Source organism: Lactuca saligna, chromosome 7, assembly GCF_052625555.1.
Source record: "Lactuca saligna cultivar CGN05327 chromosome 7, ASM5262555v1, whole genome shotgun sequence".
NCBI lineage: Eukaryota > Viridiplantae > Streptophyta > Magnoliopsida > Asterales > Asteraceae > Lactuca > Lactuca saligna.
The window spans coordinates 7,975,976-8,120,154 of NC_136423.1; the positions used below are offsets into that span (position 1 = coordinate 7,975,976).

The window sequence follows — 144,179 nt, forward strand, 5'->3', positions numbered from 1 at the left end:
AACATTGCTTTTAGGTTAGTTTTGCTAAGGATTATTATTTAATAATTCAAGTTATTAAATAATCTCATGTGTGTCCCGATTAATTCTCAAAATTAGGGTCTTATGCCAATAGGGTTTTCCAAACCCTAATTAAAGTTTTCCAACCCAATACTAACCCATTAGTCCATTGGTTAGCCTTTTAGGTCATATTGGGCCTTATTGGGCCTATTAGGGTTCCAATGGGCCCACTAGGTTTTCTTTAGGCCCATTAGGGTTTCATTGATCCCACATTGTCCAAACATCCCCCAAACAAGGTCCAAACGCAATCAAAGCACACCGCCACCCGACACGGCAGCCGGTAGCAGCAGGAGGTGGCAGCCACCACCTCACAGTGGTGGTTGTAGGTTTTTCTATTATTATTCCAGTTACAAATACAATAATACACTAAATGGACCAAACATAAACTTCCAATAATCACACCTACAACCATCTTGTGGCGGCAGATGGTGGTAGAGAGTGGCAGCCACCACCTCACGGTGGTGGTGGTGGCCTTCTTGTGACCCCGGCCAAGACAACTACACAGACACGACACACACATGACACACACTCTTCTGTTTGCGAGATAAGCCCAGCCACCCACCTGGTGGCGCATTAAGATGATAGTAGCAGTTGTTTCACGATGGCAGTCACCACCTCACGGTGGTGACGGTGGTTTCCTTTGGTTTTCAAACACGCAGCAACACACCGCAACTAATTGGATACCCACGAACCGACGACACACGTCTTCAACATAAAAAGCAGTAGCGGCACCTTTGGATGGAAACAGCGGCGACAAGTCATGGCTAACAACGGAACAAAAAGGAGAAGAGAAGAGGATGGCGTAGCAGCAGCGAGGTTCTAGCTCCTCCGGCTTCATGGTTGTCAGCGGTGCTTGTGCTCGTGGGGATCTGACGGCGGAGTAGCAACGACCAAGTGACGATATCCTCACCAAGGTGGTAGCTAGAGGGTCTTGGCGCTTCTAGTGGTCCCACGGTTCCAATATCGACGACAGATCCTCCGACGAGACTCATTCGACTGGTCACGATGGTTCCCTCCCATCTACGTGCGATATCTGGTGACATGAGTAGTGGTGGTGGCGTCTAAGAGCAAGGAGGAGGGATTGGTGAATGAAAAGTCCCGATGATGGCGCCTGTAGAGATTTAGGTTGGGTTAGGTTTTCGTAGCTTATATACCTGACACATCCAAACTCATTCCCATAATAACACTCTTAGTCCCTCCTTATCCCATTTCTTTCAAATAAAATCCAGAATTTACCATTTGAACCCTTCCCTTTGGGTAAATTACACGGATGGTCCCTGTAGTTTAGGGCAATCTGTGTGTTTGGTCCCTAACAACTTTTTTTAACTCGGACTGTCCCTACATTATATTTTTGTTACACGTTTGGTCCCTATCCATTCTAAAAAGACTGATTTAACCTTACTGATTTTTTTTACTCTTTTTAAATTATCATTTAATTCAAAACATATTAATGAAAGTGGAAAAAATATTAATTTAATATATGTCAGCCTCTTTTATTCATTTGCTGGAGAAAACTCCTCACTCATCATCACCTTCTCTTCTATCTCTACGATTCACCACCAGAACAAAAGTTGCAACCCCTAACACCACAATCGGTTTACCTCCGACGAGTTTTGGAAACCCAAAGAAAAAAAATCACCCCTAGATCTAGGTTAACGACAAACAGAAACACCTCCCCTGAAAATCGATCTCTCTCTATAGATCTTGTCTCATTCCATTGAAACCGACAGAGGTCAATTAGTCAAAGTGTTGTGTGATTTTTTCTTTGGGTTTATGCGACTCTTGGTGATAGACTGACGGGTCATTGGATGAAGCATTTACGATAATTGGATTTTAGATTTTGATTTCCAGATCTGGGTCTTATTTAGATATCAATTTTTCATTTTTGGTGTGTTTAGATGTGTTAGTCATTTGATTTTGGTTTTCATTTGGGTTCTAGTATGTGATTTTTGCTTGATTGATCTCACCGCTGATAGTGGTTCATACGAGGAGTACGATCAGAAGAAAATGAGAGGGAGGGGTGGTGTGAGTTGGTGGATGGGAGGGGGACCGATGTCATTTGAAGGTTTCCAAAGAGGGTGCAAATGGTCGTTAATGTAGGTTCTTGAGAGGAGATCGGAGTTTTCCATTGGAGACTGACGTTTTCCGGCGGAGAGGAGTCTGATGGAATCTATTTTTTTTGAAGGAGTCCGGCGTTTTCCAGTGAGAGGAGTGAGATTTTCCGACGACTAAACACAAGGAGGAAAGGGAGGGGAGGAGGATTCGATGGTATGGGTTCTTGAATCGAAGGAGGTTTTGATTGGTTGGTGTTTATCGGGGATTTAACGAAGTCGCCGGAGTTGGGATGAAGGAATCGGAGATGGGAGAATGGTCGAGGGAAGAAGAAGGCTGAAGGGGAAGGAGGGAGGGGCCCACATGTATTTTTTTTATTTGAATAAGATTAAAATAAATAAATAAATAAAAATTTAATTAATAAAGAAATGGAAAAGGGTAAATTAGTCTTTTTAGAACGGATAGGGACTAAGCGTGCAACAAAAATATAAAGTAGGGATGGTCCGAGTTAAAAAAAAATTGTTAGGGACCAACCATGCAGATTACCCTATACCACAGGGACCATCCGTGTAATTTACCCCTTCCCTTTTAAAATCCTTTCATGTTCAGTTCAAAAGATGCCAAATAGCCCCTCCTCTTACAAAACCTTTTCAAAACAAGTCCATTACTTACACTTTAAACCCCGAAACCAACATCCCGGTAATTATTGTTTGTTTTTGGTCTATAATAATCTAAAATAATAATAAAATTACCTCTCGGTGTTCCAGATTTATTCTTTAATTATTCTATTTAAACGGGATGTTACAACTCTCCCCCACTTAATTTTTATTTCGTCCTCAAAATCGTTTCTTATCATTTCTTACACGCCAAACAACTTGAACTACTTGGCTACAACCCCGAGCGAAAGTCTAGCCTCTCAAAGGCAACCATATCCAACCCTCGCATGGTTCGGAAGCGAGGAAAAATAATCGAATCCCTTATAATATGATCACATTTATTCAATCCGAAATCTGGAGTCTCGAGATGGTTTGGCTTCCTGACAAACTGCCCACATTGGATCATTGCCGAGTTCATTGCACTTATCTCCAAAGTAGCTACTCAACTGCTAAAACCCTGGGGTTCCCACCCGAAAACAGAATCACAATCCAACACTGCTACCTGTAATTCTATTTTTGACAATAGATTTGGTACTACTTTAAAGAAATTCGTCTTGATAACCAATTTCTAGTGATATAATGAACAACGAGATGTAAACTAGGAGATGAACCCTTTTGGATCTACAAAACAATGTTTCCTTTGGTTCCTGAATCGCATACTTATAATAACCGGCTCATAAGCATAAATACTCATACCTTGCCCAATCAGCCTCGGGCTAGAATACCAGGCATGTGTACGACGGGTCCAATCATCCCTAGGATGGAATACCCTCGTATCAAACACATGTTTGGTACAATCAACCCTCCAGTTGGGATACCAAAAACATCAGTTCCACTCAATCGCAGGGTCTGGTCATCCTCACGATGGAATACCCTAGATTGGAATACCACTATATACATAACTCGGGTCTAACCCATAACTTGAAATCCAAGGACCTATCCTTGCATCTTATCCAAAATCCTCTGATTCGTCATAATCGAGTAACACTCATCTGAAATACCGAGTTCTGGCCCGATCGCAGAGCTAAAGGATTCCCACATAGTTGCCTCACACGACTTCCAAACGAAATCCTTCCCTACACTAGTTGCCACTAGTTATAATGCCTCTACGACTCTAACAACCTCCTGGTCCAACCGATCGGATCCATACGTCACATCCTGACGTCACCAAATCCAAGGGTAAAAGTGATTGCTAGCTGACCAACGGTAGACTTATATCGCAAACAACCTCAAGCATAGGGATGGCAAAAAAACCCGAACCCGACGGGGAAACCCGAAACCCGATCATTTCGGGTCGGGTAACGGGTTGTTATCGGGTTTTTTATCGGGTTCGGGGCAGGGAGTGGGTTATCCTCGCCCCGACCCGCCCCGCCCCAATTATATATATATATATATATATATATATATATATAATATGTTCAAAAATTTTTGCTGTTAATTGTACACGTTCAAATATAAAATACTTATCGTGGACAATTTTTTTAGTTATTAACAATCTGGTGGTAATGATCATTTTTATGTGTTTTGACGTATTAAACAAAACTTAAATCAAATAATTTTTTATATAACATCCAGTTTATTTTATTAAAGTGATGCATCATGTTTTAAATTTAAAAGAGTTGCTAGAACATGTATATTTTATAAGACATTGGGGTACACTAAAAGAGAATAAAGATTTCGTTATCAGTTGTTGTAAACCCGATAAGATACCCGAAACCCGATGGGGAAACCCGAAACCCAATGGGGCGCCCCGATAAGATACCCGAAAGTTATCGGGGCGGGTTTGGGAATCCATGCCCCGCCCCGAACCCGCCCCATTGCCATTCCTACTCAAGCAGTTCCTTGTTTCCTTGATCTCTTCACTGTAGTGGCGTTCCTACAGTCTTATCGTTGGCTTAACCAGATCTAATCCCTTTAGGAAAACCCATAAACCAATTCGTGGGTTTTCATTTCCTCATTGCTACATCCGAACTGGTGGGTACTACTGCCCATTCCGCATCCGAACAACGCACTCATACTATCTACCTACCTAGTGAATGTTGGGGCTACACCCACAGACTTACATCACTCCCCATACTACATGATCATTAGTAAATGCTACGATTATCCCCGTAGTCTTACAGCACTTTCCACACCAATCGAACACACACTCGTCCTAACACACAACTGAGCTTAATTCATGGCTAGAATCCCAACCTGATTCTGCAAATTCTGCTACCAAGCACTGAGAAGATGCGATTCCCATGTTGGGGTTTTACCCGACTCCCAACTCACACGACCTTCAAACCAAACAACCATTTGGGTTGTCTCCCCTCCTGATACAATGAGAAACTTATCCCAATTTCAAAACCGATGCCGCTTCTACATTCCGGGTCGATTCTCCCCCACTTAGATTCAACTAAATCTTCACAATACATGAAAATTTGAGAATTCCCAATCCTTCTTACTTTCCGACGATCAATCTGACAACAACCAGACCTTTCCGACTAGTATTCTTTTACTAGCCAACCACAAGTGATCACACACTTCTAAGGACTAGCTGAACACTTCCTGAACCCCAGTGAAACCGACAGTCTCTATTACTTGAACAATCCCCCACTCAAATCTTGAAGTCAAAAAGGTAGATGCTCCAAACAAAACTCCCGCTTTCGGGGTCAAGAAATCATATCATGTAGGGTCGCGCACTCTCACTCACTTACCCGCTCAATCGTCTCCAATCCCAAAAGCACAATCGATTGCATAATCAGTCATTTCCGTCCGACACTAGAGATCCAAGGAGAATCAGACCTTACATGATACTTGTGCCACATCGACCCACCCGCGCTTACCACCGTTGAAATACTGTCGCCAACCTTACAACTAGTTGACCCCGAGCTGGAATACAACCTGATCCTAGGGTCACAAGTCTGCTCAATCCTTCGAGCTTGTAAACTGAAAGAGCATAATCCTTACCCTATAAAACGATATTCCAATCCACCAATTAACCATTCTACTTCCAGGTGCGAAACCCCAGCTAAACATAATCATCACTCCCTTCCGGAGTCCTTACGACTCACTTTCGGCCTCAAGTAAAAACCCCGAAGCCTCATCTCTAGAAACTCGTGTACTAGACTCTCCTGCTCAACCCGTGGAATGTACCAAGTATAGAATATATCCCTGGTCCCAAGTAATTGCAGCCCTCTTCTCATCAGAATATGTCCCACTAACGAATCCCGGTAGTGGAAAGCTCAACCAGCTCCTCCCCCTGCTGTTGTTACAGGTGCTAAATCTGTTGCGACAACCATCTCATCAATGGATGCGTAGCGCTCATCGAAATACTTAACCATGGCGGTCTAAATAGACCCAATCAACTCTGGTAATTGTCCCTAGACAAAACTCAATCACCTCCTCCCGGATGATCTCACTAACACGGTCCTCTGACAATGTTGGCCTATCATGGCTGCCAGCTCCTGATCCTAACCTGGATCCAATCAATACGTCTCGTAACCACCATTCTGGTAAGACACTAGAAAGATCTCTGATAACCCATATAATGACAAGGAATCAATTCCTAACCAAACCCTAGGGGTTGTGACTTCCTTGCTACGCATATGGGCCTTGTGCTTTTCAGTAGTACGGGCCCATACTACCTTCAACACCTACCCATATTTGTCTCAAGTATCATCCCAACGCCCTAACAATATACGTAATCATAGCGAGCACTCAATCCTCACTCCTAGAGGAATGCTAAATATCACATAACTGGCCTCCCGGCCTCACACAACCCACCCATCCATGAAACTTCCACCAACCCTGCAGCACTAGTGTATGCTAGCCATACATAATGTTGGACCCTATAGACGTTCGAATATCCAATCCTACTCTAAGCTCGTAATCAAACAAGAACAGAACATAAGGCCAAATCAAACATTCTCAGACTATATGATCTTAATTATGTATAACTGTGATGCATACACTAAACAACTGCAGCAATGATGTCAATCTCATATAGAGGAAACCCTAGGCTATCAGACATCATATAATCAGGCAATTATATCATGCAATTCCTGAAGATCTCTAGCCTAGTACTAGCATGTTGTTCTAACATATCACAATATCAAATAACTATATGGTATTTTGGGGTCTACTTACTGGCTCCGGCTGATCGTACACCCTGCATCCTCCTTTACTTATTTGGAAAACCATTTAAAAACCATTTTGAAAATCTTTCCTTGATTTGAGACTGGATTCACACGAATGTTCCTCCAATTCACTCAAACCAAGGCTCTGATACCAACTTGTAACACCCGAAAAATTCAAGCCAATTTTAAACTTTTAAAAACATTTAGAAACCAACAGTTATTACCAATTTGTTTTCAAAACAGTTCTATATCACAATATCCCATAATCATAGTCATAAAAGTGAGGAGTTGTACGATCACACATTTGCCTTGCCACGATCCCCTTATGTACCTGAAACAATAAACTGAAACTGTAAGCCTGAAAGCTTCGTGAGTTCCCCCAAAATACCGATACACATACAATCCAAATAGCAATATCAACATTAACATATCGTATCAATCAAAACAGAACAGCATGCACTTGGTCCATAGCTTTACAAGCTGGACTATCCCCTGGGCCCTCAGTACGAGTCTGGAATGCCTACCGAGCCCTCAACTCGTATCTGGAATGCCATCGAGCCCTCAGTACGAGTCTGAAATGCCAACCGGGCCCTCAGCTCGTATCTGGATTGCTCCCGAGTCCTCAGTATGAGTCTAGAATGCCTATCGGGCCCTCAACTCATATCTGGAATACTCCCGAGTCCTCAGCATGAGTCTGGAATGCCTACGGGGCCCTCAGATGATATCTGGAATACTCTAGGGTTTGTTGGCTACCACACGGAGCAGTACAACCTCAACCCATCCCACATAACATTATCGACATGTAACAAATAAATACCCATACAAAAGATCAGACAATATCACAGGTAGTCCTACAAACTTACCAAACTAGCATATCAACTGGAATACATCACTAGCATGCAATATTAAATCATCATCAACATCTAACACTGTTAGGATAATACGTCCAATGGGTCGACCTTGGTGCGTTAGACCCCTTAGTATAGTGAGAATAACTCACCTGGTACTACTGAAGTCCTGCAGATACACCCCTTAGTATTGTGTGTCCCGATTAATTCTCAAAATTAGGGTCTTATGCTATTAGGGTTTTCCAAACCCTAATTAAAGTTTTCCAACCCAATACTAGCTCATTAGTCCATTGGTTGGGCTTTTAGGTCATATTGGGCCTTATTGGGCCCATTAGGGTTCCATTGGGCCCACTAGGTTTTCTTTAGGCCCATTAGGGTTTCATTGATCCCACATTGTCCAAACGCAATCAAAGCACACTGCCACCCGACACGGCTGCCGGTGGCAGCAGGAGGCAGCAGCCACCACCTCACGGTGGTGGTTGCAGGTTTTTCTATTATTATTCCAGTTACAATTACAATAATACACAAAATGGACCAAAAATAAACTTCCAATAATCACACCTACAACCATCTTGTGGCAGCAGATGGTGGTAGATAGTGGCAGCCACCACCTCACGGTGGTGGTGGTGGCCTTCTTGTTACTCCGGCCAAGACAACTACACACACATGACACACAATCTTCTGTTTGCGAGATAAGCCCACCCACCCACCTGGTGGTGCATTAAGATGACAGCAGCAGTTGTTTCACGATGGCAGCCACCACCTCGCGGTGGTGGCGGTAGTTTCCTTTGGTTTCCAAACACGCAGCAACACACCCAAGCTAACTGGATACCCACGAACCGATGACACACGTCTTCAACATAAACAGCAGTAGCGGCACCATTGGTCGAAAATGGTGGCGGCAAGTCATGGCTGACGACGGAACAAAAAGGAGAAGCGAAGAGGGTGGCGTAGCAGCAGCGAGATTCTAGCTCATTCGGCTTCGTTGTCGGCGGCGGTGCTTACGGTCGTGGGGATCCGATGGCGGAGTAGCAGTGACCAAGTGGCGATCTCCTCACCAAGGCGGTAGCTAGAGGGTCTCAGCGCTTCTAGTGGTCTCACGGTTCCAATATCGACGACAGCTCCTCCGACGAGGCTCATTCGACTGGTCACGATGGTTCCCTCCCATCTACGTGTGACATCCGGTGACATGAGTGGTGGTGGTGGCGTCTGAGAGCAAGGAGGGGGGATTGGTGAATGAAAAGTCCCAATGATGGCGGTTGTAGAGATTTAGGTGGGGTTAGGGTTTCGTAGCTTATATACCCGACACATCCAAACTCATTCCCATAATAACACTCTTAGTCCCTCCTGTTAAAAAATTGTAGCTTTAAAATGATAATGGTTAAATACAACAACATATTAAATCTAATAAATTAAATATAATATGTTAAAAGTTAAATACATAACTTTATAAATAGAAATAAAGATATTATTTTAATACTAAAATTTAATTTATTAACGATTACAATTTAGTTTGGTATTTATTTAATATTATTAACTAACTTATAATCATTAATAGAAGTAACTACAATTTATCATTTTTAATTGTTTACAAAATATTCTTTGGGTTGCTTGAGTTGAACTAAAATTTATATTTAAGTTGACCATTTAACGTTATATTTAAATTAACAAATTAAGTATTTTATCCAAACTGTTCAAAAATTGTAGCTTTAAAATGATAATGGTTTACATACAATAATATTTTAAACTAATAAATTAAGTAAAAAAATGTTAAAAGTTAAAGACATAAATTTATAAGTAAAAGTAAAGATTTTATTTTAATACTGAAATTTAGTTTATATATGATTACACTTTAAGTTAGATATTTATTTAACCTTTATAACCAACTTGTAATCATTATTTGAAAGAAATTAAAAAGACATGGGAGTTTCAAATGAATGTGGTGAAATAAAAAAAAATGTTTTCTTTATAAGTATACTAGGTGATATTTCGCACGTTGCGTAGTTATAATTAAAATATTAATAAATATATGTTATTAAAATAAATATGTACTTCTTCGTAAGTGTAAATTAATAATGCTTAAAATAATTTATTAATAAATGTTCTAAGTATTTTAAACAAATGATAAGCAATATTAAAAATGAGTGTATAATTACTTTCATAATGGATTTAAGAGTATCAAATAATAGATGTCATATTATTCTATTTAAAATCACATCACCTTAATAGCCATCTACCTATAGAAATCAAAATAAACTCAATCTAGATACATATATTTTATTTTTAATAAATTTTAAAACTATCTTTTGATACATGTTTTATATTTAATATTTTATTTAAATTTTTAATATTTTTAATTTATTTTAGAAAATCTATTTTATGGAAAATATTATTATTATAAAAAGTAATTTTTAACTATTTTTTTGTTAATTTGATATTTTGATTTAAAACATCCATTTAAACTTTTTAACTATTAAAAAAAGATTTTGAATATATTATAAAAATTATACTTTTGAATATAACATCATTTTAGATTAACAAACTAAGTATATTATATTGAAAATAAAGAATTAATATTGAAATTACAATAATATTGGATTTAATGTATTAATTTAAAAAGAAGTTGAAAAGTTGGGGTTCTGAATGAATGTGGTTGAAAAAAAAATATCTCTTTTATAAGTATATATACATATAGATATAAATATAAATGGATATGATAATTTATATTTATAAGTAATACAAAATGATTATTTTCTTAAAGTACATAGGAGCAAAATCAATTCTTCCTTCATATTATACTCTAAATTTATCATCCATAGTTTCATTTGTAGTTATAAAATTTCAGTTATATAAAATGTATGACGTATGATTAATTACATGGAAGGTGATGGAGAAAAATACCTCTTTCTAATGCTATTATTTTTTATATACTTCTTTAACATCAATGCTTATATTATGTATATAACAGAATGATTACATAGATTGGATGTCTACTCAGTTGGAAATGAACGCGGACAAGAAATTTACAAAGATGTTCAAATACCTCATCCACTATTTTAGATCTGGGAATTTTGATAATTTTATGAATTTATTCGCATTAAAATATGGTGTGTGATTATTTAATTTCCAATAATGAATCTTAATTTATGCTTATCAAACAAATGTCTAGAAAGAAGATGCAATAAAAATGGTTAGCTCAATTGACTTGACAAATATTTATTTGTATGCTATATATGCTGTGAAATTTATTGACGATGTTAAAAAATAATACCAAGTATAACAATATCCTACAAATAGATATTCTAAGTAAGTATTTCCATGACTAAATGATCATTTTACTCATAGATTTCAAAAAAAATCTCACAATATTCATCGATTTTAAAGTGCAAGAAGATTAGAAAGCAAAAAGGTTAAGTGTCTTAACCATTATGCCAAAATTTTGGACTTAACCCATCAAGTCATTTTGTCATGATTAAGTAAATATGAAACAACCATATACAGATATCTAAATTAAGTATTTGACGGTATAAAAGAACACTACTCATGTTCATAAAATTAGTTGTAGTTGCAACTAATCATGGTCTTAAATTTAAAATCAATGTATTCAAACCGGGTTTACACTTTACAACACGACTAAATAAACAAGGGATTAATAGTCTTTGTAGAAAAATCATGAGAATTTGCATACAAAATAAATAAAAATAAATCCACAATTTTCCCATTGCTTCTATGTCTACTTGATAAAGTAGCAAACCGCAAAACATATTATAATTTATACCCACCACCACCAGAAATAATATCGAATAACTGACTGATCCATTTTTCTTAGCTTTTTTTCTCGTAAACTCCTACTTTTAGTTGGAAAGAACATATATATATATATATATATATATATATATATATATATATATATATATATATATATATATATATATATATATATATATATATATATATATATAAACATACTGAAATAAATTTAATTATCATCGTACAACAAGTGAGATGGCAAACGGGCAACAAGCTGCGCCGCTACGCCTTTTTGTATAGCAAAGTTCAATCTTTTAAAGACTACATTCATATAACTAGGGGATATAACATTGCAATGCATGATCCGTTGTACTCTATTAAGAAGTCTACTGCATCCGGTACGAGGAAACCAAACGTATCAAACGCAAACGGTATGAACACATATTGATTTTCCATGCACGATTTCTCATGTTTGTTGACTTTGCTTGTAGCAGCTTTTAAAGCAGTCAGTCATGCCGTGAAACCCCCCGCCCTCAATATATATATATATATATATATATATATATATATATATATATATATATATATATATATATATATATATATATATATATATATATATATATATATATATATATATATATATATATATATATATATATATATATATATATATGAGTTCACCAGCTACATATTATAGTAAGAATATAGCTTTATATCAATATAATACATTTATGGATTTTTTTTATGTTCTTTCCAACTAAAAGTAGGAGTTTATGAGAAGAGAAGCTAAGAAAATTGGATCAGTCAATTATTCGATATTATTTCTAGTGGTTGTGCGTATAAATTATAATAACTTTTGTGGTTTGCTATTTTATCAAGTAGACACAGAAGCAATGGGAAAATTGTGAATTAGTTTTTATTTATTCTATATGCAAATTCTCATGATTTTTCTACAAAGACAATTAATCCCTTGTTTATTTAGTCGTCTTGTAAAGTGTAAACCCGATTTGAATCCATTGTGTTTAAATTTAAGACCATGATTTGTTAATTTTATGAACGTGAGTATGGTTCTTTTATCCCGTTAAATACTTAGGCCCCGTTTGATACGCATCTTTTCAGATCCAAACAGATCTTTCTGACTGAATAGATCGGAAAGTCTGTTTGATTTGCACAAAAAAATGGATCTTTTCCGGTAAGATATGTCTATTCCAGAAAGCCCCAAAATCATATATTTATGGCTGAATGGGCTGGAAAGACAATTATACACCAAACCCCGCATATTTCTTTCTTTATTGGATTATTAATTTTTTAAAATTTATTTTTATTGAATTATTACTTTTTTCATCATTCAGCACAGTCAATCAGATGTACAATCAAACAACATAGTTTCTTTCCCAGTCAGAAAACTTTCCCAGACAGCACTTTACCGGACAACACTTTCCCAGATAGAAACTATCAAATGGGACGTTAATTTGGATATCTATATATGGTTGTTTCATATTTACTTAATCATGACAAAATGACTTGATGGTGTAATGGTTAAGACACTTGACCTTTTTGCTTTCCAATCTTTGTTGCACTTTAAAACCGATGAATATTATGAGATTTGTTTTTTGAAATATATGGATAAAATAATCATTTAGTCATCGAAATACTTTCTCAGAATATCTATTTGAAGGATGTTATAATCGGTATTATTTTTTAACATCACCAATAAATTTCACAACATAGTATACAAAGAAATATTTGTCAAGTCAATTGCACTAGCCATTTTTATTACATCTCTTTTCTAGACATTTGTTTGATAAGCATAAATGAAGATTTATTATTGGAAATTAAATAATCATACACCATATTTTAATTCGAATAAATTCATAAAATAATCAAAATTCCCAGATCTAAAACAGTGGATGAGGTATTTGAACATGTCTGTAAATTTCTTGTCCACGTTCATTTCCAATTGACTAGACATCCAATCTATGTAATCATTCTGTCATTAGGAGTCAACATGTTATATACATAATATAAGCATTGATGTTAAAGAAGTATATATAAAATAATAGCTTTAGAAAAACCTCAATTTCAAGAAAATGAGTGTAAGCTTTAGGAAATCCATCATCTTCTATATCTCCATGACGTTCTTTGATGTCTCTCAACATTTGATCCTTTGATGGCAATGATATCTTAGTTGATAAAATCTCTGCTATCCATTTTGATTGACACTCGATTATAAGAAATGAAATACTCTAATTAATATTAGGAAACCGTGTTAGCTATGTATGTTTTAAATGATCAAATGGAAAATAATAACTATATTCTTACCTTTTCGGGTAGTCCAACAAAGGATAGTCTTGGAGCTAGTTGTGGGGGGAAAACATGTTTGTAGAGAGGTCCAATGCGTTTCTCTTGTATACTCACAATGCCATTAGTCTTAAGAAATGGAACATGACATTTGTACCTAAAATGCGAAGTCTATATGTTCAGAACATATCCAACCTAACACTAATTCCATTTTTGTACCAATTTTATACAGTTTTATATAAAAAATAATATAAAACCAAATTTGACATTATATTGTGTGCTTACACTAAAATAATAGACAATTTCATGTGTAAATTTTAAGCCTTCAAATTTTAGGTTTGTATGTTTCTAACTTATTCAGTTGTATAGTTATAGTTTAAATGTAACAACTTTTTATTATATTTATATGTGATATGTTAAATTACTTTAAATTAATTATACGCGATAAACTATTTGGTTATACTTATGTGATAATGTGATCTATAAAGTCATTGTAACAAATACGATGCAAGATAAATTTGTAGAAAGATAATAAATATAAAGGGATGTTTTAGAAAAAATTATGTAAGTCAAACAAATAATATATTAATCATTATATATGATGTCTTACTTATAAGCATTATACTTAATATTAAAAATAATTTCAAGGATAATTTGGTAATTTTATTATTGTGTTCGGTCTTGTTCTCTTCTTTCCAAACCCTACATAACAAGTCCAATCTAGTTTTGTTCGGTTCGGTACAATCTAGTTCTGTCTCATCCGGTACCACTACCAAACGCTACCTAAGTAACTACATTTTAGAGATATTTTAAAGTCACCTTTTAGAAGATACCATTTGGCAATTATGAAAGTCTTTGGAAATCCAAATGTCTTCGAAGTTAGACATAGTGAATGATACAAGGCTCTTAAGATGGCCATGGGTATCAGTTAGACATATTTTCCTTTTGCAAAATTCATCCTCTTTTTCTAATTCACCACTACTGGGGGCTCTATTCCTTGAGCTAATTAGGGCACACTCCCTAACCTCGACATTCTTTGTGTTCTAGACCAAAATAACATTATACAAGTAAGAGCTCCACATCATTGGAATGAAAAATGATATCATCCCTACACCATACTAGTTTACTTAGGTATTGGTCAAATAGTTAGTCAAATAGTTTTCTAAATTCTATTTTATTGTTAAAATCTCGTTCGAAAACAGAGAAAATCGTGATTAACTCCTTCCCGTAAACCAAGTATAACACCCAAATGACTGCACTTTCCATTATATACTAGCCTATATGGCTTATTCAAGGTGACAGATCACAATGAATAGAGATTGGTGAAACTGGTTTTAACCATAATAGCATCTCTCATAGTAATAATTCTTTAACCATTCTTCCTATTTACTAAGAGCATCGATGCAACAATCTCAAAATTCCACTATTGAACTTGTAATACCATACTTTCCTTATATATATATATATATATATATATATATATATATATATATATATATATATATATATATATATATATATATGTTGGAAATTTAGTAAAAATATTTATATTTTTTACTAACTTTGGACATATATAACTATATACATATGTTGTATATATAACGAACTCTAAGTAGTTTGTGTTCTCCTCCATGAGGACTTCAAAATGATATATTATATGTCCAAAATAGAGTATAAGTGAATGAGATATCGATACTCAAAGATGGGTATTTGAGAATAAGGTTAGCAAAAGAGAGGAATGTGGGAATGAGTCCCACATTGGTAGAGAGACCAAACTCAACAAGGTTTATAAGTTTCATTGCATGGAAGACTTACAAGATTGTGTCTGTGGTTATGCTACAATTCCTACCTGCGCGCAGTCCCTATTTTTGAATTTTGTAACGGATGCATTAATTGCGTAATTAATGACATTTATTGCCAATCACTCAATCAATTAGTTTTGAATTTTGTAACGGATGCATTAATTGCGTAATTAATGACATTTATTGCCAAACGCTCAATCAATTAGTGATTTGTTTCTGTTTCACGATTCGACTATAAAAGAAGACCTTGCCTTCTCATTCAGACACATTCTTCTTCCTTCTCCGGCGATTTTTTCAGGCAAGTGGTTATATCCGGCACTACACAATACTATTTAGGTTGTTGTACCCTGGGAATAAACGACGAATCTATTTAAGGGAATCGAGTCCAACTCGAGCCTCAACCACATCGTTTGCATCTAATCTTTCTTTATAGGAACCTCTCAAGGACGAAAATCGAAGACAATATTCTAACAGTCTTAAACAGATTTATTCTTTGTGCTAAAAACTTTCGTTTTCTGTTCTTTTATTCTAAAATCGAGTTTGTATCGTTTTTTATTTTCCTGTAATAATATATTTGATTGTGGTTACGATTCTTTCAAAATGTCTGCAACTCCAGTTGGTACTGGAACTCCTGCTGTTGGTGCTACCCCTGCTGTGAACCCAAATGCACCGGTTCCAAACATCATGGCTAATCATGAGGTGGCAACAGAAGATGTTGTTCTACTTGACCACCTTGAACCTGGCTCGGTTCCTAACAGAAACTGCTCCTGTAATTGTTGAGGGGCAGGCTGATGCTCAATCTGTGACTGCAGTGAATGCATGGAAGCATTCAGAATTTTTGTGCCGCAACTATGTGTTGAATGGGCTAACAGATGCACTTCACAATGTTTATTGTAAAGTTGCAACTGCTAAGGAACTATGGGAGTCGTTGGAAAGGAATTATAAGACAGAAGATGCTGGAACTAAGAAGCATGTTGTTGCTAAGTTCTTGGAATACAAAATGGTTGACTCGAATTCTGTTATAAGTCAAGTCCAAGACCTTCAGGTCATCATACATGATAACAATGCAGAAGGGATGGATCTTAATGAATCATTCCAAGTTGCATCAATGGTTGAAAATCTTCCTCCTGGTTGGATAGACTTTAAAAATTACCTTAAGCATAAGCGAAAGGAGATATCTGTGGAGGAACTGGTGGTGCGTCTTCGCATTGAAGAAGATAATAGAATGGCCTTGAAGAAAGGCAGTGAAGTTGAATCATCTAAGGTTCATATGGTGGAAGCTGGTCAAACTTCCAAAAGCAAAGGCAAGGGACCTCACAAAGGGAAAGAAAAGGGAAAAAACCTAGGCCCCAAGGCAGGAACTTTCAAGAAGAAGTTCAAGTGCTACAAATGTGGCCAACCGGGTCACAAGGCTTCGGAGTGCCCTCAACCTAAGAGGGAAAACCGTCAAGCAAACATGGTGAATGATAACATGGAGTTGGTGGCCATGATAACTGATCTCACGGCTATGGTTTCTGAAGTGAATTTCATGAATACAAATTCAAAGGAGTGGTGGATTGACACGGGAGCTACTCGTCATGTGTGTCATGAAAAAAGTGTTTTCAACACCTACAAAGAAGTTGAAGATGGTGAGAAGCTCTACATGGGAAATGCAGCTACCGCGGATATCAAAGGTGTTGGTGATGTTATTCTAAAAATGACTTCGGGGAACAAAGTGAAGCTTAGGGATGTTTTTTATGTTCCTGAACTACGTAAGAATCTAGTGTCGGGTGGTTTGTTGAGCCAATTTGGTTTTAAGTTAGTGTTTGAGTCGGACAAGTTTGTTTTGTCCAAAAATGGTATGTTTGTGGGAAAAGGATATGCCTTGAATGGCATGTTCAAATTGAATGTAATGGTGACAAACAAAATAAATACTGAAAGTTCTAGTTCTGCTTATTTGCTTGAGTGTTCAAATGTTTGGCATGGTTGCTTAGGACATGTAAATTACAATTCAATTAAGCGATTAATTAAACTAGAATACATACCATAACTTAATATTGACTCAAATCACAAATGCCCCACATGTGTTGAAGCCAAACAAACTAGATTGTCTTTCCAAAAAATCAAAAGAAACACCGAACCTCTTGATTTAATTCACACTGATGTGTGTGATCTAAAGTCAATTCCTACTCAAGGCGGGAACAAATACTTCATTACATTCATCGATGATAGCACGAAATATTGCTACATATATTTACTTAAGAGTAAAAATGAAGCAATAGACAAGTTTGTCTTGTACAAAAACGAAGTTGAGAATCAACTCAACAAGAGAATTAAAGTGGTTAGAAGTGATAGGGGTGGGGAATATGTTTCTCCCTATGCTGATTTTTGTGCTAAAAATGGAATTCGTCATGAATTCACATCGCCCTATTCACCTCAATCCAATGGAATTGCTGAAAGGAAGAACCGTACCTTGAAAGAAATGGTCAATGCCATGATAATTAGTTCGGGTGTAAACCAGTCAATGTGGGGGGAAGCTATTTTGTCGGCTAACTATCTTTTAAATAAGATACCTTGCAAAGAAAAGAATGAAACACCGTATGAACTTTGGATGGGAAGAAAGCCATCATATAAGTACTTACGAGTGTGGGGGTGCCTAGGTAAAGTTGTAGTGCCACCACCTAAGGTACGAAAGTTAGGACCTAAAACAGTGGATTGTGTATTCATTGGGTATGCACAAAGCAGTAGTGCTTATCGGTTACTTGTGCATGATTCTAAGAATCCTGAAATACACAAGAATACCATAATGGAATCAAGAAATGCTTCATTCTTTGAATATGTGTTTCCTTGTTTGAACAAGGAAGTTGAAATCCCATCTTTACCAAATAACGAAGTTGTTCGAGAGGAAGAACAAGCTCAATCCGAGCAGGAAGAGATAGAACCTAGAAGAAGTAAGAGGGCTAGAGTTGAAAAATCATATGGTGATGATTTTTTCACCTATGTGGTGGAAAGTCAACCTAAAACCTACCAAGAGGCGGTAACTTCTTCTGAGGGACCTCAATGGAAAGAAGCCATCAAAAATGAGGTAGAATCTATCTTACAAAATCATACATGGGAACTAGTAAATCTACCTCCAGGTAGCAAGCCACTAGGTTACCGTTGGATTTTTAAGAGAAAGATGAAACCTGATGGCAGTATTGATAAATACAAGGCAAGACTAGTAATCAAAGGTTATAGAAAGAAGGAAGGTCTAGACTACTTTGATACTTATTCGTCGGTAACGCGGATAACATCCATTAGATTGGTTCTTGCCATTGCAGCTATCAGAAACTTACAAGTTCATCAAATGGATGTGAAAACAGCTTTCCTAAATGGGGAGTTGGAAGAAGAAATTTATATGGAGCAACCTAAGGGATTCATTGCCTCAGGACAAGAGAACAAGGTTTGTAAACTTGTTAAGTCTCTATATGGATTAAAACAAGCTCCTAAACAATGGCATCAAAATTTTGATCAAGTCATGATGGAAAGTGGCTTTAGAATCAATGAGTGTGATAAGTGTATCTATGTGAAAAACACCAGTCATGGATATGTCATCTTGTGTTTGTATGTTGATGATATGCTTATCATTAGTAGCGATGACAAGATAATAAGATCCACGAAGGATATGTTGAAATCCAGGTTCGACATGAAAGATATGGGTTTAGCAGATGTGATTCTTGGAGTGAAGATCACAAGAATCCAAAGTGGTTTGATTTTGAGTCAAACACACTATATGGATAAAATTCTTGAAATATTTGCTAAGGGAGATACTAGCATAGCTAGAACTCCAATTGACACTAGTCAACATCTACGTAAAAATAGAGGTGTTAGTGTTAATCAAGTGGAATATTCAAGAATTATTGGCAGTCTGATATATCTAATGAGTTGTACCAGACCTGACTTAGCACATGTTATGAGCAGACTAAGTGGATACACTAGTAAACCTAGTTCTGAACACTGGAAGAGTATTAATAGGTTGTTGAGGTATGTGAGGTACACGCAAGAATATGGACTGCATTATGGCAGACATCCAGTAGTTATCGAAGGATACAAGGATGCAAATTGGATATATGACATAAAAGATTCCAGATCTACAAGTGGATATGCGTTTACACTTGGAGGTGCTGCTGTAGCATGGAAATCATCCAAGAAAATAGTTATATCTAGATCCACGATGGAATCTGAATTTATCGCCTTAGATATTTGTGTTGAAGAGGCAGAGTGGCTACGTCAATTTGTAGAGGACATTTCCAAATGGCCTAAGCTGGTAATGGCCATACCTATACATTGTGATAACCAATCGGCAATTGGTAGATCTCAAAGTACAATGTATAATGGGAAATCAAGGCACATTAGACGTAGACATAAAACGATACGACAACTAATCTCTACGGGAGTTATCATGGTTGACTGGGTGAAGTCAAAGGATAACATTGCGGATCCGCTTACAAGAGGCTTGAGTAGAGATGTAGTTTATAAGTCGTCAAGAGGAATGGGACTAAAGCCCATGAATGAATAAATTCATACGAAGGAAACCTTACCCAGAAGACTGGAGATCCCAAGATCTGGGTTCAAAAGGATAACCTAATTGTATGAGTGGGGCAGGTCACTGTGGGGGGAGTTAACATTTCTTCCTAGTCCATTCCTTTATGTAGTGACAAAATTAGGCTAAACATATGGTTTTTAATGATTATTGGAATCACCTATGTGAGAGAGAAGTGGGGTCGCTTCGAAGGGAATTATAGGGGCAAAAAAATTCCTAAAGCTCTTGCAGAACCAGGTTAGTGTTCATGACCAAAACGAACACATCTATGAGGATATGACCTTGTCAGGGAGAGTCCTGTGAGATTTACATTGTCGTCTACATAAATGGAAGCTTAGTTCAAAGACATCGAGATCTACTAACTGCTAGGAGATTAAGTGTAACTTCTTAAGGGAAGGTTCAAAGGGTAATACCTACCTATCCTATGCAGGATTCAACTATTGAAAATATCATTTGGAAATTGGATGTGCAGAGATCAATCTCCATTCATGTGGGGGATTGATGGAAATTTAGTAAAAATATTTATATTTTTCACTAACTTTGGACATATATAAATATATACATATGTTGTATATATAACGAACTCTAAGTGGGTTTGTGTTCTCCTCCATGAGGACTTCGAAACGATATATTATATGTCCAAAATAGAGTATAAGTGAATGAGATATCGATACTCAAAGATGGGTATTTGAGAATAAGTTTAGCAAAAGAGAGGAATGTGGGAATGAGTCCTACATTGGTAGAGAGACCAAACTCAACAAGGTTTATAAGCTTCATTGCATGGAAGGCTTACAAGCTTGTGTCTATGGTTATGCTACAATTCCTATCCGCGTGCAGGGGGGGGTGCAAATCTTGGTTCCATAGACCAAAAACACTGAACTCGTGCATAGGCGCGACCTGCGGACACAAATGCAGCTCCGAAAACTCGGGCGTGCGCTACCCTCATTTTGCTAAACTTGACAGTTTTGGTCCCTATTTTTGAATTCTGTAACAGATGCATTAATTGCGTAATTAATGACATTTATTGCCATTAAACGCTCAATCAATTAGTGATTTGTTTCTGTTTCACTATTCGACTATAAAAGAAGACTTTGCCTTCTCATTCAGACACCCGAATGAAATTACTCTTCTTCTTCTTCCTTCTCTGCATTCCTGCTTCCGGCGATTCTTTCAGGCAAGTGGTTATATCCGGCAGTACAGAATACTGTTTAGGTTGTTGTACCCTGGGAACAGACGGCAAATCTGTTTAAGGGAATTGAGTCCAGCTTAAGCCTCAGCCACATCGTTTGCATCTAATCTTTCTTTACAGGAACCTCTCAAGGACGAAAATCGAAGATAACATTCTAACAATATATATATATATATATATATATATATATATATATATATATATAGAGAGAGAGAGAGAGAGAGAGAGAGAATTGTTTGAATATATTTATTTATATATTATGTATGTGGAAATTTAATAAATATTAGTGTATATAATATTTTTGTAAAAACGTATTTTAAAAGTTAATAAATAGGGCTAATATAAACATTAAAAATAAAATATTGTTTAGGATAAAGAGTCTTGAGGAAAATTGTAATAGTCGTGATGAAGATCTTGAGGATATAATGAATGCCTAAATATGACTTTGTATGAAGATGTTACGATTCTTCGAAGTTTCGCGTTCATCTCTATACAACAAAATGGTGTTGTTAAAAGTGAATCAGGGATATATTGATTATTAGCCTAAGTAATCTAAATGAAAGTTATAATAATCATAAAAGTGAAAGTTTACAGATAGAAAACACTTAAATATGACTTCATATGAGGAAATTATGGTTTTTTCAAAGTTTTGGCGCAACAGTGTGGACACATAATTCAACATAAAAATTGATCGATTGTCAGCCAAAAAAATGTAAATAAGAGTTGAAGATCTTGTGATTAGGAATGCGTCAGTATAAAGACAGTCAAGAATGGAGTATGTATGAAGAGGTAATGAATTATGCACATATTTTTGTAATGTAGTCTTCATAGACTGTTAAATTTAAAATGGAGTGGGAATTAGCCAACAAAATCTAAATGAAGGTTGTACTACTCGAAAGTACCTACATGTAGATCTAAAGAACGTTGAAAACGGAGCTTGTATGAGAGATATATTATTTTTTATATTGAGAAATTTTGCCCGACATGGAGATGTGACTCCACTACATGTGTGCCACGTGCCACGTTTCTGGAGAATAACCTTGCCGACCAAGCCAGGGTGCGACATGCCTCTGGTGTGGGCACGACATGCTTTTCCTAAAAATCGCCTATAAATAGCAGCTCCAACATTTCATTTCCTCACAACAAATCAAAATTCTCTGTACATTCTCCTAAGATTTTAAGCTCGAGTTTTTCTAGTTATTACGGTATTTTAGCAAGACTCTGAAGCATTAGTGAGCTCGAAAAATAAAAGCTTTTGGGTCGGGATTGTACCCGTAACTTTCCGACTTTTCGCTAGAAAATCTGTAAGTTAAGGCGCTTATTACGTTTTAAATGTAACTTATATTTATGTTCATAATCCATTATTATGAATTTATAAATAAGATTTATTAGTGACTCTAAGTCATAATACGAATGGATCTACTTACGGGAGTGATGAGTAGGCTAGATCTAGTGAGGTGTTTAAAGTAGGATTTCCAAACAGTATACTCAGTATACCTAATGGAACTTACTTCTGATATGATCTTAGTTGGTTATTCCTTATTTGATAGATCTTGATGTAGACATTGAGATTATTAAGGAATCCAGACCGTCGTTATTGTAATCAGTAGATACACGACTAAGACTTAGTGATATTCATATCTAGGTAATTTAAATGGAAAATCTAAGGTGTTAGGCAAAGTGTTGCCCTAATTACAAGTCAACAATTTTTAACAAGTGTGTGCATAGTTACTTTCATCTTATACATAAATACATAGTTTTTAGATAACTAAATGCTATATGTGCATATAATATGTGTTCTTGAGATCTCTGCTAGATACAATAATATGATATGATTTTAATTGTATATTTATTTTATCATATTTAAATTGTATTGGGGATTCAAGGGTTGTGAGATAATAAAATAATGTAAGAAGCCTTGAATTGTACTATTGTACTACTAGGACCATTCATGTATAAGAGTATGGATGATGATAATTGATTATTCTACACAGTCTTGTGGAACACTAGAAGACTCGCCACCTGTAGGTATTAATGATGATGTTTTTCAGGGAAAAGGAAAGAATGTTCATACATGTACTCCATCCTCATTGACATATATTCCTTACGGAATCCCCAAAGCATTATTCTCTACTCATTACTTATAGTGATCCTTTGGGGTAGATCCCTTGAGATCATCGTTTTCGGATCAGAGAGTGAGAACAACGGGTATGGGCAATCGGGTTATTTGTGTGGTGCGAAATATATATTTAAAAGATTATAATTCTATTATTGTGAATTGAAAATATATGTGCTCACCAGAATCTCATTCCTCCCAAACCTAAACCACTAAGTTTCTTTGTATCACATGTAGCAGTACAAAGATACATAGATATTCATATTTGAATCTTTCGAGAGATTTAAGCAGTTTTTAGGTCATTAAATAAATTGTTTTAAAGCCATATACAACGATTTATGCATTATATAGTTGTACAATACAACATTTTAACGCACAAATTGTTGTGCATGGAGAAAAATTGTTATATACGGATCAACTCCATTATTTTTCTCCATTACTAAATATTGCTAAAGAGTATGGATAATAAGCATCATAAGTATTAATGGTGTACCATACGCCATCAAAGTTTATTTTTTTTTTTGTTTATTTATTGTAATGGTTAAATAACTTTTACATGGAATTTGAGGGGCCTTAAAATTTAATAAATGGTCCAGTACACTTAGCCAACTTTATTATTAATGTAGTTTTTACTTATTTATTTTGAGTTGGAGATAGTTAAAATTTCAATTCTTTTTTACTTTTGTCTTTTGAGCTGGAGTTAGTTAAATTTTGATGGAAATTTGAAAAGCTATAATATACTTAATGAATAACTTCTTGCATGTAACAAACTTTTATTTATTTACTTATGTTAGTTTATTAGTGATACATTTAATTTTTTTTTTTTCACAAGTACTCATATTCTTAATTTTTTTTTTTCACAAGTACTCATATTCTTAATTTTACCATTATCTTATGAAATTTTATTATATAATATTTATTATGATACGAAATTAATACATTATTTAGTTATATTTTTTATTCTATTAGAAATTTAGAAAGGATATATATATATATATATATATATATATATATATATATATATATATATATATATATATATATATATATAAACGTTGTTATAAAACATATTAATTATAACTTGCATTTTAATAGGTATAAGTTACAAAACTTTTTTGTATAAATCAATTATACAAAAAAAAAAAAATCATTAATACGTGCAAGAATTTTGAAGCATTGAATTAAGATAGGTTATTAAGAAATATAATTTGAAGCAAAATAACAATTTTAAAATACTAATTTTATGTATATAAATTAATGTATATTTCTTAAATTAGACATCGATGTTAATTAATTTATATCAAATGTACAAACAGATAATATAAATATAAGTTCTAAATATAAATATTTTATTTTAAAGTGGCAATTTTTATACATAATAACTAATAATAATAATATCTAATAATTATTTCGCAGGAAAAAAAATCATTCGTCAAAAGAGTTGTTTATCGATGCCGCTGTACGCATGCACACATCTAGTATATATATATATATATATATATATATATATATATATATATATATATATATATATATATATATATATATATATATATATATATATATAACAACATGAGAAAAACAATTTCTATGAGAAATGTAAGAACAATTATAGGTCATTGACATTATAACATTTATAAATCTTATGGTTTGTGATCATATTATTTATATCATGGTTAGTTAATTTGTTAAAGTTTGAAAATACCTAGCCTTACCTAGACATAGTCTAAATAATGTTGCCATAATCACAAGATATTTAGAAATCAATGTTGTAAAAATCGTTCGACGTTAGCTTATCGGTGGGTTGGGTTAAGGGATTAATCAGCTAGGCGGAGATGAATCGGGGACCATTAGTTACTAATTTGTTAGATTTTAAAAAATTAAATAGGACTAATATCATATAAACGTTCATAAATACCACTAATATCATAACAAAACAGTTAATATGATAAATACAAGACTAATCATACCTCAAATAGTTTCTATTGAGATATAATTTCTTCAAAGTATTAAAATTTCATCGGGTTCTACTCTTACAGTAATTTTGTATGCATGAATTAATCGCTAGACGCTCTTTAATCGCTCGAGTAGCGCCTAGAGATTAATCGGGACCTAAGCGGGATTTTTACAATATTGATATATATATATATATATATATATATATATATATATATATATATATATATATATATATATATATATATATATATATATATATATAGAGAGAGAGAGAGAGAGAGAAAGATAGCAAGAGAGAGAGAGAGAGAGTGTGTGTGTGTGTGTGTGTGAAAGAGAGAGTGTTACCCGGTGCAATGGAAAATGATATGTGCATCGATAGATATTCCATCTTCAAATGTAATTGTACCATCCTTATTGATACAATCTATCTGTCATGAAAATAGACAAGCTTATTTATCAATTTTATGCATCTATATATATATATATATATATATATATATATATATATATATATATATATATATATATATATATATATATATATATATATATATATATATATATATATATATATATGCAGATTTATGCAAAAGATAAGTTATTCAGATTACTAGACTTTGGTATTCTAATCAAATATGTACTTATATGCAAATTCCTTAAATGTATATATACAAAGGGCATTTAGTGTAGGGATATCCAGAGTCGGAAAGATTCCTCTTAACTAAAATGTTCATAGTTCACGTATTGCATCAGACATATATTTATTTTAGTAGTAGATGTTATTCTATAAAAAGTCTAAATCCTAATATGATACAAATATTTCAAATCCAAAAGTTAACTGATATAAACATATTTTGAATTTAAATTTAATCGTTCTATAACATAATGGTGGTTAAGTGCTAGTGAGTAATAAGATGCATACTGTATGTTGCCTGTAATAATTTAGGATGGTGGTCTCCAAAGGTAGATTGTGTTGAGAGTTGGCCATCCCGATAATGTACGTAAAGCTTATGATCATATGATCCTTAATTGGCTTTTAGCCTTTAACTTCCATGTATGTCTACAAAACGTTTGATATATATATATATATATATATATATATATATATATATATATATATATATATATATATATATATATATATATATATATATATATATAGAGAGAGAGAGAGAGAGAGAGAGACCGTAGGCACCAATAGATTGCAAAGGTCTCTTGGCAACCTTTAAAGATTTAACTAGTGTTTGACATAAAACTCCATATCATGGCCTTAACTCTAAAGAAACTTTGAAGGAGTTGGCCAAGACACAAAACATGACATGTTATTGTTTCAAATACATGTTGGATTAAATGATTGATCACTATATCCAAGCTTAGATGTAGTAATCAAGTCAAATGTTATCTTTATCTAAGAGTGGATCAGTATATCCATATGTAGATAGATCTACAGACAACCATGACATATTGCAATTGGATAGTAATAAATTCAAGTATTAGCTTTATCTAAGGTTAGATAAAATTCATCAATATAGTCACATTGAGCAATGAATAATATCTCCAATCTTCACAAACACAAATGAAAGACAAAACTTGTAGTACAAACTTGAATACACTTGATAATTTTGAGAAATTTACTTATAAGATAGTTCTAATTAAACAATGTTTTATTCCTAGTTGCCCAAAAGGTAAACTATATTAAAGAAAGCTAAAAGTGAAGCATATTGAAATCATAGAATGAGGATAAGAAGCCTTAACTTTTTTTTCTTGTTTTTTTAATATAAAAAATTATTTATGCTACAACTACTATTGTTACAACAATCACCATCACACAACTTCATTTTTGCAGCACCATTCATTTGGTATAACTTGTATAAGCATGAGTGCCAATATTTATTAATAATATGATCCAATAACAAATTAGGAGGTGTCGAGTGCACATTTATATATAAAAAGAGTTTTACCCTAAACACGAAAAAGGCAAGGTTAAGGGGAAGCTCCCCAAAAGGTATATGAAATTTCAGAGTTGGAATGTAGTGAAAAAATAACAATTCATGTTCCAGAAAGATGGAAAATTTACTAAGTCAAAATATGCCAGTTTCGCAACCTTGTTTGCCAAGGCTGCTTAGGTAGTCACATGTTATGCTAGTTTTGCTACCATAGGCGGATCCAAGGGGATCCCGGGGTAGCCCGGGATACCCCTCAAAAAATTTTCGGTAGTGTAATTTCTGTTTATGAATCTTTTAATTTTTAGATATAATGTATATATACGCATCCCTTTAGTTATAACACAAAACAAATAGTAGAGCTACTGATTAAGGTGTTGGTTTATTGAAGTAAAGCTCTCAGGTTCAATTATTTCTTATTACATATCCTTTTTCTATTTGTTTTTTATTTTCCCAGTTATTCTATCCCACATCGTCAAACATATGTAAACTCAACCATTTTTGTCTATTATATAAGTCTGCTATTATCATACTTCATTTGATGTCTACTTTGAATCTCACATCGATTCAAGTATCAAAATATACTTCAACTTCATGTTTATAAAATAAGAGTTGAGGTTATCTAAAGATTCGATTAAGGTTTGAGTTTAACACCGAAACGGAACTGGGGAAAGCCAAGTACCCTGGAAAAAAAATTGGATTACCCGAAATATAAAATTAGAATACCCCTTTACTTTGGTCCTGGCTCCGTCACTGTTTGGTACTACTACTTCTGCAAGCAAGTTGGCTACTACAAAGAGACTGTTGCCAAGGCTGTTGCGATGCTAGGTCTAAAATTGCTTCAACAACTTATGTTGTTTCTAGGATTGCTTGAGTAACTTATGTTGTTGATTGCTGCTAACTTCCAAAAATTCAAGAAATCAGTTACTACTTCTATATAGATGTTTGTAACTTCCCAAAAACTAATTTTGTCAACGGTATCTATATTTTGGGTAAAAATTAAAGCCATACTTTAGTTTTTTGGTCTCACATTAATTTAATCAATTCTCATACTCACAATAGTTGTACTTTTTTCTATACCAAAAATGAAAATGGTCCTGATTGATTATACTAAGATCAAATTTGCATGTATCCCATGCAATATAGGGACATAATATTAATCATGGAAAATGAATATACACGATCAGTCAAACGAACCAAATCTAAGAATAAACCTTTGTTTATTCTAACAGAATCAGATGATTGCAGGAATCAATTCACTTGATTCATTGTAGAATTGGAAAAGAACACCTGTGCGGAAAAAAAAAAGAACAAGGGATGCATAACAACGAAGAAGAAAAAGAATTATGTGAAATTTACTTTTGCTGCAAGTTACGACTTTATTCAAGGCTAAAAAACTTAACTCAAAACATAAAACATCTATCCTATGTATACAAATCAGATTAGACTTCGTATCTAACACAAAAAACTTATTTTAATGTCAAGTTTCCCAAAGTTTCTCTGGAACTTAAATGTCCTAGTTTTCTGGATTAGTCAAACATATTCCGCTTTTATCTAGAATCTAGCACTATCTTCACTCCTAACATCTTTCTCGTTACTTCAAACTTGATTCAATCCATCGAATTTGTCAGAATATCAACACGTTGCTCATTGGTTCTCAAATGCTTAACCAAAACTTCTCATTTTTCAATACATTCACATATGAAGTGATACTTTGTATCAATATGCTTACTTCTTCCATGGAATATGAGGTTTTTTTCATTAGATTTACTGCTGATTTATTGTCTTCAGGTGGAGTAGCAGGGCTTATCTTCTTACCTGTTAATTCACTCAACAGTCTTCGTATCGTGATACCTTGACACGTGTTTGTTGCAACCATGAATTCTGCTTCACATGTAGAAAGAGCTACATTTTTTTGTTTCCGCGAAGCCCAGTAACCAAGTTTTCATTTTGGTAGAATGCAACTCCACTTTTAATTCTTCTATCAGTTATGTCTCTTGCAAGATCACTATCTGTATACCTAATTATGATGTCTTCTTCACACCCTTTGACATAAACTAACCCATAATCCATTGTATCTTTAATATAACTCAGTATATGCTTTACCAGTTACATATGTTTGATAGTAGGATGCTTCATATATTGACTCATCATCCCTACGACATATGAGATATATGGTTGTTGTTTGTAAAAGACCTCAAACTTCCAATTATGCTTCTATATTAAGTGGGGTCAATTGGTTAACCTTTTTCATCTTTGAATAATTCCGACTTAGGCTCCACTAGATACTTACACAAGTTACAATCCAACATTCTTTCATTTTCAAGAATAACTTTCATATACCTCGATTGTTTTAAGGAAATCCCTCATTTTTCTTAAAGCACTTCAATTTCCAAGTAGTATGACAATGAGCCATGATTACTCATTTCAAATTCCTAATTCATCCTTTGAAGTGTTTTATTTCAATCTTGCAACTCCATGTGATGATAAGATCATCAACATATATTCCCATTATACGTATCGTCCTATTCTTGTTTCTCATGTAGACTTCATATTCTTGTGGACATCATTTAAAACCAAGGCATTTTAAATACTTATCTAATCTTGGGTTCCATGATCTAGGTGCTTGACATAGTCCATAGAATGCCTCATGGAGCTTCTACACCTTCTTTGGTTGGTCACTATTCTCAAACCCTTCTGATTGTGTAACATAGACTTCTTCTTCTAAGTCTCCATATAGGAATGCCGACTTTACGTCAAGGTGATGTACCAACCACCCATTTTTAGCCGAAAGTGTAAGTAGTATCTAAATTGTTTCGATTCCTGCAACTGGTGTGAAGACTTCATCAAAGTTAATCCCTTGCTTTTACGGATACCCCTTTGCTACCAATCTTGCTTTATGATTTAATACCTTCTAGTTGGATCCCTTTTTTAGTTTGAAAACCTATTTTGATCCAATAGGTTTCCTTTATGATGGTAGCTTAACCACACTCCTAAGTTTTTTTTTTTTTTTTTTTTTTTTTTTTTTGTAATTGATTTTAATTCACTTTTTATGGAATTAACCCACTCGTGACTCATACTTGCTACATAGTAAGTACTTGGTTCTTCACTATCATGCAAGAGTAATAATTCTTCAGTTTCATCATATATATCAACCAAATAGCAATACTTCAAGAAATCATCTGATTCTATTGAGGTAAAACTTGTTGAATCATATGTATGTGCATTTTCTGAGCTTGATGGGGTAGATTGTGTCGATCCATGAGAACTATGTTGTAATTCGGGGTTGGTTGTGTTCGTTTCAGGTGTGTCAAATTGCATGTCTACATCAACTTGGTCTTCTTGCATTATGTAACCTTCCATAGTGAAGGTCACATTTCGATTGGTTTGAGTCTTGGATGTTTTTGTTCGGTCCCATGCCTTATCTTCCTCGAATTGTACATCTTCTAGTTTTATGAGATGGCTTCCTGTTGATATCAAGTGAACGACACACCTAAGTACCCTCAAATGCTCAATTTTTGGTTTTCTTCTTGTCCACATCTCATATGGAGACGAGTTTTCAAGGGTTTTTGTAGTTACACGGTTCAACACATAAACAACATGTCTTACTGCTTCACGGCATAAAGGATCAGGTACATTCATGCCTTTTAAGATGCTTCTGTTCATCGCTAATAGTATGCGATTCCTTCTTTCTACCACTCCGTTCTATTATGGGGGGTTGTGGGGAATATGTTTTGTTTTAAAACACATGTGTATTCATTTCCCTTTTCTGCCAGTACTATGAAGGGTTTTATTACAAAAATAAATGATTTGCTGAGAATGATTTCCCAATTCTCGATCTTTTTTATTTTCTCAATTCAACTTACCACTTTCTCACACACACACATGCACACACACACACACACTCTCTCTCTCTCTCTCTCTCTATATATATATATATATATATATATATATATATATATATATATATATATATATATATAATTTGTTAGGTTCATATGAGATGGACCTAGTTTTATCAGATCATTTTTTCCTAGTAAAATATTCTAATACAATATTTTTAACACATTTTACAATGAAACATTCAAAAAACATATAATGTTAGAATATTATACATATATTAGAAACAAGGTTTCAATTGCTTGGATTCTAATAAGAGTCTTGATACACTTTCAAATTGATGAATTTCGATAGTACACTCGAAATCTCAATTAGATAAAACTCAATATTATTCTAGAATAGAGAATGATGGCATTATAATTTTTGTTCAAAATTTAAAAATAACAAAAAACGGGAATATAACCCATTTTCTAAAAAGAATGAAAACTATCACCAAACAGTTTCGTAACAATCACAAAACTTTTATAAAACTGCCACCAACTTGGGTTCAAAATAAGGGTAAAAAACCGTGTTAAGGACCTCAAATTTAGTCAAAAAAACTAGCTTAGCCCTAGGCACGAGTTGCCACCCCTTGGACCCCGCCACCAGGGGCGCTACCCACGGACCCCGTGGTTTAGGGACTTTGCCCTAAAAATAATATTATACTTTAAATCAAGACAAACTCAAACGATTGTGCACTCCGTGCCGCCCTTACTTGTTTAATATTTATTAAGATCACATTTGTCAACAAGTTTATCCCATTATATTTAAACGATATTGGTGACACCAATCACCAACAATATATATATATATATATATATATATATATATATATATATATATATATATATATATATAAGGTTAAGTTTAAATGAGATGCTATTTAACGTGAGAACACTACTTTATGTTACTATTCTACTATGAATTTTGTATATACAACGATATGACATTATTCATCAACAAATATACGAACAATCAAACATTAATATTCACATTAAAATTTTGTATGTACAACTTTATGACATTATTTATCATGAACAATCACATATTTAATATTTACATTAGAATTTACTAAATTACTACACACACACACACACACACACACACACATATATATATATATATATATATATATATATATATATATATATATATATATATATATATATATATAGTAGAATAGCAATATAAAATTGAATATATTCATATTATAATTACTACAATACTATACATATTAAATTCATAATAGAATACTAACATAAAGTAGTGTTTTCACGTTCTCACATTAAATAGTGTTCTCATTTGAACTTAACCATATATATATATATATATATATATATATATATATATATATATATATATATAGGGAAAAGTGAATGTACCCTTAAGGGTACATAAGCTTAGGTACCAAAACTCACCATAATACATCGTTTTGTTTAATATATTCATTATAATGCTCTTTAAGTTCAATTCCTAACTTGATTTACAATTAAGATTTTCGAAATTTCACTATTATCTTCCTTTACATCAGATATTTTTGCCAAAGACCTAGTAGACTATATATATTATAGTTGAAAATGAAAATTATGTAAGAGGGAGATAAATGTGAAATTTATAAAAATCTTGGAAGTAAATCAAGTTATAAGTTGAATTATAAGAACATTGGACAATTATAATGTATATATATAATACAAAACGACGTAGTATTATGTGTTTGGGTACCTAAGCTTATATACCCTTAAGGGTATATTCACTTTTCCCATATATATATATATATATATATATATATATATATATATATATATATATATATATATATATATATATGTGTGTGTGTGGGGGGGGGGGGGGGGGGGAATTCTACATGAACTAAATTTGTAGTTTTCTCTTTGGGGTAAAGACCTTAATTTACTAAAATCACCCAATTTGATTTCATGTAGACGAAAGATGTAAGAGACTTTAAATTGCACATTTAGTAACTATAATAAAGAGTAATCATATACTATAAATTACCTTAGCATGCTGCCATATATTGCTGAACTTCTGTGATTTTGAAACTTTAGCATGCGGAGCCGGAGATCTTGATGACATGTGAACTTCTTTGGCGACTGTTGCTATTTCTCTTGACAAGTCCAATGCAGTTGGCCCATTCCCAATTAAAACTACAATCTTTTTATGTTTTAAATTATATATTTGTTTTGATTACTAGAAATAAAAAAATGCAGACATATTAAATTATCTTCTGAACCTAACAAGACAAGTTTTTTTAGTTAATATAAATTGCTAACAGTTTTCATTTTCTATCATTTGAGGACACTCCTAAATACAAAAATGAAATGATTATTTTCTTATTACCAACCTGATCTCGAAATGGTTCGGGAACACGATAGTTGTGACTATGCATTTGCTTCTTAGACCATGTCTTGATGCCTGTATCATTTTTAGAACAGATATAAAACTTTAACTGATTTAATAATGTATCGTAGAAGATTGTGTTATAATTTAAGGAAGCAACTATTGACATCCAATTATATCTAGAATTTTATTTTTTACCAAATGCTGGTGTTTTAAGAAAATATTTACAGAAGTATAGTAGTTTGTAATTTAATTACCAAACAATAGTAAAAGGATATATAATCAAACTTCCCTAAGTCAATCCCATTACAAAGAGAATTTCAAAATACATTTTAGCCTCTGAACATTTAGGAATTTAACACTTATTTTGATTCAAGTGTGAAACTTAAAGTTGTTTTTGGGATATTCCATTGTCAAATATTCACATATATTGTGATAATGCGGCCACATTGTCTGATGTATACGATGTTATGTATAATAGGAAGTGGAGACACATTAGCATTGGACAATGAGATAACTAATTAAAGTACGTACTATCAAAGTTTTCTTTCTCAAGTTAAGTAGGAACTTGAAAATTCCACTTAGAAAACCTCCCATTAGAGATTTTATTGGAATTACTACAACAAACATGGGTCTAAAACCACAATAGAATTGTTTGATGATGGAAAATCAACTTGCAATTATTGCTCATAATTCTCACGTTTAAAGGTTAAATATAAAAACACTTAGTTGATAGAGTGTACTATTAATAATGATAGATCTATGCAACGTAAGATAGTAAGTCATCAGTGAAAATAAGGTTGAGTCAAGACTCTTAACAACTTTTTGGAGAAACCTAAGCAATGAAGGTGTTGTAAAATTTTTCCTATATGATTTAGACGTGGTTCCACCTTAAATGAAGATTAATGGTTTACAATCTAGAGTGTCATGAAAAGGGATTATAATGTATGTCCATATTCACACTTAGTAATAGAGAAAGATGGTAGATGATATGTTAGGGTAAGTCAGAAATGTCACACGATTCTTTCATGTTGCTATAAATACATATATCTTGAGTTGGGTTGGGTCAAAACTAAAGCTTTTGCCTAGTCTCCATACTACCCTACTTTTTAGACTTTAGGGTGTTGGAGGGAATGTTCACTCATTTTTGGTGGGCCATACCCCCTTTTCCTCACTTTCCTTTCGCTCACTAAAAACCCAAGGGATGGGTGGAAACCCTTCCCTCACTTTTTGGTCCAATCAAAACCCACTTCCCGTTTGGAATAAAAAAAAGAGAAGAAAAAAAAAAAGAAAAAAAAAATGCACAGCCAATCCTTAGAAGAGAGAGAGAGAGGGAGAGAGAGAGAGAGAGAGAGAGAGAGACTCTCCCCCCACCCTCTTCCCACTGCTTCTTTCCCGCACCCCCTGTGCGGTGTTTCACCATGCGGGAAGCCTTCCCGCGGCTTCCCCGCTCCCCACTCCGTCCAGCCTTAGGGTCTCCTAGGTTTCCCATAGGTATAAATAGGATTCAATGTGCCATTTATTTCACACCAAATTTCGAAATCTCATCCCATCTTTTCTCTCTCCACAAATTCAACAAGGATGTGATTCACGATTCTTAGTTCTTATGTATTTCTAGGTATTCTCTTTGTGTTTATCAGTTTTCCATAACTATGGGAATTGATGATATATGCATTAAATCCTAGGTGTTTTATGCTAAAGCTTTCTATCACTGATTGTGGTGAAAACGTTAAAAGAGTTCTTCCATATATTCATCAGTCATGAATCTACGATCTTCATGTCGGTGTTACTTCTTATGTTCTGTCTTTTAAATTTAAATTTTCTAATAACAATTACTCGATCGCTCACATGGTAAAACATAGTAACTCTTACTTCCTTTTCGCCCATCAAGCAAACATTTCTTTTCCCCCTAAAAAAACAAGTGCTTCTCGGTATAATGAAATTGAGAGGCTGAAAATATAGGGCTCTCAAGTTGTGGGTAGTATGGTGGTCGTGAGGGTTTGAAAGATAAAAATGTTTCTAGTAGGTTCGTTAGAACTAAGCTCATGATTGATTTCAACCAGCGTTAGGATGGTATTGTTTGAAGAACTATCTTAACTCTTAAGCCATTAATGAAGTGGAAATGGATTAAAACTAATAGAGAGTTTGAAGATCAACTGATTTGAGTTGTAGTGAAAACTGTTAGTTTATTATTAATAAAAGGTAAAATAATATATATATATATATATATATATATATATATATATATATATATATATACATATATATATATATATATATATATATATATATATATATATATATATATATATATATATATATAGGTTCAGGTTCATTTGAGACCATGCTAATTTTGTGAGACCGTGAGACCAAATCTAAATTTAAAATGCAAAATAAATGGAAAAATCCAAAAATTCTTTTTTTAAATATTATTTTCAGAACTTGAATTAACTAAAAAAAATTTTAAAAAAAATCCCGTTTTTTTTTTTTTTTTTTTTTTTTTTTTTTTTTTTTTTAAATACGTGAAATATTGTAAATACAGTATTACACTGACATATTCTAAACAATAATTTTAAAATGCAAAATAAATGGAAAAATCTAAAAATTCTTTTTTTAAATATTATTTTCGGAACTTGAATTAACTAAAAATAAAAAAAAAATAAAAAAAAACCCTATTTTTCTGAAAAATACGTGAAATATTGTAAATAGAATATTACATTGTACATATTCTAAAAATAATTTTAAAATGCAAAATAATTGGAAAAATCAAAAAATTCTTTTTGTAAATATTATTTTCGGAACTTGAATAAACTAAAAAAAAATTAAAAAATGCGTCTCACGGTCTCACAAACTTAGACCGTCTCACATGAACCTAACCCTATACATATATATATATATATATATATATATATATATATATATATATATATATATATATATATATATATATATATATATATATATGGGGATAGGGAATATAAATGCTAAATATACCCGGGTTGGTTTCACTTGGTAAATATATTATCCTCCATAACATTTCTTTCTTTCATTATTGTTTTACCATCTTTGTTTTCTTTCCTCAATTATCGTTTATTACTTCACCCAAGTGAACATTACTAAACCCTAAACCTAAACGTTAAACCCTAAATTTAAACCCTACACCCTAAACCTAAACCCTAAACCCTAAACGTTAAACCCTAAACCCTAAACCCTAAACCCTAAATCTAAACCCTAAACCTAAACCCTAAACTCTAAACCCTATACCTAAACCTAAACCCTAAACCCTATTGTGTCGATCTTGAATTTACATCTTGAAGTATTAACCGTGAATCCATTAATCGTAATATTTATATAGTAAAACAATGTATTTTCAAGAGATTTAGTACCTAAGCTTAGGTGGGGCTGTAATGTATATTCCCTTTTCCCTATATATATATATATATATATATATATATATATATATATATATATATATATATATATATATATATATATATATATATATATATATATATATATATAGTGTTAGGGTCCTTGAATTCTTCACTAACTCATAGCCAATAGTCATTATAACATTCATGGATATCTGATTACTACAGTCGAATTAAATTTTGGATAAGCAAGATTTTTCTTCATATAAAAGGTACCAAGATGCTGACCTGACAAAGGGGAATTTTGAAAGAATAATCAATGCACATAATGATCCGAACGATATCGAAGCGACGTTTGGAGCTCCCATTGCAACAACACAATCAAATACAATACCGACAAATACAACACAACCATTTGTGGACCCCATAAACCCTAGACCCTCCATTCTTGGACCTATCGAAAACCTTGTTCCAGGGGGTGCTTTGGGTCAAGATAAGATACGCACTCCCCACATTGAATTCAATATCGGTGACCCGAAACCTAAGAAAAGGAAAAGAGACAAATCCCCCATTAACTTACCTGTTACTTCCTGCACATTGAATTATTTATTCCCCAGGCCACGGGAATGACAACCATTGATCTCAATATTAATCCCTCTGAACATCACACCACAACATCTTCTGAAGAGTGCAACAGCGAGTCGAACTCATGGGATATTATACAGACATCAGAGATTGAGTCTGCTATAGGGTTCCAAATCGACATTGACAACCCAATTCTTGCCGAAGTGGTAGGGGAAAGCAGAGAGAAAAATATTGCTCAATGAATTGTCTGTCTCTAAATGTTAGAGGAATAGGGGTGAAAGAAAAGATTACCTGGGTTGGGACTTGGGAAGCTTAGAACACACACACAAAGTCAATTTTTTGGGGATACAAGAAATGCAGCTGCTTGATCATGAAAAATTGACGTATTTAGTTGTTGGGGGAACCAGGACTTTAAATTTGAAGGGCTAAACTCAAATGGCAGATCAGGGGTCTATTCTCGATATGGAATAACACATGCTTCTAGAAAAAAGAAGTGATTAAAACACGCCACTTCCTCATTGTCATGGGGAAATGGATTGGAACCAATGGGGATACCATATTTGCCAACATTTACGGACCATATGAGGTTAATGATAAAAAAAACTATGGAGAGAACTATTAGAGATCAAAAGATCAATTGCAGGCAACTAGATTCTATTTGGTGACTTTAACACAGTTAGAAGGCCAGATGAGAGATTCAATTCCATCTTCTGTCAAGAAAGTGCATCCGCATTCAATAGAATCATCCTAGAGGCAGAACTTCATGATTTCAACATGGGTGGTGAACGGTACACCCTTCGTGTCTAGAGTTGGTGCCAAATTGTGTAAACTAGACAAGTTTCTTGCTTGTTCTAATTTCCTCACAGCTTTTTCCTTCACTTGTGGTTATGGCACATCCCTGTGAACTCTATGACCATAAGTCGGTTACACTCTCCTCTCGAGCAACTGACTAGGGCCCACCTCCATTCAAACTATTCAACTCTTGGCTACTAAAAGCATGATTCGACAGCATCTTTAAGGAAGCTTGGGAAAGGTTCGTTGGATATGACAATCCTGATGCCTATCTGGCTGCAAAACTCAAAAACCTTAAAGAGGAGATAAAAAAATGGAAAAGGAAGAATGTCAATATAGAAAGTCTTGAGATAGCACAAATAAAGGCAAATATCTCTCAACTTGAAAATTGGAAGAATCAAGATTACTCACAGATGTAGAACGCGGTTCACGAAATGAAGGTCTTAGGAAAATCCTTGAATTAGAAAAACTCGCGGTGTTAGATTTAAAACAAAGAGCAAGGGTAAAATGGATTGTGGAGGGCGATGAGAACAAGAAATTCTTTCATGGTTACATCAACAACAAACACTAGAGAAGCACAATACATGGGTTAATGGTGAATGATGAATGGTAAATGGGTGTCATCGGCTGAAGAAGTAAAAAGTGAAGCACTTAGATTTTTTAAGAACAAATTCACTGAAACTTTGGTGTCTAGACTAAAACTCATCAGCTCTTACATCAAATCCATTTCGATGATGGAAGCTATAACACTTGAAGCCCCCTTCACACATGAAGAAGTAAAAACTATGGTGTGGGAATGTGGAAGTGACAAGGCCCCTAGCCTATACAATTTTACTTTTAAATTCATCAAGACCTACTGGGATATCATCAAAACTGATGTGATGAACTTCATCCTTCACTTCGACAAATTCGGTACCTTAGCACAGGGATATAATTCATCTTTCATCACCATTGTGCCTAAGGTAAAAGACCCCTCTTCACTGTCCGATTATCGACATATCAACCTAATCGAATGCATGTACAAGATCATTTCAAAGGTGCTTGCATTAAGACTGAAAACATTTATTGGTGGAGTCATTGCAGATGTCCAATCAACTTAAATAGAAGGCAGGAGCACTCTAGATTAACCATTAGTGATAAATGAACTCTACTCGTGGGCGAAGAAGATAAACAAGAGGATCCTACTATTCAAAGTAGACTTTGATAAAGCATTTGACTCAATAAATTGAGAATATCTTGATTCCATACTCACACAGATGGGCTTTGGCGGGAAATGGCGTCTTTGGATCAGGGGTTCTCTGAACTCCTCTCACGCCTCTGTCATTGTAAACAGATCTCTAACGGATGAATTCAAAATTTCCAAAGGTGTGCGTCAAGGTGACCCGCTCTCATCATTTCTTTTCATTATAGCCATGGAAAGTCTCAATGCAGCAATAGAGGCTGCCAAAAACAAAGGATTATTCAAAGGAGTTCAAATCCCAAATGGTGACCCTATTCTTTCACATTTTTTCTATGCAGACGACGCTTTATTTGTAGGTGAATGGTCAATATTCAATCTAAAAAATCTAGCACGGATTCTTAGATGCTTTCACGTATCATCCGGTTTGAAAGTAAGCTTTCACAAATCTAGAGTGTTAGGAATTGGGGCAACGGAAGAAGAAATTACAAATTGGGCTAATATTTTAGGATGTGAAGCAGGATCTTTTCCCTTCAAATATCTCGGTGTTCCTGTTGGCGTGAACATGAATCTTATAAAAAACTAAAAACCAATAATCGACAAGTTTCAATCCAAACTATCATCATGGAAATTAAAATCCCTCTCCTTTGGTGGCCGACTAACATTGATCACCTCAATTCTAGACAATCTTCCTACTTACTACTTCTCATTATTTACAGCAACAGTGGCGGTCACTGAGACTCTGAAACAACTTAGACGCAGATTCCTTTGGGGCGGAGATGAAGACAAATGGAAAATACATTAGGTGGCATGGGATAAAGTAATAGCTTGGAAATCTGATGGTGGGCTTAGCGTAGGATCAATACGCGCGCTGAATGTCAGCCTAATAGTCAAATGGTGGTGGCTTATAAAAAAAAGGGGGACTCAATATGGGGGCGAACAATAAAAGGTATACACATCTTATACAATAAACCTCACAATTATTTTTCTATCAGGTACAATAATGGCGTCTAGCATAACATTGCAACCATAAAGAAGGATCTCAAGAGGCGTGACCTGGAAATAGGGGATGTGTTCGAACTACAAATCAAATCTAGTGATAACACCCAGTTTCGGTATGACAAATGAACCGATGGAGACCAATTGGAGAACAAATACCCCGACCTCTTCAACCTGGAGACAAGGAAAAGATGCAAAGTGGTGGACATAATCATTGATGGATGTTTTGTAGGTCATTGGAATTCTTGTCCTGTTGAATCTAGACTATTCGAGGATTTGGACAACCTAACGAATGAATTGTTCACGGTAAAATTGGCGAGTGGGTGTGATCAATGGAAAAATAAACTTGATGTAAATGGTCGCTATACGGTTGGGGCACTACGGAGGTTAATCGATAAAAAATTAGTCCTAGTCAGATACTACCACCTATGCTATGGCACAGGGATGCACCAATAAAGGTGAACTTCTTTATTTGGAGAGCACTACACAATAAAATCCCTTCTATGATGGCTCTAAGATTACGGGGAATGGTGCTCGACTCTACATGCTGTGGTGCTTGCTTTGCTGGTGATGAATGTGCCGATCACATTCTAGTAACATGCTCGTATGCGAGTGCAATAAGAGACAAAATATTTGATTGGTGTTGTATAGAGCACTAAACATTTAACAATGTCAGGGATCTAATATGTTTTGCTACAAGCTAGGGTCGGTGTTCACAAAAAAAAAAAAAAAAGGCTCACGATGATATGCTATGGGCTTATATGGAGCCTCTAGAAATATAGAAATGACCGAACTTTTAATTTGAAATTCATCAGTGCTTTTTGCGGAGCTGAGCAGATAAAATCCTTGGTGTATCTCTGGAATGAAATGCAGAGGAAAAGGTGATTTAAGTGAATGGAACGTGTGGTCATCATCTCCTTTCCATTTTTCCTAGTTTGCCTATGTATTTTTCTTTACTTACAACTACTATATGTATGTCTTTTTTCTTTTTCTGTTCCTACTCCACTCTAGTATCTTAGGTAGTGTTTTTTTTTTTTGTCTGCAAATCTACGTGGTCTCTTCTATCTGCGCCGCGCAGACATTAGCCTTCACAGATTTTTTTTTTTTTTTTTTTTGAAGACTGTAGACCTAAAAATGACTGCGCGCCCTCTTCTTGGCACAGATGTGGACCAGAGTCTTCTAACATATTCAGACATCTTTTAGCCTAAAAAATCATATATATCTTTATTTTTTAAAGTTTTTTTTTTCAATATAGAAATGACCGGACTTTTAATTTGAAATTCATCAGTGCTTTTTGCGGAGCTGAGCAGATAAAATCCTTGGTGTATCTCTGGAATGAAATGCAGAGGAAAAGGTGATTTAAGTGAATGGAACGTGTGGTCATCATCTCCTTTCCATTTTTCCTAGTTTGCCTATGTATTTTTCTTTACTTACAACTACTATATGTATGTCTTTTTTCTTTTTCTGTTCCTACTCCACTCTAGTATCTTAGGTAGTGTTTTTTTTTTGTCTGCAAATCTACGTGGTCTCTTCTATCTGCGCCGCGCAGACATTAGCCTTCACAGATTTTTTTTTTTTTTTTTTTGAAGACTGTAGACCTAAAAATATCTGCGCGCCCTCTTCTTGGCACAGATGTGGACCAGAGTCTTCTAACATATTCAGACATCTTTTAGCCTAAAAAATCATATATATCTTTATTTTTTAAAGTTTTTTTTTTTTCAATTTATAATTTTTCTAACTTTATTAATGATAAACAATTAGAAAATAAAATTACAAAACTTTAAAAAAACGTTCGACGATACAAACGTGATATATTTGACAAATTTATAAATAAAATTTTATTACAATAATAGCCGTTGAAGTTGTTAGTATAAATATGAAAAAAAAAAATCATAATATATTATTTTATTTTTTGCCAAATTTTATAAAACATTATTTAATATAGTATCATCAATTTATTGAGAAAATATTTGTGTTATGTTTTTAATGAATTTAATTGAAAAAATCAAAGTTTATTTCTATCTATTTATGTATCAAATTTTTTGATCACTAATTACAATGTTTAGTTATAACTTTGCAACCAAAGTTTTTGGTTTTTATCAAATATATATGTTAATTCATACCATTTTAATTTTTATTTTTTATACAATAATATATAAAAGTTTATATAGATTCGTTAATTATTCATAACAAAGATATAAAAATATTAAAAAATCACTTTGAAGTTTAAAAAAATCAGTTTATTAAATATTTCAGTTTATTTTAGTAACCCGCAGATGTTAAAAAAACAAACAGTTGTCTTTTTTTAGATTGCAGACGTTTGGTTCACCTCTTCTACTACAGATGTTGTCCGCAGACTGTATACATTTTACCTCAGAAAAAACAAACAACACCTTACTAGTCACCTTCCTAGTCGGGGTTCATTTTAATAGAAGTTCGACTACGAGGCTTTTTTATATATAAAAACTAATCAACCGTATGTCCCTTTTAATTAATGATTTGTCTTTTAAAAACATTTAGGTTTTATCATATGAAAATTTTCAAAATAGCAAAATATTAATAAAAAAATACATTTCACATAAATGTACCTGGAATATCATATGCAGGCCGAGGTTCACTATTGTGACCGTTACAGACGATCACCGCGTCAAACACCTCCACTGTATTCATCCCATTTGTCTTCGACTCCACTTCAAACTCGATGATCTCCGAGTCAACCAATTCCACTCGGGTCACCACAGTATTGAAACGAATCAACTCAGTGAGTTCAAAAGAACCTGCAAAATCTTCCAAGAACTTCAGAACTTCTTCGTGCCCAGGAAACAACCTCTCATCGCCATATGTTTTGTCGCTGAATTTGAAATCAGTGAAACTCATGAGCTGACGAGGAAGATTCGTTCGCAAGGATTTGTAAAGGGATCCATGAATGATCTCTCTATTTTGGTCAAGTCCTAAGAGATCAGATTCAACTCGTGGATCATAGGCCCATGTTCCGCCGAGTCGGTGTGACTTTTCAAACACCACAATTTGGTGGGACTCTCTTTGAAGCTCACGGGCGGCGCTTAATCCGGCAACACCGGCACCAACAACGGCGACCTTTAAGGAAGTTGCCATGGCAGATGAATCTCCTTCTTCTTTGCATCTAAGAGCGGCCAGGTAGGTATATACAAAGTTTTTTTGGTCAACTATTAACCGCGGATTTTATTATTCCTAAGGAAACAAGTTCAAATAAATTAATGCATGTGAATTATTCGGTTCTCCAAGCACGTGTTGACACAAAAGCAGTTTTGGCACCATTAAAATCTTTAATAGAATAATAGTTATTGCAAGTTTTTCAAGTTATGAGAGACATTAATTAAGGTTTTTAATTGCTCAAAGAATAATATTCAAATTTAGCCGTTAGGCTTGTGTCGAGACTGCCGATGTCCACATAGCAGAATGGGGGGATTTAGCTCGGAGGAAGAAGAAGAGTGGGAAGAAGAGGAGGGGCGGTCTGTCGAGATAGGGAGAAGGAAGGAGGAAGAGGTGAGGAAGAAGAAAGAGATTCCACAGAACTTCACCGAGTTGCCGAACCCAACTCGCTATGCCGAGGGGTTAGCCCGGTGTTCGCCGAGGTTGCCGAAGCTGAGGCCACTCTGCCCGACCTTAGAGAAAATACAGGGAAATTGCGTAAACTAACATTTATAAATCTCTTTTTATTTATTTATTTGCTTTTAATTTTATAAGCAACTATTTTTTTTTTAGTATTTAAAAAAATGACCATTTTCTCCTAAACGTCTCATTCGGACTACTATTTACATTCCCGATAACTTTTCAATTTTTTTTCAAAGAATGCTTCATTTCATTTTGGGTTTGATCTCCAAACTCTCTCTCTCTCTCTATATATATATATATATATATATATATATTACCAATTTTTTTTTGTCCAAAGTGTTCATTTCTAAGTATTAATATCAACGGTTTTCAATAAAATATTTGATTTTATGCACTAATATAGTACATGTAGTTCACATTTAACATATTTGTTTTACTTTTTGTAAATATGAAGTAAAAACAATTTTTTACTCAAAATTTCCGAATATTTTTTAGGATTTCGGACCTATTCTTGAAATTTATCGGACCAGTTCTTGAAATTTTATAGTTCCTTTTTTTCCGAAATCCAAAATTTTAGTTTGGAATCCAAAATGTTAGTTTGAAATCTGGAATAACATTTCGGAGTTAATCACAAAAATGTTTTTTCTTGGTTTGGAATGCCCCTTTCAGACAACGTGGTCATTTTTGCAAAAAATATAAAAAAAATAAATAAAAATACTTTGGTCTTTTTTTTTAATCAAATATACATTAAAAAGTGGTTAGATTACTCGATTTCCCGAAAATATAAAATGATCTATGACTTTTGTATATAAAGTACAATTTAAGTATACGTTTCGTTCAAATGACATCTTATGTAACCACCTAATTGGATTAATATTATCCGATTTGTAAAATATTTTAGGAAGATAACTAAGTTTCAAATTTGTTCAAAAAACATCATTCAAGTTTGATCGTACAAAAATACAAGTGAAGTAAGGCATTCATACATATAATACCATCAAAGTACATGTTTTGTTTAAATAACACATTCTAGTAATTGGTTTCTTAATTGACATATTTAATGCTTAGTTGGCATATTAATTAACATCTACGGGATTCTTAGCATATAACCCATTAAATGAAACCAATTATGCATATAATTCTCATGAATGATTTCCATCAGCCGAGTAAAATCAAATTGCCAAGTTACAACTACCCTTAGGGTGAAGAAAGTACAACAATGTCTTATGGTGACGTACCCTTCGTATAATGTTGTCTTTTTTACTTTTAGACCTCCACTCCATTGCTACCATTCAATAGGGTTTGACTTTATAACTTCCTTTTTCTCAAGCTGAGTATGTAAGCGAAACATTAGCTTACTCATTCGTAGACTTTTCTGGAATCACCATTTCCTTTTAGCATTTATCAACTAGGTCTTGCCATTATCTGTTAACTAAGTAGGGTCTAAGCACCACCCCCTTGTGAATCTGTATATTTGAGGAGTATGTTGCAACAAAATGATTATAATGTAACACCATGTTTCAAATCGTTTCCTAATTCACGACCGTGACCCGAACATCGGTTATCATAAGGATATGGGCCTTGGGGAAGGACAGATTCTGACCACTTGGATGTGGATAACATAAATTAGGTGATCCGAGAGTTCGGTTTGTGTTTTGGAGCCCAAGGGAATATCCGTAAAGTGATAGTTCGGGCCTTTAATGAATTTTGAATTTAAGCTCGGAAAGCTTTCAGCAAAGGAGTGTTGATAGAATTGTAGAGCTTCTCATTAGCTTTCCGTGGATATAAAGAACGTTGAAATCGGACATAGAACGAATAAGTTACGGCCTTCAGAAGATTAGTGGTTTTGGTCCCTAGCCGAGTACATTGGGCGTACTTGCTCGATGCTTTGGTTGCCGAGTTGCCCACGTATGCATGGTGTATGTGGGAGTACGTGGGGCATACGCTCGGCTAGGGTAAACCTTAATCTTTAGGATCTTTAGGGTTTGTACCCTATTTAAACAACTTAAGTTGCTTTAGGAGTTTCTTAAGACTAGCCTCCACCTCTCCAAACCCTAAGAACGAAAAGATTGCCTTCCTTTGAGTGTTTGTGAGCCATTTTTGTAACTTTATGGTGTTTTTGGATCCTTTGAAGGAGGTGAAGCATGGTGGTAAATCTTTGGAGGACTTGATGCGTTATCTTGGACCATACATGAGTTAGGGTTAGTATTATGATTCTTTTGAGTATTGGGTCCCATTAAATCATTAAAGGGTGTAAAGTTACTAACTTTACATGTTAAGACATCATTTAGGATCAGATCAGAGAATTCGGATTGGTGGCTTAACCGATTAAGCACTTAATGAAGAGTTGGGTTGACTGTGAGTATGCAGGGTGTACCTAACTCGTACGCTGTGCATACTGGCCCTGGAGGGAGTACATTGGACGTAAGTTTGAGTACACCGGGCGTACTCAACAACCTTGACTTTTGTTGACTTTTGCAATTTATGCTATATTTGGAATATTAGGGTTTTCGGCCTTGTTGGGCCAATGGTCTTTCTGACTTTGGGTTATTATTAGGATTTGGGCCTTTTTGGATTTGGGCCCATAATGGGTTATACGCCTCATTTTGGAATTTGGGCCATATTAGGCTTTTGGAGCAATTAGGTTGGGCCTTAGTTTTGGGCCAAGTAAAGAAAAGGTAAAATGTTCTTTCACCCTGGGTAGTGGACAAAGTGGACTGGATTCCTTGTTATGGTTTATGGTCAGATTATTAATTGGGGTTTTATTTGACTGATTAGCATAGGGATTATCCTAGTCAGCAATCCGAGTGTTTATCTGATTTTTAGCAGTTTGAGGTGAGTTTTGTCACTATATCCATCGGTTGAAGGCACCGATGCCGACCCATTACTTGTTATGTGTAATGCTAGTTGTCTCTATGATGCTTGCATGAAAGACTAGAATCTGGCCCCTGACAATTGAATGAAAGACGAAGATCTGGCCCATGATAGTTTTATGAAAGACCAGGATCTGACCCCTGACAATTGTACGAAATACTAGGATTTGGCCCTTGTCACTTGTATGTAAGACCGGGATTTAGACCTCAGCATTGCAAGGAAAGACTATGGGGGTAGCCCATGACACTTTTATGTTTTGTATGTGGTATTTTGGAGAACTCACTAAGCTTTGTGCTTATGGTTTTATGGTTATGGTGTCAGGTACTTCCAGTTTGAAAGGGAAGTACTGACTTGATCACAGTGCATCGACTCATGATTCCAAAACATTACGATTTTGGGATTATAATATGATAAATGTTTATTATGATATACTTTGGAATGTTTCGAAAAAGATAATTGGTGTTTTGGTTAAACTAAAAATGAATTTTTTACCTTCTAATATTTGGGATGTTAAAAGTTGGTAGCAGAGCTTTGGTTTGAGGGATTCAGGCATACTCTTGGATATGTCTGAACTCAAACTGAGCATTTGTTCGATTTTTCATAAAATAAAAGTTTTATTTCAGGATTTTCTAATAGTAGAAAGGATTGTGGTGCTTTCAATCAGCTGAGCTCAAGTAAGTAATTCGTAGAATACACATACATGTTTGTTATGATTTTATGTTATGAGAATTGCATGCTGGATTAGGGCTAAGGATTTGATCTGGATTTCATGCTAGGATAGATGGCCTTATATTCCCGATTGTTTGAGCTTATGGAATTGCATGATAGAATGGATTTTCATATGGTTGGATGGATTGGCCTGATATGTGAAGCCTCGTAGCCTAGGAGGATCGGATGTTATGATAGATATGGAAATATGTATTGGTAGATGTAATTGCTAAGTTTATGCTTTAAAAATTGTATACAGTTAGGATCATATAGCCCTAGAATGATTGATTTGGCCTTATTTCCTGTTCCTCGTTTGGTTGTGGTCCTAGGGTAGATTCTTTTATTCGATAGTCTATTTGATCTCGTATTATGTATAATTTTCATGCATAAGGAAATCGGTAATGAGAGTGGAAGTTCCTAGCATGGGTTATAGTAGGTGAGCCTTGGAGGTTCTTTGTTTGTTATATGGCTTGGAGTGGTGTTTCACAAATGTTGCTTTCTTTGTGCTTTGTGGGACTCTTGATGATGTGAGTTAACTATTAAGTGAATATGTAAGTCACATGTTGCATAGATTAAATAATCTTAGAGTGACAAATTTGACCGTATTGTGCAGCTCTTGGTTGAGTCTAACCATTGTGGGGATGAGTCTTTAACTCGAAGGATTATCTAAGCTTTGTTGCATGTGACTATATTCATGAAGTAGTTAACTGACATTATTGGGGGTTCTTTAGTAGCTAATGGCCGGGTGAGGTCGGGAACCTAGGAGATCCTAGGATGTGCTGTAGTTAGTTGGTTGTGTTGTTTAGCAGATATTTGGAGTATGTGTTTGAGAATGTGACTTGGAGGATTTGGAATAGTTCTTGAGGAAAGTATGGATATGTGTGGAAGGTAGTATTCGGCCTGTACTACTGAAAGCCCAGGATCCATACTCGAATCGAGGAGAGTCACAGAGAATCTAGGAAGCCTATGGATTGGGATTCTTTGGGTATTTTTGATAATGTTTATGGTTGCTTTTCAGTATGATCATTAGCACTCGTTGAAGAGGATATGATTCAAGCTCCGGAGTTGGCGCTGAGCTGATGAATGAGCGGATGCGGGAGTTCGTCTAGTCGGAGATCACCCACAGAATTATGCAGCAGACTCCTATGATGTTTGGTACCATCAAGTCAAGGATCATGGAACTCTTGGATGATCGTTTCAGGTATTCTAGGGCTGAGATTGTAGTAGGATAGTCGGGGGCCCATCGGGAGATCAAGGTTTGTGGAGCCCTAGAATCTTTTGGGGAAAAATATCCTATTGCTAGCTCTTATCATGAGGAATTGAAGGTTGATTATGCATCATGCCTTCTGGGGATTGATTCGATGATTGGATTACCAATGATGTTTCGCGAGCCTTACAGAAGGAGTTAACCAACATTTTTGGTCGTGTCATTAACAGACTGGTCGCCAGGTTCGAGAATCGGATCTCGTCCTTTCAGGCAATTGATGGAATGGTCGAGGTGACTCGGTGTGACATCCCTAATTTTCACGGCCAGAAAAGACCGATTTTGTTTATGCTTTATAAAAATCGGAGTACTTCTTTTAATAAAAATGTTGCGGAATTTGTCCCCAGAAAAACACGATAAATACGTTGTTAAAACATTTTCGAAGAAACATATTTTATTCATTACAAAACGTTTGGGATGTCATCGTTAATACAGAAACATAGGCATAAACAGAACTTACATTTATTTACACTAGTGATCTACATCTCTTTAAATCTCTCAATGTATTGTGACTTCATATCAACACCTGTGATATAAATAAACTTAGTGGGTCAGGTTGGGAAACCTGGTGAGTACATAGGGTTTTCAACCCACAATAATATAATTATTATGTTTAAACAATCAAACAATCAACCCAATTACCCATCCCCATTATCTTCTTTAGTCTTAAGGATCTACCCTAAGAATCAGCTATTCCTCGTTTATTTATTCCTAAGGATCATCCTTAGGAATCGACACGAAGTCCATCATTACCAAGGCTTATAGATTATATCTGGTGAACACGTAGTCCAAAACATCTGGTAAACACTTAGTTCAAAAGTAACTAGTGAACACGAATTTTATCGAAAACCGGAACTTAATTGGAGCAGCGTTTCGAAACCGAAAGACTCCTTTTTCTCGGGACTCCGGGAGCCTCCGGGCTTCCTTAGGGTGCTAGGGGTTCACCTAGACTTTAGGGAGGGTTCAAAACCATAGAGAGAGAAAGATTTTAGATAGAGAATGAGAAATGGTGTGACAAATCCGAAAGAGTTCGCATCTATTTAAGGGGGAAGCCTCTCGAACGCTGGGCGTACCGAGGGTACGCTGGGCGTACTCCTCGGGTACGGATGCCAGCCGAAACCAGCTGTCTCGCACTTATCTCAGAAGGATCAGACCGAAGTTACGCGGGGGCATAACTTATTCGTATGCGGGGGCGTAATAGCGAGGGTGACGAGTCATCATTTGAAGTGAGGTCCGTGGGCCGCAAGCGACGGTCAGGATTAAGCCACGTCATCGGTCTATGCATCAGCTTCGCAATTTCTCTTTCTAACTTTAAAAATTCGTAACTTTTGCATACGAGCTCGGTTTTCGAAATTATTTATATCCATGCGAAGGTGGGAATGTACTCTACAACTTTCATTTAGACTTCGTCGGCTAATTTTGACTCGATTTTAAATTTTTATTATTAACAGACCGGGACAGGATTGGTCCGTTAAATCCTCATAAATTCTTCATCCGACATCCGTTTTCGCCCATCTTTTACTCATTACGCTACTCTTAACGAGATCTTCGATTCTTGTTTAGGTCGTGTCGGCTAAAAATCACTCGATCTAATATTCGAATTTCGGGCTGTACACTGCTAATCCGAAACTTCGAAAAATCATAACTTCTTCGTACAAAGTCAGATTTGGCGTTCTTTTTATCGATGTTCTTAGTTTAACATATTCTATGACTTTCGTTTAGATCGCTAAGACTAAATCTCGCTCTATCGTAAATTCACTATTTACGTTTCCCGGTATCGTGTCGGTTCCGTCGCGAAACTTCAACAGGTCATAACTTTTTCGTTAGAACTTGGATTTCGGCGTTATTTATATGTAAGGAAACCTTGAGACATATTCTACAACTTGATTAAGATTATTTATTCTAAATAATCTTTTGTCAAAAACTCATTTTCGACCCTTATTGCCTCTAAATTGACTAGCCTGGATCTACGGGCGTTACACTCGGGAGCATAAGCTTAGTTTGGAGAGGCAACTGGGGAAGAGGAAGCATAATCATGATCTGAATCTGGTAGCATCATCTGATCTATTTGATGCTACCATACGTGGTGATAGAGATCTGAGGGGCCATGACATTTGTGCTAAGGGTGGAGGAACCCATGAGTGTGTGTGCGACAAGTCTAAATTTGGAAGGTGCAGATGAAAGGGCCACCTTTGCGAAGAATGCACCCTGAAAGTATAATAGTGTTATTATTATCACCAGCCTGGTCATATTAGGGCAAATTACCCACGTTTAGTGGTTGGGGCGGCTCAGGTTCCATTGCAAGTGATTCTACAGGAAGGGGGAGCAGGACCCTAAGATGCAATAGGTATGTATTGTATTCTTTCCTTTCACACTTTAATCATTATGTTAATAATTCCGTGTTGGTGTGTGTGAAATGTTATGCCCTGATTATCTAAGAATATAAGCACATGTATGAGTAATATAGTTACTTTATCGAAAGGTTGTCATATGCCATTTTTCATGCCATGGGTTGTGTTTAGAAGAGAATGGAGTATCCCACTTAGGAGACTAACATTCACCCTGATATTTGGTAAGTATCAGCGAGAATTCAAGGAATCTGCAAGGTAGGCATGTTAGGTTGAATGCAGTATGTGTAGGGGTGTTCATGGCCATGAGGTAGTTAGGAATTGGTTCTATTAAGGGTGTAAGATCATTAGTTTTCAAGTTCACACCATTGAAGCGAGGTTAGTTGTAGGTTGCATAGGGATTTCTCTAAGTGCAAGTAAGTCGTTGAGCAGATTGGGTAGTTTTTTGATGTTGGGATATTGTTCCTCGTCAATCGATCAGTCGCCATGGACCTGTAGTGGATTCAGCAAGAAGTGCCTTAGGATCCTGAAATTTGTTGAGGTATTGAGAATGATCATCTAGTCTTGGAATGTATAAGCGCTAGGTTTGACTGGTCATAGAAAGCAAGCTGTTGTAAAGCCCAAGTTTCCGACTTCTACTATCAGTAGGGATTAAGTAGTGGTAGCGTATTACTCTTAAGTAATGGGAAAGTGTTGTTTGTGTGGGTTATCTTAGTCATTGGGATTGTAAATAGAAATCGAATGGTATCTTTTAGCGAACTTTGAATACATCGATCCTTCGGCAGGTGAGTTGTTGAATTGATGATTCGTTCGTTCCGGTTTAGGGTTATAGTTCTATGCCACGAGACGAGGTAACTTAAGGATTCAAACTTGTATCATGGGAAATACTTGGGATTATTTAGATCATTGAGATTTCGGGAGGTACTTATCTAGTTTTAAAGATGTATGTGATTGCTAAGGTTGTCTAGCGATGGAATAGTAGCTCATACAAGCTCAGGTTGTTGACAAGTTGAATTGTAAGGTTGCGACATGGATTGGGAATCCATTAATTTGTGGTGGATTAGAAGAGAGAAATCAAATCCAAGTGGGGGAGAATCATTTGGTTTAAAGGTTGCATAAGAGTGGATATTTAGGCTTCATTGCACATCATTAGTGACGCATGGAGGGTATGTGGATGGATCTAGGCTGAGGATTGTGTTAGGGCCTCTCTACCTATTCATGTCAAATGAAGGCTTAGGGGTTCGAAGCATAACTTGAAAATTTGATTCGGTATATTCGGAAGTGGGTTCGACTCATAATGATTATGGTTGGTATGGTAGATGGTTTGCAGATTATGGTTTGGGTATATGGAAATATAGAAGTACTATAAGACTACGGGGCAGCGGTTGAATTCCCAAGGTTGGTAGGATAATGTGAAAATGATGTAAGACTATGGGGTAGTTGTAGCATACATAAGGTTGATTGGTTGTCAAGGAAGTGTTGTAAGTATGCGATGGGATTGTAACATCCACCAGAATGAGGTAGGCCATTATAGGAGTGGACATGCGCCGAGGAATGATCAGTTCATGCCCGTGTTGAGGCATACTGTATTATCGAAAGATTACCCTTAGTTGGTATGAGGATAGTTGGAACCAAGGTGAGGTTACGCTTATACAACACTCTATTGGGTGAGACCCATGGGTGAGGCCCGTATGGTTGGGATAGTATGAGTGAGACCCGATGGAGATTGGTTGGGGCAAGGTATTAGATTGCGTTTAGAGTAGGACAAATTTGTGGTCAGTGATTAGTATTTCTATGATGTATAGGCTAGGGTAGCCTTTATCAGTTAGACTCTCAATGGGTGCCTAGTGGTTAGACCAGGTGTGAGATTGGTAGTCTCAACTTTAGATTAGAAATTTAATATCGTAGTTTTACGGAAGTTCTACATGGGATCAGAAGATTTTGGATATAATGCAAGTGCAAATATTTGGATTTCTGAGTATAAGTTATGTGTATTGGGTTAAAAATTGGGCGGGACTCGCGTTGAGAGTCGAAGATCGTTATATCCTTAATTTATGGTTAAGGAATTTGTTTGTCGAAGGTATATTTGGATAGTACAGAACCAAAGGGATTAATTTTTTTTTTCAGTTCAGATTGTAGTATGGGGTTTCAGAACTATAGTAATGAGGTCTTGGTTATTTAATTAAGGGATCAATAATTTGCTTCCATTAAGGTGCATGAGTTCAGTTAAAGTTTTATTTTGATGGTAGCCTTGGAGGGTCATTAAGGGAATGAGATAGCCTTTCTGGTGATTTGGAATATTTCAAGAGGTACTGGTCGGAGCGTTTTGGGTTTTAAGAGGATGATAAGGATGTGACTTCGAGGACGAAATCTGATTTAAGTGGGGGAGAGTAGTAACACCTTGTTTTGAATCATTTCTTAATTTGGGGCTATGACCTAAAGATAAGTTATCATAAGGCTACGAGCCTTGGGGAAAAAGAGATTTAGATCCCTTGGATGTGGTTAACATAGAGTAGGTGATCCGAGAGTTAAGTTTGTGTTTTGTAGCCCAAGGGTATTACCGTAAAGTGATAATTCCGACCTTTTATGAAATTTAGATTTAATTTCGCAAAGTTTTAAGGCAAAGGAAAGTTGATATAATTGCAGAGCTTCCCATTACCTTTCTGTGGATATAAAGAACGTTAAAATCAAACTTAGAATGTAGTAGTTATGGCCTTCAAAATATTGGTAGTTTTGGTCCCTAGCCGAGTATGTTGGACGTACTCAATGAATACACTAAGCGTAATTGGTCGAAGGTTTGGTCGTGGAGTTTCCCATGTACGCGGGGCGTATGCTCAATTGGGGAAAACACAAATTGTTATGGATTGTACCCTATTTGAACACCTTAAGTTGCTTTTTGTGTTTCTTATAACTAGCCTCCACCTCTCCAAACCCTAAGAACGAAACCCTAGCCCTCCTTGGAGTGTTTGTGAGCCATTGTTGTGATCTTGTGGTGTTTTTGGATCCTTTGAAGGAGGTGAAGCTTGGTGGTGAAGCTATGGAGGATTTGGAACTTTAAGATCCAAAATCTTCATCAACTTTGCAAGCTATTTGAGGTATAAAGCTCTTAACTTGATGGTTCATTTGGTTAGATCTAGTTAGGGATTGTTTTTATGCCTTTTATGTTCCTTTAAGCAATGTTTGAGAGTATGAGTCGCTCCAGAAGCTAGGGATGGTAGATCTTGGCATTTTCAAGGTCCCTTGTTCATAAAAATGCAATCTTGATGAGTTATCTTGGACCATGCATGAGTTAGGATTAGTGTTATGGTTATTTTGAGTATTGGGTCCCATTAAGTCATGAAAGGGTGTAAAGTTGCCAACTTTACGGTTTAAGACATCATTTAAGATCAGATATGAGAATTTGGATTAGTGGCTTAATCGATTATGCTCTTATTGAAGAGTTAGGTTGACTATCGAGTACGTGGGGTGTACCCATCTCGTACGCTGCGCATACTGTCCCTGTAGGGAGTACACTGGGCGTAAGTCTGACTACGCCAGGGGTACTCAGTAGCCTTGACTTTTGCGATTTGGGCCATATATGGACTATTAAGGTTTTGGGCCTTATTGAGCCAATGGTATGTCTTTAGGTCATTATTAGGCTTTGGGCCTTCTTGGATTTGGGCCTATAATAGGTTTTATGCCTCATTTAGGAATTTGGGCCTCATTTAAGAGTTTAGGCTATATTGGGCTTTTGGAGCCATTGGGTTGGGACTTGGTTTTAGACCAACTAAGGAAAGGGTAAAATGGTTTTTCACCTAGGGTATTGGACAAAGTGAACTAGATTCCTAGTTAAGGTTTATGGCCCGATTATTAATTAGGGTTTTATTTGATTGATTAGTGTGGAGATTATCTAGATCAGTAGTCCAAGCGTTTATTTGATTTTCAGCATTTGAGGTGAGTTTTCTCACTATATCCATGGGTCAAAGGCACCAATACCGGCCTATTAGTTGTTATATGGAATGTTACTTGTCTCTGTGATGCTTGCTTGAAAGACCGAGATCTGGCCCCTGACAATTAAATAAAAGACTAGGATTTGGCCCCTGCCAATTGTATAAAAGACTAGGATCTAGCCCCTAGCAATTGCATGAAAGATTAGGATTTGGTCCCTGGTACTTGTATGTAAGACCGAGATTTAGCCCTCAACATTGCAAGGAAAGACCAGAAGTTAAAAAAAGAAGTACCTCTATCATAGTGAACCTCTCTTTGTGGTGATAAAAAAAAAGATGGTCCACTATGATTCCGGGGGGGGGGGGGGGGGGGGGAGGGTTACTTCTTTTTCCCCTTCTGGGATGAATAAAATACATCAAGGGGGGGATCATTCTTTTATTGTAACATTCTCCTTAAATTTACAAATTCACAAGGGGCCTCAGACACAATTTAGGTTTCTAATAGTAAAAAAAGGTTTGATTGACAGGTGTGGAGAGGAAATGGAGATTATAGAAAAGTCTATGAATACATAAGTGAAGGCTCGACTTACATTTAGACCGGAAGGAATACACTCGACATGGAGCTTGGCAGTGTTGAGTTGGTTTGGTAAACACCGCAAAACTTCGACATTGTTGGATGCAGTCTATGCACCTTTTTAGCGTGTTTACTTCATTATTTTGCGTTACATTTCAATAATAAACCATGGATTTTACTTTATTTTAGGACAATTCTTGGTGCTTTTGATTTCCATAAATTATATATCATTTAAGTGATTCTAAAGGTCAGAGATGATTGAGGATGGTGAAAAAGGGCATGGAATGACTTTACAGAATTTTCCGACCTGAAACAAAGAAAATCAAGGATTCATCACAAAACATTTGGCATGGGTCATGTCAAATTAGACACAAAGTTCCATGTGGGCCGTGTCATATCTTACATGGATCGTGTCAAACCAATGCAATTCGACACAAGGTCATGTCTAGTGAAGATTTTGGCTGATTTCAACAATGTACATTGGAGATGGGTCAAAAGAGGCATCATACTTTCAATCTACATGGGGGCATGTTAGTTAAGGCATATTTGATATGCGGTCATGTTAGTCATATTTTGTAACCTATTATGACGCACACTCTCTCTCATTGAAGGTGACCAAGGGTTGATTTTTGAAGAAGATTCTTTTTATTAACTTTGAAGAGATTGTTTGGAATCAATTTATTTCATCTTTGTAAGCCACTTTAGTACTTTAATTTCATTTCTAGGCTTGGTAGTTATGTTCTAATAATGTGTGGCTAGAACCCTAAGTTTTCCAATTCTATGTATTGACTTGTCGTTTATGGTTTAATCATATGAACTGATGTTTATGTATAAATTATATCTTGTTAATTCGATTTTGTTTCTACAAAGAGTTTGATTTTAGTTTTGATTCTTGTTGGCCGTTTGAAATAGGGTTAGATTCTAAGTTATCCAAATTGTAAAATCTATAATTGTTTTGTGAACTAGACTTAATAAAAAACATTAAACTGATTTTCAATGAATGATTTTAATGTAAATCTTATTCATACATTCTTATGCTCCCAAGCTTGTGAGGAGTATTGAGTGTTGTCTGGAACATTCACATAAAGCTTAATGCAATCTTTTTGTTTATTTCTAAGAGCTTATTTAGACTTGAATTCAAATATTAGGTTAGTTTTAAAGAGCTTTGTTTTAAATCTAATAATTTGGTGATGGGGAAGTGTTAGAGTTTTTTAACACTTCAAACTACCAATTTGGAAAGAATTAAGTAAATGTCATTTCATAATTGAATCACTTTAACAAGACAGTCAAGCATATAGTTGGAATCCTTACGTTTCTGAATTCTCTTATAACACGTTATTTCTTTAGTTGTCTTTCTAAATCTTGCAAACAAATCCCATGTGATACAAGTAGGTGTGGGTCTAAGCTCTTTTATATTTGATCTCCGGTGACTGAACTCAACCTTCGGTGATGATGCAAATTCTATCAATTAAGGAAAAGAAAGAAGGAAACTATCCCTATTAGTAACTTTGAGTGTGCAAGGGAAATCAAAAGCTTTTGTGTAGATGAATGGATGCATTTTGATCATAACATGTGGGTTTTTAGGGTGCAGGCATAAAATACAAGGAATGATATAATCATTACTAGCCTATTATTTTAACATGTTAGGTCAATTACTGTTTTAACATCAAAGTAAGACTATAATGAAAGGTAGAGAAATCTACATTCAATGTACATGTATGTGTCAACCTGGGATGTCCGATGTTCATGGAATTTCATGGGGGGTATGAATAGTGATGTTGGTTGGCTGATGGTACTTCATATAAACAAAAAAAATATATGGAGGTTTGTTAGTTGCCACACTTTTGGAGATAAAGTAATGAATGTACACCTTAAGGTACCCCCTTTTACCTATGAATGTGTTTATTGTTTAAACATTTATATTCTTGTGTTTGCATTACTTGTTAAAAGTAATATTAATAATAATAAAACAAAAAATACGTTATAATCATAAAATAGGCGTTAGGAATAGAAAGGGTGATGTAGACAATAATATTTTTATGCATCAAAGGTATTTAATTTTATAATTTCTTATCTAGGAATATTAATGCACGAAAAATACATTTAGGATCAATACATTTCTAGACATGTCGATATTATGAGGTATTGGTGTTGTACATGTACTTAGATTCTTGGTGATGCAATAGTAGGAGCCATTTTAAAGTGTGCTTGAAAGTCATGGGCTATTCCTGGTTGGTTAGAGAGGGTTTCAGCTTAGTACGTATATTAATAGTATTGCTTAGTCTATTCTTGGTTCAGGTGAGTCTTCTCACTATACTGTGTCGGATGTTAGATGCTTGTTGTTTTTATGACTCTTGCATGGATGTTTGTATGTATGTTGGGCGAGGCCCGTTAGGTGAGATCCGTTATGCATGTTGGGCGGGGCCCATTGGGTAAGACTCGTTATATTATTGGGCGATGCCCGTTATGTATGCTAGAAGAGGCCCGCATTGGTATGTGATATCTCGGGGAACTCCCTAAGATTTATGCTTACGACTTTAAGTTTAAATTGTTTCAGGTTTTTTTGTACCGAAGGAAGAGTGCGACTTGATTGTATCACATCCATTGGACATTTCTGCACTTAATAATATTATGTCCATACTCTGATTGTTGTTTTTGTTGGATTAGGTGCCTAAGCTCATAAATATAATTGGTATGAACTTGAATTGATAATATTACAATCCTTTTGGGTTGCCCTCAAACATAGCAATTAGACAAGATATTTTTGGAGAGAGATATTGATTTATTATTAGATTAATAAATTAAAATAAATAATTTATTAATATATTATGAGAGTAATATATTAATTAAAAATAGTAATATTTAATAAGAAATTAATTTGAATTAATTTTGTGATTAAAAGAATTAATTAAAAGTACAAAGATTAATGTGTAATTCTTCAATAATTGAACAAGAGGCATTCTACAACCTCCTTGAAGCCTAGGACGGTTTTGAGGTGGGTTTTAATGTTCTAGAAGTATTCACGTTGATAATTAGAAAGTTGAATAATTACCATTTTCAAGTCTAATACATATCTTAATTTATTTGAATTTTAAAAATCTAAATCATAGAAAAAAAAAAACATATGAGGCCACTACATCTCAACTGTGAATGAAAGATAAAATTTTAAACTAATATTCTAGAAAAATGACATGTGACACAAGTTATTTTTATTTATTATATAAGTATAGATATAGATATAGATATGCCACCGATTGATGTTGAAATACTTAAGATATAATTTATATAAACGGTATTTAAATTTTTCAAAAAATCTTAAGGATGCTATATTATCTATTTTTAAATATAAATCATTCTTGATATACGTGGGAAAAGTGGAAAAAATGAGTTAGTTAATGTTCCGTGAAAAGTAACCAGCAGTCTAAGAAGATTTATTTTAAGAAGATTTATTTGTGAATGGAGTTATAGTATTCTTTATCGTGAATGTTACATAGAAGTAAATATTTTGTCTAAAAAAACTCTCATATTCCATACTTTTGCAAGAATGCATCCATATACCCATCAAAACCAGCCATTATATAACAATGGGTAAAATATTCAATTATGTCTTTTATCTGCTTCTCGATGACCATTCCTAATTGTGCATACATCCAGTCTAAATATTGTGGCTGCCACAGCAAGAAAATACATTATAATTACGCCAAAACTATGTAATTATAAGAATTATAGAAAATAGATTAAGTACATACCTTTTTTGCAAGTGAGTGTGTTTGATACTCTAAAAGTCCATTTTCTTTCATTTCTTGATAATAATGTTTGACATCACTTGACATTTCATCTTCTGATGGTAACAAAATTTTCCCCGATAACACGTGTGCTATCCATCTTGATTGTAACTCCATTGTTAGAAACGTAAAACCCTAAATCTTTTTTTATCAATTATAATTTTTTTAATAGATTAAGGATATAAAATAAATAAAACATGAACATAAAGATTACCTTTTCAGGTATTCCAACAAAAGACAGTCTAGGTGCAAGCCTTGGAGGGAAAACATGTTGGTATAGAGGTCCGATACGTTTGTCTTGGACATTTACCATGCCATTCGTTTTAAGAAATGGAACATGGTATTTATATCTAAAATGTAATTTGTAAATGTCAAATCTCCGAATAGTAATAACACAAAACCAAAAGTAAGAATAAATACGTATTCAAAGGGATTTATTAAATTCAAGATGTCTATAAAAGGCGTATAAAATGTTCTAATATAAAATGGGCTAAAATTATTAGGCATGCCAAAATTTAGGAATGTTAAAATTGACATCAAAATATTTTAATTAAGATCTTAAATAAATGTAAGAAATTTAGAAAATATTTAAAAATGTATTTTGTTGTTATAACATAATCACAAAAATTATGGAAATAGATTGATATTAGTGAACAGTTTAATTTGGAGGCCTAATTAAATAGTTGAATTTAGGGATCTATCAGGGGAAGTCACTTCTGGTGACCGTGATTTTAATCTTACCAGTCATTTTATATAATTAAAATAAACATGAATGCAAAATAAGGAAAGTGCAAAGAAATGGAATTTTTTGAATCAAAATATACTTTTGAAAATCCAATATCAAAAAATTGTTGGTTATGAATTTTAACCATTATAAGACAGTTAATTCAATACCCACAAAGGAAAAATATAAAAAACTCATTCAATTTTTGGGTCAATTCCCAATACACATGATGAACTGTGTATAGTACATTTGACATATTACCTTCATGTTGGAAAGGTATCAAACATGAAAAAGAGGAAATGTTATTGATTTAATTTGACAGTCATTTACACACAACAATGAATCACTTCGGTTGTAAGAAAATGACCAAAAAAAAAAAAGGAAAACTTGATTATGGGTAAGATAATGGCTTACATGGTAATGCCAAGACATATAACTTCAATAACACAAGCGAAGGAAAGAAATTTAAGTTTCATGGTCCTGATAAACTTAATAAAAAGCCTAAAGACTTGATTTGATGGAGAGATTAAAAGGTGTGACATATTAAGCGTGATTGTGTCTTAATCGAACAAAACAAAAATAATTCTAGAAGTCATAGAAGTGGACAAGGATCTAAACACAAGTTTCAATGAAAAGGAGGTCAACTTTTTACTAATAAATATGTCAGAGTTAATGTTCACTAATTTAAGAATCTTTTCATGTACATGATGATGATTGTGCATCACACACCGATCTTTGACATCAAAATAGGTAGAAGTCCATTTTATTATTATTATTATTATTATTATTATTATTATTATTATTATATATATATATATATATATATATATATATATATATATATATATATATATATATATATATATATATATATATGTGTGTGTTTGTGTGTAGATATGGGAAGTTGGTATCGAAGTTTCAAAGGAAGAACTTTGATTTCAGAACACTTATTGTTATAGTATATAGGATTATCCACAAAACTCTACATAGGCTATATAATATTAGGATGTTTTTTTAAAGAAAGAAATTGATGATGAAACATCATCAATTCTTGAGAATAACGTTTGGGTGTTGTCAAATTTTCCTCGAAGTTTTAAACAACATGGTTGAAAATGGATCTTCAAAACTAAAATAAAATTTATAAGATTACTTATAATTTCAAGTCTTCATTTATAACGTCTATATAAATGTTGGATTAGATGTTTAAGCTCATAAATATAATTGACATATACTTTAATTGATAGTAGAACAATCCTTTTGAGTTACTTTCAAACCTAGTAATTGGATATGATTACTTTTAGAGAGAGATGGAGATTAATTATATATGTGATTAACAAATTGAAAAAAATAGTTTATTAATATATCATGAAAATAATATAGTAATTAGAAAAACTATTATTTAATTAATAATTGATCAAAAATTAATTAGAATGAATTATAAGTACAGAGTTTAAAGTGTAATTGTTCAATAGTTGAACAAAAGGCTCAAGAAACTCTTACCATAGGTGGTGGACAATTTTGAGGGGATATTCTAGGGTTTCTAGAATATCACATGTAGATAAATAAGGAATGAAATAAATAACAGATTTGAAATATTAATTTAATATTAAAATCATGGTTATCTACGGCTTCCTTGTACCACTATATAAAGACCCCTAAGCCTTGCATTTCGGCCACTCATACCTCTAGAGAGAGCCAAAATTCTAACATTCCCTTTCCTTTCTCCATAGTCTTTCTTGTTGCTAGTTTGGGTGTAAGTTATTAGAGGCACGATAATTATGGTGATTGCTTCGAAAAGATCTACAAGTGAAGGACTCTTGTTATTTGCTACAATAACAAGGTATGTAGACCTAAACCCTATTACGATTTTTGAAATATACCTAAGGTTTCTAGGGTTTCTTATTTGATGTTCTTAGTTATAGGTTCAATAGTGAAAACTGTTGGATAAGGTGTCTAAGTCCATAACTATATTTGGTATGTACTTGACCCGATTTGGCATGGTCCATTTAGGTTGCATGGCATCAGAATAATTTGGATAGACTTTTGTGAGAAGAAGATACTTATGGCTTATTAATATATTAAAAGTTCTAATATATTAATATGAATTATTTCATTAGTATAGATCGAGAATTCGTTTGGAATTAACTTTGTGACGAAAATAAACTAATTAAATAAATGGGGATTGATTTGGTAAATCATTCATTCTTATATAGTATGCTTATGATCCATAGTTCTTCATGATGGGCTAAACCCATGTGGTTACCCATGGATACTCCATGGAGGTTAAAACCCATGGATCATGAGGAATGTGGAAAGTCATGAGTTACATGGTGTAACCCTAATATACACACTATATAAAGAAGCCTCATGTTAGCAAATTGGCACTTAAGTGATTCTAGTGAGGGCTAGCCGATTTTGGTGCTTAATATTCTTCTCTCAAGTTATTCCTTTTGTTGGTAGTGTTGTGTAAAGCATTTGAGGCATCATATTTGGGGCGATACGCTCATAAGGCCTTAAGGAATCAAAGCTACAAGAAAGGTATGTCATTCTACTAGTTTTTTATATTACATATACCCCTTGAAATGCTAGTTAGGATGAAACATTGGAAAAGGAAAGTTTGCATGTATAATAGAGAAAACATAGATCCAAGGTTTCTACGGTTGCATATACACCATATGAGTGTTAGAATGCTCAACGTCCATCAGTGGTATCAGAGCCTAGGCTTGTTTTGAATTATACTTGATGCAAATTGCTTAAAAAATCGATATTTCTGCTCACTGTTCAGTGAACTCGCCGATTCCATGGGGGGACTCAACAAGTCCATGTGAAATCTCATCCAACTCGTCGAGTTGGTTCATGCACTCGACGAGTTGGAGGCCCTGAGTGCACAATTTCGAGTTTTATTGCTGGAATTGGACTAGGATCATTACCCTAAACTGTTTTTAGATTGTTAAACATGTTTTTGATGTGGTAATGATTTTGCTTAACCAATTTCAATGATAATTGTCACAGTTTCAAGTTTTATATTAAGTTCATATGATACATGAAAATTTTTGATTTGAATTATGCATGCTTATGAGTTCGTTAGATCATAGAAATTATTTAACATGCTTGTTAGATCATACAGAAGGTGATGCATTTATCAGTGATAGTACACTAATAAATTTGGATGAACCTAACAACTTCAAGGAAGCCATGGCAGGCCTTGAATCTACAAAATGGAAAGAGGATATGGATAGCGATATTCAATCTATGTATGAAAATCAATTCTGGAACTTGGTTGACAACGTACCGGGTCGTAAGACAGTCAGGTGCAAATGGATCTTCAAAAAGAAGACCAACATGGATGGGAATGTACACACTTATAAAGCGTAATTAGTTGCGAAGGGATTTACTCAAACTCCGGGACTTAATTATGATGAGACCTTCTCACCATTAGCGAAGATTAAGTCAATTAAGGTTATGCTAGCCATTGCTGTATTTCATAAATATGAAATATGGAAAATGGATGTCAAAACCGCTTTCCTTAACGGAAAGTTGGCTGATGATGTTTACATGAGTCAACCAGAGAGTTTTTTCGATGCAAAGTACCCTAATAGAGTGTGTAAGCTTGGGAAATCCATCTTTGGATTAAAACAAAGATCTCATAGATGGAATCTTTGTTTCGATGAGAAAGTCAAAGAATTTGGCTTTTCGAGGAGCGAGGATGAGTCATGTGTATATATTAAGGCTAGTGGGAGTATAGTTAGATTTTTGGTATTGTATGTGGATGATATACTAATCATAGGAAATGACATCCCAGCCTTGTAGGAGGTTAAGTCTTGGCTTGGGAGGTGTTTTGCTATGTAGGACATTGGAGAAGCTGCCTATATCTTAGCGATAAGGATATTGAGAAACAAGAGTAAGAGACTAACTGGACTTACAAAGTACCTATTTGGATAAGGTGTTGAATAGGTTCAACATGTAAGATTCCAAGAAAGGTGACTTACCAATCCATAGTAACGCCAAACTGAGTAAGACTCAGAGCCCAAGTATAGAGGTTGAGATAGTTGAGATGAGTTGAGTACCATATGCTTCTGTTGTAGGCTCGATCATATATGCTATGACTTTATACTCACCCGATGTGGCTTTTGCTTTAAGCATGGTCAGCAGATATCAAGGGAATCATGGCAAGGCTCACTGGACTGCGGTGAAGAATACTCTCAAGTACCTGTGGAGGACTAAGGACTGGGTCCTTACCCTTGGTGGGAGTGATGACTTGAGAGTAGTAGGGTATAGTGATGCTATCTTTTAGACTGATAGGGATAATTTCCGCTCTTAGTCTGGTTGGGTCTTTACCATAAATGGAGGAGCAATTACTTGGAAAAGTTCCAAGCAGGAGATAGTAGCTTATTCAACTTGCGAATCAGAGTATATAGCATCAAGTGAGGCGGCAACGTAGAAAATATGGCTGAAGAACTTCATTGGAGACCTTGGAGTTGTATCATCTATAAAGGAGCCTATAGAGATTTTATGTGATAACGAGAGTGCAATTGCCTTAGATAAGGAACCAAGAGTCACGGCAGATCCAGGCACATCGACAGAAAATACCACTTCATTAGATATCAAATCAAAGAAGTACTCCTCGTGGTAAAGAGGGTATCATCAGATGAAAACCTAGCAGATCCCCTTATGAATGGACTATGCATGTTTAAGCATTGACAACATGTGAGGCGCATTGAGTTGAAGGGTGATATTAGTTTTAGTAATTAGATAGCTTTCAAAACTTGTAATATTTGAAATGTAATTGACATTTGATGTTTAAATAAAAGGTGTTTTATTTACTAGTATAGTACTGTCTTGTGTCAATCATTTACTATTGTTTTATTTTGCATGTTTTGACTTCCAGAATAATTATGTTACGGTATATTATATTATTCAAAACTATTCACAGTCGATCATACTTTGGAAGTAGGTATTAATAAGATTATCATGAATTGGGTTTGTAGATTTGTCTGAATTGTATTAGACATAGCAATTGTTGCTGCAACATTCATGAGTGCTTATAAGTTCTAATATATTAATATGAACAATTTAATTAGTATTAATCAAGAATTAGTTGGGAATTAATTTTGTGATCAAAAGAGACTAATTTAATAAATGGGGATTGATTTGGTAAATGCATTCTTATATAATGGGCTTATGATCCATAGTTTTTCATGATGGGCTAAACCCATGTGGTTATCCATGGATACTCCATGGAGGTTAAAACCTATGGATCATGAGGAATGAGGAAAGTCATGAGTTACATCGTGTAACCCCAATATGCACACTATATAAAGAAGCCTCATGTTAGCAAACTGGAACTTAAGTGATTCTAGTGAGGGCTAGCTGATTTTGGTGCTTAATATTCTTATATCAAGTTATTCATTTTGTTGGTGGTGTTTTGTAAGTATTTAAGGCATCACATTTGGGGTGCTAGGCTCACAAAGTCTTAAGGAATCAAAACTACACAAAAGGTATGCCATTCTACTAGTTTTTTATATTACATATACCCCTTGAAATGCTAGTTAGGATGAAACCTTGGAAAATGAAAGTTTCCATGTATAATAGAGAAAACATAAATCCAAGGTTTCTAGGGTTGCATGTACACCATAGGAGTGTTAGAATGCTCAAAGTCTATCAAAAACATAGATCCTTAGGTTGCATGTAAACTTAAGGGTTTTAAGTTTATTTGTTATACCTAAATCCTATCAGTGGTATCACAGAGTTTGTTTTGTTTTTCAGTTGAATTGCCATAGGTGTTGAATTTAATCAATTAGGGTTTATTGAAATTTAACCCTAAAAGCCAAGAATTTCGACTAGGGTCAGAGTTTTTCAAAACCCTAGCCCCTTCCACTTGGATTTCGAAATTAGGGTTAGGGTTTCGAAACCTTACCCTTCCTCCCTAAGTTTTCAAAAATTGCTGGTTTGTTAGGTTTTTTTAGATAGTTTTTAGTTTAATTTGATTAAAAAGGATAAGATAAAATTAGATAAATCCTACACCCTAATTTTCGAAAATTAAAGGTTTAGAATTATGATTAAAATATTTGATTAATTTTATTAGTTAATCCTTATTGATTTTATGCTTTTAATTAATAGATAGATATTAAATCAATTTTTGGTTTATTTTAAATTTAAAATTAATAGACTAATAATTTTCGAACTTTAAAAATTAAATAAACCTAGTAGTATTTTGAGAAGTTTAAAATACACCTTATATATTATTGTTAATTTTTAATATTATATATATAACAATCAGTAAGTCAAATCACCAGTATGCGTTATTCACAAAGATAGTCTATAAAAGGGGGTATAAGGAAAACTGCCTATAAAATGGTAGCTGAATGGGTGTCCACTCTCACCCACCACTTCATTGATTAGTGGAGGACCATTAGGAAGAATTTGATAGGACAACTAAATCTCATTAGAAGTATAATGTTATTAAAAGTACTAGAACCTTTTATTTATAATCCCATATCTACTTACTTTAGGAAAAAATGTGAATTAGTATACTGACCCCTGAAATTGCACACTACACGTTATAAGTTGTTAGTAGAGCGTATGTGGTTAACCGACACATTAATAGGGACTAATAAAGAGTTGTAATGGGTATCTCATAAATTATCATTGTTGATGGAGCATGTGTGGTTTACCAGCACATCAATTGGATGATAAATGACAATGACTTTAACAAGCACATTTGCAGAGTTATTGACATCTAGTTTGTGATCCTCGGTATCCTAATCACAAATAGAAGAGCATAATCTGAGATTAAACATGTCATTGAATAGTTTCAATGAATCTCAAAATAACTAAGAATTTCACATTATTTCATTTCTTTTCTAGTGGAATTGGTAAATCATCATTTACCTACCTTTATAAAATTTACAATTAGATTACAACATCCATTTTCTAAGTTGTGAATTATATAGTTGGATCGAAGCCTAAATATTTTTTGGGTTACTATATTAAGGATTATTCTTTTCTAACTAAAACTATCTTCTTTTTATAGATGTCTACTCCAGCTGATGCTTCTGCTTCCTCTTCTTCTAACCACCATAACTTCTCGTTATTGTCAATCTGCTCAAAGGTAACATTAGATGGCACCAACTGTAATAACTGGATGCACAACATAAAGATGACCCTTTGTTTCAAGAACAAGGAGCATGTCCTTGAGAAGGAACTAAATGAAATCAATGAAAAGAATGTCACTCCTGAAGAATTAGCCTCCTACAAGAAACACTATAATGATCCAACAAAAGTTGCTTGCATCATGGTCGCCACTATAACCCCTGAGTTGTAGAGATTTTATGAGGATTATTGGCCTTGTGAGATGAACAAGGACTTTGTTGAAAAGTTCCACAAGCAAGCTCGTCAAGAAAAGTAGGAAGTCGTCAAAGCCCTCATGACATGCAGGATGAAGGAGGGAGAATTTGTTTGTAGCCACTTGTAGAGAATGTAACGATATGTGGAGCGCCTTATTAGGCTTAATCTGAATTTTGATGAGGAGTTTACTATTCATATATTTCTAAACTGGTTACCAAGTTGTTATGATCAGTTCATCCTGACCTATCATTTGAATAGCATTGAGACCACCTTGGCTCAATTGCACAACCTACTGTATACAACTAAAGCATGAATGAAGGGAAAAGGTCCGGCCTCCACTCCTACTAATACTTTGGTTCTGGCTATTGGACAGGGAAAGGGTAAGAAGAGGAAAGGTCCTCCTAAACAGAACTAGAGAGGAAAATCTCATGCTGGGTCATGAAGAAATGGACTCAAAGGAAAGCCCATTTCTGAAATTCCTCATACTTTTGATCCCATAGAAGCCACTTTCTTTTACTGCAATGATAAGGAGCATTAGAAACAAATATGCCTAAAGTATCTGCAAGACATCAAGGACGAAAAAGTGAAGGCATCTTCTGGAGGTATACACACTATTTCATCTAATAACTCATCATCTTCTCATTCTTGGGTCCTTAATATAGGATATGGATTTCACATTTGTTCTGCTTTACAGGGGCTAAGAGAAAGTAAGGAGGTGGAGCACAAAAGATTAAACTTGATCATGGGGAGTAGGCGATCATCTCCTATTACCAAAATTGGTGTTTATAGTCTAGTGCTTAGTAGTGGTGTTTGTTTAGATTTAAGAAATTGTTGCTACTCGTCAAAGATGACATGTAACATTATTTATTTTCATGCTTTATTTAGACAAGGTTTTAGATATTCATTTAATGATGTGAATGGTTCTATTTCTGCTTATAAAAATGATGTTTTTATATTTGAAGCTTTACCTTGTGATAGTGTGTATGAAAGTGTGATATGTGTTGATAATTCAGGAAATAATGTTTTTCATATTGATTCCTATAATAGTGTAAACAAATCGTGCTTGTGGCATTGTCGTCTTTGACACATTGACAAGAAATGCATCGCCCAACTCCAAAAGGATGGAGTGTTGGAATCATTTGACCTAAGGTCAGATGATACATGCGAATCTTGTCATTTGGGAAAGATGAAAAAATCACCTTTCACTGGATCTTGTGAAAGAGTTAAAGGTTTGTTGGATCTCATACATGTTTGATTAGTGTCTAAGTCCATAACTATTTTGGTATGTACTTGACCCGATGGTGCATGGTCCTTTTGGGTTGCCTTCACCAAAGCAACTTGATTGGAGAAATAAATAAAGAGAGAGAGGTTATTATGATTTATTAATATGTTATAAGAATAATATATTAAAGGAGAAATCATATTTGCTTAATTAATATTGGTCAATAATTAATTAGGAATTAATTTTGTGATCAAGTGTAATTAATTAAACTAGAGGGGCTGAATTGTAATTATGTGATAGTTACAAAATATGGTAATGGTTATCCTAAAAATGGGTTGAACGAATTCAAGGAGATAAGGATCCTTGAAATCGTCCAAAGGATAAAGGATAAGGGTTTTCAAGGCTTATCTTATGGTTGCTTTGTGGATGAGCAACTAGATAAGGATAATGACTGAAACCCTATCTCTACACCTATATAAAGACCCTAAGGCCTTAGAATTCGTGTACTTGTTCCGAAGAAGTCCTAAGGACGAATTCCTACCTCTCTCCTCTCTCTTTATACCTTCTCCATTTGCTCTTGGTGTTTGTAAGCCATTAGAGGAGTGACACTTGTGACTCTAAGTATTCCAAAGTATATACAAGGAGATTTGGGATTGTTATTGCTACATAACAATCAAGGTAACATTATAAACTTATTCTCATGTTAATATGATTACTTGAATACTAGAATTAGGGTTTATAGTCTTGGATTCAAAGCATGTACAATAGAGAAACCTAGATTCAAGCATTAGGGTTTGTATGTGCACATAGGATGTCTTATGACCAAAACCCATCAGTGGTATCAGAGCCATTAGCTTGGTTTCAATTGTATGAACTTGATATATTAGGGTTTATAACCAATAAACCCTAAGAGGCTAGGATTTTTCGAGATTAGGGTTTACAAACCCTAATTTGCAAGAGTTTGAATAAGATCTTCAAATCCTTTCCTTAAACCCTTAAATTTCGAAATATAGGGTTTGTTATAATCCCTTGATTTTCGAAATTTGCCTCCTCCCCAAGATAAGATCCTAATTTTTAGGGATTTGGATTATCCCATATCTTGTAATTTTCCTTTAATTGTTATATATGGTAATTCAAGATCTTGCATTATCCATCCATATTTTCGAAATCTATATAGATATTTAAGGGATTAGGATAACTTAAATGTATAAATGTTAATTATCCTCATTATTTAGATAATCCCTTATGATTTAATAATTAAATTAATAGTCTAATTCAAGATAATTATTAAATCAAGAGTTTTAATATTTAAAATTTTAATTTAAATGTCATAAATTCGAAATTTTAAGATAGATTAAAACTAAATTGTTTTGAAATGTTTCAAAACTTGCCCTCAAGTTTTGGAATTTAAAAGTTGATTAAAAAGGTTTAATTAGGAGTGTTAAATTCTAAAACCCTAGTATTGTTTTGAAAAGTTCAAATCACACCCTTATGGTTTTATTAATTAATTAAGGTGTATAATTAAAAGAGATTTAATAAATCCATAAAAGTTTTGGTTTGCAATTTAATTGAATTAAAGGTATAATTATTAAATTTGACTACCTAGTATTTTAAAAGTGTAAAATACACCCTATACTATATATAACATTAAATGTCTAACATTATATATATGTATGAGTAAAAGTCAGTCTTATCGTTAGTAGGCCTCATTCACGAAGCTGGTCAATAAGGGGTGTTTAAGGAAATTGCCTATAAAATGGCGATTGAATGGGTATCCACTCTTACCCACCGTACTCTTGACTAGTGGAGGGTCGTTAGCCGAATGGGTAGGATAGGACGAAACCTTCTATTATAAGTATAATGAATTACTAAAGTAACTAAACGTTTTTCAAAATTCCCAATCTTAGTTACTTAGGAAAAGTGAATTGATGCAATTCCATGAAATTACACTTTGTGCCCTTGCGAAGACGTTAGTGGAGCGTGTGTGGTTTACCGGCACATCGAATAGGTGATTGTAACATGTGAGGGAACCATGTAGTTTGCATGGTTATTCACACCCGCTTTATGATCCTCGGCATCCCAGTCACAAACTAGAGGGGCATATCGAGATTTAAACATGCCATTGAAAGTTCAATGAATCTCAAAGGATCTAGGAGTTTTCATAGATTTAAAACTTAAATTTCTTTTTCGTTTTTCGTGGTGGAAATTAGTGAATCGTCATTCACTTACCTTCAAATATTCTGCAATTAGGGTTACGGCATCCCTCTCCCGAGTTGTAGAGTATTGTGTTGGGTCCTAGCCTTAGTATTTCATATGGGTGATTTACTAAGGACTCAATCTATCAACTAACTTGAATTCATTTTTCTCCCGTTTTGTAGATGTCAAAGTTCGACAACTATGGTCTTCCCAAATCCCGTGGAACAAGCATTCCACATGAAGATGATATTCCACGATTCGATCGAGGAACAAGAGATCATGCTTCACTTCCTCCTCCTCCAATTATTTTCCCTAACCCACAAGTTCAAAAATTGAAAGGTTCAATATCACTCAAGCCCTTTTGGCAAGTAAACATAAAGAAGGAAAGTCCGTGTGTGCACACGTCTTAGGGATGAAGTCACACATTGATAGGTTAAGAATGATGGGATCCGTTGTTAGTGAAGAGATGGTTGTTGATTGGGTTCTTCAGTTACTTCCCAACTCATATAGTGAGTTCGTAAGAGAGTACTACATGATGAACCACGCCGTGACCCTTACTGATCTCACCTATATGCTTATTGCTACTGAATCAGCAATGGTTTGGCGCAATAGAAAAGCAAAGTTGATGGGTGAATCTCCCTTCAAGACCTCTATGGATGTAGACAATGGCAATGAAAGACATGCAATGATCGAAAATTTTGATCATAAGAGAAAGGCGATGTTTGAAGTAGTTCCATGTGTTGTTCCTAAAGAGTCAATTTGCTTTTATTTCCAAGAGAAGGGGCATTGGAGACGAAGTTGCCCAATTTACCTAAGAGATCTAAGAGATGGGAGAGTCAAAAGTATGACTACGCTTCAGGTAAAATCCACTATCTAACTCCGTTAAGTTCCTATTCATTGATTATTAATACATGATGTGATAAGATTGCATTTGAATGTTTTTGTAGGATCGGTGAAAAGAAAGGAAGCTTGATAAGAATGCAAGATGAATCTAATCACAAGAGATGGATCTTGATCGCATGGACTTGAAGGTTGGATTTCGAGCTTAGATAGTTATGATAGAGTTGTTAGAAATTTTCCTTTTACGTAGTTTTCAATAGATTTTGCATTGTAAGGACAAATGTTTTTCCGCTGCTTTTATAAATAAAATAAATTTTGTTTGACTTATTTATTTATTTGTTTACTTCCTTGCAATGAAATCGCTATGAAAATTGATGTTTGCATATTTCTACAACGAATGGATATGATTCTTAGTTATATTATTTATGGGAATGTCGAGAGTTTACCAAATAGGGAGGGTTTTTCATCGCCCAAAGTTTCAATTGGACTGAAATTTGGAATCACGCAACTTGGTTGCATGATGAATGAGAAATTTCATATTTGGAAATTAGACAAATTCGTTGACAAAGTGTCAAGTGAAGGACTAGGAGATCGAGTACACAAAGTTGTGTGTTGATCAAGTTCACCATAAGAGTAACAAAGATATTCGTCATTATTTACTAAAGGCTTAGTAAATATGATTACACTTACAAGATTAAGTGTGATTCTGAATTGATTAAAGGGTTTAGATCAATAGTAGAACGAATAAGAAGAATCAAGTAGGAAGAAAGATAAGAGTTTCTCCACTCTAAGAAGAAGGGAGAGTAGCTTTTATGCTTTATGATAAGTCTTAATGATTAAGAACCATATCTCAATTGATCCTCTAAGTGAGTCTTAGTACACTTGTATGTTTAAGAAGATGAATCAAGGATTGAAGAAATGGTTAGATCAAGAAGTCTATCATACTTCGTTCCAATAACAAGTCTTAAAGTTAAGATTATGACAATGAGTGAAAAGTATTAAAGGTTTATAACATTCGTAAAATGTGGAAAGTTGTGATGTCTTGAATAAGACAAAGACCAACTTGGACCAATTTATGAAGTGTTTTGATAAAAGCTACACTAACTCTTGAATATTTGGTTGTCAACAAATGTTTATTGACAAGAGAATCTTATATGTCAAGGAGTCAGTGGGAGTCTTAATGGTCTTGAAAAGTTTCAAGAAAAAATCAAATAAACCTTATCGATCATCACTAGCACACGAGTTGAGTTTTACAACCTATCGTGTTGATGATATTTTGATTCTGTGCTGTTCCAATTGAGTTAATTATGCATGTGAGTCCTATGAGTACTCATTTTGAACGCATAAAAGGCAAAGCACCTTGATCAATGAAAGGTACATTGATAGGAAAAGGGTGAGATGATTAACTACTTGCAAGACGTGGTGGACAGCTGTGCTACCATAAGGCAAGAGATCAAGATTAAAAAAAGGCTCGGTCCATATGAGTTTGAATTTGTCGTAAACTTTGGTTTTAACAAATTCACATGGATAAGAACAAATACACCATTTAAATCTAAGTGTCATAAGATTTCCTCCTTCATGAAAATGATTGTGAGGAAATGCATTCACTAAGAAAGAGTTTAAGAAGATAATGATTGTAAAATTGCATTCTCGAATTCGATCATGGTTACGGTATCCCTTTCCATAATTTGAATTGTGAGGTTTGGCAATTAGTCTTAATTGTTGAGACACACATATGAACTATCTAAAGGCAAAGGTGTATAAGTTCAAGAAGCCTTGATAAAAGATTATCAAAGCACTAAGTATTAGAAACATGGACTTAAGAAATTCAATAGGTATTGTCTTTCTGAAAGTTAAGATGTTTATGAATACATGTCGAAGCTAGTGGGAGCATAAGTGTTATGTTTTATAGTAATCATCATGATAGTGGGAGCATAAAAGTTATGATTGTATGATTATTATAGAAAGTATTGCAAGTTGGCAATATTAATTATAGAAAAACAAGAGTTATACCTTGCAAAGTCGTAAAGGTTGTAAAGTTGTTTTGCTATAATTAAGGGAGAGAATATTATGCTTCATTTCAAATCTAAAGGTACATAGTGTGTTCTTAAAATTTCGATTTTGATTACGGCATTCCTCTTCACAATTCAAATTTTGAGAACATAGCAAATAAAACATTATGCGTCGTGTACCATACGCTTCGGGTATAGAATCGATTGCAAATGCTTTAATGTTTGACCATTCTAAAATTTTCCAAATGTCTAGCGCATTCAGAGGGAAAAGGGACTAGAATTGGTTTTGACTAAAATAATTAAAAAACTATCAAAGGACAATCCAAAGTTCGACGAGGATTGGTTGCTTGTGAGTAGTCGGAAGCATGGTACTAATGGACCATATTGACATTATGATGAATAGAAAGATTCTATAAAGAACTGAGTTGTCATATGGAACATATGGAAGCATGTTCATAACTGGGAAGTAAATATTGAAAAATTATGACTAGATTAGAAACTTTTATGCAAAAGGATGTTCAAAGGAATGTACTTTGAGTGAGAGACATCATATCTAAGGAATTGTCTTGTAACAATTTTCGTTAGAGGACTTTGTAATATCATTGGCAATAGTCTTTGTGACTTTGGTGCAGTGACATTACGAAAGAATCATTGCATAAAATGTTAGAATCTAGCATATTCTATAAGTGGCAAGAATTTGATATTCTTAAACTTATGATAAACAGATTTGGAGTTGTGAAATGAGAATGATTGGAAATGTGTCCAATGTGATCTATTTCACAAAGTAAGAACCATAGGTAAACATTGTGTGCATGCTAGGAGCATGGGACAAGTGTAATAATTCAAGTAAGAAGTTGATTACCCGAAACGACAAATAATGAGTAATCGATATGGTGATAAATAAAACGTGTTTTATTTATGCTCAAAGGGTTGAGGCCATATGGGATTAGTATTATTCTTGTGTTTCAGTTTGGATGTTTTGACTTCCAGAATAATTGAGTTTATTAAGAATAATCGAATTATTCAAACGAGTCACAGTTGTTCATATGTTGGAAGTAGATATGAATGAAGACTGTCGTGAATTGGTGTGTGGATTGTCTAAAAGAGTATTAGACATAAGAAAATGTTTGTTGCAACATTCATGAGTGCTTATGAATATGAATTTGAGCATTGGATTAAACCCACGCTCACTTGGATCACTCCATGAATTGTATCACGAGTAATTGGTGAGACGATAACATCTTATATTCTTGAAACCGATATGTGTGAGTTGTATATTGCTAATCGGTTGCACATTGATAATATGAAAACGCACTAGTAACTTGGTGTTATAAAACATATTGTTGTGTGTGATTTGCTTAGTGAGTGCAAGCAAGCATTGTATCAAACTTTATCCATTCCTTTTATCCAAAGAAGGATAAAAGAGATATCTTTGGGCCCCTCGATGGTTTAGTGATGACAAATGTAAATGCTCGGCCGGGCTAGGGCTAATTTGATTTGTTCAATTAGTCTGTCGTCATAAATCGGAAATCGAGAAGTAGTACAAATAGAATGATTTGAAATCATATCTCATATGATATCTAGAATGGAGGAATATATGATCCCTTATCTAAGGACACACGTATCTGATAGGATCAGAGTTGACAGCGACTTTGGAAAGCTACGATTGCAGATCAGGATCTGAAGTCATATGCAGAATAGTTATTAAACTTATCCAAGTGGGAGACTGTTGGATTAGTGTCTAAGTCCATAACTATTTTGGTATGTACTTGACCCGATGGTGCATGGTCCTTTTGGGTTGCCTTCACCAAAGCAACTTGATTGGAGAAATAAATAAAGAGAGAGAGGTTATTATGATTTATTAATATGTTATAAGAATAATATATTAAAGGAGAAATCATATTTGCTTAATTAATATTGGTCAATAATTAATTAGGAATTAATTTTGTGATCAAGTGTAATTAATTAAACTAGAGGGGCTGAATTGTAATTATGTGATAGTTACAAAATATGGTAATGGTTATCCTAAAAATGGGTTGAACGAATTCAAGGAGATAAGGATCCTTGAAATCGTCCAAAGGATAAAGGATAAGGGTTTTCAAGGCTTATCTTATGGTTGCTTTGTGGATGAGCAACTAGATAAGGATAATGACTGAAACCCTATCTCTACACCTATATAAAGACCCTAAGGCCTTAGAATTCGTGTACTTGTTTCGAAGAAGTCCTAAGGACGAATTCCTACCTCTCTCCTCTCTCTTTATACCTTCTCCATTTGCTCTTGGTGTTTGTAAGCCATTAGAGGAGTGACACTTGTGACTCTAAGTATTCCAAAGTCAATACAAGGAGATTTGGGATTGTTATTGCTCCATAACGATCAAGGTAACATTATAAACTTATTCTCATGTTAATATGATTACTTGAATACTAGAATTAGGGTTTATAGTCTTGGATTCAAAGCATGTACAATAGAGAAACCTAGATTCAAGCATTAGGGTTTGTATGTGCACATAGGATGTCTTATGACCAAAACCCATCAATACATACATATGTGTGTGGACCCTTCAGATCATACACAAGGGAGGATAATCGATTCTATGTGGCCTTTATGGATCATTATAGTAGATATGGTTATATGTACATAAGCAAGCTTAAGTCAGAAACCTTTTAAAAGTTCAAAGAATTTAAGCATGAAGTCGAGAATGAATTGGGTAGGAAGATAAAGATGCTTAGATCTGATAGTGGCAAAGAGTATCTTAGTATCCAATTCAACAACTATTTAACGGAATGTGGAATTGTTTCACAATTGGCCCTTCCTAGAACACCACAACTAAATAGTGTGGCTAAGAGGCGCAATTAGACCTTTTTAGACATGGTTTGATCCATGATAAGTCGTGGTTCTCTTCCTATTCACTTCTAGGGGGTTCCGTAAAGATACCCGCCCATAACGGAAATCTTGTCCATACAAAAAAGGTTGCCAAAACACCTCACAAGATAAGGACGGGGAAAATTTTGTCGTTAGCACATATCAAAGTATGAGGTTGTAAAGCTTTCATGATACGAGAGACTCATGACAAGCTAGCAGCTAGAAGTGAGAAGTGTATTTTTATTGGTTACCAAAAGCAGTCATTTGGATATTTGTTCTATAGACCTAGTGAGAACGTGGTTTTTGTAGCATGAAGAGGAGTCTTTTGAGATAGAGGGAGATATATATATATATATATATATATATATATATATATATATAGAGAGAGAGAGAGAGCGAGAGAGAGAGAGAGAGAGAGAGTGTGTGTGTGTGTGTGTGTTGTGTGTGTGTGTGAGAGAGCTTATATTCAAAGAGGACAAGGGGAGTACCATTGACATTAAATAAATTCAAGAGTTAACTAGTGAAGGAACCTTAGATGATACTAGCACTCATTCAGAGGAAGAGGATCTTGTTGAATTGATAGACAAGTCATTACCTCTTAGGCATTCCGATAGAGTTAGCATGCTACCTGAGTTCTATGGATTCCATATTACTATAGATGGTGACACGTTTGTCAGTGATAGGACACTGATACATTTGGATGAGCCATCTAACTACAAGGAAGCAATGACAGGCCTTGAGGATGCCAAGTGGAAAGAGGCAATGGAAAATGAGATCAAGTCCATGTATGACAACCAAGTTTGGAATTTGGTTGATAATGTACCAGGTCAAAAGACATTCGGGTGCAAATGGATCTTCAAGAAGAATACTGACATGGATCGAAAGGTACACACTTTCAAGGCTCGCCTGGTTAGGAATGGATTCACTCAAACCCCGAGGGTTAACTATGATGAGACCTTCTCACCAGTATCCAAGATAAAATCTATTAGGATAATGCTTGCCATAGTTGCCTTTCATGACTATGAAATTTGGCGGATAGATGTCAATATTGCTTTCCTTAACTGGAGATTGGTTGTAGATGTTTACATGAGTCAGCTAGAGGGTTTTGTAGATACAAAGTGGATGCTTGAGAAATCCATCTATGGGTTTAAACAAGCATCTTACAACTAGAATCTTCGCTTCCATGAGAAAGTCAAAGAGTTTGGTTTCTCTAGGAGTAAAGATGAGTCTTGTACGTACATCAAGACTGGTGGGAGTATAGTGACTTTTATGGTGTTGTATGCCAATGACATACTACTCACAAGAAATGACATTCCAACATTGCAAGAAGTTAAGTCTTGGCTCAGAAAGTGCTTTGCGATGAAAGACCTTGGAGAAGCATCCTATATTCTCGGGATAAGAATCTTGAGAGATAAAATGAAGAGGCTAATTGGACTTAGTCAAAGTACATACTTGGATAAAGTACTAAAGAGGTTTAGTATGGAAAATTCTAATAATGGAGAACTACCTATCCAAAACAATATCAAATTGAGTAAGAGTCAAATCCCTAATACAGATGAAGAGATAACTTATATGAGTTGGGTCCCTTACGCTTTGGCTATAGGGCCAATCATGTATGCTATGACATGTACTCGTCATGATGTATCCTTTGCCATGAGCATGGTTATTCGCTATCAGGGAAATCCCAGTAAAGCTTATTGGATAGTATTTAAGAACATTCTCAAGTATTTATAGAGGATGAAGGACATACTTCTAGTCCTTGGCAGCAATGATACATTGAGAGTAAGTGGGTATAGTGATGCCAACTTTCAGACAGATAGAGACAACTTTCATTCTCAGTCTGGGTGGGTGTTCGCTCTAAACGGTGGAGCAGTAACTAAGATGAGTTCCAAACATGATACGATGGTTGATTCAACATGCGAGTAAGAGTACATAGTTGTAAGTGAAGCATCAAAGGAGGCGGTTTGGTTGAGGAATTTCATCGGTGACCTCAGAGTTGACCAGACCATTCAGGAGCCAATGGAACTTTTCTACTATGATGAAGGAGCGGTTGCCTTGACTAAGGAACAGAGAGATCCTGGAAAGTCTAGATTTAAATATTAATTAACTAAAAGTTAATTAACGATAATTTAATTAAATCAAATAATTTTAAATTGTTTAAAATTCAACTATCATAAAATTGCAAATGTTTATAAAACTCCATGAAGTTTAAATGTACGTAATACTCTACTAAATGTAAAAGGAAATTAAATATTACAACATGTGTCATCACATGTTTAGTAAATAACTATTATTTGAATCAATACTAGGTTTTATTCATGAAAACATGTTATCATAGAGGTATAAGGAAACAACCTATAAAATGATCGTTGAATGAGTTTCCTTTTCAATCACTGCTTCTTTGTATAGACGATTGTCGTCATCCGAAAGGGTTCAATAGGAAGTTGTCTCATAAAAAAGTATAAGAAATATAATTACTAAAAGCAAAATTCTCGTTCCTATTTAATTTATGAAAATGTGAATAATTTGAATTCCAAGATTAACACACATTATTCGGTACAAGCCTATTTATGGAGCGTTTGTGGTTAACCGTCATATAAATCTGAGAGGTAAAAGAAAAATAATGTAGACTTTTGGTTGTGGCTTATTGATGGAGCACGTGTGGTTAATCGGCACATTAATTTGAGATTATGACCTAATCAAGGGTCTTACATTCTTGCATGGTTGGTTTACTATCCTGACCCAAATATAGGATATGAAAATCTGAGGTTAACATGATTTCAATGAATCTCAAAGATTTAGGAGCTTCATAGTAATTGAAATTGATATAATGCATAACCTACCTAAAATAAATTTGTAACATAATTATAGTGCCCCTCTTCATAAAACGAATTGAAAATATGGATCCTAGCCTTGAAATAAATTGGGTAATTATTTAAGGAACAAATCAACTAACTAAGCTCTCTCTCTCTCTCTCCTTCTCTCTCTCTCTCTCTCTCTCTCTCTCTCTCTCTCTCTCTTTTTCTCGCTCTCTCTCTCTCTCTCTCTTATAGATTTTGTGAATTACTCTTTCACCCCCTCCTCCTCCCACCAACATAAACTTCTCACTCGTTTCTATTCTCCAAAGAGAGAAACTCACTGGCAGGGCCAACTACCTCGACTTGCAAACTCAAAGAAGATAAGTTTATATGTACACATGTTATAAAAATGAAGAGTTACATTCACACACTTGAGAACCTCAATGTGGTCTTTGACGAGAACCTATTAGTGGATCTCATACATGGATTCCTTCCAGGTTTTTATGATAACTTTATCATGAGGTATCATTTGAATAGTATAGATAAGATAGTCATAAAACTCTACAATCTCTTCCGACCAACCAAGTTATTTCCATCGAAAGTGGTGTTGAACACAAAAGAAAGTGTTTAAATTCTAAGTGGAAATGGAAAGCATTGTCTTTATATTCCCAAATTCGGAATAATGCTAAGAGAAATGGGACATATCCACTTGTGAGTGATCCTAAAGAGGCATTTTGCATTTAATGTGGCTTGAAGAGGCATTGGAAACAAAGTTGCCCAAGTACATGAAAGATCTCGAGGATAACAAGGTTCAAGCCATCGGGTCCGACTCAAGTACATATACGATTGAACTTCACAATACTACTACTTATAATTCATGGGTTCTTAATACTATATGTGGTGTTCACATATGCTCAGCATTGTCAGGACTGAAAGGAAGAAGGAATCTTTAGCTTGGGGAGATTAATTTGATCATGAGAAATAGACAAAGCTTGGCTGTCATGATGATTGGAGAGTTACAATTGAAGCTTCCTAGTGGATTTATGATTCTTTTAGTTAAATATTATTATTCATCTGAGATGTCTAGAAACATTATTTCTTTTCACGCATTATATAAACAATGTTTTCAGTTTTCGTTTGACAATGAAAAGGGTGATATTCTAGTTTATAAAGATAGTTGTTTTGTTTTTAAAGCTTCTCCTTGCAATGGAATTTTTGAAAGTGTTGTTTGTGTTTCTAATAATGACAATATTAACTTTAATATTGATTCTTCTAGTAGTATAGATAAACCGTGCTTATGGTATTGTCGCCATGGTCGTATAAATAAGAAGCACATCACCAAGCTCCAGTCAACAGGAATCTTGGAGTCATTCGACCTAAAACATAATGACGTATGAGAATCTTATTTATTATGTAAGATGACAAAATCACCATTCACAGAGACTTGTGAAAGAGGTAATGGATTGTTAGATCTCATACTCATAGATGTGTGTGGACCCTTCAAATCTGCCATAGGGGACCGTAAACACTACTACGTTATGTTTACTGATGGTTACGATAGATATGGTTATGTTTATCTAATTAAATATAAGTCATACACTTTTGAAAAGTTTAAAGAGTATCAGAACAAAGTATAGAATCAATTAGGTAGGAAGATAAAGGTTCTCTGATCCGATAGGGGAGGAGAATACCTTAGGATTGAGTTCAATGATCATCAAAAGAAATATCGAATAGTTTCACAATTGGCTCACCCAAGGACACAACAATTGAATGGTATTTCTGAAAGGATAAATCGGAACTTACTCGATACGGTTCGATCTATGATGATTCGTACAACTTTACCAATTATATTTTGGGGCTATTCAATTAAGATAACATATCACATCCTACACCTTGTTCCAACTAAGAATGTTCCAAAGACAACTCATGGCATGTAGAGAAGAAAAGTTCCTTCGCTCAACCATATTAAGGTATGGGTTGTGAGGTTTTTGTTCGGCGCAAAACCTATGAAAATTGGAATCCGGATTTGAGAGATGTCACTATATTTGTTATCCACAAATTCATTTTAGATTTTGATTATAGACTGAGTGAAAATGTTGTGTTTGAAGCTCGAAAAGGAGTGTTCCTTGAGAGATAACTTATATCTCAAGACATCAGTGGGAGTCAAATTGACCTTAACTACAAAAAATGGAAAATGGATGTTAAAACAACTTTCTTTAATAGTAAAATTTATGATAATGTGTACATGACACAACTTGAAGGGTTTGAACATACCAAGTACCCAAATAGAGTATGTATCCTTAAGAGGTCCATGTATGGAATTAAGTAAGCCTTGCGAAGTTGGAATATGTGCTTCCATGATAAAGTCAAAGCACATGGCTTTAGTAAAAGCCTACATATGTCTTGCATATATGTCAGAGCTAGTGGCAGTGTCATAGTTTTCCTTGTATCGTATGTAGAAGACATACTACTCCTAGGAAACAATGTTCCTAAGATGGAAAGTGTAAAAGCTTGGCTCGAAAAGTGTTTGCTATGAAAGGCTTGGGAGAAGAAGCATACATACCTGGTATAAGGATTTATAGGGAAATTCCAAAGAGTATAATTGGACTTAGTCAAAGTACATATGTGGATAAAGTTTTGAAAAGGTTCAAAATGGTAAATTCCAAGAAATGAGATATTCCTATTCATCATAGTGTGAAAAACAGAGTAAAAATCAATGTGCCAGTTCTAGTGATGAACCAGAAAGGATGATCTGAGTCCCATATGCCCCGGTTATAGGATTGATCATGTACGCTATGATATGTACTTTTCCTGATGTTTCATATGCTTTAATCATAGTGAGTTGATATCATGAAAATCTGAGACCAAGTCATTAGATGACTGTTAGGAACATTCTTAAGTATTTGAGAAATACAAAAGACATGTTGCTTGTATACAATGGAGAACCTGATCTCGTAGTGAAAGGGTATAGTAATGCTAGTTTCCAAATAGATAGAGATGATTCAATGTCATAGTCTGGATGGGTATTTCTTGTAAATGATGGTGCAAGAACTTGGAAAAAGTTCCAAACAAGAGACAGTGGCAAACACTACAAGTGAGTGTGAGTACATTGTTGCAAGTGAAGCCACCAAGGAAGCATTTTAGAATAGAAACTTATTAGGAGACCCTAGAGTTTTTCCGAGTAACAAAGAATCATTATTGATGTTATATGATAACAAAGGTCTAATCGCCCTAACTAAAGAACATATGGATCACGAAAGGTTAAGACCATAATGAGTAAGTTCCACTACATTTGAGTAAGAGTTAAGGATGAATATCTAGTTGTGAAGCGAGTCTCATCAGAAATATCTAGTTGTGAAGCGAGTGTCATCAGAAGAGAACCCAACAAACCCATTTACAAAACTAATGACCAAAGAGAGACATATTATGCATGTTAGAAGAATAGGTGTAACACCCAGTTCTCAGGTACATTTCTTCATGTTTTCAAGTTTATTTATATTTGAAATTTTTTGATATATGTGGGTCGTAGTTAGCAAATTAAGAAAGGAATAACTCATTAATTGGACACATGGGTTTATTGCCCTACGTTGGGAGTAACCAAAGTTATGCAGGGCATAACCGTGCAGGGTGCAAACCCTAATTTCGAGGTCTTGGATCTTAAGTAGATTAACCTCCTCAAGGTTTTTCTTATCACCAACCTCCACCCTCTTGAGCATCTAACACGAAACCCTAATCCCTTAGATCAACTCTTGAGAATTGTTGTGTGTTTTTGGTGCATCTTGAAGAAGGAGAATTCCAAGCTTGAATATTGTTGAAGCTCAAGCTTGTTGACCTAGCACTCAAAGAATTTTCAAATGTTGGCGACATGTAATTATATTTGTGAGGTAGTTAGAAAGTGTTAGAGGGAGTCTCATTTGTAACTGATGGTGGAGAGTAGTGGGAAGGGAAACCTAGGAAATCCTAGGAGATGTTTCATCATATAGGGCGCTCTATAGTGAAAGTAAAGTACCTTGATATTAGGGAAGTGACTTAGAGTATTAGAAGCAATCCTTGAGGAATGTATAGATAGGTGTGGAAGGTAGTATAGGGCATGTGCTAGTGAAAACATATGATTTGTACCCAAGTCAAGGAGAGTCATGATGATTGTAAGGAACTTCAGTAGTGTGAACCTCTTCGTGTGTAAACTGATTGTTTATGTATTGTGTTTTAGTATGGTGATGACACGCGGTGCAGCAGGAGGTTCAGAATTTGGTTCTTGTTTGGGCACGAGTACCAAACTAATTGATGAGGGATTACATGAGTACATCACATCAGAGATTACACGAGGTATCCTTGGTGCGACCCGGTGATGTTCAGGATGATCGAGGAGGGGATAATTGATATGATGGAGGAGCACTTTCAGGCCTTTTGGATCGAGGTGTCCGCTGGGTAGTAAAGATCATGTACCCTCATGTTTAAGGATTTTTGGAGAAGTGAGGTACCATAGTTCTTCAGGGCGAAATACCCCATTTCTTGTGGGTTGTTTGAGGGAGCAAGCCTGAGATTGGTAGGATGAGATTAGATATGCTATGGGAGTACTAGCTATCGAGTCCATCACATCGCCTGACTTTGTGACCCCGATTTTGGGTGGAGTTTGTATCGGTTGTCGAGGTGAAATATATGATGATGGAGTTCCAGGACCTCCGGCAGACAACTGAGACTGCGGCGTAGATGACTGCCAAGTTTCGGAGAATAAGCCTTGTTGGTTTAGTAGCATCTCGCAGACGAGGAGATGAATAAGAAGTGGTACCACAACATGTTGAGAGTGGATATCAGGGAGTTTGTTAGCTTTCCATCTTGTCACACACTGTAGGATATGATAACTAAAGCCCGAGAATGGGAGATTGACTTGGAGCACCTTGGGAAGTGGAAAACAGAGTAGATGCAACTAGCTGGGGGTCGTGTAAAGAGACTTAATAATTCTAATCATCGATTGAGGGGCCAGAAAGTCTGAGGCCGCTGCGACAAGTGCAACATGATACACGATGGGGTTTGTAGGGTGGGTGATTCAGGCTGTTATAAGTGTGCCAAGATCAGTCACTACAACAAGTATTGTACTGCCACCACCCAGGTTTTGAGTTTGATTTGCTTCTATTGCAATCAGAAGGGACATAAGAAAGTTGATTGTCTGAGTTTAGTAGTAAGAGCGGCTGCAACACCCACTCCAACGACATTGAGGATCACCGACTGTCGCCAGGGCAGGGCAGATGTGCCAATTATGAGGATTCGAGCTTTCCAGATAATAGCCAATGAGGATCGTGCAGCACCAAACATGGTTACTAGTATGTATCTTCTCCTTACCTCATTTATTATCTTATTTTTTGTGCTTAATTTTTATATGATTTTCTGGGGACGTTCTTGGTGAACGTTGTTCCAGTCTTGGTTCTTTTTTATTTGGGAACCACCTGATCATCTGTATCTCTTTCTCTTAATAAGAAATTTGACGATGCTCCTAGGGAGATTGAATATGCGTTAGAGGTAGAGATCACCGGCAATCTTTTAGTGAGAGTAACAAGAGTTCATTGGGGTTGTACTTATGAGCTGTTTCATGAGAGGTATTTGATCGATTTGCTTCATATTCTTTTGTGCGATATTAAAGTCATCGTAGGGATGGATTGGTTGACTCCTAATGGGGCAATGATTGATTGTGAGCACCATTTAGTGCGATTTTGGATCCCAATTGGGAGAGAACTAATTATTCATGGATAGGGTGCTCACCGTGGACTAGCTCTCTATTCAGGTGCGAGAGCTAGTAGGTACCTTTAGCAGGGTTCTAGCTTTGTGACCTATGTGTTGGATTCTAGGGAGGAGGGAAACAAGATGGTTGATGATGTGCCAGTTGTCCGGGAGTACCTCGATGTATTTCCTAAGGATCTTCTCAATTGCCTTCGGTTAGACAAGTCAAGTTCAGATTGATTTGGTACAAGTAGCGGCTCTGATAGCCAAGGCACCTTATTGGTTTGTACCACCTGATACGGAGAAGTTGTTTACATAGTTGCAGGAGTTGTTAGACAAGGGTTTTATCAGGTCAAATAGTTTACCCTAGGGAGCATCAATTCTGTTTGTGAAGAAGAAGGATGACTCTCACAGGATGTGTATTTACTATCAGGAGTTGAACAAGTTACAGTGAAGAACTGTTATCCACTTATAAGGATTGATGCATATTCGAGTAGCTATAAGATGCATCTTGGTTTTCCAAGATTGATTTGCGTTCAGGCTACCATCAGATGAGGGTACGGGATGAGGATGTTTAGAAGTTAGCTTTTAGAACCCATTATGGCCATTATGAGTTCATGGTGATGCATTTTGGGTTCACCAATAAACCAACAACATTCAAGAACCTTATGAATAGGGTTTATATGGTGATGTTAGATCGTTCAGTGATCGTCTTCATTGATGATATCTTGGTCAACTCTAAGACCAAGGAGCAACATCAGGATCACTAGCACGAGGTTTTGGATACTTTGAGGAGGGAGAGACTTTATGCCAAGTTTTGTAAATGTGACTTCTGGTTATGCGAGGTGCAGTTCTGGGGGAACCTCGTCAATTAGAAGGGTATATTGGTCGATCTGGCCAAGATTGAGGCAGTGATGCAGTGAGAGTTGCCAAGGTCTCAATCCGAGATTTGGAGTCTTCTTGGCCTAGTAGAGTATTACCGAAGGTTCCTTAAGAATTTATCTAGGATTTTAATTTCGTTGACCGTGGTGACAAAGAAGAAAGTTACCTTCTATTGGCGTCCTGAGCAGCAGGTGACATTTGAGACTTTGAGGCAGATATTATGCAAGGCTCCGATTTTGACTCTACCTGAGGGTATCGGCGACTTCAAGGTTTGTTATGATGCATCTATCACGGTATTGGGTGCAGTGCTTATGTAGCAGGGTCACATGATCACTTATAAGTCGAGATAGTTGAAGCTTCGGGAGGAGATTTATCCCACACGGGATCTGGAGCTGGGGGCTATGGTTTTCGCCCTTAAGATCTGGCGACATTACCTCCATGGGGCTCATTCACCATTTATAATGGATCAAAAGAGCTTGAGGTACTTCGTGGATCACCCAAATCCAAATATGAGGCATTGTAGATGGCTTGATGTAGTGAAGGACTACGACTACTAGATTTTATACCACCTCCGGAAGGCCAACATGGTAGCCAATGCGATACGTCACAAGCTGACTAGTGCACATATTTCGGAGTTTTGCTTGAGGATGACTGTGGCTACCCTACTGCTAGAGCATTTTCATGAGGATCAGGGCGATGCTATGAAAAGGAGCATTGCAAGAGTAAGTGCATTTTGGATTAGGTGTCCTCTTTTGATGATAATAGTAGGAGATTGTTCGGAGACTTTGGGTTCCATATTGGGGTGGTGCACGATAGATACTGACGGAGGAGGCACACAAGTCAAAATTTTCTATTCATCTTGGTGCGAAAAAATATGTACGAAGAACTTAGACCTGATTATTGGTGACCATGAATGAAGGATGATGTGTCTTGGTATATGGAGAGGTGCTTGACTTGCAAGAAAGTCAAGGCCAAGCATCAACGACCTCACATCAAGATGGAGCCGTTGGGTATTGCCTTTTGGAAATTGGAAGATATCATGATGGACTTCATCACAAAGTTACCACAAACAGTGCAAGTGGTATATTTGATTTTGGTCATCGTGGATCGATTGACCAAGAGTACACATTTTATCCCTATTTAGGAGAGAATTTCTATGGAGAATTCGCAGATGTTTATATCCGAGAGGTTATGACACGTCATGGGGTTCCTGTATTGGTGGTTTTTGATAGGGATTATCGATTCATTTCCAGAGTCTAGAAGAAATTCCACGAGGAGGTAGGTACTCGATTTCACTTTATCATGGCTTTCTACCCACATACCGAAGGTGAGAGCTAAAGAACTATCTAGACGTTGGAGTATATGCTTCGGGCATGCGTGCTAGATTTTGGTTGGAGCTGGGATACATATCTTCCATTCGTTGAGTTCTCCTACAACAACAGTTATTATTCCAACATCAACCGACCTAATTTTGAGATGATATATGGACGAAGTTTGAGACCTCGATTTTTTTGGGGCAAGGTTGGATAACGAGTCATGGGGAGTACCAAAGTGGTACTCAAGACCATTGAGCTGATTCAACAAATACGTGGGAGACTCTAGACCGCGCATAACAGTCAGAAGAGCTATACAGATAAACGTCGTTCAAATCTTGAGTTTCAGGTCGGGGATTTTGTACTCTTGAAGGTGTCGCCTAGAAAAGGCGTCATCTGGTTCAGGTAGGAAGCATGGCAAGTTGGGCCCTAAATTCATTATTACTGTGAAGATCCTTTCCCAGGTAGGAAAGGATGCATATTAGTTGGATTTACTAGTCGAAATGAGCTAGATACATAGCAGGTTCCATGTTTCTCAGTTGTTGAAGTGCTTAGCCGATGATTTTGTAGTGGTACCATTGGATGATATTCATGTGGATGAGTACCTGAACTATGTGGAGAGACTAATGATGATTCTTGATTGGAAGACCAAGACCTTTCACAATAATGAAGTGGAGCCAGTGAAGGTGCAATCGCACCACCGGAAGGGTTCTAAGTGGATATGGGAACCCGAGGAGGAGATGAGAGAGCATTACCCTAAGTTATTTACAACAACCGACTTTGAGGATGAAATCTGATTCAAGTGGGGGTAAGTTGTAACACCTGGTTCTCAGGTACATTTCTTCATGTTTTGAAGATTATTTATTTTTGAAAATGTTGGCTCTACGTTAGACGTAGTTCGCTAGTTACACAAGGCGTAACTTATTAATTGGACACGGGGGTTTATTTCCCTACGCGTCGTAACCCAGGTTACGCAGGGTGCAACCGTATAGGGAGCAAACCCTAATTTCAGGTCCTTGGACCCAATTTAAGGATATTAACCGCCTTGAGGCTCTTCTTATCACCAGCCTCTACCCTTTTGAGCATATAACACGAAACCCTAATCCCTTAGACCAACTCTTGAGCCTTGTTGTGTGTTTTTGGTGCATCTTGAAGAAAGAGAAGTGTGACCTTGAAGATTTTTGAAGCTCAAGCTTGTGGATCCAGAACCTACATTGCATTTGTCAACTTTGGGAGGTATAAAGCTTGAAACTTGTTGGTCCATATGCTAGATCTCTTTAGATTCTTTATTTTTAAGTCCCTTTTTGTCCCATAATCTTACGACTTTGAGTAGGAGTTACTCCAGACCTTAAGGTTGCTAGTTTCCATTATTTCTAAGGTTGTTAAGACATACAAAAGGGATTTTGTTGCAACTTTTCATCCATGCAAGGGATTTTGGATTTTAGAAGAGGATAGAAACCTAGGGTTTGACTTTGATCTCCATATAGCCATACAAAGATATAAAGTCATCAACTTTATTATTCTAGACGTTTATTCAGACTAGATCTGAGCATTTGATGGCTTGTATTTATGGAGTAAGATCTTGAAGTGAAATTGGCTTAATAGCTCTATACATAGGGCGTAATTTGAGCTACGTCCAACGTAGCTCGATTTTGGTCTGTTTTTTGGAATGAGACACTATGCCCTGCGTAAAGTATGATATACGCAATACGTAAGTCAATGAAATATTGACCGTTAACTTTTTGACTAGTTTGACTTTTGGTCAACTATGAGGAGTTGAAGACTCAGAAGGAAAAAATGGTGTTTTGCCCAATTCAGGATTTATCTTAGTATTTTCACTTGTTGAGTTGGAGAATCACCTTAATTTCTAATTAGGTTTTTGGTTTTGGATATGTTTAGTGGGAGAGATTTCATCACCAACAGCTTGTGTGTGAGATCTTTTTGTTGACCGATTGACGTGAGTCTCTTCATTGTACTCGTGGGTTGAAGGCACCAATGTCGGCCTACTAGATTATGCTTGTAGGATAATAGTGGTATTTATGACACTTGTTGATATGCTTGTATGTGCTTGTTGTATTTGTGACTCTTGTTGCTATGCATGTATGCTATTTGTATGTGGGATGAAATTGATCCGAGGGGTGAAATATACCCCTCAATTGAAAAACATTGATTCAGTTGGAATATACTCAGGGGTGAAATAAACTCAGAGGTGAAATAGACCCGAGGGTAAAATAGACCATAAGCGAAATAGACCCATTACAGCTTTGAGTTGATATATATATATATATATATATATATATATATATATATATATATATATATATATATATATATATATATATATATATATATATATATATATGGTATTGGGTATTTTAGGGAATCTCACTAAGCTTTGTTATTACGATTTTTTTATGGTTTCAGGTACTTTTGGTCAAGGGGAAGAGATAGAGATGATTGTATCGCATCTAACAGCGTTCTGCATGATTTGACTTCTTCTGTCTTCTGATGTTATATGACATATTTTTATACTCTGATGGGATTTTAATTGAATGAATGGTTGTTTTAATCGATTCAAACAAAAAAATTTACTTATAATTTTCGGGATGTTACAATAGGGATGAGAGATGATGTAAAATTTTGTAGTTAGTTGTACAGTTAAAATATTTAGAAAAAAATAAATTTTGTAATTGTTATGGTGATTTTGTAATAGAGATTTATTTTTATTCATGTGTGATACTATTTTCAGTTAAATTTATATTGTGTTTCGTGTTTACATATTTAGATCCCCACTTCTAGAGTATTAATATACTCGAACTCCAGAACTGTTCATACTTTTAGGATCAAGTATTGTGTTAATATTGTCATGAAGTGTTGGTAGATTGTCTATAGAAATTAGACATAACATGGAGATTGTGACTAACATTCATGAGTGCTTCATAAAAATTTAAGTATTGAAGAAACCCACGCTCAGTGAGATTACTTCATGTATTTGATCACAAGTAATTCTGAGCCTATAATATCGTTCATTCTTAAAACAAAGAGACAACAAGTTGTTCACATACAATTTGGTTGTGTAGTAGTCTTAGTATAAAACTATTTGTAATTGGTGGTCATAAGGAATAGGTGTTTGCATGATTTGATGCATAGAGAAATACTATATAGTTAAAGATTATTTGTTCCCTTAGACTATAATGTGAAAGGAGATATTGTAGGCCCATCAGTGATTTGATGATGATATTCATGTGTTAGGCCTAGCCTAGAATTAATTGATATGTTCGATTAGTAGTATGATTTGATTGTCATGAATCAGAAATCGAGAAAAAATAATGATAGAATGTTTGGTTGATCCATAATCCATGACTCGGTCCACAATGATATCTTGAAAGAAGCAAAGAAATAATTGATCACTTATAAAAGGCACAATTCTTGATAAGATTAGAGTTTGGCAACTGATGTGGAAGGCATGCTTTGTTGATTATTTGAAGTCTATCGGATTAACAGTAGTTGATGAACTGACCAGGTGGGAGACTATTACAAATATGTGTCCAATATAATAACTAATTGGTGTAACTTAAGGAATAATAACAAATTCGTTTTTAGGTTGTCCTCAAGAGCAAAAATAGCTAGAAAAGTTTTAGGAGATTTAGAAAATAGTTTATTAATTTATTACATGCTAATAAATTAATTAGAAAGTAACTGAAATTAATTATTAATTAATTTAGGATTAATTGGAATTAATCTAGATGTACAGGGACTAGTTGTTAATTGTTTAATAGTTGAACAAATTGAACATTTTGGAACCCGGTAGATGGTGTATGGTTAGGAGACTCCTTAGAGGGTTCCAGAATTAGTTCGAGTAATAGATAAGACAATGATTTAAATTAGGATTAATCTGATTATTTAGTTGATTCAAATCTAGGTTATCCTATTACCACCATAACTATATAAAAGGGGCCTTAGGGAACTCATAATTTCGTTCCATATATCCCTCCTAAAAGGCTTAGAATTTTGGCTCATCTCTCTCTCTCTCTCTCTATCATCTCTCTCCTTAGTTTCTAAAGTTCTTGACTTTTGGGTGTGAACCATTAGAGGTAGTTTACTTTGGGTACTAGTCCTTCAATAGCAACTAAGGATCAAGGAATCAAGCTTGAAGGATAAATCGGATTTGTTAATAGGTTAGTGTTTCAAAACTCTCTCTTTTGGATTGTTAGGTTAGTTTTAAAATTACGATGCTATAATCTTAAATCCTAGGGTGTGTGTACACTTAATATGTTTTTTTTGTTTCCGCCGTCATAATCTAGCGTATAGTTGCATAGAAAACCCAAAACATTCTTATCAAGATGCGTTTAAAACCATGAGGCCGCAGATCATACCAAAACTCAGTGATTAAGTGTACCCAGGTGGGAGGAATTTTCAAGATTGGTGACCTACCTAAGATGTTTTGTTATTAGGTGCTCCAAAGCAGACAATATCTTGGTACATGCATGGGTGGATTTTAACCAGTTAATCATTTAAGAGTTTAGTGGAATGCTTGGAATCAGCTATTTCGATATGTTTGCTCCAATGAACGAATATCTACTATTGATTGTTGATTGCCTTAACGGGTTACACAATCTTATTATTCATCACTTGGATTTTAAAATAACATTTTGAATGATGATCTTGATGATAAATTTTACACGAAAGAATCAGAAACATTTGTTATGTCTGGTATTGAGCATAAGATGTGTAAACTTGTGAAGTCTTAGTATTAGCTAAAGTAAGCTTTAAACATTGACATCAAAAGTTTGATTTATTTATTTGGTCACGTGGGTTTTCTTTGAACCAATATGAAAAATGTGTTTCTAGTAGTTTTGATGCTACTAGTGCAGGTGTGAACATTTTCATGTATGACTATAATGTTTTATCGGAAATCTAATTTATCAATAAAAATGTCATCAAAAATCTATCACAAAAAATATCTATCTATAATGACAGAATTATCAGCCGATATGTATCATAAATTTTGTCAGAATCTGTCAGGAAAATTACTTAGGCTGGAGGGAGTGGTGCCACCGAAACCGCACTCCCTCCCCCGCCACATCAGCGTCATGTCACCTTTTACCACTCAAGTGTGGTTTCTTGCCACACTTTTCATTTTTTTTTAAGTATTTTAATTTAATAAAACTTTTTTTTTAACTAGTTTAATTTAATATACCTTCTATTTTAATAAAAAAAACATAATTCTTCATTACTTGAAAATAAAAAATAAAAAAAAAACAGTACATTGCGTTACCAAAAAAAAAAAAAAAAAACCACACACATGACATTTAAATAACCCTAGAAACTTAAAAAACATAAATAAAATAACTAAAGGAAACTACATAAAGTCGTTCTCCGAGAACTCGTCTTCGGGGTCATCCGGTGGATCCAAATTAAGGTTAATGTTTTGAACCCCGTAAATGTGTTCCACCAAGTCATTGCGAAGATTGTGAAATGTTTCAGTGCAACGTATATCTGCTCTCCTGTTTATATACTCTTCGCCACCAATTTCTATTGGCTGTGTCTGTGGTATGATTTCTTCCTCATCAAACGCACATATCGCTCTTCCTTCGTCTTCAATGATCATGTTATGCAATATAATACATGTATACATGATTTCTTGAAGTTTTTCCTCACCCAAATAAGCTGCTGGTTTTTTCAATATGAACCACCGTTTCTTCAGAGCTCCAAAAGCACGCTCAACATCCTTCCTAGCTCTTTCTTGAGCTCTCTTGAATTACTTTCGTCTAGAACCATGTGGAGCTGAAAACGATTTAACAAACACGGCATACTCAGGATAGATTTCATCGACCAGATAATAACCATACTTATATGGCGTTCCACGCACTTGAAAAGAAGAATCTGGTGCGGATCCATCGTATATGTTGTTAAATATTGGTGAACGGTTAAGAACATTGATGTCGTTAATCGAACCAGGAGAACCAAAAAAAGCATGCCAAATCCACATATCTTGTGATGCAACTGCTTCAAATATTACCGTTGGGTGACCATGATCACCTCGGGTAAATTGCCCATGATATGCTGTAGGGCAATTTTCTTATGCCCAATGGAGACAATCTAAGCTTCCTAACATTCCAGGAAACCCATGCACACTAGCATGATGAGCTTGCAATTGCAGGATGTCATTACGTGTAGGCTTACGTAAATATTTTGAGCCATAAAACTGAATCACAGTTTTGCCAAAAAAATGGAGACTGTCTCGTGCTATCCTAGCAGACATCCTAAAACTTTCGTCTAACGCATCAGGCGGAATGTCATATGCTAACTGACGAAGTGCGGCCGTGCATTTTTGTAACAGAGTGAAACCGGGTGTACCTCTAGCATCGTAGCGTTGTTGGAAAAAACTGCACTCCCTCGTTACATTTTCAACTATACGTTCGAATAATCCTTTGAGCATTCTGAAGCGCCTACGAAAATAATACCGTTGGTAAGTGGCATTCTCTGCAAAATAGTCTTGTACCAAACGTTGGTTGACTTCTTCACGATTTTGTAAATGTATCTTTGTGTTCTCTATTGAGAACTTGCAGCTGCGTTGTTACGTAAAACGTTGTATGTTTGTTCCGCCATTTGAACACACGCAATAGCGGTATCAAAAATAGTTTGAAATTCTTCAGAAGATGAAGAAGATGACATTTTTGAGAGAGTGGTGATTTAATATATATATACATATATATATATATATATATATATATATATATATATATATATATATATATATATATATATATATATATATATATATATATATATATATTGAAAGATAGAGGAGATTGTGTTGTGAAAAAAAAGTTAAGTTGATATGTGTATATATAGGAAAGAAAAAGCAAAAAAATAAAAAATAAAAAACAAAAAATAAAAAAATAAAAAAAAATAAACGAATCTTGCCTTTCAACAGTCAAAAAAGTGACCACCAAATCAGAATTCACGGTATTGAGGGGCCGCACCGCGGTTTAGACTGCAGGAAACCGCACCTTGGGAGCGGTGTTAATGCTTAGTTGGCATAGAAACACGGTCTCAAACCGCACGACACCCTCCAGTCTTATATATTTTGATCAACATAATTTTTGTTGATGAATATTCGTCGCCTAAAAATCACTGCTGCCGGCTTTGCACAACGAAAACAGCCCAATTTTGTAGAAGTGATTAGACCTCTTTGCGACAATATTTTTCGAAGACGTTATGTGATTTTTTTTATTGGTTTCAATTAATTAAGTTTCTTATCTTCTCTCTAGTCAACTCAAAATGATATACAATATATGTATGTGTGTATAACAACTTAACAAATATGCTATATGTTTTTCAAATTTTGAAAAGAATATTATCTTGTACATACCCGGTGCAATGAAGTATAACATCCGCTTCAACATAGACTCCGTCTTGAAATATTATTGTACCGTCTGTGCTTATATAGTTGATCTGTTAAGTATTCAAAAAGTTTATAAAAATAATGCTCTTTTTTATATAACTTTGCATCGTTATTAAAAAAAATGTATCATTTTCTATTCACAATGATCATATTGCCAAAAATGGTCACATGTGTCACCTACGACCCAAATATACTAACGAGGCTATATTGTGAACATAATTGTTATTTTCAATTGTTTAAAATGATTTTTTTAAGGACATTTAAGAATTATAAGGCAAAACGGCTAAACGGTATACTCTATATATATGCCTCAGGTGTGATGATGAGCTGGAGTACCATCACTGTGTGACCATTGGCCTCCTTAGCCATAATGTTGAGGTGGCGTGGCTCCTGATCACACCCTTCTATTTTCTGTCATCTTTCTTCTTCTCTCTTCCTGTGGTGATCACCACATCTTGAAGGTGGGGTGAGAAGACGGTTGCTGAGGTGGTAGAGGGGAGGAGTGTTGACCCAAATAAAAGTAGAAATTGATGTTTGATATTGTTGCAAACTAGTGTAAGTCCTTGGCTCGTTGCTCATGTTTTTTAAGCAATCAAGAACTACTACATCTCCGTGCAATTTATAAATTATTCGGGACGTTTGGTAAAAATAAATAGCTAGGTGAACTTGATTTCTTCATCGATGAATTCAAAGGAATCATGAAAGTGCTGCATCGAGAAAATCTATAACCTCTAAACTAAATGAATTATATGCATATATTACCGTGGAGTGCTGCCATAGATTGTCCGCTTTCACCAATTTTGGTCTGTTATTAACAAGTGGCGATCTTGATGACATATGTACTTCTTTTGCAACTGTCGCGATTTCTCTTGATAAGTCGGTTGCACTTGGTCCACTCCCAATTATAACTACAATCTTTTTATATTTCCAAACCAGATATTCAATTATAACATTTAGGAAAAAAAATATGAATTGTAAGTAGTTAAGAAAACGATGGTTGATGCAAATATGCATATGATCATATCCGTCACTCGAACATGATGATATGCCATGTATGAAATAAAATAAATTAATTAGTTAAAAAAAAAAAAAAAAAACCCTAAATACAGGGGTCTAGTTAATTAATTAATGTAACTTAATTGGTAAACGTAAACTATTAAATGTTTAATGCAATGTCAGATACACAATGACTAATTGACACCATTATGAGCTTCTTGATATTTGATTGGGATTTTTGTCACTAACCTGGTCTAGAAATGGTTCAGGAACTCGATAGTTGTGGCTATGCATTTGCTTTTTAGGCCATGTCTCAAGACCTGGTCCAGTGTTACAAAATTCAGTGTTACTTTGATACACTCCATTTAAACATAAAATTTAAAATAAAAAATAAAATAAAATAAAATAAAATAAAATAAAAAAAAAAAGAAGTGTTAACCTATCATAATATTTCTTTGAAGATATACTGTGATTCCAAAAAAAAAAAAAAAAGCGTTAACCTATCATAAGTAGAGACACCGATTCACTGTGATTCCAAAAATAATGGAAACCAAAATATATTGCTCTTCGGGTTTAAGCACTTCAAAAAATTGACAAAACTATTCTATACGCGGAGCAATAATGCAAATGAAAATAAGAACAGAATATGTAAATGATTTACGTGCATGATCGCGGTAATCGGCTATATCCACATGCAAATACCACAAAGAATTGTTATTGAGACTTCCAATAGCTAAAATGTATTAGGTTATACGAATTCAAGGGTTTTATTCATACTAGTAAGTTGACAAAAAAATCTGCCAATGAGCGAGACCCTATCTTTTGTCTGCTTAGAGGGTGTAAGACCATCCGGTATGGTGGCTACGAAGTGGGTCGTGGTCTAGGTGGCCACGAATCACGACCGTGCACACCACTACGGTGGTTCATGGTGTGTGCTCCAGACAACAATTTCAAACGGCCAGTGAATTCATTTCTTGCTTTAAATCTCGTTTGACCTCTTTCCTCATTCCTAACGGCTATTTCAATTTACTTATGTTCCTTCAATATTTACGTATAAATATTACCACTCATCTTCTTATTTTTCATATATTTCTTCTCCCTTTAGTCATCATACATTTTTGTTATTTGATCATTTAAAAACCATACCTTCCAAAAATAAGAAATTATCAGAAGAGGAAATAGAGAAATTAGCACAAACATGGGTGACGGTTTCGGAAGAGGCGCTGGTCAAACTTCTGGTTCTTTTTGGAGAAATGTTGAAAGTGTTTTTCATGGTTTAATGAGTTGTGCAATTTGAAATGTTGATGAAATATGCTTGAATTGACGCGATATGAGGGCTAAATGTTCTGAGTTCAATGAAATTACAACTTTGTTATAAACAACGTACAAAAAGCCGATATCGATCTGATTGATGTGAGCATGAAGCAATATGAAAACTCAAATCATAAATGTTTTGGATATTTCAAAGCTTGACTAAAGTTGAAGAATTCCCTAAAATGGAATAACCTTGCTTAAACACACAAATTAGAAGTTTGGTACTTTTAGGTTTGTAATTCTTATTGTTATTATTATTTTTTTTAATTAATATCATTTTTATTTTTAACGTTTTTTTTAATGTAGTTTTTATTAGTGTAATTTGGTATTTTAAATTAATGAAAAACTAGTATTTAAAAAAATTATATGATTTTTATGTATTTTTTATTTAAATTTAACTAAAAAATTAGGTATAGTTATATGTTTAGTGGTAGGTATCTCATGGTTATTGTTGGGGAGTGTGGTGATGATATCGTACCCACCACTATAATGGTTAATGGTGAGTATAACGGATAACCTAAAATCAAATAGTCTAGTAACATTTATTATGTGGTTGAATTCAATCAGTTAATGTCATAAAATAACAAGTAATGAGTTTTAGATAACTTATCTATTAATTGTTTTTTTGCTAAAATCGAACATGAATTTGTAATTCTTGTTATGGAATAGCCACACATTCAACACCTACAAGACCGGTGTTAAAACAGTTCATTTACTAGTAATTAGCAACAGATTAACGACGATTAACAACGTCCGTCACTATACCTCAGTTTCTAGTATAGTACCTGGAATATCAGTGGCAAGTTGAGGTTCACTGTTGTGACCATTACAAACCACAACTGCATCGAACACCTCCACCGAATGCACCCCATATATATTCGACTCAACCACAAACTGGGTGATCCCTGAATCCAAGACCTCCACTTTGGTCACCATAGTATTGAACCGAATTAACTTGTTGAGTTCAAAACTACATGCAAAATCTTCCAAGAACTTTAGAACTTCGTCATGGCTAGGAAACTTCCGTGGATCTTGGTATACTTTTTCACTGAATTTGAAATCGGTGAAGCTCATGAGTTCACGAGGAAGATTGGTTCGCATAGAGTGGTAGAGAGATCCATGAACGATATCTCTAGTTGGGTCAACTCCCAGTAGATCAGACTCCACTCGTGGATCATAGGCCCAAGTTCCACCGAGTCGGTGTGACTTTTCAAACACCACAACTTGGTGGGATTCTCGTTGAAGTTCACGAGCAGCAGTTAGTCCTGCTAGACCAGCGCCTATGACGGCCACCGTTAAGGAAGTTGCCATTGCAGATAGCACTGTGTTCTTAATTGATGAAGTTATAAAAAAGTTTAAGAATTAGACGTGTATAAAGGTTTTATATTGGTGAATTATCACAGTATCTTTTTAACTGTTGGAGTCTACAAGGTTATAATTTTAGATTCTTATTTTATAAACAAGTTGAAGGCTTGAGTAAGTCAATCTATTATATTATTGCCTATTTTCATTTTACTCTATCAACTATATTCGTTAACATGTCAAAAAGCAACAAATGCTAAGAAAACTAAATCATATAATATAGAACAATAATTAACCTCATATATCATTGTTCGTCTTGTTTGATCGTCAACGCACTCACTATACTGGACCTAGAAATTTAGAAAGAACAAAAATCATTGGAAGTATTTGTGTCGATGTAATTAGGACAAAAATAAGTCGTCCAGGAATGATCAGTTTTATGAGGAGAAAGGTGAAATTGTCTTTTTTTAAGAACGGCAAACGATTTTATAAATAAAGCTAGTAAGACGCTAAAACTTGACAGTTACAAAGGTGAAGTCAAACAAGAAGATGAAAACCCAACCAAGCTAGACTAGTATTTTTTGGCCCTATATTTAATCCAAATATAACTAGACGAAGAAAAGATGATAGCATTGCAAAGAAAATCATGGTGGGTATGGTTGGCTGATTGTCGAACACATCTTCCTTTATCGCTTTTGAAATTAGTCATAAGGAAGAAAAGATGATAGCATCTAATAATAAACCAACATACAATGATTCATGGTTTCTAAGATCATCTTAGTGTATTACGAAACTTCTTACAATCCAATGGATCATCACATCAACATCCACTAACCATGTTAGGCACGTCACCATTTTATTATTTTAATTATAAATAATAGTAATAAATAAAACTAGAATATTACATTAATTAGAAATTCAAAGTTTACAGTTAATAAATATTAACTCAAGGTTACAATTTAGAAATCAAATGTTACGAATAATACATTAAATAAAAAGTAAAATATCTAAATATAAATTTTATTTCTCCAAATTTAATATCTATCATCCAACATGATATTAGTATCTATGAAAATTATTGAAATCTCTTCATTCTTTACCTTTCCTTCTTTAATTTTGATCTTTCTTTCTTTTAGTGCAACCTCATATCCAAAAAGTTTTGGTAGCGTTCGAAACTCTTTTTATTTTCTTCTATATGGTTTTCAAATATTTCATCAAGCCTATTACCAGATGACGTAGTGGAACTGGTAGCTTTTTGTTTTGCTGCTTTTTTTTGGTGCATTCCTACCAATTGGATGAATTGTAAATTTATCATTATCCAAGTTAATGAAAGATTATGTATCTGATAAAGATATAAACTCCCCAGATGCAATGAATGAACCTTTCCATTTGGGTTCATTTTTAAGGATACTCCAAATATGTTCGTGCCTAATATTGGCACCATATCTAGCATGATAATGCTCAAAAGTTGCACTTTTGAGATCATCGTCAGACCGTCCACTGAGGTGTTGACTTTCCAACACTACATACATTTGATAATAAGCAACTGCAAAAGGGTTCATGTAATGCCAATATGTTTTGAGGTTGGCTTGAGTTCTTGCAACGTTTGATGTGTTGCTTCTTTCATAGTACACAATAATTTGTCGTCAGAACTCTTTATCATGTTGTTGACTTTCAGTAATGTTGTCCTCTGAAATTTGTAGCCAAGCTTTTTCCAGCAACATTTCTTCTTCTTTGCTCTAGTACTTTTTTTTATTTCTTTGTTCTTTGTTGGTAGGAGTTTCTGTTGGTGCGAGCTCATTTTCAGGAATATGGGGAGAATCTGGGCAAGTAGAATATGGGTATGCATTTTGATAGGGGTGGTGTGGAGATATCAGGTATTAATGATGTGAATGATTGTTTGGATTTGGGTATGGATATTGTGGATGATTGTTTAGATTTGGGTAAGCATATTTTGGATATTTTTTGCATTTTGGTATTGATGTTGTGGATGATTGTCTGTATATGGGCATGGATGTTGTGGATGGCAGTTTGGATTTTCTGGATCATATGAAGATAATAAGTGTGTATAGTAATTTGGATTCATGATTTGTGTATCAGATGGTTGGTAGGTATGGATGAGAATATAATAGGACATCTTTATTTGTAGAGGTAAACATCTTGTATGCCTTTGCCTTTAATTTGAATTTTATTTGACTCTAATTTCAATGTCATTTGAATCTAATTTAATTTTAATTTGGATTTCATTTCATTTTAATTCAATTTCATTTAAATTTAATTTAGAATTCATTTCACTTTAATTTCAATTTCATTCAAATATAATTTGGATTTCATTTTACTTTAATTTGGATTTCATTTGAATATAATTTTAATTTCATTTAGAAAATATATTTTTTCTATAAAAGAATACAACCTTTTGATTATTTCATACCTACCAATTTAAACTATTTCTTAATTTCTTTTTCATACGATGTCATCATTATCCTCACATACTTCTGCTTCTGAATTCATAATCAACCATCTCATAAGTAATTCTACATTACAACTATATAAGGAGCTTAAATGCTTGGAAACAGAACAATCAGATGTTGAAAGTTCAAGACGTCCTGGACAAAGTCGAAGATATATAAATAAAAATCGTGAAGAAGGACATAAACGTCTTTGGAAAGACTATTTCGATGAGTATCCTGTTTTCCGACCTCAAATGTTTAGACGGAGATTTCGGATGAGGCGAGAACTATTTGTTAAAAATAGTTAACAGTGCTTCTAACCATTCTATTTATTTTCAACAAAGAAGATATGCTTTAGGAAACATTGGTGTTTCCCCTTTACAAAAATGCGTTGTTACGATATGTCAGTGGGCATATGGCACAACTGGTGACCTTTCTGATGAATACATATGAATTCGTGAATCAACTTCAATATAATGTATACAAAAGTTTTGTCGATGTGTGAATGAGTTTTATTCAAGCTATTATTTGAGAAAACCTAATGCTAATGAAATCCAAAATTTAGTACAAAAACATTCAGAAAACGCAGGCTTCGTGGTATGCTAGGAAGTATTGACCGCATGCATTGGCCTTGGAAAAATTACCATGTTGCATGGTAAGGTTAATATACTCAAAGTGATCAAGGTTTTCCAATAATTATGCTAGAAGTAGATGTATACCAAGACCTTTGGATATGGCATGCATATTTCAGTGTTGTCGCGTCTAACAATGACATTAATGTAGTTTTATTGTTAATGGAAGAACATACACGAAAGGATGTTATCTTGCAGTTGGTATATATCCTGAATGGGCTACAATGGTTCAAAGTTTTTGCACGTACGGTTGACCTAAAAGGATCAAGTTTAAAGAAATATAAGTGGTTGCAAGAAAGGTTGTGGAAAGAGCATTTGGTGTTCTTCAGTCTCGTTGGGCAATTGTACGAGGTCCACCAAGATCTTGGCAACCTAAAAAAATAAAGGATATACTACATACATGCATTATATTACATAATATGATCATAGAAAATGAAAGAAATGTAATTAGTAATTGGTCAGATGATGTTGATCCTCCTATACATATGAATCAAGGACCTATCGAAGAAGTTCAATATCAAATTCAAAGAAATTTTGAACTATGTGATAATGCAGTACATCATGTTCTTTGACATGATTTAATGGAGCATATCTATGAACGTTTTATTAATATGTAATTTCACTATGTTGTATTATAATAAATAACATGTTATCTTTTTAAATATTTTAAAGATTTTTATATATTTTTTTATTGTTTAGAATAACAAAAATATAAAGTTGCATAATAAATTAAATTATTGAATATAAAATAAAATAAACTATAAATAAAAAATAATAATATATTGTTTTTTTGTTGAAAAAATTTTAAATGATACTTTCAATATAAATTGTTATATTAAATTGAGAATAAAAAAGAAAAGAAAAGAAAAGAAAATTCAACATATATTGTTCTATTAAATTGAAAAAGAAAAAAAATAAAATCCTATTACACTGTTCGATAGGGATTGAACCCCCATTCAATAAACTCTAACTACAATGCATTTTTACTTCATTCAATGCCACATCACCACTTTTTAGCCCATGAAACTCTTCATGAAACCCCTATTAGAGATGGCCTAATGAAGAACGAATTGGAGATCCGAGCATCATGCCTTCACCAGAAACAAACAAGGGACCAAATTAAACGTTCGTACCCATGTAACAGGAAGCAAAAAGATAACCAACATCTTTCGAAACACAACCACATAACGGCCAAGTCAAGGAAGAAATACCAACACTTCTGTCTTGTAATTTGATAAGACTTAGAAATTTATAGAGTGAGGCTCTCCAAACAACAATTTACCTTCATAGGTAATCAGATGTTCAAAATGAATCCTTGTCGAATCAAATCTAAATTGTTCTCTCATTGGTGGTCATGATAAAGAAATTAGAGATAAATATTAATTTGGAAGACTATCTAGAGCCATTTTGACCCGAGTTAGCCAACCTCTAAGGGATAAAGCCTTGTCTTTCCAAGATGGGAGTTTGGATTTAAAATTTTCAACAATAGGCTTCCAATGTTTTGATAACGACAAGTTTACTCTAACAAGGATACCTAAATATTTGAAAAACGAGGGAGGGGGCATGACAACCAAGAATCCTAACCATGGAATTTATCTCCATTGGAGTACCTTTAATACGTTACACCTTTCTTTTTATATGATTCTTTGAGCCTCAAAACTACTTTACAAATATAAGAAGTATGTAACACTCTTAAAATTAAAGAGTGACCAATTACCAAAAAAAATTACATGCATTTGTGTCAAAAAAGAGATGTGATAAATGATAGTGCATTATTAGGCTCAAAGGATGGGGTTTCGTTTGGCGGTAGCCCTTACCATGATGGCAAGGGAATACCGCCCCACTATGCGGCTTTGGGTGCGATTTGGCCACATAGTGGTAGAAATTGGTTGCACTTTTTCTTCTCTCTTTTCCTTCTTCAACTTTCTCTCCCTCTCTCTATCTATCTCTCTCCCCTCTCTCTCTCTCTCTCCTTTCTTTTTTGGTACACCACAACCTATGTATGGCAAAGACAACAAAAAAGTATGATAAAATTGACATGACATCTATATGACATAGGAGGGAGTGTGGTTCTTGTGGTATCATTATCTCCAGCCTTAGGAGTTGGGAACTCGTGAAATACTCCAATGTTACAAGCTTTCACCATCACCAAGTGCAATCCTCCCATTGCAAAAAATAAACAAGAAAGGGAAAATTGGGTTACTTATATGCCATTTGTTGATCATTTTATAGTCGTGTTATTCGGTTTTATTTTTCGGTTTTTAATTAGATCGTTTTGGTTTTATCGGCTTTTTTATATTTTAAGTTTAACCATAACCAAACAAAATAACGTTCAGTTTAATCGAGTCAGTTTACTGGTTAAACCGAATAAAATTTCACACGTAAAAATTAATATCAAACAAAAAGAAAAAAAAACCTACTAAACTATTACAAAATAAAGAAAATACACTAATATATAGCATATTATATTACTCTTTCATGATGTGTTTTCCTAAAAAGCCAATCCAGACACACAAGTTATATAAACAAATTAATAAAAATTTAGTAGAATGTGAAGATAATAGAAATGACCAAAGGTTATTTGGCAATTGGTTAATTTGTTTACTTTTAATACAAAATATAAAATAATTATAAATTTATAATGATTGATAACTAAATACGAAGTTATGAAAATATTAGTAACTAATCTGTAAAAATGTTAATATATATATATATATATATATATATATATATATATATATATATATATATATATATATATATATATATATATATATATAGAGTGAGAGAGAGAGAGAACAATCTACTGATTTCAAAATTCACCAATAACGATTTCATTCAAATTGGAATTAACTCATAACGAATTAGGTTTTATCAGACCTTCAAAAACTACAAATCGCAACATCCCCTATTTTTTCTTTCCAGAGCACTTCCAATTAAGTCACTGATCTCATGTTTTATGGCCTGTGTTATGTGTATCTGATTAGTAAATATCGACAATATGAACTAATTGTGAAGTTTCAAATTTGGATCTTTTATTGTCGATTGGAATTTGTTGTAATTTACTTTAGTAAATGATTTTTTTAAGAATTGATTGAACTTTGGATGAGCTCTTTTACATTTGCATTAAATCCGATGAAAATGTATTATTTTCCCAATGTATTTAACTTTTGCAGTTCTTTATCCTCGGTTCTCATTTGTATTTAAAATTGAAATTTGGCTGCCACTATATGATTTAAACGAAAATAGGATGCTACGAAAACTACAAATCCCCTAGGTTAAGAGTACTTCCAAGTAGTTTTTCTAAAACTGACATTGATATGATTACTAAAGTTTTTCAAAATTTAATATTCGAGACTACTGTTTATAGTGTTCTTTATTACCTGATGAATCTATATTTCTTCTTGGATTTTAAAAGTGACATTGTTGTTTTTAGACATTTCCATTGGTTGTTATTGTGCTTTTTATGTATAATGTTTCCATTATATTCAATATAAAACAATTTTGTATAAATCTTCTATTTGGAAATATGCATCGTTGTCTACTAGGCTATAATGAGTTAAGCTAAAGCAAGTAATCAAGCTATAGAACCATATATAACCGAAGATATTGACACAAATGATTACGTGGAAGCAACATTTGAGCGTGAAAAAATAAACAGTATTGGTGTGGACATTGAATTTGATGAAGATGATGTTAATGATGTTAATGATGAAAGGATATTGGGAAAGGTTTTTGATACACCCGATGATGCCTATATATTATATAATGATTATTTTTTTTATTTGGTTTACGTAGAGAGGACACAATTAAAAATCCTAAAACAAATGAGCATATTCGTAAGATATATGTATGTAACAAAGAAGGTTTCAAATGGATGGACAAAAATGATTCAAGTGAAAATGAGAAAAAAAAACATCGTAGAGATGTATGAATCGGATGTCAAGCAAACCTTCGAATAAAAAGAAAGGAGGATGGGAAATAGTTGGTGGACTCGTTTAATGAAACATACAATCATGAATTGACCATGATACATACGAAGGTTATGAAGCATCGATCTCATAGCAATTTCCACCGTTCAATAGAAAGTAAATCTCTTATGGTGTAATTTAGTCAAGCAAGGTTGAAACTTTCTCAGATTCAAAAGGTTGTTAATACAATGAGCACCTTAAATGTAGCTTGTGTAACTTCAAAGCAATGTGTTGATGTCGTATCTGAGCATCGAAAACAACATAGTGGAAAGGAGTTCTTTGGACTTGTAAAACATTTTCAAGATAAAACATTAGTTGATAGTGACCAGTATTTTGTCGTGGATTTGTTTGATGATGGGTATCCTAGTAATATCTTCTAGGCTGATGGTAGATCAAGAGATGCCTATAAAAAAATTCAGAGATGTTGTGTTTGATGTCACTTATATGACTAACAAATTCAAGATTCCTTTTGCTCCCTTTACTAGGGTGAATCATTGTTGGCAGTTCATACTTTTTGGTGGAGCACTGCTTGAAATGGAAAAAGAAGAGACATTTAAATGGTTATTTGAACATTTCCTCAAATGTATGTTTAACAAGTATCCAAAGGCTATTGTTACTGATCAAGACAAAGCCATGGGCAATGCATTAAAAAAAGTGTTTCCAAAGACTCGAAACTTTTTCTCATGGCATATCAGGAAGCATGAAACTGAGCACCTTTGATCGTATGTTTCCCGTTACAGTGATTTTCAAGAAAAGCACAGACAATGGGTAAATAGTGACACCATTGAAAAATTTGAAGCAACATGGGAAGATATGCGTATTAAGTATGAAATGGAAAGCAATTGTTGGATTAGTGGCACATATAACTAACGTATACATTAGGCTAAACCTTTCTTGAAGGATATTTTCTTTGTTGGTATGACCATAACCAAACGAAGTGAGATTATCAATTCTTTTTTGATGGATTTGTTAACTCGAGGACCATGTTGAATGAATTTTTTGTACAATACGACAAATCAGTTGAGTCACGAAGGGTTGCCGAAGAAGATGAAGACCTCAAGACTATGAACTCAAGGCCGGTTCTTTCTTCAGTGCATCCAATTAAAGCAAAATCAGGTCAATGTTATACTAGAATGATTTTTGATACTTTCAAAAAATAATGGACCGAAGCTATTACCAATTTGACTCATGAGACTCTAACAAAACTAAAGAAGAAAGAACATATAGAGTTGGGCAATTGCACGTTAATAAAGAATATTCATGTATTGTTACCATTCGTTCTTTAAATTATGTCAGTGTCACATGTTCCTATTTTATGTATGAGACAAATAGGATTGTATGCAAGCATAGCTTATATGTGATGAAGAAGAAGCATGTTCAATAACTGTCGAGTCGCTATATTTTACTGCGATGGACCCTTGATGCTAGTTGCAAATTGGGTAGTGTTAGCGTCGGACTTGGAGAAATAAATAAATAGAGTTAGTGCCTACACATTATTTTGTGTTCGTTAAAATTTTACTAAACTAATTGAACAAGCAAGGGACTCCCCTTCTAAGATACAAAAACTTAATACGATATTGATAAGTCTTTTACACGATCAAGCAAATCGAAATAAATCTATGCCTTTGGAGAATACATCTCAAAGTTCTTGTATGGGCATTTTGCAAGTAGATATGATGCCATAGTTGTCTGTCCGTGATCCTGTTGGTCCAACTACTGCAAAAAGGGAGTCCTAAACATGCAAGTAGAATCAAGTCTTCTTTAGAAGCCCCCAAAAAATGAACATGCTCTTACTGTCAAGGATTGAGTGCTTATGCTACTATTTGTTCAAAAAGAAAGGTAATTATAATAATAATTAATTTTCATGATTGAGAACTGTAATAATTATATTAAAAAAAATTATGTTTTTCATGTATCAGGCAGATTAATCGTTGCAAGAGACATAATGATGAGATGTGTTGTTTCTTGGAGAATAAGAAAAACTAGATGCTTCATGATATTTTTTTGATTAACTTCACCTTTTTCATGTTTTAGACACAAACGGTGTATTGATAATCTCGAAGTTATTGATGTTTTTAACAATTTTAATATTTTCGAAATAAATTTGTTGATTGTTTATGATTTATGTGATTATAATTGAAATTTGGTTGCCACTAAGTGTTTCAAATGAAAGTATGAGGGTATTTTATGAAAATAAAACATGTATGATGATATTTTGTGAAAAAATGAAATTATGAGGGATATTTTTCCAAAAAAAAAGGAAGTACGATGGTATTTTGTGAAAAAAAAACTAAATTATGAGGGTATTTTGTGAAAAAAAAAAACGAAGTATGATGGTATTTTGTGAAAAAACAAAATTATGAGGGTATTTTGTGAAAAACGGAAGTACAATGGTATTTTGTTAAAAAAAACAAAATTATGATGTATTTTGTGGGAAAAAAAGCAAAAGTATGATGCTATTTGTGAAAAAATGAAACTTATCTGCAAGTAAAGGTTAAGAATGAAAGTAGGCAATCATTTTGGTTATTATTGCTTGTTTTCTACCTATCTCTTTGGTTGTGTTAGGTTGTTCCAAAAGGGCACTTATCAGCCACTATTTAAGACTTCAAAGTGAATTATCTGAATTGAAAGGTGGTCACATTAAAAAATTTGACTTTAAAATCACCCAATTCTTTTTCATATTCAGAATCAAATACGGATATTTTACAAATTCAACACAATATTTTCACATTTTTAGCAAAAAAAAAAAAACAAGGTTCAATTGAGCTGCTACAAGTTTCTGCAAGTGTGGGTTAAAAACAAAAGTATATTGTCATTTTGGGTTATAAATTGGGACTGATTGTTTAAATTGCTATGCGTTTGCAACAGCTAATACAATTGGGACAAATTGTGTAAATTGGAGTACCTGATTTTTCATATCAGTGATTGGACCATGGTCTCTCTAATCGAAATCATCTGGGAGATTGTTCGTTGGAAGGATCGGAACTGAGATGAGATTGAGATCTTCAGAGGCGATGCAACATTCGCGAGTGGGATGAAGGGGGGAGAGAGAGACACAGACATAGAGTGGTTGGGGCTTACGTGATTTACTTGATGATCAGATGAGTGAATTATGTTATCACTAAAATACCCCTGATTCATTTAATTAGGATGCCCCCTTGTCTTTTTTTCCCTAAGTATTTACAAAAGTGTCACAAAACATCATAACCTTTTATTATTTTAATCTAACGGCCCTGGTTTGGTTTTCGGGTTCTCGGGAAACTTTGAGTTCTCAAATGATCCTTCGTGTGTATATATATATATATATAACCCTAAACATTATAGATTATGCGTCCATTTATTTATTTCATATTTGTAGGTTATATCAAAGCATGTTTGAGAAATTGTCCTGGTTTCTAGAAGTGAAATCGCCAAGATATATGATTTAATCTTAAAGCTCACACAAGGAATTAACCTACCCACTTACACAAATTATAACTTTTCATTTTTAGTATTTGACAAGAAAAATACTAATTTATACAAATTATGTATTTCTTTTCATTTTTAGTATTTAACAATTTTCTTATTTTAGATCTTCTTCATCTTTTTCAGGCTTCACAATTTAAGGATTTATGTGCTTCAAACTATCAATCATGGTATATGGATTGTTATCCTCATTTATTTTATTTTGCTTTACCCGGCTTTTATTAGTTTTTTATATTGTCTTTTGGAGGGAATATTTTACATCGTTATAGGATCAAATTATTTTCAAGTTAAATATTTATAGTTTTTTTTTTCAAGTAGAAAGTACTTTGCTATTAAATGTTGCTATTTTTATTCAAGTTGAAATTACGTTGCAATTAATTGTTGCTATTATTCATTTCATATAGTTTAATTTCAAGTTGAAAGCATGTTGCTATATTAATTGAATGATATGGCTTGATGTTTAAAAGGTGTAAACTATTGTTAATTGCTGTGTAGGTTATTGTTGATCATAATTTAGATGAGAAATGAATAGCTTAGGTAGCATCATGAAGAATTTGAAACAATAAACAAGAAATAGTCAAGAGTACCTACCTAACTATATTTTGGCACTTTTGGATTTTATGATTGGGTTTCGGTACTTTGAAATTGAACATGAACTTTTATTTTGCTAATTAAATATTTATATTTATTTTGGTAGTTGAATTTTAATGTTTTGAATTTAGGGTATAAGTTCTGAATCACATTTGTGAACTCTTTTTATGTTATAATGACAACTTCAACACTTACTAGACCATCGTTAACATTAAAAAACTGTTCATTTACTAATAATCAACCACAAAATAGGGACAGAATGGAGAAGTACCCTGAGTAATTTGTGTCATCGCTAATTCAATGTTGAATCACTCAGTGACAATTAGCGATAATGGTTTTTTCAACTGAAATCTAAACGTTGTTGAAAGCCTTTAGCAACGGAATTGTCCGTCGGTAGTGTTTGGTCAAAAACTCAAACAAAATTTGTGGATTTTAATTTGACTACTCAAGTTTGTTAATATACAAGTTATACATATTTTAAAATCCTAATGAAAACCAAATCTTAAAAAATTGATACAACTCAATTGTAGTTTAGGTCGGATTGAATTTAGTTTAAACTATTTAAATTCAATGTTTTGAAAATCAAAATCATTTTATTTTTACAGTTTTAATTGATCAAATCAGATATCACTATTGGTTCTTTAGTTTTAACTTAACAATATATATATATATATATATATATATATATATATATATATATATATATATATATATATATATATATATATATATATATATATATATATATATATATATATACATTATTAATTTAATTATTATTATTGACATATAGACAAAGGTAAATTTATTATATTGTAAATTTAACATCCAGATTGATTGTAAAAAATGCATGCACATGGGTCACTTTCGAACAGAAGGCAAATTCATATGTCGACAAAATAAAAAAGATCATACACGATCTTGAATTTACAATTGATGTGCGTCTAGAACCAGATAGCTGGTTTTAGGGCCACTAATTGAATTTTAGATCTATGAACGTGAACGTGAACGTGAGAAATATGGAAGAGTTATTTAAGAAAAAAAATATATTAAAACAATAGACTTAGAGAATAATAATAACAATAAATGAACAATATTTTATTTAGCTATTTGTCCGACTTGCAACTTGGAAGATGCTTTTTTTTCCTATGAAAATAGAAGGAATCACGGGTTGGATCGTCTTGATAAACAGACGAAAAAGTTAAAAGCTATGCAAACTCCATTGAAGGTGGCGGTCATTGGAGCTGGACTCTGCGGGCTAATCGCGGCTCGGGAGCTTGAAAGAGAATCCCATGAAGTCGTGGTATTTGAAAAAGCCCACAGATTGGGTGGAGTTTGGGTCTATGATCCAAGAACAGAATCGGATTTACTCGGAATCGATCCACAGAGAGAAATCATTCATGCAACAATATACAAATCTTTACGTACAAATAGCCCACGTCAAATAATGGGATTTTCAGATTATCCGTTTCAAGGGAAAGAATACGGCGACCCACGGATGTTTCCGGGGCATGAAGAGTTTTTAAGGTATTTGGAAGATTTTGCTGAGAAATTTGCATTGAAGAAACTCATTAGATTCAATTCAGAGGTGACCCGAGTTGATTTCATTTGTTCAAGATATGAGTTTCAAGTGGAATGGAAGAGGATTCCGGTGAGTTCGGCTTCGAGTTCAAACTCGATTGAGGTGTTTGATGCTGTGGTTGTTTGTAATGGTCACAACAGTCAACCTAGGGTGGCTCTCGACATTCAAGGTATCAAGTAAATAACAAATTAGTGGTAGTTTAACTAATATTTAATTATATTATAGAATATAGATCATCAATAATTTTATTAGATCATATCCAATCCATTTCCATTTTTTCCTTTAAAAATGAAGTAAAAAATAAGGTAAAACCATATTTCATTTTTTACCCCAAAAAATATATTCCATCTTTTTAACATATATAAATTATCAAATATAACCTTCTACTAATTTGATTTTAACAAATATATAGTATATTTTTTTCATGTCAATAATATTAAACAAATAATGTTATATTTATAATACGTAATTATAAGCTTTTGTAAAATATGTAATTGTGTTTTAAAAATAACAATATGTATTTAAATTTTAATATGAATTTGATAAGCAAAAAGAAAATTTTATATTTATAATTAATTAATATAATTTAATATATAACACAATATTATAAGTATTAAATATTATATTTAAATAATAATTAGTAGGTAAAAAAACCAGAAATATATAAAAATATAAAACGAGGGACTAAAACCGACAACTCAAAGTTCATCTCCATTTTAGGGGAAATGAATAGTATAACACCATATTTGGTGTTATACTATTCATTTCCTCCAAAATGGGGAAAGAAAATGGGTTAGGGTTGGAGAGGAATGAGAGAAGAAATGGAGGAAATTATGGAGAATAGAAGTGAGATGGAGATGCTCTTATTACGTTTTCAATTTTAATTTCCACCCAGATGCAAGTTGATATATATATATATACACTAGATGTCGACCCGCGCAAAGCAATGACGATAAATAGTTTTTTTGTTGAATAGTTTTTTATGATGAAATAATTATTTGATTTTATTATTAGTTATTATTTAATAATAATTTAATATTTTTTAATAAAATATTTATTGAAAGATCCTCATGCTTTCAGAATTTAACAACAGTTGTTACTCCAAAACATGCTACATGCATATTCATAAAACATATTATATTATACATTGATAGTTTGATTACAAAGAATGGATACAAACCAACTAAGTTTTATATTTTACATAACTACGCAGGATATTATAATTTATACAAACATAAACTGAAGTATAAAAGTACTATTACAAACTATTCTAAATCTTCCAACAGTATACTACCATACTGTTTATTTATCATCTGTGATCGGTAAACATTGAGAAAGGTAAGCGGTAGCGCTTAGTGAGTTCAATAATAGATACAATATAACGTTATGTCATATATATATATATATATATATATATATATATACACACACACACACACACACACACTTTAATGTGGCAGAAGCAAAAAAGAACAAGGAACAACAAAAGTATATGTGAATCATGCAAAAAGCTTTCCATATCAAACAATAAGGCATAAGAATTTCCATACTTGATGTATAATCAATAAAACTTCAACACAATTGGCATAGAAAATACTCAGGAATATCATTTTTCTATAATATTCAGGCTTTTAGCCTTATCTTAGCGTATTGCCGAAGTGAGAGTGATGCCTATGTCATACACTCCATGGTCAACGGTACATACCAATACCCAAGTGATGCATATGTCATACACTTCATGCTCAGAGGTATAGCCTTGCTATAAAATAGCAGAAATAATAACACAAGATGATAACATGGAAAAGCACATAATATATATAACACATAACATACAATTGTTCCTATATATTGAACTCACCTTGAAATAACCAGGGTTAAAATATTAATTTTGGCAGCACTTCGGCTCCAAATATGACTTTCTGCGATGAAACTGGGGATTTTTTTTGAAAACCGGCCTTACACAGGTAGAGTTTCGCCTAAAAAATAATTTTCTCGGGATCTTTGGGACGCCGGGTTTGCTTCGGTTGTCGGGATTGATATCGGGACTACGGGGGGTGTTAGGGTAAATTTGGAGAGAGTATAAGGTGAAAAAGTGTAAGGATTCTAAACCAAATTTGGCTGCCTTTGCAATCGATTTATAGGGGTCCGAGGCTCGCATTACAATGGGCGTAAGTCCTCGGTACACTGGGCGTACTCCGAGGCGGCCATCTACGCGGGGCGTAGCCTTCGTACGCTGGGCGTACCTACGAAGAGTCATCGATTTGGAGCTTCGGACGTGGTACATAGGACGAAGAGTGAGAGACATGGCTGATTCCAAATCGCACACTTACGCTATGCGTAAGCTCATACGCTGGGCGTACGGCTCCGGATAATACTTCGATTTTTCATTTATTTTTATTTAATAACTTTAAAAATTCGTATCTTTTGCGCACGAACTCCATTTTTGACGTTCTTTATATGCACGCGTAGGTGAGAATATATTCTAAAACTTTCGTTTAGATTCCGTCGGCTAATTTCAATTCACTTTTATTATTATATTTTAAACGGGCCGGGATAGAAAAAGTCCGTTAAAATTTCATAACTTCTTTATCCGATGTCCATTTTTGTTAGTCTTTTTACCGTTGTACAACTAATGAAGAGACATTCAATTCTCGTTTAGGTTGTTTTGGCTAAATATCGTTCGATCTTTATTACGAGTTTTTAGCTGTCTATTGTTAATCCGAAACTTAGAAAAATCATAACTTCCTCATACGAAGTCAGATTTAAACAGTCTTTATATGAAAGTTGATTATTTTTACGAGTTCTACAAATTTCATTTAGATCACTAACGCTAAAAAATAGTTTATCGAAAACTTACTTTTTACACGACATAGTGTTTGTCGGATTTGTTACGGATCTTCGGTTATAACTTGTTCGTTATAACTCGCATTTTGACGAGTTTTTGCCTAAATATTTCTAATGAGATTCTCTACAACTTAGAATAATAAAATTTCACTTTTTCTAAAACTTATATTTTCGATAAATTTCCCTATTTGGCTTTTAATTAGAATCTCACAAGACTTCCAATATTTTATGAGTGATTCTAAACATAGTTTTACTTCATTTCTAGTAAAAACTATCCGTTAGAACTCAAAACTTAATTTCACATAATATTTCATAATATATTACTGACTTTTATAACTTACAAAACTAGATTTCAAAACGTGTATGTTACAATTATGTTTATACCTTATATTTATATTGTGTGTTTATATTATTGATGTAAATTAATTAATATTTGTTTCGACTTTAAGAAATGTAAAAAATTTATATGCGTGAATTTAATATTTTAAAATTTTCATTTTCTCCAAATTGAATTTCTTTATTACTTTCCTTAATTCAAATATTTAAACTTTTGTTAAGAATTATTTATCTATTTATGCATAATTGATTTATACACAAAACTATGTAACTTATACATCTTGAAATTCAAGATATGACTAATATACTTTATAATATAGTATAAGATATGGAGATGTTCAATAGAGAACCGTAATTAACAAGGAACCAAATAACCAATCGTGAACGTTGAAAATCAACTTGCATGCGCGTCAATTGTAAAAGTCGACAACTCTTCCTTTTGCTGTTGATCGCTTTAAATTTCGACGTTTTGGATTGATTCCTTGATTAATAATGCTTATTTATTGAACTCTTCCATATATATATATATATATATATATATATATATATATATATATATATATATATATATATATATATATATATATATATATATATATATATATATATATATATATATATATATATATATATATATATATATATGAAGATAGAGAATATACATTACAACCTCACCGAAACTTAGATACTAAACCTCTAAATTATGTTGTTTTATCATAGTAAATATAACCGGTTCAGTTTTCACCTGGTGAATATACAATTCTCCATTGCATTTCTTTCCTCTATTATCATTGAATCATCCACGTTTTTTTTCCTCCATTATCGTTTATTATTTCACGTCAGTGAACGTTACTGTTTTTCACCATCACGAAGGTTAAAGATAGTTAACATTTTTGCTTCCCTATAAAAATTATTGCTTTAATATTGAATCTACAACATCAAGTGTTAATTATGAATCCCTAATTGTAATCTTTAGCTAATAAAATGATGTAGTTTAATGAGGTTTAGTACCTAAGTTTAGGCGGACTGTAATATATATATATATATATATATATATATATATATATATATATATATATATATATTCATTTTCCCCGGACATAGCGAAAAAAGTGTAACAAAGCATAATTTAAGATCTTATTTACGATCTTATTGAAAAAGGAAAATATACTCTCAACTCCTTGTATTGATCAACCTCATGAACTAACTATCACCAAACACATATCAAACCTCAATCAACAATCCAAACCCTTCAAGTTTGACCCATGATCAAACTGATATAAAACGTCAACAGTCAACAAAAGTCAACGATCAACCCGGTCAATAGCCACCATACCATCGTGAGTCCTTCACCCCACCTTGGCCATGTCCCGAGAAAACAATCGAGTTGCAGTGCACCACCACGTCACGAGTCTTCCTTGGTCACACCGTGGTTTCTGCCATAACTATATTTTCTTCATTAAGAGCTTAATCCATTAAGACAACTCCAAATACTTTCTAGAAGGCTTAATGACATCCTATTGATACATGAAAATCATAACTTTATGGGTGTGCATGTTCAATGTATTTCCTCCTCCAAACTTAGGTTAAAATGATGAAAATGGAGTCAAAACTCCATGCATGGCATCAACCAAGTGAACCACTTCAGACCTAAAACATATGATGTACTAAGGACCTCAAAGAGTGATACAGTTGCATACTTTATCACTTCCAACCTATCAAAAATTACATAACATTAGAAAACTTGTTTGTTTTTTAGATCCAAAGAGGGGAAACATAAAGATAGTGTCTTGAATACTTATACAGATCCATGACTAAAGAGAAAGTTGCACACTCACTGGTTCTAGCTTGCTTGCACCACAACTCCTTGATCCTTCTACCAAAATGAAAAGATTAGAGGGGCTAGGGCTTAAAATAAGGATTATGGAGGTAGAAGGTAATGACCTAACTCTTAAGTTTATGCCTTTTACGGACAAAACACTAATCTTCATGGGCTTCGGCCGCAGTGCTTACCACGTCATTATGCCCAATCAGGCTCAACCTCATTTAAGTGATATGGTCACGCGATGGTCAGCCACCTTCCACGCAGTGGCATAGGTTTTTTCGCAATGCATTATCTTTGAAATCCTCAAATCTTCAATCGGTCGAATCAGGAAAACAAGTGTTATAGATAGCATGTTACTATATTTAAAAGAACAAGGGATATAGTGCTAAGTACCCCATTTAATGAAGTGCCAATGTGAAAAATTAGTTTGAACTAAACAAGATTGGTTTGTACACGACTAATGCATATACTCGGTTCTTAAAGATTTGGTTTTGCTAAATTTTCTTCATAATATCTATTAACACATACAGGAATGAATGAATGGACTAAGAAACAACTGCATGCTCATAATTATCGAGTTCCTGAACCATATCGAGATCAGGTATATAATGTAACAAATATTTAAAAACTAATTATTATAAGTTCATCTATTTTTATCAAAAGTCTGTTTATTCTTAGTGTGATTATAGATGTTTGACTAATATACTTGACTTTACAGGTTGTGGTTATTATTGGTAGTGGGTCGAGTGCGTATGACATATCAAGAGAAATAGCAATCGTTGCCAAAGAAGTTCACTTATCATCAAGATCACCAGATGCTAAGGTCTCAAAAATGGATAAATTCGATAATATATGGCAGCATTCGAGGGTAACATTTGACATTTCCTTCTATCATACATTTATTTTTTCACTGTGAATTTGTTGCACGCGATATGGACCTTTCCTTCATGGATCCTTATGTTAAGAAAGGTTATTTATTTTTTAATTTGGAGGTAGCAAAGAACACTAAAACTCTATATGTATTTCTATAATTTAACTAGATAGATCATGTTTTCCAAGATGGTACAGTTACGTTTCAAGATGAAGTATCCATTAAAGCAGATACAATTATACATTGTACAGGGTAAGAACCACAAGAATTTCCATCCTTTTGTATGTATTTCAATGATCTAATTAGTTTTTTATAGGTACAAATATCATATTCCCTTTCTTAAAATGAAGGGCATTGTAAGCGTTGAAGAAAATCGTGTTGCACCTACTTATGGACATGTTTTCCCTCCACAACTTGCTCCCAAACTATCATTTGTGGGACTATTTAACAAGGTGAGTTCATTGTATACTAATACTTATTTTTAATACAAGACCATTTAATTTGATTATGGACAACCAAATTAACATTAGACTAGCTATAATTGTAAAATTTACTCAGGGTATGACATTTCTTCCAGCAGAACTGCAATCAAAGTGGATAGCTCAAGCATTATCCGGGAAAGTTTTATTGCCATCCGAAAAAGAAATGTTACATGATGTAGAAAAAGTTTACAGACAAATGGAAGAGAGGGGAATCCCCAAGAGCTACACTCATTCACTTAATCATCAAGTAATTTTTCCCATTTCATTACTTTATTTACGATGTTATAGTTTTATACTTCTACTCTTATTAGTGGTAATGTTGACCCCTTTATCTTAATTATTGTTTAATATATAGATGGATTACATGGATTGGTTATCAGATCAATTAGGAATAACACAGCCTCCACAAAAGCTAAAGGACTTTTATGCACAATTCATAGAACTTTTTCATGACGATCACGAAGGCTTCCGTGAAGCGTTTGAATACAGTTTATCAAACGACGATGGGATTTAAATCAATTCCTTTTGATTTATTTAAGTAGTTCATCCTTTAATCAACTATAAACTTTGGCTTTGGTGATGTAGTGATAGAAACAAAACATATGTTACATTTTCCTTTCCATTTTTTCACTGCTTTTGTAAAAGCATCATCGAAAACTATCCAACACTGTCTGGGAACACACTCTAACAGTATGCACAATGCAACATAAACACGAGTTTATGTTTTTAACATAAAGTTAATTCATTGAGCTCCATGTATCAGACCAGAAACAATAGTAGGGTTAGGCAATTCTTTTGTCTCGTGACAATTTTGTTTCCAATAGGAACACAAAAGGTTAGTCATGCTATATTGTGTCTACATTTATAAATTTGGCCAACAATGAACACCAATAGTAGAAGTCAGTTTTTTTATATGTATTATATTTTTGTATGACAAATTATGTATAACTAAAACATATATTATATTTTTAATAATGGCAATAAACTTTAACTTTCAATAATGGAAACATGTTGACTTTATAATAACAAACTAGGAATTATAAATATAAAGGAATTTCTGAAAATTATTAATTGAAAAAAAATAGCAACTTAATTTTTTATATTTTTATGCGATTTGGTACCAATGGAGCTTCTAGCCTAGCGATATTAGATGTTGCCCTCCTCCTTAAGGTTGATGTTCAAATCATGTCTAAGATATATATGAATTTAGAAGTAGTCGCAGGATGAGATTTGTCAGACAAAAAAAGCAATTTCATTATGGCATTGATTGTAAACAGAATTATGCTTAATATTATTTTATTAGCCTTATATGAAGAATATATATTACTTTATATAAATAAATAAGAAAATTGTAAAACTTTATATTTTGGTTAGATTTTCGGGATGAATTAAAAACCTTTCTCATTAAACCCAGTGATTTATGATGATTACAACGGTATAAATAGTTTCAAAATCAAATAATATTTAGGATACTACTATAAGAAAACCTTTTAATGAAACATGAACCATGACACACACTGGTTTTATAATAAGGAAAAGTGTGTGTCCTAAAATAATTTTACCTCTCTGAAAATTTAAAGAATTTAGGATATGCATTTTTTGTGTGTCCTAAAGGGTGCCTATCATAAAACATGTATCGTGTAAGCATGTTGTTTTATAATTCTTCAAATTAACACACGTAGACCATTATCTTTATCACAAAATTCCAGGGAGAATTCTAAGGATTTATTTCAAGAACCATTGAAAACATATGAGTGCTCTCTACAACGATCAGCAACCTCAGCTCACCTCACCTTGCTGGAGACTGCAACGGCTGCTCAATTTTACAAACCTTAGGTCTACTTATGGTACGTTTGGATTTGTCTATCTTCCTAACCTTTTCGTTCTTCTATCAAAAAGTTCTTATTAAAAATGAAACACCTGATTCGTTTGGGCCACGAAGGATCCTCACTCCCTCATAACTTCTAAAACATAAAACACCCTAGAAATGGATCGAATGAGATGCCATTTCTGTTCTAGTGGATTACAAAGAATTCACCTCGATCTTCGTTCTTACAACTTCTTTAATGACAACATATTTTTCCTTACACCTAACCATCATTCCATCCATCCTTGTTTGTACTCCATTCAACTTCATTCTCAATATATCTGATGGATTAATTTTACAAACCTGATGATGCCTTTCTAAAACGTATGTGCAAACCTTGTTCATCAAATGAGCTAGAATCGTATTAATAGGCACCTTTTAAGAAGTACAAAATAGTACATAGCACAAATAAAATTGATGTAATAATGTTTGAACTGTTTTTGAATTAATCTAACAAAATGGTGTTTTAGATGAAATATTCAACCACTTTTCTTTCTAGGACATATATATATATATATATATATATATATATATATATATATATATATATATTATACACACATACACAACATTATAAATGGAAATTGATAATGGTACTCTACATTTTGTGCTTGGATTAATGTCAAGGCTATTCAGTGTCAAAACAATAATATGTGGAAAACATGTAAGAAATTGTGAAAAATAGATTAATAACATAAACATAAACAAAGTGGGCAAGAGGAAAGACACTTGATATGAACTGACTTATTTTCATATTCGTGTCTGAAGCCACTATTTAGCATAAAGATTATACCCCCAAAGTTGTTTTAAGGCACTCTCTAATATGATAAATGTATTCAATGGTCCTCTGAGTGACCTTAATATTCCCGATCTCACGCTATCTTACCACCCCCCCCCCCCAACAAACCAGGCTTTGGCATCACCTCCCAAAATAACATCTCGTAAGGCGGTACTCCAATAGTGGCATGGTAACTATTATTGTAGGAAAACTCAGCTAATGGAAAAAAGGTATCACAACTACCTCCAAAATCTATCACACAATCTCGCAACATGTTCTCTAAAGTCTATAATGTTCTCTCACTCTAGCTGTCTATCTGGGGGTCGTACATTGCACTAAACCCCAACTATGTACATAGATCCTCATGGAATCACTTCCAAAAATAAGACGTGAATCCGATATCCATGTCAGACACTACTAATATCAACACACCATGCCAAGACACAACTTCCTTCATGTAGATATATATAACTTGCTCTACAGATGAACTATCCCTAATAGCGATGAAGTGAGAACTCTTCATTATACAATCGACTATCACCCAAATAGTATTAAAATACCTCAGGTCTTAGGTAGCTTCATAATGCTATCCATCATGATGTGGTCCCATTTCCAAAATAGGAATATTAAGAGGCTGCAACTTGTCGTGCAACATCTGATGTTCTGCCTTGACCTTTAGGCAAGTCAAACACTTCTCCATATATTTGCCAATGCCCATCTTCGTTATCATCCACCAGTAATCCGTTCTTAAATCTATATACATTTTGGTAGAACCTGGATGTACGGAGAACTTTAACTTATGAGCCTTATCCAAAAACATCTACCTTGCGTTCCCTACAAATGGTACTCAGATTCGACCATAACGAGTGAGCAATCCTTGACTATCCCTAACCAAATTGTGTGTCTGCCCCCTAATCTTTTCCCGAACCAAAATTTCCATCGCAAGTACCTCATTCCAAGCTTGTCTAAGTATATCAAAAAGAGAGGTACCAAGTGTCACCCTCAGACAACTAACATGCATGAGTGCACCATGCTTCTTGCGACTCAACACATCACTAATAACATTATTTACCAAGGTGTTCAAAGTATCTCCGACTCATAATTCTTCAGCATAATGAGCCACTAATGTTGTCTCATATTCAAATCTTGCTAAATCCATAAGATGTTTCATGCTCGTATGATTAGTATATAATATGCACTTCACTCTAAATATGTACTATGTATTGCATCCAAATCTTTAGGGGGAACATAACACCCACAAGCTCTAAATCATGGGTCGGGTATCCAGACTAATGTGGCTTCAAATGTCATTACGCATACGCAATAACCATTCCCTTATGCATAAGGACTACCCCAAACCAAGCAATGAAGCATCGCAATAAACTAGCATATCATACACCCCTTCCAAGAAATTCATCACCGGTGCTTCCCATAAGCACTATATCCAGGTCTCAAAATCCCGTTACTGATCATCTCCACACTTGAAAATAACACCCTTCTTTGTCAACTTTGTCACAGGAACTACTATTTTTTAGAAATCCTGAATGAACCAACGGTAATTCCAGCTAAACTAAGAAAACTCTTGATCTCGATGCAAGTTTTTAGAACCTCCCAACTCAAAACGGCCTCCACTTTGGCTAGATCAACCAAAATCCCTTGTTGGTTGATAAGATGAAAAAGGAACTAAACATCCCATAATCACAAATCTCACTTCTTGAACTTTCCATACAACTTTTATGCTTGAGGGTCTCCAGTAATTCCCTCAAATGTTCCTCGTGTTCCTCACAGGTCTTCAAATCCACCAGAATATTGGCTATGAACACTATCAATGATTTATCTACCATGGGCATGTATACTCTTTTCATCAAATCCATAAAGGTTGAGGGAGCATTATTCATGCCAAAGGACATTACACCAAACTCATAATTCCCATAACAAGTGTGAAATTTAATCTTGGATGCATCCTCTTCTCTAAAACGTATCAGGTGATACCCAGAGCGTAGATCGATCTTGGCAAACCAAGATGCTCCAAGAAAATGATCAAATAAGTCATCGATTCTTCGTAGAGGATAATTGTTCTTGATGGTGACGTTGTACATCTATCCATAATCAATACACATACGAAGGGACCCAACCTTCTTACAAACGGAAAAAATCAATGTCCCACATGGAGAACTGTTCGGATGAATAAATACTGAATCCAATAACTTTCACTACTGACTGGATAACTCTTGCATCTTAGGAGACACCAACCGATAAGGTGCTCAAGCAATTGGTGTTGTGCCCATAATAATATCAATTTCAAATTCAACTTTTCATTCAGGATGAACACGTACCCATAAAGTCATCATGAAACACATCTGGAAACTCCGTCACAATGGGAACCTCATCGATAGATAAATGTTGTCGATCAAATCTGTCATCCACAATAAATACCAAATACTCGATTGTAACGCCCATAATTTCGGGCTACACGTTTAGGGTATAAAAATAATAATTATACATTTAATCAAACAATTAAAACCATTGATTAGAGTAATTGTTCTTTGTATGTGTTACGAGCAAATAAATATTAATCGTATACACATTATGTGGAAAAATAATAGTAGTATATAATATTTGTCGAAAATCTTAATATAAAAATTATCGTTAACCGATAAATAACATTAAAAATAAAATACTATTTAGGATAAATAATCTTAACGAAACTTGAAGCATTCATGATCATAATCACATAGATATAAAGAATGTTTAAATTTGATTTCATATGAGGGATTTATGATTTATTTAAGTTCCATGTTCGAACCGATACGACAACGTGTGTCATAAAAAGTGAATCGGAGATAGGTTTCTTATTAGCCTAAGTGATCCAAACAAAAGTCGTACTAATCGTAATTAGAAAATATTACATATAAAGACCACCTAAATCCGACTTCATATGAGGAACTTATGATTTTTCAAAGTTTCTAGTGCGACAAAATACAACAGTGTGCTACACACTAATAGAAATAAAAATCATTAGAGCGTTAGCCAAATCAATCTAAATGAAAGTTGTAGTACTCTTCAATGAAATCGACGATATAAAGAATGTTGAAAACGGAGCTCATATAAAGAAGTTACGAGTTTCGCTGCATCATTATAGTATAAGCCCTCTCGAACTGTAAAAACAAAAAATAAATTAAAAATTAGTCAATAAAGTCTAAATGAGATTTGTAGTACTAATCGATAGCAATGCTTTGATATAAAAACCATCGAAAACGAAGTCCATATACGAAAGTTATAATTTTTAGAAAAATAATAAATTCGAACCATCTAGATCGTAACACGTGGCACCACGGATGAGTGACATGTGGCATGATCTAGTAAGAGCCTTACTCCCCGAAATTTGCAGTAGATGGAGACACAAGGCATAGGCATGGCACACCCAAGCGTGGTGTGCCCCTCCTGAAATGTTATATATATGGCCGATTGTTGCTTCATTTGATGCTTAGTCTTCTTCCTTTCTTTCTCAAATAGTCTCGAGGCCCGAATTATAGTTCTTAGGTGTTAGTAGTGAAGCTCTAGAGTGCTAGATAGCCTGGAGAAACAGAGCTTTCGGTTTCGAATTTCTTGCCTGCGTAATGTCCATTTTTTCGTTAAACAACCTGGAAGTTAAGTTATACTTACCGTACTTTAAGTGTAACTTATATTTATGTTCGTAAACCTTACTATGAACTAAGAAATAAGGTTTATCAATAATACCAATCGTTATACCGACTTATCAACTTACGGGGCTGATGCCTTGGCTAGATTTGTGAGGTGTTTAAAGTGGATTTTCCAAATAATATATCACTATATACCTAACAGATTCTACCTCCAATACGATCTTACCAAGTTGTTCCTTATCAGCTATATGCCAGTGTTCTTTTGGGATTATTAATAAATCTAGTAAAAACATTAGAACGATTAAACTTTATAAATATGATCGAATACGAAAGCTTAGTAATATTCCTATTTAGGTTGTTTTAAAAGGGAATATGAAGTGTTAGTCAAAGAGCTGACTTTCTCGCGAGTTTTTCACATATATTAGGTGAGTTCATATTTATTTTCATGAGTTAAATGTTTATTATTTAGAATATTATTAAAGTTATATTTGATAACATATATTATGTGAACCAGATATGGTTATTTACGTGTTAAAATGCTTCTTTGAAATTATTACATGATAATCTTAAAAATAAGTATGATTACTTAAAAGATTAATGTATATTAAAATTCATGATACTTTGTGTTAAAAAAATACATTAAGTTTACGATAAATGTCATATAAAAAAGATTAAGTATTAAAAGTCGAGTTCAAGGATTACAATCTTGTCTATGTTTAAAAATAAGACGTATAAAAGAATATTTAGATCTTGTTAAGTTTGAAAAAAAGAATCGTCACATATTGTATTGTGATGGGATGGTATAAAAATGAAAATAGTTTTGGAAATAGATTATAAGCATTATAGTCTTATTTAGTAATGAACTCAAACTTAAAAGGAATGATTAGTTCCATTAAGCTGGATTTTATGTAATTTTATACCAGTGTTGTGTGTAAGATTGGAAAAGAGAGTAGAGCTTTATTATATGACACCATCAAGTGTCAATATATGGATTAAGTATTAGAGTACAATATTATATTCCTTTGGATAACTAGATATGGTGTTGCCAATCAGGCAACTAAAATAGTATGTTTGGTCATATGTTAGAGTAAGATGACAACATTAGACTAATCTTGAAGATCCTGTGATTTACATTGTTTATTGTGGACTTATAACCCCATCCATATTTTATAACAAAATGGGTGTCCATACCCATAGGTGTTTATACTCTATCGCCCTCATGGTAGCCTTTATTGACATTTACCGCCAAGGAACCTTTGAAGAAGGAAACTATACTCGTTGCTTACAATGATCCATCATGTTAGATCTCATGGATCAATGTTATAGGACCAATATATGCTAATCGACAAGATGGTAGAATTATCTTATGAATATTTATGATAAATGATATTATGTGGTAATAGTTGGTTTTGCAGGTTTGATAATTATAGTTCATTATCATAATAATATTTTGGGATAGAAAACCCTATGTATCTCGCCAGGATTCCCAACCTAACCCACTCAAGTTATATGCATCATAGGTTATAGGGTTAAAGCTATTGGAACTTGATTAGGATACTGAGTGATTAAGAGACAACCTGCAATAGTGTTCAGGACTATTAGGTCTTTATGATGTAAAAATGTTATATATTGATTATGACATCCTTAGAGTTTTGTATTTTGAAATAACATGTTTAATCAAAGAGATTTTAATAACATGAGATAATTTCCGCAAAATATTTTAGGGTAGTAGGATTTTTCGTAAACAAATATATTTTTATTTAAAAAGCATAAACAAAAGGTTTCTTTGGTTCTGAAAATAGGGGATATTACACCAGTGCATCCATGTTGTAGGTACTTCTGAGGCTTAGCAGTGGAACGGATAACCCACATTCCTTTCCTTCTTGCCATAGATAACCAATTCTCCCACATAGGGTTTGAACTCGAACCAATTTATATCTACAATCAATCAATGATTGATGTCGATCTAATCAATCCATACCCACGATGACATTGATCTCACCCATAGGAATCAGGATGAAGTCAATTAGAAATATCTCGCCATAAATATCAAGAGTGTAATATCTGAAAACCTCGGATGCACTAACCAACCTATCATCTGTAATCTCAACCAACATCGCCGAATCTACACCCCAAAAGAAATGCTAAAATTCTTGCTAAAATCAGGTGTTGGCATCTCACTCTGTAATATACTCCAAATATAGCCTTCGGTTGTCTGATATGGACCTTCCAATCTTGATTATTCAAATGAATATGATTTAGTACTATGGTATGTAAACCGTACATCGACATGTGATAGTGTCATAGAACATAGTTCTAATTTCCATTCCTATCACACACACCCTTAATATGATACTACCATAAATCCAAACTAAAATGAACTAAACATTCCCTTTAAGTCTTGCTATATAACTAGACAAGGTTATAATACATGTAATTAACACACTTTCCTGTTTATGAAATATCTTTACAATACAGCGTGTAACTAAACACTCTTTTAATTTAACTCGAACTAAACATTTTTTATAAATCTTATTTTATTATCAAGTAAGACTATAATGCTTATAATGAATTTCCAAATAATTTTCCTATTTATATCGTACTATTGCAATACAGTAAACATCTATTCTTTTATCATACTTAAGTGGATCCAAATATTCTTTATATGTCTTAGTTTAGCACTTAGACGAGACTTTAATCCTTGTAAACATTTTTAATATTAATTCTTGTTTAAACGACACTTATCGTAACTTAGTGTATAATTTTAACACAAAGAGTATTTTAATATGTAGTAATCTTTTAAGTAATAAATATTTATTTTTAAGACTATCTCGTAATATTAGCATATAAACATTTTAACAAATAACTAACCTTAACCGGTTCACATAATGCATGTTATCAAAAACATATTTATCAAATATTCCAAATAATAAACATTTAATTTCACATGTAGACTTTAAAATATTATTTAATATATTTTAATAATTACTGATATTACATTATGTTAATAAAAGTAATTATACACTCACCTGATCTAGGTGGAAAAGTCGCACGAAAGTCAGATGTTTCACTAACAATTCAGATTCCATTTTAAAACGACCTAAACATGAATATTACAAAGCCTTTATAACAACTCGTAAAAATTGCTTAGAGTTAGACAATTAAACCAACGCAGACTACTATGTGGTAAGGAACAATTGTGTGTAAAATTTATGTTATAATGTATATTAAAAGTATTATATTCAAAATTAAATTCATTTGTGACGATAAGAATAAAATCATAGACCCAAGTTAGATGTATATGAATAATATCTTATTCTTAAATCAGGTCAATTATTAAATATAATTGCATTGGAAATGTATTCTGCAAGAATAAAAACCAAAAATATATTTACTAGTTTATGGTTGGTATTCTGTCATTCTGACAGAATAAAATCGGATTTTTAAATTTTAATTAATTTAAAATATTCAGATTTTTAAAAATAAAGGAATTAATTATCCCTTAAATTCTGGAAATTTTTATTTTAATATAGGTAAATTAACCAAAATACCATTATGCTTAAAATTATGTGATTATATGCTGCATGTTACCCTATTGTAATAGTATAGACTCTCAGATCATGACATTTGATTCTATTTCATCCGATAGTCCAGATCTGTGCATTCTGGCACGCAATAGTTAGTAAAAACAAAATAACCTAAGTTATATATATATATATATATATATATATATATATATATATATATATATATATATATATATATATATATATATCATGGTTACAGAAATCAGAATTAATCGACGATTAATCGTGGATTAATCGATTGACGTTCTCCAACCGTCGAGGTTTAGGATATTAATCGGAAATTTATGATTAATCGGGTTTAGTGTGATTAATCGGACAACAAAAATCAAAAAAGTCGAAAAAAGTCAAAAAAAAAAGTCAAAAAAAGATCAAAAAAAATTCAAAAAACCAACTTTCTTTTTTTACTCCAAAATTTTCAAAATTTCAAAATTTCAAATATTATACCAAAATGTAGTATTTTCGTATTTCCAAATTACAATTTTTCTTATGTTCTAGTTTTAAAGTACTTGTTTTTCTTAAGATATATTAATATTTAATTAATTTTAATATTTTATTATTAATCTATGGTCCCCGATTAATCTTTGATTAATCTCCGCCAAGACCGATTAATCCCTTAACATCAGTCGACCATCGAGCTACCGTTAAGCGATTTTTACAACATTAATATATATATATATATATATATATATATATATATATATATATATATATATATATATATATATATAAGAGAGAGAGAGAGAGAGAGAGAGAGAGAGAGAGAGAGAGAGAGAGAAAAGAAGGCTAACCATATCTCCTTTTATATTTCCATCTTCATACATTGCATGTTCTTCAGAGCAAATATTTCTTGTTTATATTCCATGATGAATAAATAATAAATGCCTGCCATGGATATATCACGCATTTAATGCTTTGATTTCCATCTTATACAAATATCACCAAATTCATCTTCCTCTTCCTCGGACACCACAAATATTTTGTTGGCTTGATGATATTAATGATCTTCTCTCATTTAATGATGATGTCAAGAATGTTACGATCATCAACATGTATTCTTATTTTATTTCTGTGTCTTTCACATGAATGTACTGGTCGACATCCTAGTAGTGATAGTTTGGCCATGGATGACAATGCAAAGCTTCTCAGCGATTCCACCATCAAGGTCAGCATACCATGACCAACTCTTTCTTCTTCTTTGGTCCTCATGATAACTGTACATCGATTTTTTTTGTGACCTTATTTTTAAACTCTTTTAGAGTTTTGAGAACGATCTACTCACAGTTCCTGATCATTTGAACCTCAAAATGACGAAAAAGAGAAAGGATCACAGCTGTAAGGTTGATAATGATCATCACATGAAAACAGACTCCAAATCACAGAACAGGAAAGTCGTGAACAAGGACCAAATGTTAAAGAAGGTCCAAGAAGAACAGGTTCGTCCTCGTCATCAACATCATCCTAAGTCACATACTACTGTCATTTTTAGAATCCCTCCTAGAAACAAGCGGATACATCAGCAACCTGGTTTTAATCTTGATTATTCTCCACCAAAGACGCACCCTCCCAGTCACAACTAATTTAGATAGGTAGTCGCATGCTTTCATGTTACTTTCCTTATCTTACTTATGAACTACGAAGGAAAAAAGGAGTTTTCTTCTATTTAGATCTTAGAGGATACATATATATATATATATATATATATATATATATATATATATATATATATATATATATATATATATATATATATATATATATATATATATATATATATATATATATATATATATATATATATATATATATATATATTAGTAGCAAAGTTATCAATCTGAAAACATGTTTAAGTTAGGGTTTTAGGTTTTGATCAATATATACCAGCTTTCCTGGAAAGTTTGATCAACCTAAAAATCTTTACAGGAAAAAAAATAAAAATAAAAATAAAAAAGTTCAATATATGTTATGTTAAGGGATAGGCCTTTCTTAATTAAATGTACATTGAACATATGAGTTTTGGAGAAATTTTGAAGCATATTATATTATTAATTAATCATATGAATCTTGTTCTTCCTTCGTTATATATTTTTTTTCAAGTCATGGGGAACTATATCAATGGCTGAGTGATCAAGTATCGATTAATTGACAATTCATACATTTAGAACATTCATACATTTAGGACTAGCCATATTCTTGTTTAGCCAAAGTTGTTTTCAGACGTAAATGTTCTACGCTGTGATTACATCTCTATTTGAATCCCTCATATGTTATTAATTTGTTTTGCATTTCAGTTTAAAATTAAAATCAATGCGTCTTTTACATTTTTTGGCACGGCAAGAAATCAATGCATCTTTTATTAATAAAATCATACAACAAATGGGAGGATTAATTGGGAAACTAAATATTATCGTCCTTTTAAAATTTATAATAACTTTCTTTCTGAAATTGTTACGTATTAACAAGATATTTTCTTTTATCATATACTTTCAAAATTAATATATTATTCATTTTTTCAATAGTAACAATTATAAATACAATGATTACATCTAATCTTGATATAACTTAATTCTTAAACCATCTTTTGACTGAAAGAAACACCACTTCAAAAATACGATCAAAAACTTTTTGGTTTGTATTAATACTTGATGTATTTGTATTTTAACTATTACTATTAACACTAGTTTAATTAATATTATAATAACCAATGACTTCCAGTCTAGCTGCGAAGAGATATCGGGTTTAATACCCACGTGAGATCAAAGGTCGGGAGTTCAATCCCTGCAAAACCCAATTTGACCACATGTGAGGAAATTTTCCCTGGAAAACCTTATGGATGGAAAGGAACTTGAACCCGAGGTGCTCGTTGAAATATATTACCAGGTTTCCATATAATCATTTGCCGTTTCAAAAAAAATTAATATTATAATAATATTTCTATTGTGTCATTTTCAAAGAATATTATATGAACCATTAATAGTAATGTAGCTTTCTTGAAGTAACTAGAGAATAAAAAAGGATATCGTGTTTATGGAATGAAAAGAGTAATATCTTGATTCATTTAATGTTTTAGTTGACCAATTAGACAAACATGAAAAGTAATTTCATCAATACGACAACCGCTAACCCTAGTTATATATTTATATTTCTGTTGCATGCACTTCATTACCTGTTAATATTTAATTAGATCGAGCAAATTCTAAAAGATATTGGAAGTTTGTTAATTAGGGTTTTCTTTGCCTTCTAATTACTAAGTGACATATTTATCAATCGGGTTAGCTATTTGGATCCTTTTTACTTTAAATTAAAGGATCCTTAATAATTACTTTAATAATTACTTTAACTTTTTTTTTAAAATAAGCTAATCATTACCAAATAATTATTTTTTTTATTAATTATCATTGCATAATATTAGACCCTCATAATTATTTTATATTCTACTTTAAATAAAACTAATCATTACATAATAAAATAGTTCTATAAAGATTTGTTTATAGAAAAAAAAATATTATTTTTATAAAAAAGTATTAAAATAACCATATAAATTTTTTTTCAAATATATAAAATAAAATATTGTAAACAAAAAAATTTAATTTATTTTTGGTTTTTTAATGCAATTTATTAAAATCATTTTTATATGTAAGCATAATAATAATTGACTTCAAATACGATATAATAATAATACTTAGTTTTCATTTAAATATTTAATATCATTTTATTTTTATTTTTTGGTTTATATAAATATTAAAATATATAGAAACCGTTGATATGTTTGTATTATTATTTGATTATAAAAAAGTAAAATATATAATAAATAAAAAGTTTATAGGAATTAAATGATAAGTACGAGTTTCAAAAAAAATTAACTTTTAGTAATCATAAAAGCTATTGATATTATAAATATACGGAATTTTATGCTTAAAAGGTCATTAATGAGGGGTCCTCTAAGAAAATCTGGGATCCAATTAGTAGGACCCTTATCAATCCATCCGAAGACATATATAATGTTTGAACTTTCGTTTACCAATGCAATTATCCATTCAATTGGATGATTGTCAAGTGTGTAACACCCAAGGTGCATGGGAATGCTATGAATAAGTCATGGAGAAATGTGTTCTTATAAATGAAGGGGTGTTAGGAAAATGAACATATTGCTTTGGAATAATTACACTGCATAAATGAATAAATGAGACACGTATGGTATTAATATAGATAAGTGTTAGGATTATAAGCTAAACACCTCTTAAGTGTTACTTATTATGTGAACCATTGTGTTGGTTGGTGAACCTTGTAGCAACTTGTTGGGTAGTGTTCCGTTAATAAAATTTGTCGGTTCTAAAAAAAAAGATGTTGGTTATAACCGGCATAAATGTTATTTAACGATTATATTAATATTAATATATATGAATCTAGTTTATAAACGTGTGTAGTAATATTAATAGAAGACTCTATGGTTTCTTTTTCTACATAAAGAATTCTCCTTACATTCATATGTTCGTGTTTTTATGGTTTTCTTCAACATAATGATATCAGGGTCATCTGGTTCAAGACTCGAAGATGAGGATTAATGAAGAAACCATTAAATACTTGAAGAAAGAGGGAAAGTGAGTGTCTACTTTCTTTATGGGGTGTCATTGATGCATCTTGACTACTTTAATGTTGGTTTCGGTAAAAGGATGCAAAAGGATTTTGTGATAAAAATATTGAATAAACCAAACCTGGTTTGTGATATTATAAAGGATATCAATATGTATTCATGTGTAGTTATATTAAGAATATTTTGGTTGAAAGAAATGTGTATCCCAGTGAGGGGAGTATATTTTATTGGGTCTACACTCTTTGTTGTATAAGGATGTCTTTTGATAAAACAAAAGTTGATTGTAAAACTTGTAGTCACGGATATTGTAAATGCATTTTTAACATATAAATATAAAAGTCTAATACCAACCAATAGAACCTTCAAGTTACAAGCAAGTTGACTGAGAAAATAATGGAATGGAATCATGAATTTCATCCTTAGATGAAAGAAATATTGGGATGTGGTTGACAACACTGGAAGGTCACCCAATGACCTAATTGGAGAAATAGAGATATAATGATGAAAGCAAGATAGTACAAGAAAGCGTGATTGAGACAGCTTAGAAAGGAACACGATATTGTTGAATCAATTAGATATTTTGGGATCCTAAGGAGTGAGGAACTAGATGACAATATTATCAAGTGTTAAGTGTGATGGTAGCTGTGGAACAAGGGTGTCATTATGACAGTGGGACACTAATAAAGATGAGTGATGGTGCATTAACCTAATGTACTTAATGGAAAGTGATGTCATCACAACGAAAGAAGAATGTTGAAAGATACCTGAAGGTATTTCTCCAGCCTAAAAGGAAGACACCCAATACGAATATTATCTCATTACATGGAAATAATAGAAACTAAAAGTGAAAACGATAAGTCCATGAGAGTACCTTACCCTAGGGTACTAGACTACCATAATGAACAACTTAATGGGAGGAACTTTGAAAGCACTGCCTACAAGTTCTGTGATTGGCGATAAAGTGTTAAGATTACGTGGAGAATATGACGAGGGTGTCAGGAGGACTAAGACTGCAAGAGGTGATAACTTGATAATGGAGGAAATGTTTCTGGAAGATTTCCTATGGTCAATAAATAAAAAAGACGATTTCACATGATGGAATATCTAAGAATGCAAATTGAACATCAAAGATCTTATAGTACTAACAAGGTGAGAACAAGAATGAAAACTGAAATTTGCTAAAAAGGATTGTCAAGAAGACGATGATGAGTAAAGGAAATTTTTTGAAATTTTCATGGATGAGTCAGAAAGACAAACTACTTCAGTGTGAGAATCATAGGGTGATTTTGACCTTAAAAGTAATTCCCTCATTTCTTTTAAGGGATAGATAGTAAGAACGATACAGAAGTGTGACGATGTCATGTTACAAGAACTCACAACATTCTAGAGTTTGAGTAAGATCAACACGTGGTGCTTGGAATTATGAGTGACATGAATGATGTTAACGCCCCATTTTTACCATTACCGTAGATTGTAATGTAAAAAGATTATTAGAAATTCAAAATAGAAATATATTACTTTTTAGCCTCAGAAATTAAAATGAAAGTCGTAGTAGTCATAAAACCAAGAATGTGCATATAAATAACGTCCAAACGTGACATCGCATGAGGAAGTTATGATTTTTGGAAGTTTCGGCGTAGCAATGTGCGACATAGAAACTTAGATTAAGATCGGTTAATTGTTAGGAAATACAATCTAAACGAGAGTTGAAGATCTCGTCCATACCTATTCGTCGATAAAGAGACAATTAAGAACAGATGTTGTATGAGAGACTAATGATTTTTACACGGACTTTAATAGTCTAAGCCTGTAAAAATATAACTTTAAAATAAATCGAAAACTAGCTGACGGATTCTAAACAAAAGTTATGTACCTCGTCGATAGTTACGCGTGAATATAAAATGCGTCGAAAATGAAGCTCGTATGAAGAAGATCTTAATTTTTGAAGAAAATATGATTTTTGTGCGCACAGACAACAGGCATGGTGCACCCTGACACTCCAACAGAATTTCACCACGTGTCACCATCCAGGACGGCCATGTCACCCTCCCTAATATTGTGTGCATCATTCCCAGACAAGGTGTGTGGTGCACGCTCAGTTTTTGGCTATAAATACCAGTAAGTTTCAGTCTATTTCTCACACACTTCGAACACATTCTCCCTAGAACTTTTAATAGCTCTTACTCCCTTTACTCCTAAGTTCTCAGCTACTATACTGAGGCCTTGCGGTCTCAAATAACAGGCAATTAGAAGCTTTCGGATCAAAGTTCTACCCCCATAATTCCCGGGTTTTTCTAAGAACTCTCTGTAAGTCAGACTACACTTAGTATGCTTTAAGTCTAACTTGTATTTATATTCATAGTCGTTGTTATGAATATGTAAATAAGATTTAACATAATTCCATACATAATATTGATTGATCTACTTATAGGAGAGGTGTCTAGAATGATCACGTTGGCTTGGTTGTTGGATTTCAACAGGTTTATCCACTAAAATGGTCATGCCTCTCAGCCATCCTGCACGGTTGATCCTTATTTGATAGAACTCTCAGTATTCATTGAAATTAGTGGAGGATCTAGCCTTTCATTAAAAGATTCTCATAGAGACAAATAAACTATAGTATTGTAGGTAAATCCTCATTAGAGACTATATTGTACACTCCAGTATATATCCTTTGTATATTAGGATATACTTACCAAGTAGTACGTAGTAAGGTCACTAGACTAGCTTAGTTAGTTCTCTATCATGTTAAACCATTTTCCTATTAGATGACTATTGATATATATATATATATATATATATATATATATATATATATATACATATATATATATATATATATATATATATATATATATATATATATATATATATATGGGAGTTGAGGGCAGACTATATTTATGTTGAAGGCCAATATGCGAACCAGCTTTATGTTGAAGTCAAAAAGGGGCGGATCGGCTTTATGTTGAAGGTCATTATGTGTATGCATTGTATATATATTCTTGTATATGGTATCTTGGGGAAATTCATTAAACCTCGGCTTACATTTGTTGATTAACGGATTTTCAAGTTGTTCTTCGGACCAAGGAAAGGCTCACGCATGACTGTACCGGCATCGAATACATTAATCAAATATTTCAATACTTTCGCTAAAACTCTCTTTTATAATTAATATGTAATATAACTTATGTTTTGAAAAAATGAAAATGAAAATTTTCCTTGAAATTCGGGATGTTATAAGTGAACTTAGGATATATGATTTACAACTTCCAAGTTGTGAAACCTAATGATATTAACCAAGAACACTCAAGTACAACTGAGTGCTAGGTTTGAGTATTGATTCTAATATGGATTTGACAACCATACAAAGAGAGGATAGACTTATCATAACGAGATATTTGTTCTGAGCTCATATAGGGAATAGAACTTTGACTCAACGCATTATAGGTCGCTTAAGTGTGACTAAAGGACACATGGATCAGTTGATATAGAAGTTGGTTATGAATGTTGAAACTATGATCGAAGTACTCAAACAACAATGTTTAGGGAGACATGAATGATGAAACTATGATAAAAGCTATATGCAATCAATAGGAAAGGAAAATATGGAATTCAAGGTCCATAAGGAGTACATGTGAGACAACGAGTTTCCAGGAAAATATAAGCGAAACATTTTGTTATATGATGAGGATCATATTGTGATTTAACCTTAAAAGAAATTTCTTCATTTATTTTAATTTAAGGTGTAGATAGATAGGACCCAAAAATCAATGGTGGAAATTGTATTTTAAGTATAGCTAAAATATTGATACCATTTATCCCAAAAATTTCAAATTGTCATTAAGTAAAACATATATCAGAGTTCATCCCAAAATCGTTCGTTGCGGAATTCATAAGTGTGTGTACAACGATCAATCTGAGCCCTTCCTTTCCAAAATGATGATACCTGAAACCATAAACAAACCTGTAAGCACGAAGCTTAGTGAGTTCCCTAGAGTATACCCCACACACAATCTACATATCACATATCATATTAGTTATAAAAGCTACATATATCACATAAGCCATGCATACATAAACCTGTAAGGATGCCCTAGGCTCCCCCAGGGTCTTACACCTTCAAGTCATGGGCTACCCCGCATGGTCTTTACCTAGGAATGCCATGGGCTACCCCACATGGTCTTACATCCAATGTCATGGGCTACCCCACATGTTGTTTACCTAGGAATGCCATACGCTACCCCACATGGTCTTACATCCAATGACATGGGTTACCCCACATGGTCTTTACCTAGAAATGTCATAGGCTACCCTACATGATCTTATATCCAATGTCATGGGCTACCCTACATGGTCTTTACCTAGGAATGTTATGGGCTACCCCACATGGTCATACATACAATTTCACGGGCTCCCCCCAAGGGTAAATGGACCATTTTACCCCTAACCTAGCTTGGTACAAACCAAGGTCGAAACTTACACCCTGAAGTCCCAAAAGCCTAATAGTCAACCAAGGCCCAACATATGGCCGAATTTTCCAAATCGGACCCAAAACTCTACATGGACTTATTTTAAGGCCCAATCAATTATTCTAGACTAAACAACTGGCATTCTGATGGCCCAATGGCTAATAATCCTCAAGGCCCAATCATAGCCCACTTATAGCCCAATTTTCCAAATTGGGCCCAAGCCCCTCTAAATTGGTATTATCCTAAAGCCTAATAATTTCCCTTAGTCCATAAATGTGTTCCCAATTGGCCCATAAAGGCCCACATTAGCTTGGTCCAATAAGTGGCCCAACAAGCATCCAAATCCAATTAGGGTTTTTCACATAAAATGATGGTTAGGGTTAAGTGTTCCTACTTAATCCATTAAGTCCAACATACAATGAAATCGGGATTGAGTCGTAACTTCACTCCAATGGTCCAAAATGCTGGTCCCGATATACCCAAACCAATAATCCCAAAATTAGGGTTTTCCAAACCCTAATTAGGGTTTCCAACCCATTACAATCCGACTAGGCCCAAAATCTAAGTCCTTAGGCCCATTAGGGCTTCATTAGTCGGGCACCACCCACTACCACCTCGGGTAGCGGTGGTCAACGATGGCTCACGGTGGTGGTTTTCAGTTTCTTTCATTAATATTTTCTAATTACAATTACAATGCATTAATCCAAAAATAAACACACACACTAACTAACATAAACATACACACACACACAACCATATTGTGGTGGGCGGTAGTGGTAGATGGTGTCAGCCACCACCTCACAATGGTGGTGGTGGCTGTTCTTGCAGTTTCCGTCCAAACAGCCCTACACACAACACCTACTCGACATAAGTACACCCACATACATTTTGTCGGTGGAAAGGACCCAACCACCTACCTAGCGGCGTACGGTGGCGGCAGAGACGATACTGACGACGACAGGCAGCAGCACATAGTGAAAGGCGGTCTTCAAGAGCTCATTCCTGGTGATAGCAAGGTAACAACACACGTAAGCGTCTCCTGAGATCCGGAAGCAGCTTGTCATCAACGGAAATGGGCTGCAATCGCGGCTAGCTGCGACACTTACGGCGGCTAACGAAAGAAGAGAAGAAGGATGGTGCCAGAGAAAAGATGTGACTGTGACAAGTTGCGATCTCAACTGGCGAACGGCAACAGCAACACATCGCGTTCTTCCACTCGCGCACTGCCCCGGCGACCAGAAGCAGTCCTTGTCTTCAAAGGAGTGAACACACAGTGGTTCTCATCTCCGACGTCGGTTGTGGAGCGATGGTATCCGGGGTTCATGATGGTAACATAGCGGCTGAAGGAGTGGATGGATATGGGTGGCAGCCTCTACCATCGATTAGGGTTAGGGTTCTAGACGGGAGGTGACGGGTTTAAATACCCCGATCCCTTAACTAGTTTCCATAATGCAAAAAGTAGTCCCTACCTTCCCCCATTTATTTCTAAATAAATCCAATATTTACCATTTAAACCCTCAACATTGAAATTCATTACAACTTAGGTACAAAATTTACCAAACAGCCCCTATCCTCCAAAATCCCTTCAAATGAAGTCCCATAAATTACCATAAATCAAGTCCGAATTTTACACTTTAATCCCCGCCTTCTAAAATTATGACAGTTAACTCCTCGAGACCAGCACATTGTTATATATAATTATTAATTTTTGTGCTACTATTCATTCATTAATTTGTTTATTTATTTATTAAATAAACAGGGTGTTACAAGGAAACAAGTTACAAGTGACAAGATCATTCGAACCCAACAAGATTTTGAAAGTTGATTTGAAACATCTCCATATGCTTTGAAGCTTTTTTTCGTGTTATGTTAGGCTTGTAGGCCTAAGAAATGTGTTAACTCATGAAATGAGCTTTTGGTTTGCCATGTTAAATAAAGTGAATGAAAGGGGATAGGGACAAGGTTCAGGGAGTAAATATATACTTAGATATTATAGTGCATATTGGTACACAAGTAGCAGACAAGGAATGATATACATGATTTGGATTATATTTTAGATAATGCTAAAAGAAAACATCATTAGTATAAATTGACGGCTTCACATTTTTTCTACATTAATAATTCTCCATATCTTCATTCTTTCATATTTTCATGGTTTTGTCCAACAAAAGGTCTTATATTGCTAAGCATTCTCAATTAAAAGTAGGAATATGCTAACGCGGGGTTTGTACATGTCGCAAGTTTGTAAACTTGGAGTCATGTATGTGTTAGAATACATGTCATTATTGAAAGTACACTGCTCAAATCGAAAGAATGGAGTTTCTACATATTATGTCCATAATGAAGGTGTATTACCATTATTATATATCATAATTAAGTGTTATGAAATATTGGTTTATAAGATGTACTTGTTAGTAGAGTTGAATACTTGTGTTTATGGGTTATGCCTTGATGGAAATGACTTTGAAACCAAAGTATATTGCCTAAATTGGGTTTAGATATGTAACGAGTTCCTTTTGATGATGTTTCTTTGTACTTAGAACTTATAAGACCTTGGAAATACTTGTTGTAAAGGTTAAAGGTGATTGCATAAGATATGAAAGTTAGAACATATCATAAATGTAATTACAAACTTGAAAAACGTAATAGCCAACGCTTTGGGTTTAGCCATACCCAGTCAAGTGACCATTATGTTTGGGAAAACAGAAAAGTATATGACATACATGTGACTCCAAATTAAGCCCTACCTATTCATTTTTCATTCATTTTCTTTAAGTAATGGGAGAGAGTTTCTTATAAGGGTTTATAAAGAAAGAAGAAGATGTAAGATATGTCTTGGAATAGATTTTATATGTTGGTTAAGATTTATCGTGTAACGCCCGTGTTTCTGGGCTTGCCATTTTTAGCAATGTAATAGTCTAGGTTAACCTTTGCAACCAAATTTGAAATAATAAAAATGTATTATTTGTGAATTATGTGATTTATGTGTTTATTTTCTTGATTTTTATAATTTAATGAATTAAGAATAAAATAAGCGTCAAAATTAAAGTGTGAGATAAGCCCGACATCTTTGAATAAAGTTGTAGTGGTTGAAACAAGGATTCCGGAGATATAAGGAATGCCAAAATCCAAGTTATAACGAAGAAGTTATGACCTGTCGAAGTTTCGAGACAGAACCGGTATGACGATGAGTGACGTAAAATATGAATTTAAGATAGAGCGATATTTAGCCTTAGCGATCTAAACGAAAGTCGTAGATTTCGTTAAACCGAGAGCGTGCATAAAAGGAACGCCCAAATCTGACTTCGTATGAGGAAGTTATGATTTTTCTAAGTTTCGACTTAGCAGTATGCAGCCTGAATACTCGATTTGAGATCGAGCGGTTTTTAGCTGAAACAATCTAAATGAGAATCGAAGATCTTGTTGTTAGTAGCGAAGCAATGAAAAGTTAGGCGAGAACGGACGTCAGACGAAGAAGTTATGAATTTATAACGAAGTTTTTCTGTCCCGGCCTTCTAAAAATAAATAATAAAAATAAAAGTCAAAATTAGCCGACGGAGTCTAAATGAAAGTTGTAGAGTACGGTCTGACCTTCGCGTGGATATAAAGAACGTCGAAAACGGAGCTCGTATGCGAAAGTTACGAAATTTAGAAGTTTGACAAGTCAATTACGCCCCGCGTAATTTGAGTACGCCCCGCGTACTCAGTCGGTTGCAACTTGTCTGACCAATACTCGAGTGCCACCAGTCAACGCACGCAGTGACGTCAAAGTACATCCCGCGTAACCCGAGTACGCCCCGCGTACTGAGTACGTCCCGCGTAATCCCAGACCCAGCAGCCTATAAATAGAACTCGAATTCAGTCATTTTCTCTTGTTCAAACTCTTCTTTCTCTCTAAGTTTTGCCTCGTTTTGCGTGTCGTTTATACCCCGAAGCCCCGGTAATATTCTCAAGCCCCGAAGCAAGATCCGAAGCCCCGAGAATCCCGAAGAGCGTTATTCCCGAGCCGAAACGCTGCCCGCGAGGAGCCCGGTTTTGTGAAGATCTTCCAGATCTACGGAGAAACACCTCTTCTGCAAGCCGTAGTGCTGCCCGATCATCTTCTGATCAGGTGAGTGTGTAGTTACTTTCATTCCAACACAATATTATGAAGTATTTTATATAAAATACGTGCTATGTGTATATATTTTGTTGTTATATATGTGAATGTATACCCACTCTCTTCTTTCGTATAGATCTGATTATTTCTCTATGAAATACGTGTTATGTGTGTGTGCCTCATCTGTTATGTGAAAAATGTTTTGATTGAGCATGCTATACAGGTTTTGAAACTACGTATAAAAATGTATATTTTATCTACTAATATGTTGGGTAGAATATGGGTAGATAGTTGGTGTGTAATAAACAGATGAGAGGCCTCGATGTTGTTTTGATCCAGTCATCTAGCGGAATTTAGATGACGACCACAGACTTTTCTAGACAGTCCAGTGGAACGCTAGCAGGCTCATAACCTGTAGGTGTTAATGAACTTGGGTGTTCATTCGCTGTATTCCATCCCCCCCATGGTTGCCTTATTTGACTTATATTGCTGAGGAACCCCCGAAGCATGTGTAGTCGCCCCGATGAAATATTCTTAGACTAGGTCCCTTGTGATAGTTATTTTAGGGACATAAAGTGAGAATAACGGGAATGGGTAACTGGGTTATTGTTGGTTGATAATAATTAATTTAATTATTTATTGTGGGTTGAAAACCCTATATGCTCACCAGGCTCCCAAGCCTGACCCACTCAGTTGATTTATTTTACAGGAAGTGGCGCAAGAGCTTAAGATGGGCGAACATCAAGTTGTTTTGTTTACAAGTCTGTATATGTATATATTTGTTGAAAGACTTGTAATGCTATCGTTTATGCTTTATGATCTGTATCGGAACATGACATCCCAACTTTTGATTATGAAATGAAATCATATTTCTTTATGAAATGTTTTGATAAATATCTATTTTATCATGTTTTGTTTTTGGGAACAAATTCCGCATCTCTTTTAAAATTAAAAGGATTTACTCTGAAAATTATTTTAAAAAGCATAAATGAAATCGGTCTTTTCGAGCCGAGATTTTGGGGATGTCACAGTTGGTATCAGAGCATTAGTTTAAGCGAACTAGGAATTTGTAGGATTTCTAGACTTAAACTTAGAATGCTAAGTGGAATTTTGAGATGTGTCTGTTATGTTTTAAGACACAAGCACTAGTTTATTTTAGGAAAGTTGCCTAAAATGCTTTATGTGCTAAATGTTATATGTTGCCATATATGATATTATTTGTTCGGATCTACGGTTTGTTGCCAACCGGATCTGAAGGTTTATGTGTTTAGGATTCTAAGCGTATGTATACGATATTAGAACTAGCATGTAAACGTTTCGGAGTGATAAGGATGATTTGAATATCTATCGTGAATAAGGATCTAATTTCACCTTATTCGGTGCGTAGATCAAAAATGGTGAGAGCAAGAAGTGGAGTTGGAAATGCTGATGAAAATAGGAATCAACCACCAGTGATTGAACAAAGACCTGTTGTAGCAGCAGCACCTGAGCCAATAACCATGGCTGGTGTGCAATTGATGATTCAGAAGATGTTGGATCATCAGATGGAGGAAACTAGACGGTTGCTTCAACAAAATCGTGAAGAACTGTCGATTCGTGTGGAAGAGCCTGAATTAAATGAAGGGCACTCGGAAGGTGGAAACTTCAGTGGATCAGTTGGTCAAGCCAACCCACCGATAGTTAGGCAAGATAACCGCGATGGAAGGAATGATGGAATGGGATGCAAGTACAAGGACTTTTTGACTTGCAAACCATCGACCTTCAATGGAAAGGAGGATCCGATTGGGGTTATGGATTGGATCTCCGAAATGGAGCTAGCCTTCATGACGTGTGGCTGCAGAGGTAAGTTGCAAACCATCTATGCTGTGCGTCAATTCCGAGGTGGAGCTGTTCGTTGGTGGAACACTCTAGGGAAGACTTTGAGCCCTAATGAGCCACTGCAATTGTCATGGGCAGAGTTCTTGGTGCAGTTTAAGCGCAAGTTCTGCTCGGCTCAAAATCTGTTGGAGTTGGAGAACAAGTTCCTGACATTGACTAAGGGCAGTATGTCAGTTGATGAATACACCAATAACTTCACCGATAAGATGGAGTTTGCCTTGCGTATCGTTCCAGACGAGCTGACGAAGGTGGACCGGTATGCGAAGGGACTCCCATGGGAGTATGAGGTGCCAGTACGTCAGGCACATACTTTAGAGGCAGCTATTTGGGCTGCCAAGTCTGTTGAGAACATGATAAAGGGGAGAACCACCAACAAGGTTGAGGTTGGTGAGAAGAGGAAATTTGAGGGAACATCTGGTTCCGACAAGAAAAGCAAATTTTCGAAATCTGATTCGAAAAGGTTTGGTGGGGGTAAAGGAGGGGAAGCGAAGTGGTGTGAAAAGTGTAAGAAAAAGCACTTCGGGAAATGTAGCGAGGATGTAACTTGCTACAAGTGTGGAAAAGTTGGACATTTTGCCAATGAATGTCCGAACAACAAAAGGATGTGTTTTGGTTGTAATGAAGAGGGGCATATTTTGAAAGACTGTCTGAAGAAGAAGGAGGCAGCTAAGCCCAACATTCCACCAAAGCCGAAGGCGAGAGCATTCCAGATGACACTGGAAGCTGCTAAGGATGAAGCTGATGTCGCTTCAGGTACCTTTCTCGTTAACAATTTGCCTGCCCAAATTTTATTTGATTCTGGAGCCAACTACTCCTTTATATCGCATGAATTTGGTAGAAAACTAGCTTTGCCTGTTGATAGACTAGATAATGCTTTATTAGTCGAAGTTGCTAGTGGCAAGTTTGTACCTGTTAGCCATCGTATGAAAAACATCTTAATCGACTTGAATGGGAATAAGTTCCACGAGGAATTATTGCCTATCGAACTTAATGGTTTCGACATCGTGTTGGGAATGGATTGGCTCAGCGCCAATGATGCCGAAATTTTATGCAAAAAGAAGATAGTTAAAGTAAACCCGCCTGGAAATGAATCGTTTATGGTGTATGGGGACAAGCGCCGAGTGAATTCTGGAATCATTTCCCTAATGAAAGCCAGAAAGTGTTTGACCAAGGGATGTACATCATATTTAGCATTCGTGATTGATGCTAAGAAGGAAAAGAAGGTGATGCAGAGTATTCCTGTGGTGTGTGATTATCCGGAAGTATTTCCCGAAGATCTTCCTGGATTACCACCTGATAGACAAGTAGAGTTCAGAATAGACTTGCTACCAGGAACCACGCCAATAGCAAAAGCACCTTATCGATTAGCACCAACGGAGATGAAGGAGCTGATGATGCAACTTCAAGAGTTGTTGGACAAAGGTTTCATTAGACCTAGTTCATCGCCCTGGGGAGCTCCGGTGTTATTCGTGAAGAAGAAAGATGGAAGTATGAGAATGTGCATTGATTACAGAGAGCTGAACAAGGCAACAATAAAGAATAGATATCCGTTGCCAAGGATTGATGACCTATTTGATCAATTGCAAGGTTCGAGCTATTTCTCGAAGATCGATCTTAGGTCAGGATATCATCAGCTGAAAGTAAGAGAGCAGGATATAGAGAAGACTGCGTTCAGAACTAGATATGGACACTA

The 144,179-nt window shown here is 34.2% G+C and overlaps 3 protein-coding genes across 4 annotated transcripts; 1 reads left to right on the forward strand and 2 right to left on the reverse strand.

Annotated features, from left to right (window-relative positions):
• Nucleotides 1-13,233: 13,233 nt before the first annotated feature.
• On the reverse strand, nt 13,234-43,719 carry LOC145006167 (flavin-containing monooxygenase FMO GS-OX5-like). 2 transcript variants are annotated; one of them, XM_078965266.1, is made up of 7 exons: nt 43,105-43,719; nt 33,597-33,667; nt 33,251-33,406; nt 25,761-25,843; nt 13,810-13,945; nt 13,563-13,709; nt 13,234-13,477 (listed from the first exon to the last, which is right to left on the reverse strand). In XM_078965266.1, the coding sequence occupies exons 1-7, from the start codon at nt 43,628-43,630 to the stop codon at nt 13,331-13,333; spliced, it is 1,266 nt and encodes a 421-aa protein (XP_078821392.1). In that variant the 5' UTR covers nt 43,631-43,719; the 3' UTR covers nt 13,234-13,330. The 2 variants fall into 2 exon arrangements, with proteins under 2 accessions (XP_078821392.1, XP_078821391.1); XM_078965265.1 differs by having other exon boundaries at nt 13,235-13,477; nt 13,563-13,733; nt 43,105-43,710.
• A 15,606-nt stretch (nt 43,720-59,325) lies between these two features.
• LOC145005855 (flavin-containing monooxygenase FMO GS-OX5-like) lies at nt 59,326-98,533 on the reverse strand. The gene is made up of 7 exons (XM_078964972.1): nt 98,008-98,533; nt 96,158-96,228; nt 95,675-95,827; nt 94,880-94,962; nt 59,804-59,939; nt 59,554-59,724; nt 59,326-59,472 (listed from the first exon to the last, which is right to left on the reverse strand). Exons 1-7 carry the CDS (start codon nt 98,531-98,533, stop codon nt 59,326-59,328), a joined length of 1,287 nt encoding a protein of 428 aa, XP_078821098.1.
• Nucleotides 98,534-110,744: 12,211 nt separating this feature from the next.
• LOC145003846 (flavin-containing monooxygenase FMO GS-OX5-like) lies at nt 110,745-118,328 on the forward strand. Its single transcript, XM_078962751.1, has 7 exons — nt 110,745-111,384; nt 116,751-116,821; nt 116,939-117,088; nt 117,261-117,343; nt 117,408-117,543; nt 117,650-117,820; nt 117,929-118,328. Exons 1-7 carry the CDS (start codon nt 110,844-110,846, stop codon nt 118,085-118,087), a joined length of 1,311 nt encoding a protein of 436 aa, XP_078818877.1. The 5' UTR covers nt 110,745-110,843; the 3' UTR covers nt 118,088-118,328.
• Nucleotides 118,329-144,179: the final 25,851 nt, after the last annotated feature.

Coding starts and splice junctions, on each gene's coding strand:
- LOC145006167 (XM_078965265.1), bottom strand. CDS start 43,630: ATGGCAACTTCCTTAAAGGTCGCCGTTGTTGGTGCCGGTGTTGCCGGA. Junction 25,844..33,250: donor ATATATGGCAGCATGCTAAG/GTAATTTATAGT, acceptor TTTTCATGACAG/ATAGATTGTATCAATAAGGA. Junction 13,734..13,809: donor TTGTTGGACTACCCGAAAAG/GTAAGAATATAG, acceptor AATATTAATTAG/AGTATTTCATTTCTTATAAT.
- LOC145005855 (XM_078964972.1), bottom strand. CDS start 98,533: ATGGCAACTTCCTTAACGGTGGCCGTCATAGGCGCTGGTCTAGCAGGA. Junction 96,229..98,007: donor ACTTGCCACTGATATTCCAG/GTACTATACTAG, acceptor ACACTGGACCAG/GTCTTGAGACATGGCCTAAA. Junction 95,828..96,157: donor CTGAACCATTTCTAGACCAG/GTTAGTGACAAA, acceptor AAATATAAAAAG/ATTGTAGTTATAATTGGGAG.
- LOC145003846 (XM_078962751.1), top strand. CDS start 110,844: ATGCAAACTCCATTGAAGGTGGCGGTCATTGGAGCTGGACTCTGCGGG. Junction 111,385..116,750: donor GGTGGCTCTCGACATTCAAG/GTATCAAGTAAA, acceptor TAACACATACAG/GAATGAATGAATGGACTAAG. Junction 117,089..117,260: donor ATATATGGCAGCATTCGAGG/GTAACATTTGAC, acceptor TAATTTAACTAG/ATAGATCATGTTTTCCAAGA.